The sequence below is a fragment of the Melanerpes formicivorus genome, unplaced genomic scaffold (genome assembly GCF_026170545.1).
Source record: "Melanerpes formicivorus ecotype bairdi unplaced genomic scaffold, bMelFor1.0.p_v2 SCAF_34, whole genome shotgun sequence".
NCBI classification, from domain to species: domain Eukaryota; kingdom Metazoa; phylum Chordata; class Aves; order Piciformes; family Picidae; genus Melanerpes; species Melanerpes formicivorus.
Genome location: NW_027142386.1, coordinates 5,799,842 through 5,918,565, shown reverse-complemented (window position 1 = coordinate 5,918,565; position 118,724 = coordinate 5,799,842). Strand labels below are relative to the sequence as shown.

At 66.5% G+C, this 118,724-nt stretch overlaps 7 protein-coding genes across 15 annotated transcripts in view; 4 read left to right on the top strand and 3 right to left on the bottom strand.

Moving 5' to 3' along the window:
* Window positions 1-12,168: 12,168 nt before the first annotated feature.
* On the top strand, window positions 12,169-47,247 carry NUDCD3 (NudC domain containing 3). Of its 2 annotated transcripts, XM_068156677.1 has the most exons (6): window positions 12,169-12,424; window positions 14,756-15,036; window positions 30,560-30,689; window positions 37,946-38,089; window positions 44,498-44,686; window positions 46,346-47,247. In XM_068156677.1, exons 1-6 carry the CDS (start codon window positions 12,227-12,229, stop codon window positions 46,454-46,456), a joined length of 1,053 nt encoding a protein of 350 aa, XP_068012778.1. In that variant the 5' UTR covers window positions 12,169-12,226; the 3' UTR covers window positions 46,457-47,247. The 2 variants fall into 2 exon arrangements, with proteins under 2 accessions (XP_068012778.1, XP_068012779.1); XM_068156678.1 differs by lacking the exon at window positions 37,946-38,089.
* Window positions 47,248-48,834: 1,587 nt separating this feature from the next.
* On the top strand, window positions 48,835-74,914 carry CAMK2B (calcium/calmodulin dependent protein kinase II beta). Of its 7 annotated transcripts, none has more exons than XM_068156669.1 (21): window positions 48,835-48,964; window positions 51,733-51,827; window positions 54,881-54,940; window positions 55,353-55,407; window positions 55,565-55,630; window positions 57,879-57,951; window positions 58,491-58,593; window positions 59,028-59,111; window positions 59,581-59,675; window positions 59,848-59,970; window positions 60,082-60,165; window positions 61,319-61,361; window positions 61,856-61,930; window positions 64,239-64,279; window positions 64,365-64,436; window positions 66,152-66,196; window positions 66,508-66,556; window positions 70,404-70,479; window positions 70,575-70,669; window positions 71,520-71,754; window positions 73,221-74,914. In XM_068156669.1, the coding sequence occupies exons 1-20, from the start codon at window positions 48,900-48,902 to the stop codon at window positions 71,750-71,752; spliced, it is 1,632 nt and encodes a 543-aa protein (XP_068012770.1). In that variant the 5' UTR covers window positions 48,835-48,899; the 3' UTR covers window positions 71,753-71,754; window positions 73,221-74,914. The 7 variants fall into 7 exon arrangements, with proteins under 7 accessions (XP_068012770.1, XP_068012775.1, XP_068012772.1 ...); XM_068156670.1 differs by having other exon boundaries at window positions 48,836-48,964; window positions 64,242-64,279; XM_068156674.1 differs by lacking the exon at window positions 61,856-61,930.
* A 982-nt stretch (window positions 74,915-75,896) lies between these two features.
* Window positions 75,897-84,027, bottom strand: YKT6 (YKT6 v-SNARE homolog). Its single transcript, XM_068156668.1, has 8 exons — window positions 83,952-84,027; window positions 82,768-82,885; window positions 80,615-80,697; window positions 79,120-79,220; window positions 77,796-77,900; window positions 77,645-77,710; window positions 77,333-77,434; window positions 75,897-76,861 (listed from the first exon to the last, which is right to left on the bottom strand). The coding sequence occupies exons 2-8, from the start codon at window positions 82,869-82,871 to the stop codon at window positions 76,826-76,828; spliced, it is 597 nt and encodes a 198-aa protein (XP_068012769.1). The 5' UTR covers window positions 82,872-82,885; window positions 83,952-84,027; the 3' UTR covers window positions 75,897-76,825.
* A 1,740-nt stretch (window positions 84,028-85,767) lies between these two features.
* Window positions 85,768-95,940, top strand: GCK (glucokinase). The gene is made up of 10 exons (XM_068156667.1): window positions 85,768-85,849; window positions 88,656-88,818; window positions 88,979-89,133; window positions 89,334-89,453; window positions 89,541-89,636; window positions 89,815-89,914; window positions 90,670-90,853; window positions 91,120-91,275; window positions 92,035-92,268; window positions 93,157-95,940. The coding sequence occupies exons 1-10, from the start codon at window positions 85,805-85,807 to the stop codon at window positions 93,290-93,292; spliced, it is 1,389 nt and encodes a 462-aa protein (XP_068012768.1). The 5' UTR covers window positions 85,768-85,804; the 3' UTR covers window positions 93,293-95,940.
* A 1,833-nt stretch (window positions 95,941-97,773) lies between these two features.
* LOC137450301 (antimicrobial peptide NK-lysin-like) lies at window positions 97,774-101,861 on the bottom strand. Of its 2 annotated transcripts, XM_068156666.1 has the most exons (5): window positions 101,527-101,861; window positions 100,636-100,685; window positions 99,892-100,016; window positions 99,599-99,799; window positions 97,774-99,515 (listed from the first exon to the last, which is right to left on the bottom strand). In XM_068156666.1, the coding sequence occupies exons 2-5, from the start codon at window positions 100,673-100,675 to the stop codon at window positions 99,348-99,350; spliced, it is 534 nt and encodes a 177-aa protein (XP_068012767.1). In that variant the 5' UTR covers window positions 100,676-100,685; window positions 101,527-101,861; the 3' UTR covers window positions 97,774-99,347. The 2 variants fall into 2 exon arrangements, with proteins under 2 accessions (XP_068012767.1, XP_068012766.1); XM_068156665.1 differs by lacking the exon at window positions 101,527-101,861 and having other exon boundaries at window positions 100,636-100,831.
* A 247-nt stretch (window positions 101,862-102,108) lies between these two features.
* POLD2 (DNA polymerase delta 2, accessory subunit) lies at window positions 102,109-112,109 on the top strand. Its single transcript, XM_068156664.1, is given in 12 exon segments — window positions 102,109-102,263; window positions 103,618-103,704; window positions 103,706-103,885; window positions 107,712-107,831; window positions 108,470-108,593; window positions 108,665-108,779; window positions 109,623-109,821; window positions 110,241-110,321; window positions 110,663-110,820; window positions 111,414-111,541; window positions 111,640-111,741; window positions 111,822-112,109. Coding segments are annotated over 11 exon segments (1,407 nt in total). The 5' UTR covers window positions 102,109-102,263; window positions 103,618-103,662; the 3' UTR covers window positions 111,980-112,109.
* AEBP1 (AE binding protein 1) overlaps window positions 112,078-118,724 on the bottom strand; it is an 8,643-nt gene continuing 1,996 nt past the window's right edge. Inside the window, exons 6-21 of the mRNA XM_068156662.1 lie at window positions 118,140-118,244; window positions 117,870-117,959; window positions 117,370-117,444; window positions 117,194-117,265; window positions 116,991-117,100; window positions 116,739-116,881; window positions 116,566-116,650; window positions 116,341-116,485; window positions 116,162-116,250; window positions 115,914-116,037; window positions 115,638-115,834; window positions 114,904-115,083; window positions 114,495-114,825; window positions 114,270-114,409; window positions 114,088-114,187; window positions 112,078-112,954 (exon numbers count right to left, since the gene is read on the bottom strand). Coding sequence (XP_068012763.1) covers window positions 112,458-112,954; window positions 114,088-114,187; window positions 114,270-114,409; window positions 114,495-114,825; window positions 114,904-115,083; window positions 115,638-115,834; window positions 115,914-116,037; window positions 116,162-116,250; window positions 116,341-116,485; window positions 116,566-116,650; window positions 116,739-116,881; window positions 116,991-117,100; window positions 117,194-117,265; window positions 117,370-117,444; window positions 117,870-117,959; window positions 118,140-118,244 — 2,483 coding nt within the window. The 3' untranslated portion in view covers window positions 112,078-112,457. The remainder of the gene's footprint in view (window positions 112,955-114,087; window positions 114,188-114,269; window positions 114,410-114,494; window positions 114,826-114,903; window positions 115,084-115,637; window positions 115,835-115,913; window positions 116,038-116,161; window positions 116,251-116,340; window positions 116,486-116,565; window positions 116,651-116,738; window positions 116,882-116,990; window positions 117,101-117,193; window positions 117,266-117,369; window positions 117,445-117,869; window positions 117,960-118,139; window positions 118,245-118,724) is intronic.

Below are 118,724 nucleotides of genomic sequence, written 5' to 3'. Positions count from 1 at the left end.
CCTCGGCTCGGTTCTGCTGCGCTCGCCTCGGCTCGGCCCGCCTCGGCTCGGCTCGGCCCTGCCCTGCCCGGCCCGGCCCGCCTCGGCGCGGCCTGTCCTGTTTCAGCTCAGCTTAGCCCAAGGCGAGTGTGGGCTCAGGCTTTGGCTCAGCCCGGCGCGGCGATGAACGCGGCAGGGCCAGGCGTGACCTGATGCATTGGTGCTGCATCAGCTGCAGCGCAGCCGGCACGGGTGTGGCCTGGCACGGCCCGGCACGAGTGGGCTCAGCTCTGACTGCGTGGCACAGTGTAGTGTGGGTGCGTGCTCAGCTGTGGCATGGCCTGGCATGGGTGTGTGCTCAGCTCGGTTCCAGCAAGGTCTGCTCCAGGTTCCTGTGGGCCTGGCACATGACTGGCATGGTCCGGCACAGTTCGGCTCAGTCCCAGCACAGCTCTGGGCCAGCTCGCACCAGTGACAGCAGTGGTACCGCAGCAAGAACCGGGGCACCGAGCTGCAGACCACCAGCCTGGCATCGCAACAAGACTGAGGGCTGCTCTAGGCTCTGAACTGGCATCACACAGGCTTGTGCTGGCACCATCTGCAGCCAACACCCTACTGCAGCACCGCCCTGGGGGACGCCCACCTTGCCCTGGCAAAGGACTGAAACGAGCTCCCACCAGGACTCACCATGGCGCCAGCACCCGTGGCCTGGGGGTCTTGTGGGGTTCTGGGCAGTTTGTGGGGCCCCAAACCCCTCCAGCCTGGCGTCACAGCCGGGGTCACCCCACGCATGAGGGGGCACACGTGCCCAAGGGTCAGGTGCTGGTGCCTGTCCCGCCTCTGGTGGGTGCCCGTTGCCCAGCAGGAAGCATGGCTCAGTGGGCACAGCCACGGCATCCTGGCTGTGGAGCAGCAGGTCAGCCCTGCCCAGGCAGCTTCAACATCCGGCCAGGGCTGTGTCCTTGCACAGGGCAGCAGCTCAGCGCCGGCTGGCACTGGTCTGTCACAGGCCAGTGCACTGTGGGGCCACTGGTGACATGGGCCTGGGGGTGGCACCTAGCAGGGGGGCAGGCCCCGACCCTGCTGACCCCACATCACCAGGCCAGAGTCCATACTGTGATCCCATGGACTCTGTGGCCCCAGCCACGTGTGGCCCTGGGTGTGCGGAGCTGGGGCATGGGCCTGGGAGGCAAGGGATGCATGAGCCGGAAGCCTGGGGTACCCTCACCCCCCAGCATCCTGAGGATGGCCCTGGGTCCTGGCCCCTAGCATCCCAAAAGCTGGGAAGGGACCCCAGGTGCAGCCTGCAGTGCTGTGGGGCAGAGGCACCTTGGGGTGCAGCACTGGGCACTGTGGGTGCTGCACTGGGCACTGTGGGTGCAGCTCTGGGCACTGTGGGTGCTGCACTGGGCACTGTGGGTGCAGCACTGGAGCTGTGGGTGCAGCACTGGGCACTGTGGGTGCAGCACTGAGCACTGTGGGTGCAGCTCTGGGCACTGTGGGTGCAGCACTGGGCAGTGTGGGTGCAGCTCTGGGCACTGTGGGTGCAGCACTGAGCACTGTGGGTGCAGCACTGGGCAGTGTGGGTGCAGCTCTGGGCACTGTGGGTGCTGCACTGGAGCTGTGGGTGCTGCACTGGGCACTGTGGGTGCTGCACTGGGCACTGTGGGTGCAGCTCTGGGCACTGTGGGTGCTGCACTGGGCACTGTGGGTGCAGCACTGGGCAGTGTGGGTGCAGCACTGGGCACTGTGGGTGCAGCTCTGGGCACTGTGGGTGCAGCACTGGGCACTGTGGGTGCAGCTCTGGGCACTGTGGGTGCTGCACTGGGCAGTGTGGGTGCAGCTCTGGGCACTGTGGGTGCTGCACTGGGCACTGAGGCTGCAGCACTGGGCACTGTGGGTGCAGCTCTGGGCACTGTGGGTGCAGCACTGGGCACTGAGGCTGCAGCACTGGGCACTGTGGGTGCAGCTCTGGGCACTGTGGGTGCAGCACTGGGCACTGAGGCTGCAGCACTGGGCACTGTGGGTGCAGCACTGGGCAGCGTGGGTGCAGCACTGGGCACTGTGGGTGCAGCTATGGGCACTGTGGGTGCTGCACTGGGCACTGTGGGTGCAGCACTGGAGCTGTGGGTGCTGCACTGGAGCTGTGGGTGCTGCACTGGGCAGTGTGGGTGCTGCACTGGGCAGTGTGGGTGCAGCACTGGAGCTGTGGGTGCTGCACTGGGCAGTGTGGGTGCTGCACTGGGCACTGTGGGTGCAGCTCTGGGCAGTGTGGGTGCAGCACTGGGCAGTGTGGGTGCAGCACTGGGCAGTGTGGGTGCTGCACTGGGCACTGTGGGTGCAGCTCTGGGCACTGTGGGTGCTGCACTGGAGCTGTGGGTGCTGCACTGGGCACTGTGGGTGCTGCACTGGGCACTGTGGGTGCAGCTCTGGGCACTGTGGGTGCTGCACTGGGCACTGTGGGTGCAGCACTGGGCAGTGTGGGTGCAGCACTGGGCACTGTGGGTGCAGCTCTGGGCACTGTGGGTGCAGCACTGGGCACTGTGGGTGCAGCTCTGGGCACTGTGGGTGCTGCACTGGGCACTGTGGGTGCAGCACTGGGCAGTGTGGGTGCAGCACTGGGCACTGTGGGTGCAGCTCTGGGCACTGTGGGTGCAGCTCTGGGCACTGTGGGTGCTGCACTGGGCACTGTGGGTGCAGCACTGGGCAGTGTGGGTGCAGCACTGGGCACTGTGGGTGCAGCTCTGGGCACTGTGGGTGCAGCACTGGGCACTGTGGGTGCAGCTCTGGGCACTGTGGGTGCTGCACTGGGCAGTGTGGGTGCAGCTCTGGGCACTGTGGGTGCTGCACTGGGCACTGAGGCTGCAGCACTGGGCACTGTGGGTGCAGCTCTGGGCACTGTGGGTGCAGCACTGGGCACTGAGGCTGCAGCACTGGGCACTGTGGGTGCAGCTCTGGGCACTGTGGGTGCAGCACTGGGCACTGAGGCTGCAGCACTGGGCACTGTGGGTGCAGCACTGGGCAGCGTGGGTGCAGCACTGGGCACTGTGGGTGCAGCTATGGGCACTGTGGGTGCTGCACTGGGCACTGTGGGTGCAGCACTGGAGCTGTGGGTGCTGCACTGGAGCTGTGGGTGCTGCACTGGGCAGTGTGGGTGCTGCACTGGGCAGTGTGGGTGCAGCACTGGAGCTGTGGGTGCTGCACTGGGCAGTGTGGGTGCTGCACTGGGCACTGTGGGTGCAGCTCTGGGCAGTGTGGGTGCAGCACTGGGCAGTGTGGGTGCAGCACTGGGCAGTGTGGGTGCTGCACTGGGCACTGTGGGTGCAGCTCTGGGCACTGTGGGTGCTGCACTGGAGCTGTGGGTGCTGCACTGGGCACTGTGGGTGCTGCACTGGGCACTGTGGGTGCAGCTCTGGGCACTGTGGGTGCTGCACTGGGCACTGTGGGTGCAGCACTGGGCAGTGTGGGTGCAGCACTGGGCACTGTGGGTGCAGCTCTGGGCACTGTGGGTGCAGCACTGGGCACTGTGGGTGCAGCTCTGGGCACTGTGGGTGCTGCACTGGGCAGTGTGGGTGCAGCTCTGGGCACTGTGGGTGCTGCACTGGGCACTGAGGCTGCAGCACTGGGCACTGTGGGTGCAGCTCTGGGCACTGTGGGTGCAGCACTGGGCACTGAGGCTGCAGCACTGGGCACTGTGGGTGCAGCTCTGGGCACTGTGGGTGCAGCACTGGGCACTGAGGCTGCAGCACTGGGCACTGTGGGTGCAGCACTGGGCAGCGTGGGTGCAGCACTGGGCACTGTGGGTGCAGCTATGGGCACTGTGGGTGCTGCACTGGGCACTGTGGGTGCAGCACTGGAGCTGTGGGTGCTGCACTGGAGCTGTGGGTGCTGCACTGGGCAGTGTGGGTGCTGCACTGGGCAGTGTGGGTGCAGCACTGGAGCTGTGGGTGCTGCACTGGGCAGTGTGGGTGCTGCACTGGGCACTGTGGGTGCAGCTCTGGGCAGTGTGGGTGCAGCACTGGGCAGTGTGGGTGCAGCACTGGGCAGTGTGGGTGCTGCACTGGGCACTGTGGGTGCAGCTCTGGGCACTGTGGGTGCAGCACTGGGCACTGTGGGTGCAGCTATGGGCACTGAGGGTGCAGCTCTGGGCACTGTGGGTGCAGCACTGGGCAGTGTGGGTGCAGCACTGTGCAGTGTGGGTGCAGCACTGGGCAGTGTGGGTGCTGCACTGGGCACTGTGGGTGCAGCACTGGGCACTGTGGGTGCAGCTCTGGGCAGTGTGGGTGCAGCACTGGGCACTGTGGGTGCAGCTCTGGGCAGTGTGGGTGCAGCACTGGGCACTGTGGGTGCTGCACTGGGCAGTGTGGGTGCAGCACCGGAGCTGTGGGTGCTGCACTGGGCACTGTGGGTGCAGCTCTGGGCAGTGTGGGTGCAGCACTGAGCACTGTGGGTGCTGCACTGGGCAGTGTGGGTGCAGCACTGGGCACTGTGGGTGCTGCACTGGGCAGTGTGGGTGCAGCACTGAGCACTGTGGGTGCAGCTCTGGGCACTGTGGGTGCAGCACTGGGCAGTGTGGGTGCTGCACTGGAGCTGTGGGTGCTGCACTGGGCAGTGTGGGTGCAGCACTGAGCACTGTGGGTGCAGCTCTGGGCACTGTGGGTGCAGCACTGGGCAGTGTGGGTGCTGCACTGGAGCTGTGGGTGCTGCACTGGGCAGTGTGGGTGCTGCACTGGGCACTGTGGGTGCAGCTCTGGGCACTGTGGGTGCAGCTCTGGGCACTGTGGGTGCTGCACTGGGCACTGTGGGTGCTGCACTGGAGCTGTGGGTGCTGCACTGGGCACTGTGGGTGCAGCACTGAGCACTGTGGGTGCAGCTCTGGGCACTGTGGGTGCAGCACTGGGCAGTGTGGGTGCAGCACTGAGCACTGTGGGTGCTGCACTGGGCACTGTGGGTGCAGCACTGGGCACTGTGGGTGCAGCTCTGGGCACTGTGGGTGCAGCTCTGGGCAGTGTGGGTGCAGCACTGGGCAGTGTGGGTGCAGCACTGGGCACTGTGGGTGCAGCACTGGGCAGTGTGGGTGCAGCTCTGGGCAGTGTGGGTGCAGCACTGGGCACACAGTGGGCACTGCCAGGGATGTGCAGTGGAAGGAGGCAGTGCCAGGGCTTTCCTGAGGCAGCTGCAGGTGCATGTCGGTGCCCAGCAGGGGCAGTGGGGAGCGCTGGGCAGCAGGGGAGCTGTGTGTGGGTGTGCCAGGAACGCTCAGGCTACAGGGCCTGGCATCAGAAGAGGGCAGAGCCCTGGGCACCATGGCCAAGCTGCAGAGCAGTTGGCAGCGATGGCCAAAGGGCAAATCCTTCCTTGTCAGCCTGCTGGCATTCTCCAGGCTGCTGACTCTTGGTGGGCAGCAGTGGGTGGGCAGTGGGTGCTGTGTGGGTGGGCAGTGGGCAGCAGTGGGTGGGCAGCAGTGGGTGCTGTGTGGGTGGGCAGCAGTGGGTGGGCAGTGGGCAGCAGTGGGTGCTGTGTGGGTGGGCAGTGGGCAGCAGTGGTTGGGCTGCAGTGGGCAGCAGTGGGTGGGCAGCAGTGGGTGCTGTGTGGGTGGGCAGTGGGTGGGCAGTGGGCAGCAGTGGGTGGGCAGCAGTGGGCAGCAGTAGGTGGGCAGCAGTGGGTGCTGTGTGGGTGGGCAGCAGTGGGTGGGCAGCAGTGGGTGCTGTGTGGGTGGGCAGCAGTGGGTGGGCAGCAGTGGGTGCTGTGTGGGTGGGCAGCAGTGGGTGGGCAGCAGTGGGTGGGCAGCAGTGGGTGCTGTGTGGGTGGGCAGCAGTGGGTGCTCTCTAGCAGCACTCTGCACCCTGGCAGCCCCCAGGCCATCGTGCCCCGGCTGCAGCAGCACGCCTGGGGCAGTGGGGCAGTGGGGCAGTCCGGAGGGTTGCTGCCATCCAGCTGGGCTGGGAGGGATCCTGTGATGTCTTGCAGAGCTCTGCCAGCATTTGGTGGGAGGGAAAGAAGAAGAGGGAGACAGACCCTGCTTGGCTCCTCCCAGAAGTGGCCCAGGGGGCAGCAGGCACCGCTTCAAACCCCGGGAGATTCCACCTGGACGGCAGGAAATATCCTTCCAGGTGGGCAAGCAGCAGCAGCTGCCCAGAGGTGCTGTGGAGCCTCCATCCATGCAGACCTTGCCCACTGCTCCTTGGCTCCTCAGCAGGCTGCGGTCCCTCAGCAGCATCCCTGCTCCAGCACGGGGCCCCTCCAGCATGGGCTGCCTTCCAGCTCTCCTACAGCTCTCACCTGCTTGCTCCTCTCTCCTGCCCTTGCAGACCTCCTTCTTTTTGTGTCTCCTGTCTCCTGCTCAGCACCTCCTGCCTCCAGCCCTGGCTGCTCCTCCAGCAGGCTGCAGCTGTGGTGCCTCCATCACACCCTTGTGGCTGTCCTCAGAGGAGAAGCTCACCCCTGATGGTAGCAGCCCGCCCCTGATGGTAGCAGCCCACCCCTGATGGTAGCAGCCCTGCCTCCAACTCTGCAGCCTCCCACCACACCGGGAGAGCACAGCTGGAGGGGCAGGGTCTGGGAGCTGGGAAAGGAGCTCCCAGGCTACCTGTGGAGTTACCTGAGTGCTGGGTTGGGCTTAGGGGCAGGGCAGAGCATGGAGTCCTGGAGTCATGGATTGGTTTGGGTGGGAAGGGACCTTCCAAGCTCATCCAGCCCAACCCAGCAGGGACATCCCCAGGCAGAGCAGGCTGCTCACAGCCCCAAACAACCTGCCCTGGGATGGTGCCAGCCTTGGGGCAGCTCCCAGCTCTCTGGGCAGCCTGGGCCAGGCTCTGCCCACCCTCAGTGCCAAACATTTCTCCCTCTCTCAAGGTGCTGCTCTCTCAGGGGAAACCAGGGTTCCATTCATCCATCCACCCCAGCCCAGGTGCACACAGAGCTGGATCTTGGCCACCTGGGCACTCCCTGCCTCATCTTCAGCTGCTGCCAACAGCACCCCCAGGGCCCTCTCTGCTCAGCAGCTTTCCTGTCACACTGCATCCTGCAGAGCAGCACCGTGCCAGGCCCTGCCCCCAGGGGCTTTGTTTGGCGTTTGGGTGGGGACTGAGGGCAGCAAGAGCAGGAGCCCCTGCACCAGCACTGCCCAGGGAGCGCCCGGGGGGGCAAGGAGGGCAGCAGCAGCCTGGCCTGGAGCAGCAGTGGGGTGGGCAGCAGGAGCAGGGCAGGGAGTGTGCCCCTGGGCTGGGCACTGGGGAGGCCACAGCTGGAAGCCTGGGGTCAGGGTTGGGCTCTGACTGCCAGAAGGACTTTGAGGGCTGGAGCAGGGCCAGAGAAGGGCAACAGAGCTGGGGAAGGGTCTGGAGAGCAGGGCTGGGGAGGAGCAGCTGAGGGAGCTGCTAGAGGGGTCAGGACCTGACTCTTCTCTCAGCCAGCAAGGGACAGGAAGAGAGGAAATGGCCTGAGATTGCCCCAGGGGAGGTTCAGGATGGCCATGAGGAACAATTCCTTCACCCAGAGGGTCACTGGGCACTGGCCCAGGCTGTGCAGGGAGGTGCTGGAGTCGTCATCCCTGGAGGTGTTGGATGAGGAGCTCAGGGCCATGCTCCCAGAGCTGTGCATGGTTCTGGGTGGGCTCCACCACCTCAAGGCTTTTCCCACCAGGTGATTCTCTGCTCCCTGCTGGCTTTCCTGGTCTCAGCCTTTCAAGAGCTTCTCCTGCTCGTGGGGAAAGATGCTACAATGGCTGAGACCCAGCCCCAGCAGCAGCTCAGGGCAACCCTGCTGCCCAGGGGCTGGCCAAAGGTGTTCCAACGGGCAAGATGGGAGTGGGGGAAGAGCCAGGAGAGTCCAGACCTGTGAGGCCAACCTCAGGGCCTGGAGGAAGGAGGGAGGTCAGGCTGGGTGCTGTGGCAGGCATGCAGCTGACAGGGTGGTCACCAGGGGCTCCCCAAGGGAAGGTCCTGCTCAGCTACGTGGAGAACAGCACCGTAGCAGTGGTGCTGCTGCTGCCAGGGGCACCTCAGAGCTTCAGGGTGTCAGGGGAAGGGCAGTGCCTGTGACAAGTGGTCAGTGAGGACCCCCAACCTTGAGGGGTGTCCCTGGGAGGTGGTGGGCAGGACCTTGCTGTGACTGTGTGACCCCAAGAGGACTGGGAATGGCCTGCAGGACAGGACTCCATCCACACCCCAGGGAGCTCAGGGCTCGTGGTCACAGATGGTGACCACCAGCAAGGTCTCCAGAGCGAGGTGCCCCATGGGCTGGAGGTCTGTCAGGGAGGAACAGCATGGCTCAGGCTGGGAGGGACCCCAGAGCTCATCTCTAACCCACTGCCATGGGCAGGGACACCTCCCAGCCAGACGTGGCTGCCCTCATCCAGCCGAGCCTTGAGCACCTCCAGGGAGGGGGCAGGGAGGGGGCTCCTGTCCCTCAGCTCCCCAGAAGGCTCCAGTGCTGCTGTCTGGGGGGACACCTGCCCCACTGCCCCTCACTGCATCCTTCTGGAGCAGCCCCTCAAGCCCTGGCACTGGGGGTGCCCCAGGGGGGTCCTGACTGCACAGCTGCAGCCAGGCTGCTTCCCGAAGGATCCAGGACCTGCCTCAGCCCCAGGCTGTGGAGCTGTGCTGGGACTTGGCCAGAGAGAGCTGAGCTGTAGGCAGCTGCTGGCTGCTGATCTGCTTCTGTTCTCACTGCCACCCTCACCCCCCACTGCTGCTCTTGCCCTGCCCAAGGTGCAGCCAGAGGGAGGGTCCCTGCCTGCAGCTCCCTCCCTGTCCATCACCAGCTGGATCTGGGCCTTTGTGGCTGTGGCAGGGAGGCAAAGCTGGCTGCAGAGCTGAGCGTGGCAGGGCCTGGGCAGGGCTCTGCAGCCAGCCCTGGCCCTGCTGGAGGGGACACCAGGAGTGTCCAGCACCACAGCCTTGCAGACCTTGTTGTGGGGGTATGTGCCCCCCCAGCCGTGTCTGTGTCCCAGGGGCTCTGCTGCTGCTCTGCCTGTGGGGCTGTGTCCATGAGTCCTGCAGGGCTCTGTCTGTCCTGGCTGCCAAGGGGCTGCTTCCCCTGGGGAAGGGGACAGGGGAGGGGGAGGGGGAGGCCTGCCCTAAAGGCTGGCAGTGACTCGGCCCTGGGGGGTTTGGGCTGCTGAAGGTGCCAGAGCCACAGGGCTGCCACAACTGCTGGGGGGTCCTGGGGTGCCTCCCTCCCGCCAGGAGTGCCCAGGCTGTGGGCAAGGGCTGCTCCAGCAGCGGGCACAGGGTGGCTGCACCTGGAAGAGAGACAGGAGCCAGGGCAGGGGGTCACCTCTGCTCCTCCCCCAGAGGGTCCCCAGGCTGCAGGGTCAGCCCCTGCCCAGGGGGCAGGTTTGGGCAGTACAAGAGGCTGCAGGGGCTCGGGGGGGGCCTCGGGGCTGTGTGGGAGCAGCTGCCATGGTGGCAGTGCCAGGATGTGCCCTGGCTGTTGCCTGCTAAGGACTCGCTGGGGGCTCCCAGGAGGGGATGTGGGGGCTCCACCTGTTCCCTTCAGTTCAGCCTCCCAGCTTCTCCTGGGGAGGGAAAGGGTTAAGGGGGGCTGGGAGCTTCCCAGCTCTTTCACTCTGTCAGGGCCTTTGCTCTGCTCCCAAAGTTGGGCTATCTCTGGCATCAGTGGCACTCTGCACAGAGTCCCAGGCTGCAGCAGTGGGGGCAGGCTGCTCACAGGAGGGGGAGCTGGCCCACTGGATGCAGGGGGAAGGTCCATGGTGCAGCTCTGCCAGCGAGAATGTGGCTGAGAACCCCTGGCAGTGGATCCCAGGGGCCCCCAGCCCGGATGCCAGCACTGAGGAGTTGCTCTCTCGGCAGTTAGGAATCTCTGGACCTGTAGAATCTCCTCCTGGAGGAGTCCAACTTTGCAGAGAGCAGATGCCAGCAGAGCGCTCCCACGAGCAGCTCAGGGACAGCCATGACCTGCGAGCATCCCAAAGCCTGCAGCATCCCAAAGCCCATCCCAAAGCCTGCAGCATCCCAAAGCCTGCAGCATCCCAAAGCCAGCAGCATCCCAAAGCCCATCCCAAAGCCTGCAGCATCCCAAAGCCTGCAGCATCCCAAAGCCTGCAGCATCCCAAAGCCTGCAGCATCCCAAAGCCTGCAGCATCCCAAAGCCCATCCCAAAGCCTGGAGCATCCCAAAGCCCTGAGCATCCCAAAGCCCATCCCAAAGCCTGGAGCATCCCAAAGCCCTGAGCATCCCAAAGCCCATCCCAAAGCCTGCAGCATCCCAAAGCCTGGCGCATCCCAAAGCCTGGAGCATCCCAAAGCCTGCAGCATCCCAAAGCCCATCCCATCCCAAAGCCTGGCCCATCCCAAAGCCCCAGGCCTCGCTGCGGCCCTGCAGCCGGCGTGACCAGGACCCCCCTGGCCTGGCCTCTGCATCAGCCCCAAGGCCTCGGCACGGCAGCGAGGCCTGGCACCCCCAGCCTGGCACCCCCGCCCTGGCACCCCCAGCCTGGCACCCCCCGCCCCGGCACCCCCAGCCCGGCACCCCCAGCCTGGCACCCCCACCCCGGCACCCCCAGCCTGGCACCCCCGCCCTGGCACCCCCAGCCTGGCACCCCCGCCCCGGCACCCCCAGCCCGGCACCCCCGTCCCGGCACCGACACCGACACCGGGCAGCACTGCGGTGTGCGGGGCGGGCAGGGAGCGCAGACAGCGTTAAGAGCCGGCAGAGGCTGCTGCCGGCAGACAGAGAAGCCCCAGCCTGGGGCAGCTGCGGCCAGGTCTGCGCTGCCCAGCCCGGCGCTGCCCAGGTCTGTGCTGCCCAGGTCTGTGCTGCCCAGCCCGGCGCTGCCCCGCGGGAGGCCCTGCCTCGCCGCTGTGGCCTTCAGGCCCTGCCTCGCCGCTGTGGCCTGCGCGCGGCAGCAGAGGCCCAGCGCCGGCAGGAGCCCTGCGGCGCCTCAGCCCTAGGCGCGGAGCTGCCCCGGGGCTGCCTCCCCCCCCGCGCCGGGCCCGGCCGCCATGCGCCCTCGTGCGCCACTTCCCCTTCCGCCCCGCCAGGGCTCCTGCTCTGCTGGGGCCATGGCGCCCCCTGGCGGCTCGCAGCAGCCACCGCCGCCCGCGCTCTGCCCCCGAGCAAACGGCACCCAACCAAGGGACACCGGCACCGGGGGCTCTAGCGTGGGGCCGGGAAGCCATCGCCGTTCCTGGCGTGGGGAATGCTGGCGGTGGTTGGGGCAGGACCCAGCGGGAGGGCGGCCATGGGGACGGACCCCCCCCGAGCACTGTCCCAAAGCTTCCCCACCCTGACCCACCGCCGTGGCAGGGACAACTCCTTATGCTTCTGCCCGCCCGGTAACCCCCAACTGCCTGCCGGGCACAGAATCACGGAGTCCCAGCATGGAGGGGTTGGAAGTGACCTGCAGAGCTCACCCAGCCCAGGCCCTGCTCCAGCAGGGCACCCACAACAGCTTGCCCAGGGGCACAGTGCCCAGGGGGGGTTGGAAGCTCTCCAGAGCAGACTCCACAACCTCTCTGGGCAGCCTGCTCCAGGCCTCCAGCACCCTCACACCAAACTACTTTCTCCTCCTCTCCAGCTGGCATCTCCTGGCTGCCACTTTCTGCCCCTTGCCCTGGCCCTGGGCACCACTCAGCAGAGCCTGGCCCCAGCCTCTTGCCCCCCCCAGCTCCTTCAGCTCTTGCTGAGCATTGCTCAGCTGCCCTCTGGGGCTGCTCTTCTGCAGGCTCTCAGCCCCAGGGCTCTCAGCCTTTGCTGCTGCCAGAGCTGCTCCAGGCCCCTCAGCAGCTTCCCAGCCTGCCCTGGACTCTCCCCAGCCCTTCCCAGGCTCTGCAAGTGGGGAGCCCAGAGCTGGAGCCAGGAGTGCAGCTGTGGCCTCCCCAGGGCAGGGCAGAGGGGCAGGAGAGCCTCCCTTGCCCTGCTGCCCACACTCCCCCTCGGGAGATCATTATCCTCTCTCTGGGGGAGCAGTGTCCCCGGGGTGCTGAGCGGAGCAGGGCTCCCATGGGCGCCGCTGTGGGCGCTGGGCTGCTCGGGGGGGGGGGGCGCAGAGGGAGGAGCAGGAGGGAGCGCTGCGGGGTGCGGGGGGGGGTTGGGCGCTCCGGTGCCGGCCTCGGGGCCGGGGGCGCCGCGGAACCTCTGTTCGTGGGGCGGGTTGCGGGCGGGCCGGCGCGCGGGGCGCGGGGCAGGGCGCGGGGCGGAAGCGGAGGCGGAAGGGGCCGGCGCGAGCGCACCGGAAGCGGGCCCGGGGGCCGTCGCCGTGACAGCCGGGGCCGGGAGCCGCCATGGAGCCCGCGGCCACGCTCACCGACATGTACGACCAGGCGCTGCTGGGCATCCTGCAGCACGTCGGCAACGTGGAGGAGTTCCTGCGCGTCCTCTTCGGCTTCCTCTACCGCAAGACCGACTTCTACCGGCTGCTGCTGCGGCCCGGAGACCGCCTGGGCTTCCCGCCCGGCGCGGCACAGGCCATGACCCTGCAGGTACCTGCTGCTCCCGCGCGGGGCTGCCGAGCCTTGGCGAGCGGTGGCGGTGGCGGGGCCCGGCCGCGCCGGCTGCCGGTGGGAGGCGGAGGTCCCGGCGGCCGCTGCCTTCCCCGGGCTGCCGCTGCCGTCCCCGGGCTGCCGCTGCCGTCCCCGGGCTGCCGCTGCCGTCCCCGGGCTGCCGCTGCCGTCCCCGGGCTGCCGCTGCCGTCCCCGGGCTGCCGCTGCCGTCCCCGGGCTGCCGCTGCCGTCCCCGGGCTGCCGCTGCCGTCCCCGGGCTGCCGCTGCCGTCCCCGGGCTGCCGCTGCCGTCCCCGGGCTGCCGCTGCCGTCCCCGGGCTGCCGCTGCCGTCCCCGGGCGGCCGCTGCCGTCCCCGGGCGGCCGCTGCCGTCCCCGGGCGGCCGCTGCCGTCCCCGGGCGGCCGCTGCCGTCCCCGGGCGGCCGCTGCCGTCCCCGGGCGGCCGCTGCCGTCCCCGGGCGGCCGCTGCCGTCCCCGGGCGGCCGCTGCCGTCCCCGGGCGGCCGCTGCCTTCCCCGGGCGGCCGCTGCCTTCCCCGGGCGGCCGCTGCCTTCCCCGGGCGGCCGCTGCCTTCCCCGGGCGGCCGCTGCCTTCCCCGGGCGGCCGCTGCCTTCCCCGGGCGGCCGCTGCCGTGCCCGGGCCGCACCAGCCGTGTTTGCCTCCGCCGAGCCGTGACCCCGCGGCCGGGCGCAGCTCGCCAGGCTCTGCTCTGGGACGGCTGCGGTAGAGATGCGGGAGGGGGAGAACGGGAGCGGGGCCCGGGCAGCATCGCAGCCCCCCGGTACCGGCCTCGCCCGCAGCGGGGGCGGAGGAGGCGTCCCGGCAGGTCGGCTGGGAAGGGTCGCCCCTGGAGGGTGAGGAGCCCTGGGGGCAGGTAGGGACTGCCGGAGTCCCACGGCGAGAGCCGGAGCGCCCCGGCTGGTGAGGGCAGCCGGCGGCACGGGGCCGGGGCAGGACCCTGGGGAGCTGCTGCCTTGAGCTGGGAGCGCAGGGAGCGCAGGGAGCCCTGTGCGGGGCGGCCAGGGGCAGGCAGGGAGCGCAGGGAGCCCTGTGCGGGGCGGCCAGGGGCAGGCAGGGAGCCCTGTGCGGGGCGGCCAGGGGCAGGCAGGGAGTGCAGGGAGCGCTGTGCGGGGCGGCCAGAGGCAGGCAGGGCCCCGGGAGCCCTGCGGGTAGCTGCTCCGGGCTTTGCTCCGGGGCTGGGGCTGGAGCTGGGGCTGGGGCTGCCGCTGGCCCTCCCTGACCCAGGGCTGCTCTGCTCTGTCATTATTAGCAGGGAGCAATCAAGCTCCTAAAGCCAGGGGTGAGGCTGTGCTCAGCCCTCTGCTCAGGCTGGTGGCAGCTCCCTGCCCTCCCCCTTGCAGTGGCTGATGGCATGAGAAAGTCCTGGGGCAGCCCTCACTGTGGGGTGAGTGGGGGACCCAGAGGGGTCTCGGGCTGCAGAGGGCAGTGATGGTGGAAGACCTTCCTCGTGTCCTCCTGGAGACTGTTTTGAGGGCCGAGGCTTCAGCCACAAGGAGCTGTGTCTGAGGGGTGGTTTGGGAGGGCCTGGCTTGGTTGCAACCCAGTTTGAAGGCTCTGCATGGGGCTGGCCTGAGCTTGGCCTTTGGCTGGGGCTGGCCTGAGCTTGGCCTTTGGCTGGGGAGAAGGAGCTGGGAGCTGGCTGCTGCCTGCTGGGGGCTGGCTGCTGGGGGCTGGGTGGTGAGTAGAAGTAACTGCAAAGGAGGCAGCAAACAGAGTGGGTTGGCTGGAAGGAACCTGCAGGCCTGGCTGGCCCTGGCTGCTGGAGGCCTGGGCAGTGACCTGGTTGCCTGCCACACCTCTGGCTGTTCTCTGCACCAGTGCATGGCTGTGGCCTGAATCAGGCAGCTCTGAGGTGACTCTGCTTGCTCTGCTCAGCTGAGTGAGCTCCCAGGCTGTCTGAGCTCAGCCAGCACCAGGCAAGCTGTCCCACAGCTTCCCCTGCTGCAGCTCATCCTGCTGGGGCCCTGGAGGTTTGGTCTGAGCTGTGGGCTTGCAGGGGAGCCTGGGATGCTGGCAAGGGGAGGCTGGGGGGGGGGGATGGCTCCCCTGGAGTCCTCTCCCTGCCAGGAGCAGGAGCTCAGTGCTGTCCTGTCCCTGGGGCAGCCCTTCCTGGGCTGATGTGAGCTCAGCTGCCAGGGCCTGACCCGAGGCTGGTTTCAGAACAGCTGCCAGGGGCTCAGGCTCTGGGGTGCTGAGCATGGCTGTGGCACTTCTGGCTGCTTTGGTTGCAGAGTGAGGGGGGCAGGGCCTGGGGGCACATCGCTGACCTCTCCTTTGCCGCTTCCCCTTCAGGCCTTCAGAGCCTTCGACCGCATGGCCAGGCAGGACGACGAGAGGAGGCGCCAGGAGCTGGAGGCCAAGCTCAGGAAGAAGGAGGAGGAAGAGGAGGCTGCTGCAGATGCTGAGAGGGTGAAGCTGTCCCCAGCAGCCCAGGAGATCGAGGTGGAGACGACAGTGGAGCCCAGCGCGGCGCCGGCCGGGGCTGGGGACGCCCCGGAGCTGGCTGCGGGCCCGGAGCCCCTGGGGGCTGCTGCCCAGCCCCAGCCCCAGCCCCAGCCCCCACAGCTGCCCACGTAAGGCTCTTGCTTTCCCTTGGCCAAGCCCTGCAGGGGGGTCTCTGTCTTGGCTTCTCAGGGGGTTGTCCTCCTCTGGGGGCACTCTGGGCAGGGGTCTGGGTGAGCCCCAGGGGAGGGCAGGGTCTGGTGCCCCGGGGGGGCTTTGGTGGTTCCCTGCTGGCACATCCCTGGGGCAGTCCTTGCAGAGCTGGTCTGGTCTGTGTGGCTCCTCCTGGTGTCCCTGCTGTGGTGCAGCTGGGCTGATGTCACAGCTCTGTCTGCTGGTCCTGTCTGGCACTGCCCTGGGGGGTGGCACCATCCTGTGAGCCTTTTGTGGCAGACAGGCAGGGCCAGCAGCCAGCCTGCAGCTCCCACAGCACCTGCCTGGGGGTGCAGCCAGGCCTGGCTGTGTGGCAGCAGACACAGGCAGCACAAACTGGGTCCAGAGACCTGCAGAGGCCTCTGGGCCAGCTCAGAGCAGGGCTGGCTTTGGAGCTCAGTCGAGGGCTGTAGAGTTTCCCCTTCTGCTGTGCTCCTTCAGCAGCCTCCCCAGCTGCAAGCAGGGCTGGGCAGCCTTGGTTTGCACAAAGCTCTTCTTGTTCAAAGCCCTTTGAGGGTGTCTGGGACTGACCCAGTTCATCCCTGAGCAGCTGGCAGTGAGCCCCAGAGGGTGCCACAGCCTCTGAGTCCTTTCCCTGGGGTCCTCTGCAGGCTTTGGTTGTCCTTCCTGGGCCACCTTGGCTGTGGCACATCCCTGTCTCCTCCTGGCTTTCTTGGTGTCTCTCTTGGCCAGAGCCCCACACTGTGGCCAAGCCACCCCCAGTGCTCACAGCTGGGGCTGTGCTGTGCTCTCTCCCTGCTGGCCTGGGCTGCCCACTCCTGTCCTCTGGGCTGCTTTTACTCCAGTGGTGACAATAAGCTGCTGGGAGGCCTGGCCTGGCCCTGAGGGGTGGAGAGGATGTGCAGCTAAGACCTGAATGGTTGGCAGCCCTTGGTGTGGGGCAGGGGTGGTCTGGGGGCCAGGGTGTGCAGTGGGATGCTGGATGGCAGCAGTGGGGCACTCAGAGCCTGCAGCTTGAGCACAGAGGAGGAGCTGAGCCATGGGGTGAAAGGGGAAGGGTTCTGCCCAGCCAAGGCCCCTGCTGAGTACCTGAGGAGGGGAGGAGGAGCAGGGCTGGTGCTTAGCTCAACCCATCTGAGGCACATCCTGCAGGAGGAAAATGAGCCAGAAGCCAAAAATGAGATCACCTGAAGCAGCCACATCCTGCTGCCTGTGCTGGAGCTGTGACAGGAGGCTTGTCCCCAGGGCTGTCACTCTGACCCCTCTGCCAGCACAGAACCAGCAGCCAGCCAAAGCCCTGGCAGGGCAGGCAGGGCTGCTCCCTGTGTTTCCAGGCCAGCTTTAGCCCCCAGAGGGAGGAGGAGGAGAGGCTCAGGGCCCCCACAGAGATGTTGAAGAGTTGGGGCTGTCCAGTCTGAAGGAGAGAAGGCTCCAGGGAGACCTCAGAGCAGCCTCCCAGTGCCTGAAGGGCTCTAGGAGAGCTGGGGAGGGACTCTGCACAAGGGCTGGGAGTGCCAGGCCCAGGGACAGTGGTGTGAAACTGGAGCAGGGCAGAGTTAGGTTGGGCAGCAGGAGGAGTTCTGCACCATGAGGGTGGTGAGACCCTGGAACAGGCTGCCCAGGGCTGTGCTGGAGGCCCCATCCCTGCAGCCACTCAGGATCAGGCTCAAGGTGGCCCTGGGCAGCCTGATCCAGGGGCAGGGGAGGTGAACAAGATGACCTTGGAAGGTCTCTTTCAGCCCAGTGCCAGCTGTGGAGCTGGGAGCTGAGGCTGCCCTGGACTTGTGCCCCTGCAGTCCTTGCTTGCTGTGCTCTTGCCTCATACCTTTTGGCTGTGTGGAGCTCTGGCAGGCTGCAGGCTCCTGGGTGCTGTTCTGCAGCCTGCAGAAGTGACACTGAATGCAGAACACATCTGTGCTGCTCTGTGACAAGGAGCAGAACCTCACCCCAGGAAGGCTCCAGGCTGGGGGCAGAGCTGCTGCAAAGTGCCCAGCAGGAAAGGCCCTGGGGGTGCTGGGTGCCAGCAGCAGGAGAGCAGCCAGGGAGTGCCCAGGGGGGCAAGGAGGGCAGCAGCAGCCTGGCCTGGAGCAGCAGTGGGGTGGGCAGCAGGAGCAGGGCAGGGAGTGTGCCCCTGGGCTGGGCACTGGGGAGGCCACAGCTGGAAGCCTGGGGTCAGGGTTGGGCTCTGACTGCCAGAAGGACTTTGAGGGCTGGAGCAGGGCCAGAGAAGGGCAAGAGAGCTGGGGAAGGGTCTGGAGAGCAGGGCTGGGGAGGAGCAGCTGAGGCAGCTGGGGGGGTTGAGGCTGGGGCAGAGGAGGCTGAGGGAGAGCTCATTGCTCTCTGCAGCTCCTGAGAGGAGGCTGGAGCCAGGTGGGGGCTGGGCTCTGCTCCCTAGGAACAAGTGATGGGAGGAGAGGAAATGGCCTCAGGGTGCCCCAGGGGAGGCTCAGGTTGGCCATGAGGAACAATTTCCTCCTGGGAAGGTTTGTCCAGGCCTGTCCCAGGCTGCCCAGGGCAGTGGTGCAGCCCCCAGCCCTGGAGGGGTTCCAGAGCCCTGGAGCTGTGGTGCTGAGGGCCATGGGGGGGTGGTGCTGAGGGCCATGGGGGGGTGGTGCTGGGGCAGTGCAGGGCTCAGGGCTGGCCTCAATGATCTCAAGGCAAGGAAGCCACTTCAGCAGAGCCCAGCTGCCTACCTCCCACTGTTCCTTCTCCTCCTCTGCTGCTCCCTGCTGCCCCAGGCGCTGCGGTGGGACAGGATCCTCCCCCCCGGCAGCGCTGTGTGGGGAAGGGGCTGGCTGCAGAGCCCCCCCGGCAGGGCTGTGAGGGGAAGGGGCTGGCTGCAGAGCCCCCCCGGCAGGGCTGTGAGGGGAAGGGGCTGGCTGCAGAGCCCCCCCCGGCAGGGCTGTGTGGGGAAGGGGCTGGCTGCAGAGCCCCCCCGGCAGGGCTGTGAGGGGAAGGGGCTGGCTGCAGAGCCCCCCCCGGCAGGGCTGTGTGGGGAAGGGGCTGGCTGCAGAGCCCCCCCGGCAGGGCTGTGTGGGGAAGGGGCTGGCTGCAGAGCCCCCCCGGCAGGGCTGTGGGGAAGGGGCTGGCTGCAGAGCCCCCCCGGCAGGGCTGTGAGGGGAAGGGGCTGGCTGCAGAGCCCCCCCCGGCAGGGCTGTGTGGGGAAGGGGCTGGCTGCAGAGCCCCCCCGGCAGCGCTGCTGGCTCGAAGTAGGACAAAGGCAAAGGGCTTCAGTTGCCTTCCGCACCCCTAGGGGGCACTGCAGCCCCCCGAAAGCAGCGGGGAGCAGGAGGAGGCAGCCCCAGCCCCTGACCCCCTTGCCCTGGCTGCTTCCTGCTGCACAGTCCCAGCCCAGCTCCCCCCCCCCAGGGGCTCCAGCCCAGCTCCCCCCCCAGGGGCTCCAGCCCTGCTTCCCCACCCCCCCAGGGGCTCCAGCCCTGCTTCCCCACCCCCCCAGGGGCTCCAGCCCTGCTTCCCCACCCCCCCAGGGGCTCCAGCCCTGCTTCCCCACCCCCCCAGGGGCTCCAGCCCTGCTTCCCCACCCCCCCAGGGGCTCCAGCCCTGCTTCCCCACCCCCCCAGGGGCTCCAGCCCTGCTTCCCCACTCCCCCAGGGGCTCCAGCCCTGCTCCCCCAGGGGCTCCCCCGCCAGGGGCTGAGCTCTGGCAGCAGGGCTGCAAGGAGGGAGCTGGGGAGGGAAAGGCTTTTCCAGCTCCTTCCTTTCCCCCACCCCCAGGCAGGAAGCAAGGCCTTTGCCAGCAGCATCTCCATCAAGGCTGCCTCATTCTGCCACCCTGCCTGCTCCTGGAATGTAGGGCAGGGAGCAGCCCAGAGCAGCTCCCAGCTCAGCCTTCGCTGGGGGCACTGTGGGGCACAGCCAGGCCTGGCTGCTGCCTTGGGGCTTCCTCTGGGGGGGCACAGCTGAAGCAGGGCAGCTCTGTGGGTGCTGAGGGGCCAGGCAGGGTGGCAGTGCTGGCTCTCCAGGCCCCTGCCTGCAGGTGGGGAAGCTCCTGTGTGTCTGTGGGTGGTGAGCAGGGCTGAGGTCTGGGGGGGGAAGGGGTCTGGCAGCAGTGGCATCTCTGGAGGCCTGTTGCTCAGGGGGGCATGGATGCCCCCTCCCTGGAGATGCCAAAGGCCAGGCTGGCTGAGCTCTGGGGGGAGGTGGCCCTGCCCATGACCTGGCTGATCTTTGAGGCTCCTTCCCATCCATCCATGCCACAGCCCTGGCCCTGGGAGGCTTTGTGGAGGCCCAGCCTGAGAGCCATCACCCCAAGCATTCCCTGTTGCAGCCTGTCCCAGGACAGGCAGGGGAAGGGAGGGAGCCTGTGCATGCTCCTGGGCTGCCCTGCTTGGCAGCACCCAGCCAAGAATGGGTTGGGTTGGAAGGGAGCTCAGAGGCCACCCAGCTCCAGCCTGCAGGAGCACTCCCCCCTGGCCCAGGCTGCTGCAGGCCTCCTCCAGCCTGGCCCCCAAGTGGTTGATGTCCCTGTGGGTTTTCCTGCTGAGCTCACTGCAGAGGCTCTGCTGCTCCTCCAGCCTGCCCCAGAAAGGTCCTGATCCATAGCTGGAGGGATCCTGTCCTGGTTCTGCTCCCTGCTGCCAGCTGCTCAGAGGAATATCCCCAGTGTGCCTGGGGCCTGGCACCAGCAGGGGCCTGGCACCAGCAGGAGCCTGGCACCAGCAGGAGCTCCAAGAACGGCCTGACCTGGTCCAGCCCAGCTCCATCTGGCCTCAGATCCTGTCTGCATCCATGGCAGATGCTTGAGGAAGAGGAGAACAGAACAAGTGTGTGGGGATGCTTCCTCCAGGGCTGCTTCCTCCATGTCCTCGTGGCCTTGAGCCAGAGGGAGCCCCTGGTGTCCTGTGCCTCTGGCTGCCTGAGGAGCTCCTGGCTGAGGAGAGAGCTCCTTTCCCACCTGAGGTCTCCACAGCAGGTCCTGCAGCACCATCAGCTGTGGCTTTGTGTTCCTCTGCAGCTGGAGAGTGAGTGAGTGAGTGAGGGCTTCCCCCTGGCCCAGCAGGAGCAGGGCAGGGAGTGTGCCCCTGGGCTGGGCACTGGGGAGGCCACAGCTGGAAGCCTGGGCTCAGGGTTGGGCTCTGACTGCCAGAAGGACTTTGAGGGCTGGAGCAGGGCCAGAGAAGGGCAAGAGAGCTGGGGAAGGGTCTGGAGAGCAGGGCTGGGGAGGAGCAGCTGAGGGAGCTGGGGGGGTTGAGGCTGGAGCAGAGGAGGCTGAGGGAGAGCTCATTGCTCTCTGCAGCTCCTGAGAGGAGGCTGGAGCCAGGTGGGGGTTGGGCTCTGCTCCCTAGGAACAAGTGATGGGAGGAGAGGAAATGGCCTCAGGTTGCCCCAGGGGAGGCTCAGGTTGGCCATGAGGAACAATTTCCTCCTGGGAAGGTTTGTCCAGGCCTGGCCCAGGCTGCCCAGGGCAGTGGTGCAGTCCCCAGCCCTGGAGGGGTTCCAGAGCCCTGGAGCTGTGGTGCTGAGGGCCATGGGGGGTGGTGCTGAGGGCCATGGGGGGGTGGTGCTGGGGCAGTGCAGGGCTCAGGGTTGGACTCTGTGTCTCTTCCTTCTGGTCCTGCACCATCTTGCCTTGCTCCCTGCTGGTGCCAGGGTGATGAGGACCATCCCTGTGCCCTGTGAGCGTGAAGCCAGCAAAGGTCTCCCCTTCCTGCCCTGTTGCTTTGCCCCTGGGCTGTCCCTGGGCTCTCCATGCTCCCTTCCAGCTTTCCAGGTGGCAGCAGGAGGCTTCTCCCCAGCCTTGCCTCTGGAGGGCCCATGCTGGGCAGAGCCAAGGGGGCAGCCTTGTCCTGTCCTCTGCTGGATCCCTCTGCAGAGCTGCAGCCTTGGCCCTGTCCTGGAGGGCTGTGCCCAGGCTCTGGGAAGCCTCTCTTGATGTCCTCCTTGCCAGATGGAGTCAGAGCCTGATGGAATGGGTTGGCTTGGAAGGGACTTCAGAGCTCATCCACTCCAGCCCCCTGCATGGGCAGGGACACCTCCCACCTGCCCAGGCTGCTCAAGGCCTCATCCAGCCTGGCCTGCAGCACCTCCAGGGAGGGGTAGAGGAATGTTCTCACCATGGAGCAAGGCTGTGGCTTCCCCTAGGTCCAACTCCCTTCTTCCAGAGCTCATTGGGCTGGGGCTCTGGAGCTGGGGCTGAGGTCCTGGCAGCTGCTGAGGAATCAGCCAGGGCCCAGCTGCCAGTCCTGCCCCAGGCTCCTGCCAGGTCAGTGCTGAGATCAGCACAGCAGTGCCAGCTCCCCTGGCACGCTCACAGAGTCTCTGAGGGCCTTGCTTTGTCCTACCAAGGTAACTCAGCTCCCAAATTAGGTCCTGGCACCAAAAATAACTAAATTGAAACCCAGAATTTTTTGTCTCTTGCTGAGCAGCAGCAGCCAGGGCTGGGGCCTGGGGACAGCTTGTGCCTGATTGTGCTCCAGCCAGGCAGGGGCTGTGTGCCTGGGGCAGGAGCAGCTCCCCCAGTGCTGTGCTGCCATGGCCCTGGGGTGCTCTCATCTGGTGGGAGAGGTCATGGAGGGGCAAGAGGCCTCCTTGCCTTGTGCTCCTCAGCTCAGCCCTGGGGTGTTTGTGGCCCTAGCCCCCCTTTGCCAGGGGCTGTGGTTGGAGCCAGCCCAGGGGCTGTGGGTCCATCAGGGGAGACCTCCCAGAGCCTGTGCAGATCCCACAGGACCTTCCCAGCATGTCCTCTGCTCCTTGACCTAATGCCAGTGGCAGTTGTGAAGCCCAGCCCTGTGCTGCTACCCCAGAGCTGTCCTGTCTGGCTTTCCCCTGCACCTGGAACCAAAAGGGGAAGCTAAGAGCTTCCTGAGGAGCCTGGGCTGGGGCAGGGCAGAGCTCTGGGCTGGGGCTGGGGCAGAGCAGAGCTCTGGGCTGGGGCTGGGGCAGGGCAGAGCTCTGGGCTGGGGCTGGGGCAGGGCTGAGCTCTGGGCAGGGGCTGGGGCAGGGCAGAGCTCTGGGCAGGGGCTGGGGCAGAGCAGAGCTCTGGGCTGGGGCTGGGGCAGGGCAGAGCTCTGGGCTGGGGCTGGGGCAGGGCAGAGCTCTGGGCAGGGGCTGGGGCAGGGCAGAGCTCTGGGCTGGCAGGGGCTGGGGCAGAGCAGAGCTCTGGGCTGGCAGGGGCTGGGGCAGAGCAGAGCTCTGGGCTGGCAGGGGCTGGGGCAGAGCAGAGCTCTGGGCTGGCAGGGGCTGGGGCAGAGCAGAGCTCTGGGCTGGCAGGGGCTGGGGCAGGGCAGAGCTCTGGGCTGGGGCAGGGCAGAGCTCTGGGCTGGGGCAGGGCAGAGCTCTGGGCTGGGGCTGGGGCAGGGCAGAGCTCTGGGCTGGGGCAGGGCAGAGCTCTGGGCTGGCAGGGGCTGGGGCAGGGCAGAGTCTGGGCTGGGGCTGGGGCAGAGCAGAGCTCTGGGCAGGGGCTGGGGCAGGGCAGAGCTCTGGGCAGGGGCTGGGGCAGGGCAGAGCTCTGGGCAGGGGCTGGGGCAGGGCAGAGCTCTGGGCTGGGGCTGGGGCAGGGCAGAGCTCTGGGCTGGGGCTGGGGCAGGGCAGAGCTCTGGGCTGGCAGGGGCTGAGGCAGGGCAGAGCTCTGGGCTGGCAGGGGCTGGGGCAGGGCAGAGCTCTGGGCTGGCAGGGGCTGGGGGCACTCCAGCTGCTGGGGTTAGGTGCTTTGGTTGGGCATGGAGGCCCTTCCCCAGAGCCCTTCCCCAGAGCCCTTCCCCAGAGCCCTTCCCCAGAGCCCTTCCCCAGCCCTGGGTGCTGCTGCCCTGGCAGGGGGCTGGGGATGATCTCAGGGGTCCCTTCCAAGCCCTGCAGTCTGATTCCCAGAGAGCTGATGTGGGGCACTGAGGGCTGCAGCCCAGGCTGCCTGGGCCTTGGGTTCTGGGGGTGAGGGCAGGGCTGTGGCTTCTATTCCAGCCTTGGAGGTGCCTGCTTGGGAGCCCAAGGCCATGAGCAACCACTGCTGAACCTCTGTCTGCTTCAGGGGGCAAGGAGACCTTCCCCCTGGGCTGGAAGAAACCCTGAGGGTCAGGAGGGCCTTGAGATCCTCCCCAGGGCCCCCACTGCACTTGGAGCTGGAGCCTGCTGCCAGCCAGAGGGTTCTGGGGTGGCTGAGGGCAGGTGGGGGGGGGACCCTGCTGCTGGAGCTCCATGAGGGAAGGCTTTGGTGTTCTGCTGCCTTCCCCTTTGCCCAAGACTCCTGAGCTGGAGTGCTCCCTGCAGAGGGACCTCTGGCAAGCCCTGGGCTGCTGTGCCCCTCAGGGGTGGGCACTGGCACCAGAGGCACCCTGAGCACATCTGAGATGGCACCAAGCTGTGTGGGCACCCCTGGAGGGGAGAGATCCATCCAGAGGGACCTGGGCAGGCTGCAGAGCTGGGCCCAAGGCAACCTCAGGAAGCTCAACAGTGCAGCTGGGGCAGGGCACAGACCCAGCCTGGGGCAGGAGTGGCTGAGAGCAGCCTGCAGGAGAAGGCCTTGGGGGGGTCAGGTGCTGACAAACTGCCCAGGAGCCAGCACTGGGCCCTGGCAGCCCAGAGCCAGCTGAGTGCTGAGCTGCAGCCAGAGCAGGGAGAGCAGCAGCACAGGGAGGGGATTCTGCCCCTCTGCTCTGCTCTGCCCCCACCTGCAGCACTGCCTCCAGCTCTGGGCCCCAGCACAGGAAGGACCTGGAGCTGCTGGAGAGGCTCCAGAGGAGGCCACCAAGGTGATCAGAGGCTGCAGAAGCTCCCCCGTGGGCCCTGCAGGGGTGGGGGGTGGGGGCACATGTGCAGCAGGCAGGGCTCAGCTTCCACAGGGCCATGGCCCTGCCAGCCCTGCACCTCAGAGCTGGCTCAGGGAAACCAAGCCCAGGGCAGGGCTGTTAGGGGATCATGGAGGGGTTGAGGTTGGATGAGAGCTTAAAGCTCTTTGAGTGCAAAGCAGCACTGCCAGGGCACCCCCAGGGCACCACCTGTGGTCCTCAGCACCACAGCTCCAGGGCTCTGGAACCCTCCAGGGCTGGGGACTGCACCACTGCCCTGGGCAGCCTGGGCCAGGCCTGGACAAACCTTCCCAGGAGGAAATTGTTCCTCATGGCCAACCTGAGCCTCCCCTGGGGCACCCTGAGGCCATTTCCTCTCCTGCCATCACTTGTTCCTAGGGAGCAGAGCCCAACCCCCTCCTGGCTCCAGCCTCCTCTCAGGAGCTGCAGAGAGCAATGAGCTCTCCCTCAGCCTCCTCTGCCCCAGCCTCAACCCCCCCAGCTGCCTCAGCTGCTCCTCCCCAGCCCTGCTCTCCAGACCCTTCCCCAGCTCTCTTGCCCTTCTCTGGCCCTGCTCCAGCCCTCAAAGTCCTTCTGGCAGTCAGAGCCCAACCCTGAGCCCAGGCTTCCAGCTGTGGCCTCCCCAGTGCCCAGCCCAGGGGCACACTCCCTGCCCTGCTCCTGCTGCCCACCCCACTGCTGCTCCAGGCCAGGCTGCTGCTGCCCTCCTTGCCCCCCTGGGCACTCCCTGGCTCCTCTCCAGCTGCTGGCACCCAGCACCCCCAGGGCCCTTCCTGCTGGGCACTTTGCAGCCACTCTGCCCCCAGCCTGGAGCCTTCCTGGGGTGGTTGTGACCCAAGGTCAGGACCCAGCCCTTGGCCTTGTTGAGCCTCATCCCATTGGCCTCACCATGGCTCCAGCCTGGCCAGGACCCTCTGCAGAGCCTCCCAGGCTGCAGCAGATCAGTTCTCACCCAGCCTGATGCCATCTGCAGACTCCCTGAGGTGCCCCAGCCACGTCTGAGAGCCTCCTTTGGGTGAGGCAGGGGACTCCTGCCTGGCTTTCCCTGCTGCTTGCTCAGATCTTCAGCATCACTTCATGAGATCTTTCCCCTCTGGGCAGCCTCTGGAGCTTGAGGAAGGCTCCCTGCAGCTCCTGGGGCCTCTGGCAGTGGTGACAATGCAGAGCTGGGGGCTGCTGTGCTGCCTGCTGGCTCCAGGCCACCCCAGTGCTCTCTGCACTTCCCAGTGTGAGTGGTGGGAGGTCCCCTGGTGGGCTCAGGCTCTCTCCCGTGCCTGGGATGCATTGTGGCCCCCCCTCAATTCCATGCTTGTGCAGGCTGCTGAGCAGGATGCCCTGTGGACAGTTTCAGACCCTTGCCACAAGCCCAGGGGGATGTCTCCACTTGCTCTTCCCTCAGGCACTCCCATCCCTGCCTCCTGCTGGGGCTTGGATGCATCCCTGGGGAGCTGAGTCCCTCCAGGCTGGGAGCTGAGTCCCTCCAGGCTGGGAGGGTTTTGCTGCCTTGAGGAGGGGTGGAAATCCAGGGGGTTCCTCCTTGGGATGGAGGAATCAGAAGGTCCTTTGGGGTGAGGTGGGATGAGGCCCTTCCCACCTCTGCCCCAGCTTTGGTGTTCTTGCACCAAACCCCTCAGTGAGGAGGCTCTCCCAGGCTGTCCTGCTGCTCCTTGGCCCAGACATGGAGCCAGATCCCTCAGGTTCTGCTTCCTGCTCCTGCTCTCTGTGCCAGCTGCTGCTGGGGGGGACAGAAAGGTCTTCAGCTTGAGCTGCTTGTGCACACTGTGCCTTGTGGAGCTGCAGAAGTGCCCAGAAACCTGGGGGGCTGTGGGGCCAGCACAGGGCCTGCCCCCTGCCTGCATGCCAGGGCCAGCTCTGCCTCCTGGAGCCCTCCCTGCAGTTCCTGCTGCCTGCCTGCTGCACTGACCCCAGGCCAGGTGCCCAGCTCTGGGGTGGTGCCAGCACAGCCACGAAGGGGGCAGCCCAGGGCCTGCTAGCCCTTGCTGGGGCATGGCTCAAGGTCCCAACCCCCCCAGAGTGCCACATTTGGAGCAGAAGTAGCCTGAGACAAGACACAGCCCCAGCAGCCCAGGGCAGGCTGTGCCAACCCCCTGCTGAATGCTCTGCCCCCTCCTGCCACCACCTTGCCCAGCTCCAGCAGGCAGCCTGGCATCCAGCAAGGGCAGCAGCACAGGAGCCAGCCTGCACCCTGCTCTGCCTCCAGCTCCTCCTGCTGCTGGGCTCAGGGCTGTCTCCTGCCATGCAGGAGGAGAGCTCAGCTGCTGCATGGTGCTGCTGGCAGGGCAGCAGGAGGGCCAGCTCTGGCCTGGGTGGCCACCTCCAGCGTGGCAGCAGGGCCTGGCCCAGCTGGCTGTGGCCATCTCCAGCCTGCTGTGGTCACCTTCTGCAGGCAGGCACCGAGGAGGTGGTGGGGCAGGAGAGGACGAGGCTGGAGGAGCCCCAGGAGAGGAAGGGCTGCTCCAGGAGGGGCTGGAGCCACTTGTCAGAGGTCCCTGAGGAGGCTGAGGCAGCCCAAGGCCTCAGGAGCAGTCAGGTGGATTTAGCTGCTGTGGGGACCTCCCCTGGGGCACAGCCACCCCCCTGCTGTCACCTGGGAGCAGCTGGGGTGTGGGGAGCTGGGGCTGGTGGCTGTGGGGAGGGCTGGAAGTGCTCAGGAGGCAGCTGTGGAGGAGAGGAGCAGAGAAGTGATGGAGCCAGAGCCCCTGTCCCCCCTGCCCCTGTCCCCCCTGGCCCTGCCCCTGTCCTCCCTGCCCCTGCCCCCCCTGCCCCTGTCCCCCCTGCCCCTGTCCCCCTGCTCCTGCCCCCCCTGCTCCTGTCCCCAGTTCTCCTGTCCCCAGTTCTCCTGCCCCCAGTGCTCATCCCCAGGCTCCCTGTGGCAGTGCTGGTGCTGCAGTGCCTGTGTCAGGCTGGGCAGCCCCAGCTGCAGAGGCCTTGGGGCTGGCAGCAGGGCTCGGCTGTGCTGTGGGGGCAGGCCCCAGGGACAGCCTGATCCCAGCTCCTGGGAGGAGAGGCTGTGAGCTGGCAGGAGGAGCTTTGGCTGGGTGAGAGCAGTGCAGCAGAGCAGTGCAGAGCCAGCCCTGCCTCAGTTTCCCTGTGGAGGTACCCAGCCAGCACTGCTGTGTGCTGGAGCTGTGTGAAGCTGCTGTGCAGCTCTGGCAGGATGGAATCCAAGCTCAGGCTGAGAGCTGAAAACTCAGCCTGGGACTGGCTGGGGTCTGGGCAGCCCCAGCACAGCCTCTGCCTCCTCTCTGCCTTTGGGCTGCTCCCCAAGGGAGGCTGAGAGGGAAATGGCCTGGAAGGAAATGGAATCATGGGATGGGTTGGGTTGGGTTGGATTGGGTTGGATTGGATTGGGTTGGATTGGGTTGGGTTGGAAGGCAGCTTCCAAGGTCCTCCAGACCAGGGCCATCCCCAGGCAGAGCAGGCTGCTCACAGCCCCAGCCAGCCTGACCTGCACTGCTGCCAGCCTTGGGGCAGCTCCCAGCTCTCTGGGCAGCCTGGGCCAAGCTCTCCCCACCCTCAGTGCCAAACATTTCTCCTTCTCTCCACTCTCAATCTGCCTCTTGGAGCCCAAACCATCCCCCCTTGGCCTGTCCCAACAGGCCCTGCTCTAAACTCTGTCCCCAGCTCCTGCTCAGCCCTTGAAGCACTGCAAGGCCATCAGGAGGTCTCCTGGAGCCTTCTCTTCCCCAGGCTGCACAACCCCAACCCTCCCAGCCTGGCCTCATGGCAGAGGGCCTCCAGCCCAGCAGGTCCCTGGCTGTGCTGAGGACCCTGATGGTGTTTGCTGCTGGGGAGGGTGAGGAGGGACTGGGACAGGTTGGCAGGCAGGCTGTGCATCCCTGGAGGTGTTCAAGGCCAGGCTGGGTGAGCCCTGAGCAGCCTGGGCTGGTTGGACCATGGCAGGGGGCTGGGACTGGATGATCTTGAAGGTCCCTTCCAACCCAACCCCTGGTGAGCTCTGCCTTGGGCAGGCTGGGCCCTGGGCCTGGGAGAGTGCAGCCAGGCTGCAGGGGGCTGCAGGCAGGGGGTGGGGAGCTGCAGGGAGCTGCAGGCAGGCCATGGGGAGCTGCAGGCAGGCCATGGGGAGCTGCAGGGTGCTGCAGGCAGGCCATGGGGAGCTGCAGGGAGGGCTGGGGGAGCTGCAGGGAGCGGCAGGCAGGCCATGGGGAGCTGCAAGCAGGCCATGGGGAGCTGCAGGGAGCTGCAGGCAGGCCATGGGGAGCTGCAGGGAGGGCTGGGGGAGCTGCAGGCAGGCCATGGGGAGCTGCAGGGAGCTGCAGGCAGGCCATGGGGAGCTGCAGGGAGCTGCAGGCAGGGCTGTGGGGAGCTGCAGGCAGGCCATGGGGAGCTGCAGGGAGCTGCAGGCAGGCCATGGGGAGCTGCAGGGAGCTGCAGGCAGGGCTGTGGGGAGCTGCAGGCAGGCCATGGGGAGCTGCAGGGAGCTGCAGGCAGGCCATGGGGAGCTGCAGGGAGCTGCAGGCAGGCCATGGGGAGCTGCAGGCAGGCCATGGGGAGCTGCAGGGAGCTGCAGGCAGGCCATGGGGAGCTGCAGGCAGGCCATGGGGAGCTGCAGAGGTGTGGGGAGCTGCAGGGAGCTGCAGGCAGGCCATGGGGAGCTGCAGGGAGCTGCAGGCAGGCCATGGGGAGCTGCAGGGAGCTGCAGGCAGGCCATGGGGAGCTGCAGGCCTGTGGGGAGCTGCAGGGAGCTGCAGGCAGGCCATGGGGAGCTGCAGCCCCTCTGTCAGCTGCCCCTGCATGCCCTGCAGCCACAGGCCGGTGGCCACCCAGCTGAGCTGAGCTTTGTGCTTCAGCTCCCTGCATGGCCACAGCCAGGCCTGCTGCAGCCCAGGGCACAGGGGCAGAGGGCACAGGGGCAGAGGGCAGCAGCCCTGTGGAGCTGCCCCATGCCCACACACAGCCCCTGGCATCACATCCCCTGGGAGCAGCCAGGCTGGGCTGGGCACAGAGCCTCCCCCTGCTGTGCCAGCAGGCTGGTGCCAGGGCAGGGGGGCTGGGTGGCACTGCTGAGGGCTGGGGGTGAGGAGCTGGGCCCACAGCAGGGGCTGGGCAGGGCTGTGCCAGCCTGGCTCAGTGCCTCCTGCCCTGCTGCTCTGCCTGGCTCGGGGGCGGCTGGCAGCGCTGCTATGCCAACCCTGTTGCCATGGCTACAGGCACCCAATGGGCAGCAGCCAAGGTGCCAGCAGCCCAACAGGATTGCTGGGGGGCCCCCAGAATTGCCTGGGGAACCCCACCAGAGCCCTCCCCTCGGTGTGAGAGCTGGGGACACCCTGGGCACCCAGCCAGGGGCGCTGGGTGGGGGTGGGGAGGGGCTGCAGCCCCTGCAGCAGCCTTGGGGCACTGAGGGGCTGCAGGGTGCCCAGCACTGGGCCCTTGGGCAGTGCTGCCCCTTCATCAGCAAGCCCTGGGGCCTGGCTGTCCCCAGGTGCCCTGCAGTGCCCCTGCCAGCAGCTGTCTGTGGCAGAGGGCCCTTGGTGAGCCCTCCCCAGGAGGCTTCAGAGCAGTGGATGCTGCTGGCTGGGGGGGGTCTCCTCTCCTGGGGCAGAGTGGTGATTGCCTGGGGAGCTGAGGGACCCCAGCTGCCCCCACAGCTGCCTCCTCATCCTCCTCCTGAGCCATCCCTCTGGCTGCCCCCTCCCAGCCCCATGCTGAGCTGTCCTGCAGAGCTGCATCACCTCTGGCAGCTGCTGGTGACCTGCTCTGGCTGCAGAGAGGGCAACAGAGCTCAGAGCAGGAGCAGGGCAGGGACTGGGCACTGGGCTGGGCACTGGGGAGGCCACAGCTGGAAGCCTGGGGTCAGGGTTGGGCTCTGACTGCCAGAAGGACTTTGAGGGCTGGAGCAGGGCCAGAGAAGGGCAAGAGAGCTGGGGAAGGGTCTGGAGAGCAGGGCTGGGGAGGAGCAGCTGAGGGAGCTGGGGGGGTTGAGGCTGGAGCAGAGGAGGCTGAGGGAGAGCTCATTGCTCTCTGCAGCTCCTGAGAGGAGGCTGGAGCCAGGTGGGGGTTGGGCTCTGCTCCCTAGGAACAAGTGATGGGAGGAGAGGAAATCGTCTCAAGGTGCCCCAGGGGAGGCTCAGGTTGGCCATGAGGAACAATTTCCTCCTGGGAAGGTTTGTCCAGGCCTGTCCCAGGCTGCCCAGGGCAGTGGTGCAGTCCCCAGCCCTGGAGGGGTTCCAGAGCCCTGGAGCTGTGGTTCTGAGGCCATGGGGTTGGGGGTGGGCAAGGTGAGTGTGGCAGTGACTGTCCCAGGGTGGTGGTGGCAGGGTGGCTGTGTGCCCTCTCTGTCCCCCCTGTGTCCCCTCTCTGACCCCACTGTGTCCCCCCTGTTCCCCCCTCTGTGTCCCCCCTGTGTCCCCCCTGTGTCCCCCCTGTGTCCCCTCTCTCTCCCCTCTCTGTCCCCTCTCTGTCCCCCCTGTGTCCCCTCTCTGACCCCACTGTGTCCCCCCTGTTCCCCCCTCTCTGTCCCCTCTCTGTCCCCTCTCTGTCCCCCCTGTGTCCCCTCTGTCCTGGGCTCCTGCTCTGACCCTTCCTGCCCTGGGCTGGCAGCCAGGGGCCGAAGCCTGGGGGCTGCCTGCAGAAGGCTGAACTGAGGCTCCATGCCCCCTGCCCCCTGATCTGAGCCCCCTGCCCTCCCCAGGCTCTGCCCCCTGCCCCTCAGCCTGTGCCCTCTCTGTGCCCCTCAGGCAGGAGCAGTTCCAGACCAACCCTGACAGCTACAACGGAGCTGTGCGCGAGAACTACTCCTGGGCTCAGGACTACAGCGACCTGGAGATCAAAGTGCCTGTGCCCAGCCACGTCCTCAAGGGCAAGCAGGTAAAGTGCTGTGAGCCTGGGGCCCTGCCCCTGCCCCCAGGGGGCTCTGCCCCTGCCCCCAGGGGGCCCAGCTGTGTGTGGAGTGGGAGCTCTGCCCGGGGCAGGAGGTGGCACCGCCTCTGCCTGCAGCGCTGGGCACAGCCTGGCCCCAGCCCTGCTGCAGCCACAGTGCCCAGAGCCTCCCTGCCCCACCTGGAACCTCTGCTGCCTTCTGCCCCTCTGCCCTGCCTGCAGGCTCTGAGCATGGCTGGGCATGGACACTGCTTCCCTTGGGCTTAGAGAGGCTCCTGCCTGGAGCTCCTCTGGCACTCAGGACTGCAGCAGGCACAGCCTGGCTGAGGTGTGGACCCCTCTGAGGCAGGGGCTGAGCCCCCAGACAGCTCAGGCAGGGCAGGTGCAGGGTCCTGTACCTGGGGAGCAACAGCCTCCTGCAGTATGACAGGTGAGAGGCTGAGCTGCTAGGGAGCAGCTCCAGGAGAAGGAGCTGGGAGGGCTGGGGGACAAGAAGGTGCCCAGGAGCCAGCAGTGTGCCCTGGGGGGCAGGGAGGAGAGTGTGGGCAGCAGGGCAAGGGAGGCTCTCCTGCCCCTCTGCCCTGCCCTGGGGAGGCCACAGCTGCACTCCTGGCTCCAGCTCTGGGCTCCCCACTTGCAGAGCCTGGGAAGGGCTGGGGGGAGTCCAGGGCAGGCTGGGAAGCTGCTGAGGGGCCTGGAGCAGCTCTGGCAGCAGCCAAGGCTGAGAGCCCTGGGGCTGAGAGCCTGCAGAAGAGCAGCCCCAGAGGGCAGCTGAGCAATGCTCAGCAAGAGCTGAAGGAGCTGGGGGGGGCAAGAGGCTGGGGCCAGGCTCTGCTGAGTGGTGCCCAGGGCCAGGCCAAGGGGCAAGGGGCAGAAAGTGGCAGCCAGGAGATGCCAGCTGGAGAGGAGAAGAAAGTAGTTTGGTGTGAGGGTGCTGGAGGCCTGGAGCAGGCTGCCCAGAGAGGTTGTGGAGTCTGCTCTGGAGAGCTTCCAAACCCCCTGGGCACTGTGCCCCTGGGCAAGCTGCTGTGGGAGCCCTGCTGGGGCAGGACCTGGGCTGGGTGAGCTCCAGAGCTGCCTCCCTGGGCTCCTCTCCCTCCCCACAGCTGATGCAGTGTTTTTCCATTAGGGAAGTCCATGCTCCCCCTCCCTGCTCCTCTCCTGCAGGGTGCCTGAGCTGAGCACGTTGGGGCTGGTTCAGCTCTCATCCTACACAGCTCTGAGCCTGCCAAAGAGCTCCTTAGCAGCACAGCCCAGGCCTGAGGGGTGAGGGAGCTGCCATGGGCATAGCAGGGGACCAGGAGATGCAGCTCTCCCAGTGGGCATCTCAAAACAAACCCAGGCTGCTCCTTGGAAGGGTTGAGGGGCAGCCAGATGGCTGTGCCAGGCCTTGGCACTGCTCTGCCATCCTGGGGCCTCTCCCTGCCCAGGGAGGAGCCCTCTGTGCCAGCCAACCTGTGCCCTTGCCAGAGTGAAACCTTGGCCCCCAGAGCCACAGGGGCTTGGGGGAGCTGGGATGGGAGCTGGGATGGAGCTGAGCCTGTGCCAGCCCTGGGCACAATCCCTGCCCCAGTCCCTGCCTGCAGCTCCTGCCTGCAGCTCCTGCCTGCAGCCCCTGCCCCAGCTCCTGCCCCAGCTCCTGCCCCAGCTCCTGCCTGCAGCTCCTGCCTGCAGCTCCTGCCCCAGCTCCTGCCTGCAGCTCCTGCCCCAGCTCCTGCCCCAGCTCCTGCCTGCAGCTCCTGCCCCAGCTCCTGCCTGCAGCTCCTGCCCCAGCTCCTGCCCCAGCTCCTGCCTGCAGCTCCTGCCCCAGCTCCTGCCCCAGCTCCTGCCCCAGCTCCTGCCTGCAGCTCCTGCCCCAGCTCCTGCCCCAGCTCCTGCCCCAGCTCCTGCCTGCAGCTCCTGCCCCAGCTCCTGCCCCAGCTCCTGCCTGCAGCTCCTGCCTGCAGCTCCTGCCCCAGCTCCTGCCCCAGCTCCTGCCCCAGCTCCTCCCTGCAGCTCCTGCCTGCAGCTCCTGCCCCAGCTCCTGCCCCAGCTCCTGCCTGCAGCTCCTGCCTGCAGCTCCTGCCCCAGCTCCTGCCCCAGCTCCTGCCCCAGCTCCTGCCTGCAGCTCCTGCCCCAGCTCCTGCCTGCAGCTCCTGCCCCAGCTCCTGCCCCAGCTCCTCCCTGCAGCTCCTGCCTGCAGCTCCTGCCCCAGCTCCTGCCCCAGCTCCTGCCTGCAGCTCCTGCCTGCAGCTCCTGCCCCAGCTCCTGCCCCAGCTCCTGCCCCAGCTCCTGCCTGCAGCTCCTGCCCCAGCTCCTGCCTGCAGCTCCTGCCCCAGCTCCTACCTGCAGCTCCTGCCTGCAGCTCCTGCCCCAGCTCCTCCCTGCAGCTCCTGCCTGCAGCTCCTGCCCCAGCTCCTGCCCCAGCTCCTGCCCCAGCTCCTCCCTGCAGCTCCTGCCCCAGCTCCTGCCTGCAGCCCCTGCCCCAGCTCCTGCCCCAGCTCCTACCTGCAGCTCCTGCCCCAGCTCCTACCTGCAGCTCCTGCCCCAGCTCCTGCCCCAGCTCCTCCCTGCAGCTCCTGCCCCAGCTCCTGCCCCAGCTCCTGCCCCAGCTCCTACCTGCAGCTCCTGCCCCAGCTCCTCCCTGCAGCTCCTGCCCCAGCTCCTGCCCCAGCTCCTGCCCCAGCTCCTACCTGCAGCTCCTGCCCCAGCTCCTGCCTGCAGCCCCTGCCCCAGCTCCTGCCCCAGCTCCTACCTGCAGCTCCTGCCCCAGCTCCTACCTGCAGCTCCTGCCCCAGCTCCTGCCCCAGCTCCTCCCTGCAGCTCCTGCCCCAGCTCCTGCCCCAGCTCCTGCCCCAGCTCCTGCCTGCAGCTCCTGCCTGCAGCTCCTGCCCCAGCTCCTGCCTGCAGCTCCTGCCTGCAGCTCCTGCCCCAGCTCCTACCCTGTCCCTGCCCCAGCTCCTGCCCTATGTTGCCCTCTGTGCCAATCCATTGCTCAGGCTTGGGCCTTCCCTTATCCTTCTGTCTGGTTTGGGCTCCCTCTTGGCAGCAGCTTTTCACTGGGTGGTTCCTTAACCCTCTCCTGGCCCTGAGGCTCTGGCAGTAGGCAGGCTGTGCTGCCAGGGGCTGGGGCTGCCAGGGGCTGGGGCTGCCAGGGGCTGAGGCTGCCAGGGGCTGGGGCTGCCAGGGGCTGGGGCTGCCAGGGGCTGGGGCTGCAGAGCTACCTGCAGGGCCTCTGGAGCCACTGCTGAGGGCTTCCTGCAGGCTGCTCCACTTGGCACTCACCACCCAGCTCAGAGGGATCAGGGCTTGGGCTCCCTCCTGCCAAGGGGAGAGTCACAACCCCCTGTGTGTGGTCCCTGGGAGGTTTGGTGCTGCTCAGAGTCCTCCTGGTGCCCCTTCCCACAGCCAGGCTGCTGCCATGGCACCTCTGTGCTTGGCTGAGCTTGAGGCTTCCCTCTCTGCAGCTCCAGAGCTGTGCCCCTGGCCCAGGAATGGGCAGCAGGGCAGAGAGGGAGCTTCTGCCTTGCCTATGGGCCCCACAGGAGCCTGTGGAGCTGAGCACTTCTGGGCTCTGGGCCAGAGCTGCTGCCCCCAGCCCCTGGCAGTGCCACGCTGCAGCCCCTCTGGGTTTGTGCTGCTCTGGGTGGCTCAGGGGGCACCAGAGTGGCTCTGCTGCAGCAGCTGTGGCACTCAACTGAGGTTTGGCTTCTCTCAGCAGCCCCAGGAGGGCAGAGGGGCCTGAGGGGACCCCGGGGGGGGACAGCAGCCTCGGGGCCCCGGGGTGCTCCTGGCGGCGCTGCCAGGGCAGTGAGACACCCGGGGGCTCTGCGGCCTCCTGCCCAGCTCTGGCTGGCTGTGGGGGGCAGGGGAGGGAAGGGCAGCCCCTGGCAGAGCCTGCCCACTCCCCTGCTGAGTGGAGATGCCAGGCAGAGGTGGCACCTGGGCAGGAGCACTGCCCACACCTGGCCAGCCCTGCCGCGGGCACCTCCCGGGCACCGCCTGCTGCCCCTGGGGGCCTGGGCAGGGCCCTCTCTGCCTGCTGCTGTGCCAGGGGAGGCCAGCCTGCTGCCAGCAGGCACCAGTGGGCACTGCCCAGCCGGGATCCCTTCCCCCACTGGGCTTTCTCCACCCCCTCTCCAGTGCCCTGCTGCTCCCAGAGCCGCCTGGGTGACGTCCCCCAGCGCCCAGCAGCTCTCCCCTGCGGCCACCTTGGCACCAGCTCCCTCTGGCTGCTGCCCCTGGGGGGCACACACCCCTCTGCCTCCCTGGCCCCCACCCCAGAAGGTGCCTTGGGGGTCACTGGGCTTCTTCCCTGTGGCCCTTTGTGGGCAGCCCCTGTGCTGGGGGCCTGGCAGCAGCAGCAGAGCCCTGTGCCCTGTGCCCAGTGGTGGTGGCAGCAGAGCCCCAGCCCTGTGCCCTGTGCCCAGTGGTGGTGGCGGCAGAGCCCCAGCCCTGTGCCCTGTGCCCAGTGGTGGTGGGGGCAGAGCCCCAGCCCTGTGCCCAGGGCAGGCAGTGGTGGTGGGGGCAGAGCCCCAGCCCTGTGGCAGAGCCTGGCAGCAGCAGCCCAGCCCTGTGCCCTGTGCCCAGGGCAGGCAGTGGTGGTGGAGGCAGAGCCCCAGCCCTGTGGCAGAGCCTGGCAGCAGCAGCCCAGCCCTGTGCCCTGTGCCCTGTGCCCAGTGGTGGTGGCAGCAGAGCCCCAGCCCTGTGGCAGAGCCTGGCAGCAGCAGCCCAGCCCTGTGCCCTGTGCCCAGGGCAGGCAGTGGTGGTGGCAGCAGAGCCCCAGCCCTGTGGCAGAGCCTGGCAGCAGCAGCCCAGCCCTGTGCCCTGTGCCCAGGGCAGGCAGTGGTGGTGGCAGCAGAGCCTCAGCCCTGTGGCAGAGCCTGGCAGCAGCAGCAGAGCCCTGTGCCCTGTGCCCAGTGGTGGTGGGGGCAGAGCCCCAGCCCTGTGGCAGAGCCTGGCAGCAGCAGCCCAGCCCTGTGCCCTGTGCCCAGTGGTGGTGGGGGCAGAGCCCCAGCCCTGTGGCAGAGCCTGGCAGCAGCAGCCCAGCCCTGTGCCCTGTGCCCAGGGCAGGCAGTGGTGGTGGCAGCAGAGCCCCAGCCCTGTGGCAGAGCCTGGCAGCAGCAGCCCAGCCCTGTGCCCTGTGCCCAGGGCAGGCAGTGGTGGTGGAGGCAGAGCCCCAGCCCTGTGGCAGAGCCTGGCAGCAGCAGCCCAGCCCTGTGCCCTGTGCCCAGGGCAGGCAGTGGTGGTGGCAGCAGAGCCCCAGCCCTGTGGCAGAGCCTGGCAGCAGCAGCCCAGCCCAGCAGCAGCTGCTGTGCCTCTCCCAGCTGTTTGCCATGCAGGAGGAGCTGCTCCTGCAGGAGCTGGCCACAGGCAGCTGCCTGCTGCTGGCTGCCAGGGTGTCCCTCTCCCAAGGCCTTGCCCCCCTGCTCCTGCTGCCAGCCCCTGGCACCATGCCCAGCCCTGCTGTGCCCACAGCTCCCTGGCCTGCAGGGTTTGTTCCTCCCTGGAGGTGTTCAGGGCCAGCTCAGCTGAGGCCCTCAGCAGCCTGCCCCAGTGGGAGGTGGCAGGGGGTGGGAGCTGGGTGATCCCTGTGTGAGTGGCACCCCTGAGCTGCAGGCCTGCTGCCCTGCCTGGCAGAGGCAGCTCTGCCCACCTCCTGCCTGCGTGGAGCTAGAGAGCTGCTGGCAGGCTCCTGGGGACTGGCTGATGGAACAACATTCCAAATGAGCTCTGCAGAGCAGAGGGAGAGCTGGGGGAACTCTGGGAGAGAATGCAGGCAAAAACCTCACTGCAGTCTCCTCCTCTTGGGGCAGAGACAGGGCAGTGCCAGGGGGGTGCAGCCCTGCCCCCTGCCCAGCCAGGCCCTCCCCTGGTGCCCACAGCCTGCCTGGGGCTCTGCTGGCAGCAGCTGGGGGCAGGCAGGGGGGGAGGCAGCATCTGCTCCCCCCAGAGAGCCATGCTGCCTCCCCAGGGCACAGCAGTGCCAGCTCCACAGCAGGTGCCAGCAGGGCTGCCCATATGGCTGGGCAGGGCTGGGCATGCTCCTGGGCAGCAGCTGCCCTGGGGGGGCAGCAGGGGAGCCCTGCTGCAGCCTCCCCTCCTCCTGCAGGCCCAGGCCAGGCCTGCCAGCAGGGCACTGGTGGGGGGGTGCAGCAGGGAGGAGGAGCTGCTGCAGCCCCCTGCCCTCCCCCACAGCCCCTTAGCTCCCAGGAGAGACACTGATGCCCAGCCCAGCATGGGCACAGCTGGCACCCAGCCCCACTGTGGGCACCTGGGGGGAAGAGCTGTGGTGCTCTGGGTGTGCTGGGGGGGCACTGAGGCAGAGGCAGCCCCAGGCCTGCCCCTGCAGTTTGCCCTTCCCCCTTGGGCTCTGGCTGCTGGCTGGGAGGTGGCAGCAGGGTCCCTACCATGAGCCCCCTCAGGAGCAAAGCCTCCTGAGCCAGCAGGGCCAGCAGGTACCTCAGGAGGGCCAGCAGGGCCAGCAGGCAGCTCAGCAAGGCCAGCAGGCAGCACACAGGGCCAGCAGGCAGCTCAGCAAGGCCAGCAGGCAGCACACAGGGCCAGCAGGCAGCTCAGCAGGGCCAGCAGGCAGCACACAGGGCCAGCAGGCAGCTCAGCAGGGCCAGCAGGCAGCACACAGGGCCAGCAGGCAGCACACAGGGCCAGCAGGCAGCTCAGCAGGGCCAGCAGGGCCAGCAGGCAGCACAGCAGGGCCAGCAGGCAGCACACAGGGCCAGCAGGCAGCTCAGGAGGGCCAGCAGGCAGCACACAGGGCCAGCAGGCAGCACACAGGGCCAGCAGGCAGCACACAGGGCCAGCAGGCAGCTCAGCAGGGCCAGCAGGCAGCACACAGGGCCAGCAGGCAGCTCAGCAGGGCCAGCAGGCAGCACAGCAGGGCCAGCAGGCAGCACACAGGGCCAGCAGGCAGCACAGCAGGGCCAGCAGGCAGCACACAGGGCCAGCAGGCAGCTCAGCAGGGCCAGCAGGCAGCTCAGCAGGGCCAGCAGGCAGCACAGCAGGGCCAGCAGGCAGCACACAGGGCCAGCAGGCAGCCCAGCAGGGCTCAGCAGGGCCAGCAGGGCTCAGCAGGGCCAGCAGGCAGCCCAGCAGGGCTCAGCAGGGCCAGCAGGCAGCCCAGCAGGGCTCAGCAGGGCCATGTGGCAGCTCAGCAGGACCATGTGGCAGCTCAGGAGGGCCAGCAGCACCCTCTGGCAGCTCACAGGACCATGTGGCAGCTCCCTGAGGCCTCTCTCTGTCCCCAGGTGGCTGTGGACATCAGCAGTGACTCGCTCCGGGTGGCAGTGCTGGAGGGCAGCAGCCAGCAGGTCCTGGTGCAGGGGAAGCTGACCCACAGGATCAACACTGAGAGTTCCCTCTGGAGCCTGGAGCCTGGGAAGTGTGTGCTGGTAAGGGCAGCTGGGGCCCTGCCCAGGCCTGGCCTGGCCAAGTGGAGCAGCTGGGAGGCTGAGCTGGGCCTGGCTGTGGCTGGCACTCCCCAGCCAGCCCCCAGCCTGCTGTGCCCTGCTCTGCTGTGGGGCAGGCAGGGAAGGTCCCCAGGCTGCAGGCTGTGGCAGTGGGAGCACTGCTGGAGGTGGGCTCTGTCTCCTGGGACTGGCATGGAGGTTCTGCCAGCAGAGAGAGGCTGTGGGGCTGCCCTCTGGCACCAGTGCTGTGCCCCAGCCCTGCTGCCTGTGCCCTCTGACTCTCCTGCCCTGCTCCTGCCCCTGGCAGATGCCAGTCCCCTGCCCTTAGCCCAGGCCCCAGGCCTGGTGCTTGCCCTGTCTGCAGCAGCCCTGTGGCCTGCCCAGCCCCACAGCTCCAGCCTGCTGAGGCCTTCAGGGAGTGCTGCTGGTGGCTTCCCAGCTTCAGGCCTCTGCTCTGGTCTGCTCCAGGTGTCTGAGCCCTGGCCTGGGGCTGTGGCCACAGCTGGAGCTGCCCTGGGGGCTGTGCAGCCTGGGGGCTCAGCTTTCAGACTGCAGGAGCTCATTCTGCTCTCCACAGCCCCTGAGGGGAGGCTGGGGCCAGGGGGGGCTGAGGTCTGCTCCCCAGTCCCAGGTGATAGGAGAGGAGGTGGCCTGGGACTGTGCCAGGGGAGGGACAGGTTGGAGATGGGGAAAAGGTTCTCTGCTGCCAGGGTGGTCAGGGCCTGGCCCAGGCTGCCCAGGGGGTGGTGGAGTCCCCATGGCTGGAGGGGTTCCTGCAAGCTGTGCCCATGGCAGCTGGGGGCAGGGTTTGGTGCCCATGGTGGTGCTGGGCTGGTGCTGGGCTGCATCTCAGAGGCTGTTCCAGCCCAAACCTTGCCAGGGAGGCTGTCAGGAGCCCCAGCAGGGGTTGGGTGCCAGCCTGGGCTGGTTCCTCACCCTTCTGCAGGGCTTCAAACCTTCTGCCCTGTGTCCTGGGGAGCTGGGCAGCCCCAGCTGGGCATGCAGGCAGTGTGCTGCCAGGGGCTGGGGAGGCTGCATGAGCACTGCAGATCCTCATGGAGGGACCCTGGGGGGCAGGCTGGGACCCAGCAGGCAAGGTCCCTGTAGGGGGGAGAAGCTTCTGGGCCTCCAGGGCTGTGGAGCAGGGGGCAGTGGCCTCCAGCCTCCTGCAGTGCCTTGGAAGTTGGCTGCTGTGGGAAGGCAAAGCAGGCCTGGGCTGGCAGAGGAGGTGGCTGCCCTGTGGCTGGCTGGGAGTGCTGGCTGGGTGTCCCCAGGAGCACCCTGAGAGGCACTGGGGACCTTCTGCAGCAGGAGTGGGCAGCATGGGGAGTGGTCCCTGGCCTCCAGCCCCAGGGCTGGGTCTGGCCTGCAGCTGGCTGCCAGCAGCTGGCTGGGGCTGAGCTCTCCCTTGAAGGGAGCTGCAGCAGGGGCAGCTGCAGCAGGGGAGCGATTCCCACCCCAGAGCAGCTCCTGCTCTCTACCCAGGGCAGGCAGAAGGCTTTGGCAGCTCCTCCTGCTCCATTCCTCAGGCCACCCATTGGTGTTCAGTGCCAGGAGGGGACTGAGCCTGGCAGGAGGAGGGCAGGAGCCACCCCAGCCTGTGCCTGCACAGCTCTGGCTCCCCTCTGGGCATGGCTGGGAGGGTTTCACCCTGCCACCAGCTGCCACCTGGCCTCCCTTGCCAGGGCACAGGGAGCAGTGTTCCCTGGCACAGTAGGGACACAACTGTGCCAGAGCTGGAGCCCTCTGAGGAGGCCCTGGCCCTGTTGGGGCACCTCAGCAGCTGTGGCCAGAGAAGAGCCTGGGGGTGCTGCTGGGGGTGCAGCTGGCACGGGGCAGCCCCTGCAGGCACAGCTTAGGGCCTGTGCCAAAGAGGTGAAATCCCTCCTGCTTCAGCTGTGCTGAGGGCCACAGAGCCTCTGCTCCTGCAGGACACCTCCAGGGCAGGGGCAGCAGCAGCTCTCCAAGGTGCTCTGGAGCTGCTGTTGGCTTCCCCCGGCCCTGCTCCGCTCCCTGCTGGGGCAGCTCCTCCCAGGCTCCCCAGCTCCCGTCCTAATGAGGTCAGTTTGCCTTCTAACCCCTCCTGGCTCTGCCTTCCCACCCTGCCTGCTGTTCCTGGCAGCTCATTGCCCTCCCCAGCCCCTGCCCAGTGCCCAGAGCCTGCTCTGCCCTCCCTCTGCAGCTGCAGGGGCTGCTTCCTGCAGAGCCTGTGCTGAGCCTCAGCAGCCTCCCCCTGCCCCGGGCAGGGTTTCCTGGCAGCAGCAATGCCCAGGATGTGTTTTGGGAGTCCCACTCACACCTCCTCCTGCTCAGGATAGTGTCCCAGGTTGGTGCCCTTGCCCAGGGTGCTGTGCCAAGCCCCTGGTCCCAGGCACCATCCTGTGCTCTCCCTTCTGTGTCGCAGCCTCTCGCCTGTCAAAAGGGAGATTAAAATAACTCTGCAGGAGCTGTTTTTAGAGCTCTCTGCTGGGTGTTGTGCACAACACACTGGGATTATTTTCATTGTGGAGGATCTTTTTCCCCCTCTCTTGCCTCCTTTCCTCCTCATCTCCACCATTTGGGCTTTGTCTCCAGGCCCTGCCTCGAGCGGCTCTTGCGCCAGGCCGAGCTGCCACCGAGCTGTGCTGCTGCTGGGAGCAGCTGCAGCCTCCTCCCGCTGCCTGACCAGCTCCCACTGCCTTTTGGGGTGACATCTGCTGCTCCCCCTGGACAGCAGGTCCCTTGGTGGCGTCTCCCCAGTCCTGCCCCAGCAGCTGGGGCTGGGGAAGGGTCCTGGTGTCATGAGAGAGCCCAGCCCCAGCCCTGAAGGCCATGGGGATGTGATGTGCCCCCGTGTCCCTGCCAGCACCACCTCTGCTGCTGGGGGCTGCCTCCTGGCCACACAGCTGCCCTGCATGTATCCCACCCCTGCTGTGTGCCCAGCCCTGCCTGCAGCCACCCTCCCTGGGGCCCATCCTCAGCTGGCCCCTCTGCTTTGCCCAGTGCCAAGCCCAGCAGCCTGGGGGAGCCATGGCCAGCAGCCCTTGTGGCTTTGGGCACTGCCAGCTGCTGCTGCTCCCCCTGCCAGCCCTGCTCTCCTCAGGCTGGCCTTGCAGAGGCTCTTCCTGTTCTTCCTGGGCTCCCAAAGCCCAGGAGGCCCTTCAGGACCCACCAGCCTCAAAAGCAGACCCAAGAGCTGACCAAGAGGCACAGAGATGTGATCCTTCCTCTGGCAAAGGGCCACCAGCCCTTGCAGGACCCTCGGGGCTGAGGCTGAGCTGGCAGCTGGGGAGCCTGAAGTGACAGCTTGGAGCAGAGGCGAAGCTCTCGCCTTGTCTTGAAGGCAGGAACTAAATCAGGTCAGGATTTGTCCTTGTTGAAGCTCCCTGCTCCCTCCTGGAGCTCCCCAGGGGAGCCTGCAGCCTCCTTTGCTGCTGTGGGCTGAGTGCTGGAGCGCTGGGGTGGGTGAGGGCTGGCACCACCCTGCCTGTGCTGGGCACACAAACCTGCCAGGCTGCCTTGGCTCTCCTGACCTTCTGCTCCCAAGCTCTTGGGCAGGCTCCTGCCTTTGTCTCTATCCCCACAAGCTCTTGTAGTGCTCGTGGGGCTGCCCCAACAGGGAGGGACGTGGCCAGGAGGTGCCCCTGAGCCTCTGCTCCCTGTGCTGGAGAGCAGACCTGGCCCCAGCAGGGCCCCAGCACCTCTGAAGTGGCAGAGCTGTGCCCTGCTGAGGTTCCCCCCTCAGGCCAGGTCCCACTCCTGTGCCCCAGACCAAGGGCTGGGCTGCAGGCAGGCTGCAGAGCTGCAGAGGTTAATGACTGATTGTGAGGCAGCTGGAGAGGAGGGGAAGGGCTCTGGGCTGGCACCAGGGCTGGGCTGCAGGTGAGGTGTACTCTGTGGCTGTTGTCCATGGCTGGGCTCTGCTGCTCAGAGGAGGATGCTGTGGGGGTGCTGGGGAGGAAGGGGATTTGGTAGAGGAGGGCAGAGGGCTGCAGTTTGCTTCCCCTGCTGCTGGGGGGTGATGCCTGCCAAGGCCTTAAGGCCTCCAGTGTTTGTCCTGCTGCTGCCAGCAGGGCTCTGGTGGGCATGCCCCCACCAGGGAAGCTCAGCCCCTCACTGCTGGCACCATGGGGACATTCCTCTTGTTTCCAAGCCAGGGCCTGGAGGAGGCTGCTCCTGCCACAGGCTTTACACAGGAGAAAGCAGAGCTGTCAGTGGCAGCCCCTTGGGAGCCCAGGGCTGGGTTGGGCTTGGGTTGGGGTTTTGTGGGCTGGAAGGGACCTGGAGGATCATCCAATGCCAGCCCCCTGCCATGGGCAGGGCCACCTCACACCACAGCAGGCTGCTCACAGCCACCTCCAGCCTGGCTGCAAACACCTCCAGGCAGGAGGCTTCCACCACCTCCCTGGGCAACCTGTGCCAGGCTCTCACCACCCTCCTGGGCAACAACTTCTTCCTCACAGCCAATCTCAATCTCCCCACTTCTAGTTTTGCTCCATCCCCCCCACTCCTATCCCTCCCTGACACCCTCAAAAGTCCCTCCCCAGCTTCCTTGGAGCCCCCTGCAGACACTGGAAGGCCACAATGAGGTCTCCTGGGAGCCTTCTCCTCTCCAGCCTGCACAACCCCAACTCCCTCAGGCTGTCCTCACAGCAGAGCAGCTCCAGCCCTCTGCTCCTCCTCCTGGCCCTGCTCTGGACACCTTCCTGCCCCTCCAGATCCTTCCTGGCACAGAGGCTCCAGAACTGGCCCCAGAGCTCCAGCTGTGGTCTCAGCAGAGTGGAGCAGAGGGGCAGAATCCCCTCCCTGCAGCCCAGGCTCTGCTTGGCTCTCTGGGCTGCAAGTGCTCCCTGCTGGCTCCTGTTGAGCTTCTCCTCCCCCAGCACCCCCAAGGCCTTTTCTCCAGGGCTGCTCTCAAGGCAGTCCCTGCCCAGCCTGGATCAGTGCCTGGGATTGCCCTGCCCCAGCTGCAGGACCTTGCCCTTGGCCTTGGTGAGCTTCAAGAGGTTGACTTGGGCCCAGCTCTGCAGCCTGTCCAGGCTTGGGCTGCCTGAGCCTGCTGCCCCACGGCTGGGCACAGCATTGCCTGCAGGGCTGGCCCTGGGGCAGCTGGGCCTGGCCCTGCTCCCCCAGCCAGCCTGGGGAGCCCAGCAGCAAATGCTCAGCAGGTTGTGCTGCCCTGCAGAGCGGAGCTGTGAGTGCAGAGCAGCAGCAGCACTCCTGCCTAGCTGCAAACCCCAGCTGCAGTGTTTTCCCCATCCTGCTCTCCCCAAAGGCTCCAGCCCCAGCCACCCCCAGCCCCAGCCACCCCCTCCCAGCTTAATTGCTTCCTTTTCTTGGCACCACGGAAGAGCCTCTGGAGCTCCAGAGCTCCGCTGCCTGCCCCTGGTTTCCCCCTCCAGAGCTGCAGAGCTCCAGGGAGGTTTGAGCCAATTGTGTTGTCTGCCTTTATTGATGAGTTTGCAGAGAGGCTGATCAGCACCATCAATCCTCCCCTGCTGCTGCCATCACTGCCCACACCAGGCAGCACACAGCAGCCCACCCCCCCTGCCACAGCCCTGGGGATGCCCCAAGCTGGCACCCCCTGGCACTGCCCCTCCCTCTGCCTCCTCCCTCTGCCTCCTGCCTGCTACTCCCAGGGCCCTGGCTGCAGCTGGTGGCTTTGCCAGGGAGGGGAGGGCACAGGGGATGCCCTCCTTGGCTGAGCAGCCAGCAGGGTGGCATGGAGCAGCAGGTGGCATTTTGGCCTCCTTTGCTGCCCACATTGCTGTGTGCCTGAGGCAAGGGCTCCTTCGGGGCTGCTGGGAGGAGGAGTGGCAGAGCTGCCATGCTGGGAGCCTGGAGGCTTTGCCCACAGCCCCTGGTGTCCTGGGTGGGTGCTGGGCAGGGAGGCTTTGCCCACAGCCCCTGGTGTCCTGGGTGGGTGCTGGGCAGGGAGGCCTTGCCCACAGCCCCTGGTGTCCTGGGTGGCTGCTGGGCAGGGAGGCCTTGCCCACAGCCCCTGGTGTCCTGGGTGGCTGCTGGGCAGGGAGGCTTTGCCCACAGCCCCTGGTGTCCTGGGTGGCTGCTGGGCAGGGAGGCTTTGCCCACAGCCCCTGGTGTCCTGGGTGGGTGCAGCTGAGCTGGCACAGCTCCTCGGGCCCCATACCCGCTGGCTTCTGCCCCCCTGGCCGGGTTGGCATCACCTGTCCTGGCCCCAAGCTGGGCTGCCAAGGGGCTGCCACAGAGCTGTGCAAAGGGCCCTGGAGCACCAGGGGAGGGGGATCAAGTGGCTGTCCCTACTGCCAGCCACGGGGGGAAGCACTGCAACCAGTCAGCACCCCCCTGGCGCAGAGCAGCGCAGGGGCAGCCCTGCCGGGGGTGGAGGCTCTCCTGCCCCTCTCCTCTTGACCCCACGCCCCCTGTGCCCAGATCAACCTGAACAAGAGGGAGGAGTACTGGTGGAATGCCATCCTGGAGGGCGAGGAGCAGATCGACATCGACAAGATCAACAAGGAGCGCTCCATGGCCACGGTGGACGAGGAGGAGCACGCCGTGCTGGACCGCCTCACCTTCGACTACCACCAGAAGCTGCAGGGCAAGCCCCAGAGCCACGAGCTGGTAGGTGCCAGCCCTGCCCTGCCCTATGCAGCCCTGCCCTGTGCAGCCCTGCCCTGCCCTGCCCTGCCCTGCCCAGCCCTGCCCTGCCCTGTGCAGCCCTGCCCTGCCCTGTGCAGCCCTGCCCTGCCCTGCCCAGCCCTGCCCTGTGCAGCCCTGCCCTGCCCTGTGCAGCCCTGCCCTGCCCTGTGCAGCCCTGCCCTGTGCAGCCCTGCCCTGCCCTGTGCAGCCCTGCCCTGCCCTGTGCAGCCCTGCCCTGCCCTGCCCAGCCCTGCCCTGTGCAGCCCTGCCCTGTGCAGCCCTGCCCTGCCCTGTGCAGCCCTGCCCTGCCCTGTGCAGCCCTGCCCAGCCCTGCCCTGTGCAGCCCTGCCCTGTGCAGCCCTGCCCTGCCCTGTGCAGCCCTGCCCTGCCCTGTGCAGCCCTGCCCTGCCCTGCCCTGTGCAGCCCTGCCCTGCCCTGCCCTGCCCTGTGCAGCCCTGCCCTGCCCTGTGCAGCCCTGCCCTGCCCTGCCCTGCCCTGTGCAGCCCTGCCCTGTGCAGCCCTGCCCTGCCCTGCCCTGCCCTGCCCTCAGCTCCCCTCCCATGCCCAGTGCCTGGATGTGGCACGCAGTGGTTCCTGGCTCTGCTCTGTCCCGGAGCCTCTCCCCATGCCGTGTTCCCCTCCCCCCACCTCCCTGCCAGGCCTCTGCTGCCCACACTCTCCCAGCTTCCCCTTCCTGCCACCTTGGCAGAGGCCTGCGAGCCCAGGAAGGGCTCCTGCAGGCCACAGAGGAGCCTCCCACCCCTGCCCTGGCCCTGGCGGGCGGCAGGCGGGATGGAGCCGTGCCCTGGGCAGGGCGCTGGGCGCTGGGCGCTGGGTGCTGAGTGCTGGGTGCTGGGCGCTGGCTGCTGGCTGCTGGGCGCTGGGTGCTGGGCACTGGGTGCTGGGCACTGGGCACTGGGCGCTGGGCACTGGGTGCTGGGCACTGGGCGCTGGCCACTGGGTGCTGGCCGCTGGGTGCTGGGCACTGGGTGCTGGGCACTGGGCACTGGGTGCTGGGCACTGGGTGCTGGGCACTGGCCGCTGGGCGCTGGGTACTGGGCACTGGGCGCTGGGCACTGGACGCTGGGCGCTGGGCGCTGGGCACTGGGCGCTGAGCACTGGATGCTGGGCACTGGGCGCTGGCTGCTGGGTGCTGGCTGCTGCGCTGGCCGCTGGGCACTGGGCGCTGGGCACTGGGCGCTGGGCTCTGGCTGCTGGGCACTGGGCGCTGGGCACTGGGCTCTGGCTGCTGGGCACTGGGCACTGGGCACTGGCTGCTGGGCACTGGGCACTGGGCGCTGGGCTCTGGCTGCTGGGCACTGGGCACTGGGCACTGGCCGCTGGGCGCTGGGCACTGGCCGCTGGGCACTGTGTGCTGGGCTCTGGCTGCTGGGCACTGGGTGCTGGGCACTGGGCGCTGGGTGCTGGGCGCTGGCTGCTGGGCACGGGGCACTGGGCACTGGGCACTGTGTGCTGGGCTCTGGCTGCTGGGCACTGGGTGCTGGGCACTGGGCACTGTGTGCTGGGCTCTGGCTGCTGGGCACTGGGCACTGGGCACTGGGCACTGGGCACTGGGCGCTGGGCACGGGGCCCGGGCTGTGTCTGGGCCCGGTCTGACGCAGCTGCGTCTCCTCCCGGCAGAAGGTGCACGAGATGCTGCGCAAGGGCTGGGACACCGAGGGCTCTCCGTTCCGCGGCCAGAAGTTCGACCCCTCCATGTTCAGCATCTCCCCCGGCGCGGTGCAGTTCTGACCGCGGGCAGAGGCGGCCGGCAGGGCCACCAGGGAAGAGGAGAAGCTCCCCCGGTGCCCCCCCCGCAGCTGGCACCCCGCCCCTGGGCACCGGGCAGGCCGGGCCCCCGCGCCGCGCCGGCAGCCGGCAGCCTTCTCCTCTCTCCGGCGCCTCTCCGGAGCAGCCTGGGTGGCAGCAGCAGCCTTGCTGGCGCTGAGAGGGCTTCTGGGGCCTGTTCAGAGGTGCCAAGGCCTCCCCCCCGGCATGGGGCAGCAGAGCCCTGGGGGTGCTGGGGGCCACAGCGTGGCACTGCCCATGCTTTGCCTGCCTGCGTTCCCCACCTCATGCTCTGGGGTCTCCTGTGCCACATCCAGTGCCAGGGAGGCTCTCCTGGGCTCTCCCCACCTCAGCCATGCCTGGAGGGGGTCCAGGGTGGGCACACCCCCTTGGCACGGGCAGAGGCACCCAGGGCTTGCTGCTCTCTTCCCTGGGGGTTGGCGGAGAGCGGGGGGGGGCTGCTGCCCACACCACCACGGGGGGGGGCCTGGTAGGGGGCTACAGACCCCTGTGGCTACCAGCCCCCCCCCCCATACTGGTGGGCAGCAGCTGGGCTTCCCTGGCACAGCACTTTGGGGTCTGGGAGTGGGGTCATGGGCGCCCTGCCCCACCCAGGCCCAACCTGGCCCTTGCAGCTTCTCCCCTGGCCGCCCACCCTGGGGTGCTGGGCTGGAAGGGGCTCTTCAGCCATCCCTTGCTCCCCCCCCCACCCCCCCAGCCCTTTCCCCTTGGTTTGCAATAAACAACTCTATGGAGCTCAGGGCCTGCAGGTGCCTCAGTGCCACCAGCCGGGGGGGCACTCCTGCCCGGACCCCCAGCACTAGCTCAGGGATGAGAACACCCCGGGGGGACACCTGAGTGCCCCCTCACACCCCCGGGGCGGGGTCCCAGCCTCATGGGGAGGGCTGGATTTGAGAGGGGGAGGGTATGGAGTCCCCCGGGGGGGTGGATTTTGGGTGCCCTCTCTGGGGTGGATGTGGGGTCCCTGGTGGGGGGGGAGCTGGAGCTGGGGGATTCATGAGGGGTGGGGGTGGGACCCTGGAGGGGCAGCTGGGTTCAGGGCTCCTGTGCTGGAGGGGGGAGCCTCGGGGGGAGAGGGGGAGGCTGGATTTAGGGGTCCTTTGAGGGCGGGGGTGGGGTCCCCCGGAGGGGCTGGTTGGGGGGAGTGGGCGCCGGGTGCCTGGCAGCTCCGGGGGTGCCAACCCCGGGGGTCTGGCCGTGCCGCTCCCCACCCGCCCGTCCCCCCCTCCCCCCCGCGCCAGGCGATGCACAAATAGAACAGGGCTCGGCGCAGCCCCCCCCCGCCACCGGCCGCCCACGGTCCCCATGGCAACGGCAGCGCCAGCCGCCAGCCGCCCACCCGCGCTCGCCCCGCGCCCCCCCGGCCCCACGGGTGACGAGTGCGTGGGGTGGTGGAAGAGGGTGGCAAAGACTCCCCCGTGACCGGCACCCCGGCCGGGGCCTGGCGCCGCCGCACCGTGTAAAACACAACGACCCCTCCCCAGCGAGCCTCCGGCACTGGGGGGCTTCAGTGTGTCCGCAGGGGAGGGGGCAGACCTGTGCCGCCCCCCAGGACCCCTCCCGGGTGTTTCGCTTGGGGGGGTTGGAGCCTGGAGGGGTTCTTTGGGTGACATTGGTGCGGGGAGGGGAGGACATCGGTACCGGAGTGGGTGCGTGGGGAGGTGTCCGCGGGGAGGTGGGATTCCAGGGAGTGATGGAGGAGGGGTGAAGGCCTTGGGGGGGGGAGCTGGATATCGGGGGTCCCTGAATAGGATGGAGTCCCGGGGGGGTGCATCTGAGGTCCTTTGTCGAGGGGTGGAAATGAGATCCCCAGGAGGGGGGGGAGGGGGTCTGGATACAGGGATATGGGAGTGGAGGGGACCCGGGAGGGGGTCTGGATGTGGGGGGCCTTTGGGAGGGGGGTGGATGTAGGTCCTCAGGGCGGGAGGGGGTCTGGGTCCTGCAGAAGGGGAGGGAGTGGATATGAGGCCTCTTGGTCCCCCCACCGAGGGGGGAATTTGGGATAAAGGGGTCCTGGGGGGCGGGGAGGAGCAATTTGTGTGGTTATTGCCCCGCTGGCGAGACAGCGGCGGGGGAGCCCCGCAGGGTCCCGAGGGTCGCGGGAGAGGGATGCGGATGGGCTTCGGCGTGCGGGGGCGACAGGGGAGGTGGTCCCAGCGCGGGGGCCGGTTCGAGGCGGGAGGTGCCCCGGGGGTGGGGGGGATCCCAGTCGCGGCAGGGGTGGGGGGCGGCGGAGGCTGTCCCGGGCTGGTGCCTCCCCCGGCCGGTGCCTCCCCCGGCCCCCGGCGGCGCCTCCTCCCGCCCCCCCGCGCCAGGCGGAGCCGGAGCCGGAGCGGAGCCGGTGCCGGTGCCGGGGCGGTTCATTGCGGCGCGGCGCGGCGGCAGCATGGCCACCACCGTGCCCTGCACCCGCTTCACCGACGAGTACCAGCTCTACGAGGAGATCGGCAAGTAAGAGCCGCCGGCACCGGCGCGGGCACTGGCACGGGCACCGGCACCGGCACGGCCCGGGGCGGCAGCGGGGGTGGCGGGGGCGGGGGGCGCTGCCCGGGGCTCCGGCCGCCGCTCGGTGCAGACGTGACGCATCCCCTCCCCTCCTCCCCCCCCTCGGGAAGGGACACCCGGGACCGAACCCCCCAGCACCCCCCCGCGGGCCTCCCCCCAACCGGGACCGGCCCTGCCCAGCCTCCCCCCACCCCCCCCCCATACTGCCCTCCCCCCGGTACTGGCCCTGCCTCCCCTCCCCCTTATACCGGCCCCCCTACCTCGTTCGGGTACCTGACCCCCCCCGGGACCTTACAGCGCCCCCACAGCAGCTCGGACAGCCCTCCCCCACCACCACCTTCCTCCGGGCCCCTCCCGTCTCCACAGCCCCCCTCTAGTCCCTGCACCCCCTTGTTCCCAAGCCCCCTTCCCATCCTTATCCTCATGGATACCCATCCCTGCAGACCCCCTCGATCTTTTCTGGCCTTCCCTCTCCACCCCCCCTCCCCCCGCCAGTCCTTATCTATGCCCAGGTCACCCCAGACCCCCCTGGTCCCCACTTACCCATCCCCACAGACACTCCCCCCCCCTCCCGGCTATAACCACCCAGGACCCTATGGACCCTTCATCCCCCACCTCTCCTGACCCCCCCATCCCTCCCCACCTCTCCCCTGGTTCTTACAGCCCATCCCCCATCCTTAGAGCCCCTCTTGCTCCTACAGCCCCCACCTTCACAGCCTCCCCCACCCCCTCCAGATTGCTTGGTCCTTATAGCCTCAATCCCTCCAGACCCCCTCTAGATTTCACCAGCGCCCCCCCCCCCCCCACGGTCCATATAGAACCCCCCCAAGCCCCTCAGTCACGATAGCCCACCCCCCATCCCCCCCGAGTCCTTATAGCCCCCCAGGTCCCTACAGACATTGCTCATCCTCATGATCGTCCTTGAGCCCTCACAGGCACCTGCTCATTTCAGCGCCCCCCCATATTCAGGGCGCCCCTGAACCCCCACCCTTGTAGATCCCCCAGTTTCTCCAGCTCCACCTGATACCTCTGTAGCGCCCCCCCCAGCCCTGGTCCTTGCAGACCCTCCTCATCCTCCAGCCGCCTCCCTCCCCAGCCCCCATTAGACCTTCTTGGGCCTTACATAACTCCCCAAATCCACTCTCCCCCCCGCCAGCCTTCTGTAACCCCCCCAGTTCTAGACCCCAGGTCCCTTTTGCCCCCCCGAGAGAGCCATCCACCTTCCCACTCCCCCCCACCCCCGTGTCTGTGACCCTCCCCGGGGTGAGTGTTGATGGGGGCTGAGGAGGAGCTTTTGGGGGGGGCTCATTTGCCCCCCAGGCCGTGGTAGAGGGGGGAGATGCACCATGCCCGACACGCGTGCAGGGCTGAGGGGGTAAAACTGGGGGGCGGGAGGGGCAGATGGGGACAGACCTCGTCGTGGGGGGGACACCCCCATAGCAGGGGGGTGTTTTGCAAGGAGAGCCGTGGCCCTTTGGTGGGTACCGCGGGGGGCAGCCGCGGTGCCATCCGGGGCGATTCCTCCTCTCCCCCCAATGCAGCCCGTCCTGGTTGCCATGGCAACATGGCTTCTCTCCCCCCCCCCCCCCGCCATCCCTCCGTGTCACCTGCCAGCCACCCCGCCCGGCCCCCGCCCCTCTCGGGGCTTTCGGGGACATCTGCCCCCGGGGGGGAAACTGAGGCACAGCTTGCGGGGAGGGGAAGTGAGGGTCACCTCCTCCCACCGGAGCTGGCATCCCCCCGGTGTGCTCTGTCCCTGCGGCCGCCTGGGCAAGGGTCGGGAGATCCGGGGGGTGCCAGGCCCCTCGGGAGTTGCCCCTCGTTCCCTAGCGGTGGCATGGTGCCCCCGCCCGGCCGGCAAGGACCCTCCGCGTCCAGGGATGTAGGGACCACGGCGCGGTAGCGCGGCTCGGCCGGTGCCCCCCACAACGGGATCATCATCTCTGATGTATCCTCAGCCGACTCGGGGACTGTGCCCCGTGAGGGTCCCCTCTCTGCCCACCCCGACGCTGCCCGGACCCCCCGCAAGGCATGGGTGCCGCTGAGCTGGGACACAGCTGTCCCTGCGGACCCCGGCGGGCAGGGGACAGGCAGGGACTGCGGCCCGGGACTTCGGCCCTGTGCAGGGACAGGTGGTGGTGGCACTCGGAGGGGCTGCGGTGAGCAGGTGGCACTGCCCGCTGCTAACAAAGCCACCCTGTGCCCTCCCCGTCCCTGTCCCCGTCCCCATTCCGGGGGCTGCCGCTGGCAGCTGGCTCCCTGTCGCCCACCGAGCCCTGGGCCCGCTGCCATCGCCACCAATAACGACACTGCCACCACGATCGCCATCGCCACCACCTGCGCCGCCACCATGGCCACCGCCGCCATCCGGGCCACCGCCGTCCCCATGGCAACGGCTGCCGGGGCCGGATCCAGCCGCCGACCCCCTGCGCGATGCAGCCCCCGCTCCCCTCCGGGCGCTCACCCCACCGCCCCCCTCCCCCCCCCATCCCCTGCACCTCCCCCGCCCCCCATCTGCACCCCGGACGTGCCCAGGGCCGCGCAGCCTCGGGGGCTCCTCCACCCCCCGTGCCAGGGTTCACCCCCCGGGTGCTGAGTCACGGCCAGCACAGCCCGCGGGCGCAGGGTGCTGAGTCACGGGTGGGAGCCCACCCTTGAGCGGTTCGGGGCGGGGGGGAGACAGGCGGGGGTCGCTGAGCCTGGCTCCCCCCCAGGGGGGCTTTCTCGGTGGTCCGGCGCTGCGTCAAGCTCTGCACCGGCCATGAGTACGCCGCCAAGATCATCAACACCAAAAAGCTCTCGGCCAGAGGTAGGACCCCCGGGGCCACCCCCAGCCCGGCCACCCCCAGCACGGCCACCCCAGTGCCTTGGCGATGCCTGTGGGGATGCTCATGTCGTCCATAACACCTGTGGTGCCGTGGTGCCTGTGACACCCATGGTGCCCCTGGCACCCACGGCATCTGTGACACCCCTGACACCTGTGGTGCCAGTGACACTCATGGCACCTGCGACTCCCAGACACCCGTGGTGCCCATGATGCCCATGGTATCTGTGGCACCCCTGACACCTGCAGTGCTTGTGGCAGGGGCTGCCAGCCGGGGGTGGGGGCCGAATCCTGCCTTTCCCATACCCACTCCTGTGCCCCAGGTTCTTGTGTGCCCCTTCCCCACCCCAGGCGTTGCTCAGTGTCCCATGCAGGGAGCCCAGGGTGGGGCACAGGACCGCGAGTGGGCAGGGGTCACACGGGGGAGCCAGAGCCGGCTGCTCATGGGGGGGCATGGCCCAGGGTGGGTGGGGGACACTTGGACGTGAGCAGTGTGCAGATGTGTGCAGATGTGTGTGTGCAGGTGGGTGTGTGCAGGTGTGTGTGTGTGCAGATGTGTGTGTGCAGGTGTGTGTGTGTGCAGGGATGTGTGTGTGCGCAGATGTGTGTGTGCAGGTGTGTGTGTGCGGGGGGTGTGTGTGTGCAATGTGGAGAGGTGTGTATGTGCATGTGTGTGTGCAGGTATGTATGTGTGTGCAGGGATGTGTGTGTGCAGGTGTGTGTGCAAGTGTGTGTGTGCAGATGTGTGTGCAGATGTGTGTGCAATGTGTGTGCAAGTGTGTATGTGCAGGTGTGTGTGCAGGTGTGTGTGCAGATGTGTGTGTGCAGGGGGGGGGGTGTGCAGATGTGTGTGTGTGCAAATGAGTGTGCAGAGGTATGTGTGTGCCAGGTATACACAGACATTAGCACACAGGGACACACACATCTGCACGCACACACATGGACACACGTGCACAGACGAGTGCGCACACACATGTGCACACGCATGGATACACATGGACACTCACATCTGCACACACACACACGTGGACACACACATAAGGGTACTCACACACATGGACACATACACATGTGCGCACACACATGGAAACACACATGGACACATGCATGGATACTCACACACATGCACACACACTCACACACATGCACACACATATATGAACACACATATGAACACACACATGAACACACACATATGAACGCACACATGAATGCACACACATGAACACACATGAGCGCACACTAACACACATGACCACAAAACACATATGAACACACATGACGCACATGACACACATATGAACATACAGATGAACACATATGCTCACACACATGAACACACATATGAACACACGTGAACACATGCATATGAACACACATGAACACGCATGAACACGTGCATATGAACACATATATGACACACACATGAACACACGCATATAAACACACATGAACACACATATGACACACACATGAACACACACACACACACTCACGCACCCATGTAGAATAGAATCAAATAGAATTAATCAGGTTGGAAAAGACCTTTGAGGTCATCGAGTCCGACCTACACCAAACACCATCTGACACACACACACATGCGCACACACACATGGTCACACACACACATGGACACACACACACGGACACACACAGGGACACATATTCACACACATGCACACACATTCACACACACACATGCACACACACACATGGACACACACACGGACACACACAGGGACACATATTCACACACATGCACACACATTCACACACACACATGCACACACATTCACACACACACATGCACACACACACACATACTCTCACACGCATGGACACACCTACATACACACATGGACACACACGTGGACACACACAGGGACACATTCACACACACACACATGCACACACACACGCACATACTCTCACACGCATGGACACACACACACGGACACACACACACACATGGTGACACACACACAGGGACACACACACCCCCATGGACACACATGGACACAAACTCACACATACAGACACGGACACACACACTCACCCCCCCATGTACACTCAGGCACATGGACACACACACACAGAATCACCAAGGTTGGAAGGGACCTAAGGTCATCAAGTCCAGCCTGTCACCACAGACCCCATGGCTAAACCATGGGCACACACTCACACAGCCATGGACACTCACACACATGGACACACACATACACACGGACACAAACACACATGGACACACACATGAACACAAACACACATGGACACACACTACACACACTCACACACATGGACACACACATGGACACACTCACATACACATGGACACACACATGAACACAAACACACATGGACAAACACTACACACACACATGGACAAACACTACACACACACATGGACACACACATGGACACAAACACACATGGACACACACTACACACACTCACACATGGACACACATGGACACACACTACACACACATGAACACACACATGGACACACACACACTACACATATATGGACACACACATGGCCACACACACACTACACACATATGGACACACACATGGACACACACTCACATGGACACAGACACACACACACACATGGACACACATGTGGACAGACACACATGGACAGACACACATGGATACACACACACATGGACACACACTCACACACGGACACAGACACACACACACACACGCACATGGACACACACACACAGACACACACTCACACATACATGGACACACACACACGGATACACCCAGAGACACACACACACACGTGCTGTCACACACACGATCGTTCCCACACGTGTGTGTCCCCTGTTCACACCTCCCCTCCTCTGCTCCCACCCTGCTCTCGCTGTGCCTCCTGCGCCTTCCCGGCGCTGCCCGTCGCAGGCACGGCGCTCACCGCTGGGGGGCAGCCGTGGGCCCCTCGGCAGGGGCAGTGACCCCCTCGGGGGTGTCCCCGGGTGTGGGGGGCTGGGCCGGGTGCCCCTCCTGACGCCTGTCCCCCCCAGACCACCAGAAACTGGAGCGGGAGGCGCGGATCTGCCGGCTGCTGAAGCACTCCAACATCGGTGAGTGGCACCGCGGGCGCGCCGGGAGCGTGGGCTGGGCAGGGCTCACCCTGAGGCACTGCTGGGTGCCACTCCAGACACGTCCTGGATGCCACGTCTGTGGCTGGGTGCCCCTCTGGGCCCATATGAGGTGCCACCCTCATGGGTTCTGTAGGGTGTCAGCACTGGGAGGTATTAAGTGCCCCGGGCACATCCTGGGCACCCCTCCTGGTGACACATGATTGATGTGCTGGGTGCCCCCCCCGGGCACACACTAAGCACCCCCTGGTGATGTGGGGTTGCAGGCAGGGGGTCCTGCCGGGTGCCCTCCCTGGGGACTCAGGGGATGCGGGCATGAGGCTGCGTGTGGCAGGCTCAGGTGTGCCAGGTGTGCCTGCCTGTGCCGTGCCCCACTCCATGCCTGTCCCCTCAGTGCGGCTCCACGACAGCATCTCGGAGGAAGGCTTCCACTACCTCGTCTTTGACCTGTGAGTGAGGCCCCGAGGGACGCGGGGGGCCCGGGGCGGTATTGGGGGTGGGGGCTCAAGGTGGTGCCATGGGTGCCCGGGGCGGTACTGGGGGTGGGGGTTCAAGGTGGTGCCGTGGGTGCCCGGGGGTTGACACGGTGCCCTGGCTGCCTTGCAGGGTGACCGGTGGAGAGCTCTTCGAGGACATCGTGGCACGGGAGTACTACAGCGAGGCCGATGCCAGGTGAGCCCCTGTGCCCGCCCAGACCCTCCCCACAGCCCCCTCTGGACAGCCCCCGAGCCCCCCAGTGCCCCCCACCAGGGGGGCTGCAGGGATGGGGCAGCTGCAGCCAGGCAGGCAGGGGGGGCGCCCAGTGGGTGCGGGGTTGCCCGAGGTGCCCCTCACACGCCCATGACCCCAACCCCCTGCCCCCGGCTCCGCCCTGCTGCCAGGCGCTCAGTGGGCACCCCCGTGCCTCATGCTGCCCCCTCCCCGCCGAGGCCTGGCGCTGTCGCGACTGTGCGCGGGGGAGCTGGCGGTGGGCGGGGCGGGGGGGCCCTCCCGGCCCCCCCCACCCCCCTCCAGCGCCGGTGCCACCCCCAGGCCCTGTGTGCCCGCCGTGTGCCCGTCCCCGTGGTCTCTGGGCTTTCACAACATTGTTTCTCCCCCTCTCTCGTTCCCCCCATCTCCGTCCCCCGGTCCCTGTCCCCCCCCCATGCTCCCCACCCCCCGCCTCCGTCCGTCCCCCCCCCGCCCCACATCCCCGCCTGTCTCCCATCACGCGTGGCTCGGGCTCTGTGTGTCCGTGTGTCTGTCCATCTGTCCGGCCGTCCCACTGCTGCCTGTCCGCTCGCTGCCACCCCGGCACGCCCCCCTCCCCGTGTTTTGTCTCCCACCCCCCCCCCTGCCCTTCTGCCCCCCCCTGCCCCTGTCCCCCCTCCTGCTCCCTCACCCCTTTATTCCCATCCCGGTTCCTCCCTCATCTCCTCCACCCCCCTCCCCCAAATTCCTGCCCCCCTCTGCTATCCTCTGCCCCTCCATCCTGCCCCCCCCCCTTATCCCTATCCTCTGCCCTCTCCCACATCCTGTCCCCCCCCTTCACCTGCACCCTGTCCCCCTTTCCTACCCCCCCATCCCACGCCTCTCCATCCCACCCCTCATCCTGACCCCTTCCCACCCCTTGCTCCCCCTCTGCCCCCCTACTCCTTTTTCCCACCCCATCCCCTTCTCCCACCTCCCCACCTCCATCCTGCCCCACTCAACTCCTCCCCTTTCCCCATACCTGTTCTTCACCCTGCCCCCCTTTATCCCCATCCTTCCCCCCTCCTGCTCCCCTCCTACCCCCTACTCCCCACGCCTCCCCTCTCCCCTCCCGTGCCCCCCGCCCCCCGCCCCCCGTTTTGTTTTGCAGTCACTGTGTCCATGAGCTATTTGCCCGCGTTTCTCCCACCCATCACTTTGCCCCCGTGCAGAGGGAGCCGCAGGTCAGTATACCCCGGGGGGGGGCCGGGAGGGGCCGTGCCCCCCGCCCGCAGGAGCATCGTCGCTGCCCGGGCCCACGCTCCCCGCACCGACCCCGCTTTGGGGCTCTCTCCTCCTCCTCCTTTTTCTTGCCCACCCTCCCTTCCCCTTTTTTTGCCCCTCGTCCTTGAAGGGAGGTTGCCCCCTCCCCACCACCCCCAGCCGGGGGCTCTCCCATCACCCCCATCTCAGCCTCTCATCCCCCCTGCTCCTTCCCTCTTTCTTTCTTGTCTCGTCTCCATTCGCCCCTCCCGCCCGCCGGCCCCTCTGTCCCCTCCCCCCACATCAGTCCTGTCTGGGGGACCCCGGCGCCGGGCAGCAGCAGGGCTGGGAAGGTCCCCGGGTGGGGGGCACGGCAGCACCGTTAGGGTGAACCCTTGTGGCTCCATGCCAAGAGGGGAGCCCCCCAGCAGTGCCCCCTGGGACAGTGACCCTCCCATGGATTAGCCCTAGGGGTGACATCCCCGGACAGTGACCCCCGCAGGCAGCGACCCCTCACTTCAGGGTGACTCCCCCCGACCAGGGGTGACCCTCAGACAGTGAACTCCCCTTAGGGGCGAGACCCCTGGGGGTCATTGATCCCCCCACGGGTTACCCCCAGACAGGGCTGACTCCCTCAGACCCCCAAGACTTTGACACTCCCAGGGATGTCCTCCCAGGTGCGACCCAGGCAGTGACTCCTCCGTGGTGACCCCTCCAGGGGTGGTCCCCCAGGAGTGTGCCCTCCCCCTGAGGCAGTGACCCCCCCAGACAGTGACCCCTCAGAGGTGACCTTCAGGAAGTGACACCCCTCTGCCCCAGGGGAAGGGGGGTGCCAGTGTCAGCACCCCAAGGTCACTGTGTGGTTCTGTAGGGCCCCCCCAGAGTGCAGCAGGTGGAGAGGTTGGTTTAGGGGTCCCAGGGGGTACGGGAGGTGGTGGGAGGTGGGGGTGCAGCATGTCCCTGACCACTCCTCCCCCTTTGCACGCAGCCACTGCATCCAGCAGATCCTGGAGGCTGTGCTCCACTGTCACCAGATGGGGGTGGTCCACAGGGACCTCAAGGTGAGTGTCCCCTCCCTGCCCCTCTGCCCCTCAGGCCTGGGGTCATCAGAGTTGGGGTGGAGTGGGGTTGGGGGGGTGCAGGGTGGGTCCCCACGCCCCCGGGCCCTTGGAGTGTGGGGGTGTCACTGAGCTCTGCTCTGGATGCCCCCAGCTGCCATCTCCCCTTTCTGGGGGTGCAGGTGACCCTCTCCTGAGCTGAGCTGGGGGGCAGTGCCAGTCCCCCTGCCCACGGCTTGCCCTCACCTTCCTCTGTTGTGAGCAGCAGCTGGGTGGGATTTGGGGGCTGGGGGCTGGGCTGTGGGGCTGGGATTGGGCAGGACACAGGGATGAGGCTGGGTGGTACTGGGCTGGGGCCGGATGTGGCATCTGTGCCACCTGGCTCCCCCTGGGCATTGGATGGGGGCACTGTCTGCAGCCCTGCTAGCACAGGGGTGGCAGCCAGGTAGGACCCATGTGATGGCTCCTCTGCCTCCCTCCACTGCCCCCCTGCCCTGTGCCCACCACTGCCTGGGCCTGGCACTGCCCTGGCACTGCCACAGCCAGAGAACCTGCTCCTGGCCAGCAAGTGCAAAGGGGCAGCAGTGAAGCTGGCAGACTTCGGCCTTGCCATCGAGGTGCAGGGGGATCAGCAGGCCTGGTTCGGTGAGTGCCAGCCTGGCTCCTGCCCACCGCCTCCCTGCCCCATGCCCACCGCGGCCCTTCTGCATGCCCACTGCATCCCGCCTGTACCCACCACATCCCTGCCCCATGCCCACTGCATCCCACCTGTACCCACCACATCCCTGCCCCGTGCCCACTGCATCCTGCTCACCAAGTCCCAGCCCTGTGCCTGCCACATCCCTGCTCTTTGCCTGCCGAGTGCCTGTCCCATGCCAACCGCATCCTGCCCCATGCTCACCACAACCCTGCCCCATGCCCACGGCATCCTGCTCACCACCTCCCAGTCCTGTGCCCAGTGCATCCCCGCCCCACGCCTGTGCCCCAGCCCCATGCCCACCACGTGCCCCCACTGCCAACCCTGTCCCTGCCCCCTGCCTGCCCCAGCTGGGCTCAGCCTCTGCCCCTCTCTGTGCCAGGCTTTGCGGGCACGCCTGGCTACCTCTCCCCTGAAGTCCTGCGCAAAGAGGCCTATGGCAAACCCGTGGACATCTGGGCATGTGGTAAGAGCCTGACCTGCTGCCACCCTGGGCCCCTGCCCCCTCTGTGCCCTTCCCAACTCCATCCTTGCCCATTCCCATCCCAGCCTCACCTTGCTCCCCTCCCCACTCCCACACTTGTCCCACCCAGCACCCATCCTGTCCCCATCCTGTCCCCCTTCCCTTCATCCCATCCCCAGTCCTGACCACGCCCATCCTGTCCCTTTTATCTTGTCCCCACCCTGTCCCCACTCCCATCCCCTTCCCCATCTTGGTCCTGCCTCCTTTGTCTCTGTCTCATCCTGGTCCCTGTGCCAGTCCCCATCTTGAGCTGTGTGCCAGGGCTGTTCCACTCTCTCCCAGGTGGCTGCTGCCACAGGGCACAGTGCCATCCTGGGGACACTGTTGCCCCTGGGGCAGGGCCCGGTGGAGAGCCACAAGGTGGCAGAGGGTTGTGTGTGCCCTCAACCCTTCCCCTGCTGCCCCTCTCCAGGTGTCATCCTCTACATCCTGCTGGTGGGGTACCCCCCGTTCTGGGACGAGGACCAGCACAAACTCTACCAACAGATCAAGGCCGGTGCCTATGACGTAAGTGCCCGGTGCCGGCCCGGCGGCTGCGCGCTCTGCAGCCCTCCGAGGGACTGATCCCTGCCCGAGGGCCGCTTTGGGTGGCCGCCTGGGGACACCTGGGAAGTGCTGCAGGGCTGCCCCTGCCCCGGCCCTCACCCCTGCCACCTCCCTGCCCCCGTGCCCCGCGCAGTTTCCCTCTCCCGAGTGGGACACGGTGACCCCCGAAGCCAAGAACCTCATCAACCAGATGCTGACCATCAACCCTGCCAAGCGCATCACAGCCCACGAAGCCCTCAAGCACCCCTGGGTCTGCGTAAGTGCCGCGGCCCTGCCGCCAGGGGGCGTCCCTGCCCCGCCCCTGCCCCTGCCCCTGCCCCTGCCCCTGCCCCTGCCCAGCCTGGCACTGACGCTGCTGTCCCCACAGCAACGCTCCACCGTGGCCTCCATGATGCACAGGCAGGAGACCGTCGAGTGTCTGAAAAAGTTCAATGCCAGGAGGAAGCTCAAGGTGAGAGAGGCTGAACGTGGCCCTGGTCCTGCCCACTGGCACCGCCCTGCCATCCCCACCCTGCCCATCCCCACGGGGCACAGCACTGCCCTGCCCATCCTCATGGGGCACAGCACCGCCCTGCCCATCCCCACCCTGCCCATCCCCACGGGGCACAGCACCGCCCTGCCCATCCCCACCCTGCCCATCCCCATGGGGCACAGCACCGCCCTGCCCATCCCCACCCTGCCCATCCCCACGGGGCATAGCACTGCCCTGCCCATCCCCATGGGGCACAGCACCGCCCTGCCCATCCCCACAGGGCACAGCACTGCCCTGCCCATCCCCATGGGGTACAGCACCGCCCTGCCCGTCCCCACAGGGCACAGCACCACCCTGCCCAGCCCCATAGGGAACAGCACCACCCTGCCCATCCCCACAGGGCACAGCACTGCCCTGCCCATCCCCGCGGGGCACAGCACCGCCCTGCCCATCCCCACAGGGCACAGCACCACCCTGCCCATCCCCACCCTGCCCATCCCCATGGGGCACAGCACTGCCCTGCCCATCCCCGCGGGGCACAGCACCGCCCTGCCCATCCCCACAGCTCCCCCCGGGGGCACAGCCCCATTGCAGCGGTGCCATGGTCCCGTCCCGGCCATGCCCAGTGCAGCACAGTCACACCTTGGCAGTGCCTGCTGCAGCATGGTCTTGTCCCTGCCACCCCACAGTCCTGCCCTGCTGTGATGGGTGCCCAGTGCTTCTGTGCCCAATGCCACCCAACCCTGGCAGCACGCTGGTGCCTCCCTGCAGGGCACAGTCCCTTTGAGGTGGTGCCATGGTCCCGTCCTGGCCATGCCTGCTGCGTCACAGTGCCATTCTGGCCACTTGGTGCTGTGCCATGGGCCACAGACCCATCCAGTGCTACTCAGTACGGCACAGTGCCCTCCTGCCCCTGCCCAGGATGTCTCACTGTGTGACAATGTCCTCCTGCCCAGGGTAGCACACTGTGCCATGGTGCCCTCCTGGCCATGTGCAATGTGTTGCCCAGTGTGCCCTTGCCTCTGCCCAGCAGGTCATGCTGTGCCCCATTTGTGCCCCTGCCACCCCACCACTCCCTCCCATCCTGCACCCCTGGTGCCACCCCCAGCCTGACCCTGTGCCCCTCTTGCAGGGAGCCATCCTCACCACCATGCTGGCCACCAGGAACTTCTCAGGTAAGGGGGGGCTCCAACTGGCTGGGGGGGGGCCGGGGGCCGCAGCCCCCTCCCCGCAGCCCCCTCCGAGGCCGGTGCCCCCTTCTCTCTGTCGCTGTCTTTCTCTCTTTCTCCCCTTCCCCCCCCCAAGCACCTCCCACCCCCATTTTTTCCCCCGTCGCCGAGGCATAACCCGGGGGGGGGTCCAGGACACGCCCCCCCCCCCTCCCCAGGCACCCAGCAGCAGGTAGTGCCCGGTCCCGGCGTGTCCCCCCCGACCCACCACGGGGGGGAACACGGCGCGGGGCCGGGGGTGACACCGCAGCATCACCAGCCCCCCGCAGCCCCGCGGCGAGGGCGGGGGCCAGGGGCACCCCGGCAGCTGGTGGGGGGGGGTGGCGGGGGGGGGGGGAGAGGAGGCGGTGGTGTGTGGGGGGGTGTCCCGGCTGCCCCCCCGCCCCGGTGCCCCCCTAACGGAGCTCCGCTCCCTCTCTCTCTCTCTCTCCTGCCCGCAGTGGGCAGACAGACCACAGCTCCTCCGACCATGTCGGCGGCCGCCGCCGGGGCCCCCCTGGGGCTGGTGGAACAAGGTAGACGTGTCCGCACAGGGCCCCCCCGGCCCCCACCCCGGCCCCCGACCCCCGGCCCCCGCTTGATCTCTCTCTGTGTGTCCCCCACCCACCCTGGATCCTTTGTCCCTATGTCCCCTTCCAACCATCCTCTTCTCGCCCCCAGGAAGGTTTCGGGTACCCTCCTCGAAAATGGGAGCGCTGGCATGGCCCCCCCCGCATGCCCCCCCCGCATTACCTCCCCCTCCCCAGCCTCTCCCCCTCCCCACGGGGACTGAGAGATGCCACTCTCCTTTCCCCCTCTCAGGTGGCTGTTGTCACTCTCACTGCCACCCACCCTGGCAGTGTCTCCTGCCCACCCCCCCCACTGTCACCTACGCCTGTGGGGGTCTCTGTGCCCCCCTCCCCCACAATATCTGCCCCTCCCCCCATCCTGGGGATACTGCTTGGGTGCTTGTGCCCTGCCCCAGGCCAGTAGTCCCCGGCATGGGGGACACAGTGTGGTGACAGCCCCCCAGAGGCCCCCCCCCGGGGCAGCAATGCGGCTCTCGGGGGGGTGAAATAAAACAAAGATCAATTTAGCCCCCCCCGCCCCCATTGCTCCCTGCCAAGCACCCAGCGGGGGGCACAGCCCTGCATGGAGGGGGACGACCCAGCCGCATGCACCACGTCCCCGCCGTGTCCCCCGCTCTGTGTGTGCCCCCCGCACGGCCCCCAGCCCCGCACGGCCCCGCACGCCCCCCCCCCCCCCCCGCATGTGCCCCCCCGCACGGCTTCCCGAGGGCTGCAGCCGGTGTTCGTGGCGCCGCGGAACACTCGGCGGGGTCTTAAACCGTTGCCCCCTGCCCCCACATAAGGGCTACCGCTGCCCCCCCGCGCCCCCTTCCGTCTGCCCCCCTCCCCCTCTCCCCCCCGCCCAGTTCGGCTCTGGTCTAAACTCACCTCTCAGCGCCTGCTTTCAGAGGAGGGACCACGACCCTTGGGGACCGCCCCCACCAGGGACCCCCGGGAGAAACATGGCTCCGTCAGGGGTGGGGGGGCAGGGGTGTCCCCTCCCCCCCCCCCCTTCATCTGCCCTACCCTCCGCAGTGGGTGCTGCTCGGTGCCACCCGGCTGCCACCCACCTTGGCAAGGCACGCCCCCACCCTGCCCGTGATGCCAGGGCCGGGAGGGGGAGGACGGGGGGGCGAGGGTGGAGTTGGTGTGTCCCCGAGCTCGGAGGTGACACCCCCACCCCACCCCCGGCCTCTCGTGCCCCCCCCCTCTCATGTCCCCCCCACGGCCAGAGGTCCCAATAGCTGTGTCAGTGAGAGATGCTCTTCCCCACGCTCTCCCTCCTCGTCCCCCTCCAGGGTGACACTGAGGGGGGGCACAGGGGGCCGCCCCCCCCCGGCTCAACTCATCTTTTTTATGTTGGTTTTTTATGTTTTTCCTTTTCCTCCTCTCCCTCCATTTCTCTCTTGCCCCTCCCCCTCTCTCGCTTTCCTCTCTGCATTTCTCCAAGGTAAGCCAGCTCTGCCCCACCCTCTGGGGGCCACCAGGCTGGGGGACCCCCCCCTCAGTTTGGGGACTCCCCCACCCCCAGGATGAGCACAGTTCCCCCAGGATGGGGACAGTTCCCAAGCCTGGGGACACTGCTTCAGGTTGGGTGTCTGTCCCCCGGGCCCAGGATAAGGACACTCCCCAGGCTGGGGACTCCCCCTCCAGCTCACGTTTGTGTCCCCAGGGTGGGACACTGCCCCACTACTGGAGATGTTCCCCAACATGGGGACACTGCTGCCAGTTTGGGACACCCCCCCAGAATGGAGAACGTGCCCCCAAGAGGGGGACATCTCCCCTAGGATGGGGACACCCCCTAGGATGGGGACATCTGCCTCAGCACGGGGACCCTCTCCCATATAGGGTCACCTCCCAGTTTGAGGACCCCCCCCAGGCTGTGGGCACCCCCAGGTTGAGGAAACCCTCAGTTTGAAGCAGGCTGGGAAGACCCCCAAGTTGGGGACACCCCACTTGGAGGACATCCCCATGCTGGGGACACCCTCAGGTTGAGGACACCCCCAGGTTAGGGACACCCCAGGTTAGGGACACCCTAGGTTAGGGACACCCCAGGTTAGGGACGCCCCCAGGTTGAGGACGCCCCCAAGTTGAGGTCACCCCCTTGCCAGTGTCGCCCCCTCCAACTCTGGGGGGGGCTGGGTGCTGCCAGCTCCCGATGGTGCAGCAGGGTGGGAGGTGGGGAAGGGCTGTCAGGGTGAGGGGACACGCAGCGTCCTTGTCCCCAGGGAGGGGCAGCCGCTGACGCTCTGCCCCTCTCGCCCCCGCCCCGCAGCAGCTAAGAGCTTACTGAACAAGAAGGCTGACGGCGTGAAGGTGAGGGGCCGCGGGGGGGGCACGGGGGGAGCCAACCCCAACCCGCCCCAGGTCGCTGAGCCCCCTCCTCTGTCCCCCTCCCCAGCCCCAGACCAACAGCACCAAAGGCAGCGCCGGCGTCACCAGCCCCAAGGGGACCCTCCCACCCGCCGCCCTGGTAGGTGCCCCCCCCTGCCCCCGCCGCCACCACCCCCAGTGCTCCCCCCCGCCGGATCCATCCCCCCGCCCATCCCATCCCATCCATCGCCATGCCCCACCTCCTCGCGGCTGGCCGTCCGTCCGTCCGTCCGTCCCGGGGCTTGGGTGGGGGCAGTGAGGACAGGGCAGCAGAGTGGGGGCAGGATATGGGCACGGGGGTGCCCCCCACCAGGGACAAGGTGGGTGCAGGGAACAGGCAGAGAGAAGTCCCTGCCGTGGGGACATGAGGTGGGTGCAGGGCACGGGCGTGGGGATGCCCCGTGACTGGGGGTGGCGAGGTGGGTGCAGGATATGGGCACAAGGATGCTGCTCCAGACAGACAGGATGCGTACAGATGTGGGCACAGGAGGTACCCGATGGGACTGGCAAGGTAGGTGCAGGAGCAGGACACAGGAGTGCCCCTGCCGTGGCAGCAACAAGATGGGTGCAGGACGTGGGCACGAGGGTGCCTGCAATGCAGACAGCAAGGTGGGTACAGAGGTGCCTGTCATGCAGAAAAGCTGGGTGCAGGGTACCCCCAGCAGGACCCCAGTGGCATGGACAGCAGGTGGGCACAGTGAGGTGGGTGCAGCATTCAGCTATGGGGATGCCCCCCCACGTGGATGGCAAGGTGGGTGCAGGCCGTGGGCACAGGGGTACCACACCACACAGATAAGGTTGGTGCAGGACATGGGCACAGGCTTTGTCCCCACCACACCCACGGTGAGGCAGGTGCAGGACATGGGCACGGCCCTGGGGATGCCAACCATGACCCCAGCAGCAAGGTAAGTGCAGGATATGGGCACAGGGCCACTCGGCTGGCACAGTGGGTGCAGGATATGGGCATGGGGGTGTCTGGGCAGCACGGCAAGTGCAGGACGTGGCATGAACATGAGCAGCTGGTACCATGAGGGCATGACACGGGTAAAGTGATGCCCAGCTCACACGGTGAGTGCAGGATGCGGGCAGAGGGATGCTCGGCTGGCACAGGGAGTGAGGGATATGGGCACAGGGGTACCTGTGTGGTACAGTAAATGCGGGCATGGGAGTGCCCAGCAGCGCAGGGAGTGTGGTACACAGGCATGAGGATGTCTGCTCGGTGTAGTACGTGCAGCCTATGGCCGTGAGGATGCCCAGCTGGCACGGCGTGTGCAGGATGCAGGCACGGGGCTCCTCAGCTGGCACAGTGAGTGTGGGATACGGGCGTGTGCAGGTCCGGCTGGTGCCGTGGGCACGGGACACAGGCAAAGGGATGCCCGGGCAGCGCAGCGAGTGCGGGGTACCGGTAGGAGGATGCCCGGTTGGCACAAGCGTGTGGAGTTCAGGGGCACAGGGATGCCCGGCTGGTGCAGCGAGTGTGGGATACGGGCACGGGGCTGCCCTCCAGGAGCGGGGCGGCTCCTCCGCGGCCGCCCGCGGGGTCCCGCCGCGCCTGTCCCCCGCCTGCGCCCTGCCTCCGTCTCTCTGTGAATTAAACCATTTGGCTGCCGCTGGACTAATGACTCTCTGCTTCTCTTCCCCCCCCTGCTCCTCCCCACACCCGGTCTGGGTCTCTCTTCGTCCCCGTCCGCGTGCTGCTCGCTCCGTCGTCGTCCGTCCCCGACCCCCCCACCCCTCCGTTGTCCCCTCCCGGGCTCTCGCTTCCTCCTCCTCCCTCCCTCTCCCCCGCCTCTGTCTCTCTCCCTTCTCCCGTAGGAGCCTCAAACTACAGTAATTCATAACCCCGCGGACGGCGTCAAGGTATTGCTGCCTCTCTTCCCTTCTCGCTGACCCCGGGACCCCCCCGTGGGGGTCAGCAGGGACCCCGCTTCCACCTCCATCTTCCCCCCCCAGCATCACCCACGGCGCGGGTGGGCAGAGGGGGCCGTGGCGCTGGCGCAGACGAGGAGCGCGCGTGGGGCGTGGTGACGGCGGAGAGGGCCCCGGAGCCCCGCCCGCGGCCGTGCCGCAGAGCCCCGGCCGGGCTCATCGCCCCCAGCCCCAGCCGGGCCGGCCTCTGACTCTCTCTCTTTGTGTCTCTCCCTCCCACACCGCTGCCGTCCCGCGGGCAGGAGTCGTCCGACAGCACCAACACCACCATCGAGGACGAGGACACCAAAGGTGACACAGGGCAAGGCAGGGCTGGGGGGCACTGGGCTCCTGCTGGAATGCACTGGGATGGCACTGAGATATGCTGGGATGGTGCTGGAATGCACTGGGAGAGTGCTGGAATGCACTGGGATGGCACTGAGATATGCTGGGATGGTGCTGGAATGCACTGGGATGGAGCAGGAATGCACTGGGAGAGTGTTGGAATGCACTGGGATGGAGCAGGAATGCACTGGGAGAGTGTTGGAATGCACTGGGATGGAGCTGGGTTGCAGTGGGGTGGTGCTGGAATGCCCTGGGATGGAGCAGGAATGCACTGGGAGAGTGCTGGAATGCACTGGGATGGAGCAGGAATGCACTGGGATGGAGCTGGGTTGCAGTGGGGTGGTGCTGGAATGCACTGGGATGGCACTGAGATATGCTGGGATGGTGCTGGAATGCACTGGGATGGAGCAGGAATGCACTGGGAGAGTGCTGGAATGCACTGGGATGGAGCTGGGTTGCACTGGGAGGAAGCTGGGTTGCAGTGGGGTGGATCTGGAATGTGTTAGGATGGAGCAGGAATGCACTGGGATGGAGCTGGGTTGCACTGGGAGGAAGCTGGAATGCTGTAGGATGGAGCTGGAATACACTGGGGTGGTGCTGGTTTGCACTGGGATGCTGCTGGAATGCGCTGGAATGGCACCAGGATCCATTGGGGTGTGCCGGGATGTCACTAGGATGCACTGGAAGGGTGCTGGAACGAGCTGGGATAGCACTGGAATGGCACCAGGGCGCACTGGGGTGCACTGGGATATACTAAGATGTGCTGGGAAGGTGCTGGAATGCACTGGGATGGACTGGGATGGCAGTGGGATGCACTGGAGTGATGCTGGCATACAGTGGGATGGTGCTGAGATGAACTGGACAGAACTGGGATGGACTGGGGTAGCACTGGGATGTAGCCCTGAGCTGCAGTGGGATGTCACTGGGCAAACTGGAGTGCAAGGATGTGCTGCAGAGCAGCACTGGGACACACTGGGATGGAACTGGGTTGTATTGGAATGCACCAGAACGGAGCTGAGATGTACCAGGGTGCAACAGGACGGCGCTGGGATATACTGGGATGGAACTGGGCAGTGCTAAGTATGCACCAGAACGGCAGTGGGATGTACTGGGAAACACTGGGATGCACTAGGAAGGCACTGGGATGCACTGGGATGGTGCTGCAGTGCACTGGGACACGGTGGAGAGAAGCTGAGATGCACTGGGACAGCACTGGGATGGCACTGGGATGCTCCCTGGTGGCTCTGGGATGCTCCTGGGTGGCACTGGGATGCTCCTGGGTGGCTCTGGGATGGCACTGGGATGCTCCTGGGTGACACTGGGATGCTCCTGGGTGGCTCTGGGATGGCACTGGGATGCTCCTGGGTGACACTGGGATGGCACTGGGACGCTCCTAGGTGTCTCTGGGATGGCTCTGGGATGCTCCTGGGTGGCACTGGGATGCTCTTGGATGACACTGGGATGCTCCTGGGTGGCTCTGGGATGCTCCTGGGTGACACTGGGATGGCACTGGGATGTTCCTGGGTGACACTGGGATGGCTCTGGGATGCTCCTAGGTGGCACTGGGATGCTCCTGGGTGACACTGGGATGCTCCTAGGTGGCTCTGGGATGCTCCTAGGTGGCGCTGGGATGTTCCTGGGTGACACTGGGATGGCTCTGGGATGCTCCTAGGTGGCACTGGGATGCTCCTGGGTGACACTGGGATGCTCCTAGGTGGCTCTGGGATGCTCCTAGGTGGCGCTGGGATGTTCCTGGGTGACACTGGGATGGCTCTGGGATGCTCCTAGGTGGCACTGGGATGCTCCTGGGTGGCACTGGGATGCTTCTGGGTGGCTCTGGGATGCTCCTAGGTGGCACTGGGATGCTCCTGGGTGATACTGGGATGGCACTGGGATGCTCCTGGGTGGCACTGGGATGGCACTGGGATGCTCCTAGGTGGCACTGGGATGCTCCTGGGTGATACTGGGATGGCTCTGGGATGCTCCTGGGTGGCACTGGGATGCTCCTGGGTGGCACTGGGATGGTCCTGGAACAGCACTGGGATGCTCCTGGGTGACACTGGGATGCTCCTGAGTGACACTGGGATGGCACTGGGATGCTCCTAGGTGGCACTGGGATGGCACTGGGATGCTCCTAGGTGGCACTGGGATGCTCCTGGGTGACACTGGAATGGTCCTAGGTGGCTCTGGGATGGCACTGGGATGCTCCTAAGTGACACTGGGATGCAGTGGGTGGAGCTGGGATGTAACTGAAGTGGTACTGGGAAGCAATAGCATGGCACTGCAATTCACTGGAGTGGAACTGGGACGTACTGGGATGCACTGGAATAGCACTGGGACACGGTAGATTTGCATTGGGCTGCAGCAGGATGGCCCTGGGGTGCACTGGGACACACTGGTGTGATGATATGCCATGGGCACCCTGGGGCATGCTGGGATGAGGTGCACTGGGGGGCCCTGGGAGGTGCTGGTGTGAGCTGGGGATGCATCCAGGGGGCCTGGAATGGCTCTGGAACACTCCACCATGTAACTGAGATGCAGTGGAGTGCGCTGGGGTGTTGCTGGGATGCAGCAGGATTGCACTGGGATGGAACTGGAGCGTGTTGGAATGCACTGGAATGACACTGGGGTGCACTGGGAGGCATCAGAGTGCACTGGGAGGAGATAGGATCAGGCTGGAAGGTGTTGTGGTGCACTTGGATGGACCTGGAATCCATTGTAATGCACTGGGGTGGTACTGGGATGGCACTGAGCCACAGTGGGATGGCACTGGGATGGCACTGGGAGACAGTGGTGTGGAACTGGATGCATTGGGCTGCACTGGGGTATACTGGGATGTACTGGGGTAACGTGTGAGATGCACTGGGAAGCATTGAGACATGCTGAGCCGGCACTGCAGGGGCACTGCAATGCCTGAGCATACTGGGAGGGCACTGGGCAGCACTGGGATGTGCTGGGAGGGCACTGAGATGGCACTGGGCAGCACTGGGATGTGCTGGGTGGGCACTGAGATGGCACTGGGCAGCACTGGGATGTGCTGGGAGGGCACTGAGATGGCACTGGGCAGCACTGGGCTGTGCTGGGTGGGCACTGAGATGGCACTGGGCAGCACTGGGATGTGCTGGGAGGGCACTGAGATGTCACTGGGCAGCACTGGGATGTGCTGGGTGGGCACCAAGATGGCACTGGGCAGCACTGGGCAGCGCTGGGATGTGCTGGGTGGGCACTGAGATGGCACTGGGCAGCACTGGGATGTGCTGGGTGGGCACCAAGATGGCACTGGGCAGCACTGGGCAGCGCTGGGATGTGCTGGGTGGGCACTGAGATGGCACTGGGCAGCACTGGGATGTGCTGGGTGGGCACTGAGATGGCACTGGGCAGCACTGGGCTGTGCTGGGAGGATGCTGGACCCCTGGGCCTTGGGATGCTGGTGCTGGTGTGGCAGAGCTGGGGGTCCTGGGCATGCAGAGGTCCCTGGGTTGGTACCCAACACCCCCCTGTCCCCAAGGTGTGTCTGTCCCCATGGTCTGTCTCTCTGTCCCCAGGGTGTGTCCCCATGGTCTGTCTGTCCCAAGGTCCATCTGTCCCCATGGTCGGTCTGTCTGTCCCCAAGCCTTCCTCCCCAGCTCCCTTCTCCACCTCCCCTCCCCATGCATGTGTGTCCCTCCCTCCCTCCCCCCCGGCCCTGTCCTTCCCACCCCTCCCCTGCCTCCGGGGCCCCTGGTGCAGGGCGGGGCCCGGCCGGGGCCGGGCAGTGACAGTGTCTGTGTGCCCCCCGCGCCCCTGTGCCCCCCGCGCCCCTGTGCCCCCGCAGCCCGCAAGCAGGAGATCATCAAAATCACAGAGCAGCTGATCGAGGCTGTCAACAACGGCGACTTCGAGGCCTATGCGTGAGTGCACCTGGGGTGGGGCCCGGGGGAGGGGCCTGGGGTGGGGCCGGGCGAGGTGGGCTGGGGCCGTGCGCAGCTCACCCCCTGCCTTGCAGGAAGATCTGCGACCCAGGGCTCACCTCCTTCGAGCCCGAGGCGCTGGGCAACCTGGTGGAGGGAATGGACTTCCACCGCTTCTACTTCGAGAACTGTGAGTGACTGCCCTGCTCCCCCTGCCTGCACCCTGCCCCCTGCCCGTCCCCTGCTCCCCCTGCCTGCACCCTGCCCCCTGCCCGTCCCCTGCTCCCCCTGCCTGCACCCTGCCCCCTGCCCGTCCCCTGCTCCCCCTGCCTGCCCCCTGCACCCTGCCTGCACCCTGCCTGCCCCCTGCCCCCTGCCTGCACCCTGACCCCTGCCCCCCCTGCCCGTACCCTGCTCCCCCTGCCTGCACCCTGACCCCTGCCTGCACCCTGCCCCCTGCCCCCCTGCCTGCACCCTGCACCCCTGCCTGCACCCTGCCCCTTGCCTGCCCCCTGCTCCCCCTGCCTGCACCCTGCCCCCTGCTCCCCCTGCCTGCCCCCTGCCCCCCGCCTGCACCCTGCCCCCCCGCCTGCACCCTGCACCCTGCCTGCACCCTGCCCCCCTGCCTGCACCCTGCACCCTGCCCCCCTGCCTGCACCCTGCCCCCTGCCTGCCCCCTGCCCCCCGCCTGCACCCTGACCCCCCGCCTGCCCTGCCTCCCCTGCCTGCACCCTACCCCCTGCACCCTTCCTGCCCTGCCTGCACCCTGTCCCCCCCGTCTGCACCCTGCCCACCCCCTGCCTGCCCCCTGCCCGCCCCCTGCCCATCCTGCCTGCCCCCTGCCTGCCCTGTCTGCCCCCTGCCTGCCCTACCTGCACCTTGCCTGCCCTGCCCACACCCTGTCTACCCTGCCTGTCGTCTGCTGATTCCCCTGCCTGGTGCCCTGCCTGGTCCCAGCCCATTCCCCTGCCCATTCCCCTGCCCACTCCCTGCCCGTTCCGAGCCGAGCCGAGCCAAGCCGTGCCGTGCCGTGCCCGCAGTGCTGTCCAAGAACAATAAGCCGATCCACACCACCATTCTCAACCCCCACGTGCACGTCATCGGGGAGGACGCAGCCTGCATCGCCTACATCCGCCTGACACAGTACATCGACGCCCAGGGCCGGCCCCGCACCAGCCAGTCCGAGGAGACTCGCGTCTGGCACCGCCGCGACGGCAAGTGGCAGAACGTCCACTTCCACGGCTCGGGGGCCCCGGTCGCCCCCCTCCAGTGAAGGTGAGCAGGGGCTCGGGGGGTGCCAAGGTGACCTGGTTTGGGTGGGCCCCCAGCCCTGGCTTGGGGCCCCTGGTTCAGGCCCCTATCCCCTCAGAGCTCCCAGGGTTGGGGTTTGTGGTGCCAAGGTGTCCTGGTCCAGCTTAACCCCACCACTGGCCTGGGGTTTGGGGGCCCTGGTTCAGGCTCACCCCCATCCCCTCAGAGCTCTTGGGGTCAGGGTTTGTGGTGCCAAGGTGTCCTGGTCCAGCTTAACCCCATCACTGGGCTGGGGTTTGGGGGCCCTGGTTCAGGCTTGCCCCCACTCCTGCAGAGCTGTTGGAGTCAGGGTTTGGGGTGCCAAGGTGTCCTGGTCCAGCTTAACCCCATCACTGGGCTGAGGTTTGGGGGCCCTGGTTCAGCCTCACCCCCATCCCTGCAGAGCTCTCAGGGTTGGGGGTCAGGGTGCCCTGGTTCAGCCTCACCCCCATCCCGGCAGAGCTCTTGGGGTCAAGGTGCCAAAGTGTCTGGACTTGGGCTTGCACCTGTTCATGCAGAGCTATGGGGGTTGGGGTCTCAAGGTGTCCTGGTCCAGGATCACCCCATCCCTGCAGAGCTTTTGGGGTTGGGCTTCGGGGTGCCAGGGTGTCCTGGTTCAGGTTAACTCATCGCTGGATTGAAGCCTAGGGGCTTCCCCCATCCCTGCAGAGCTCACAGGGTCAGAGTTCAGGGTGCCCTGGTTCAGCCTCACCCCCATCCCTGCAGAGCTCTTGGGGTTGGGGGGCAGGGTGCCAAGGTGTCCTAGTTCAGCTCACCCTCATCCCTGGGGATCTGAGGGTCCTGGTTCAGGTTCAGCCCTATCTAGGAGACCACATGGGGTCAGGAGTGTGGGTGCCCCAGTTTGGGCTCACCCTTATCCCACAGAGTGTGCAGGATCTGAGTTTGGGGTTCAGGGCCGCCAGGGTGCCCCAGTTTTGTTTCATCCTGTCCCCACAGAGCTCATGGGGTTGAGGATTGGGTGCCTCAGCTCAGGCTCACCCCTGTCCTGCAGAGCTCTCAGAGCTGGGGCTCAGAGTTTGGGCACTTTGGTTCCTGCAGAGCTCATGGGGTTGGGGCTCAAGATTTGAGTGCCTTGGCTGACCCCTGTCCCACAGGGCTCATGGGGTTGGGGTTCAGGGTGCCCTGCTCCTGGCTGACCCCTGTCCCGGAGAGCTCTCAGGGTTGGGGTTCAGGGTGCCCTGCTCCTGGCTGACCCCTGTCCCGCAGAGCTCTCAGGGTTGGGGTTCAGGGTGCCCTGCTCCTGGCTGACCCCTGTCCCGCAGAGCTCTCAGGGTTGGGGTTCAGGGTGCTCTGCTCCTGGCTGACCCCTGTCCTGCAGAGCTCTCGGGGTTGGGGTTCAGGGTGCCCTGCTCCTGGCTGACCCCTGTCCTGCAGAGCTCTCGGGGTTGGGGTTCAGGGTGCCCTGCTCCTGGCTGACCCCTGTCCCGCAGAGCCTGGCGGTTGCTGTCCTGGTTCCAGCCCGACGGAGACGGCGATGGGAGCCGAGCCGGCAGCCGGAGCTGCGGCCCCTCAGCACGCGTCCGCATGCCTGTCCCCCCCCTCCGCCCCGGCCCCTCTCCTCCCCCTTCCAGTGCCTGTGTTTGCAGAAAACAAAAAGACAAAAAAAAAAAGAGCAAAAAACAAAAAGCCAAACCGACGAGAAGAACACCGAGAAGAACACCACCGAGAAGAACACCTCCGAGAAGAACACCACCGCCACCAGGGAAACAAGGGAAAAGCAACAAAAGCGAACCAACCACACAAAAAAAGGCAAAACCCCGCAGCGCCCACCTCCACCCAGAGCCCCCCCAGACCCCAGCGCAGCCGCTCGGCCACAGGTGGGGGGGAGCCGGGGCCCCTCCCCTCTCTCCCTCCTCTCTGCTCGTCTCTGCCTTGGGGGTGTCTCCCGGCTGGCGGGGGTCCCGGGGCGTCGCCCCCTCGCTGGCTGTGTTCGTGGCGTGTCGCTGTCGCTGGTGGTCGTTCTGTGGGCTCCGCTTTCGCTCCCCCCCGCCCGGGCCCCTGTACATAGAGAGCTCTTTATTTTTGAAGTCCCGGGGGGGCCTCGGCCACGGGGGGCTGGGGGGAGCTGCCGGGTGGTAAATGAGATGGGAGGGCAAGGATGGACGGACCCCCACTCCCCTCCCCAGAGGGCGGCGCTGCCCCCGGGAGCGTTGCCGCGCAGGGGGTCCGTGCCGTCCCCGGGGCGCTGCCGGCGCAGGGGGAGCCTTGGGAGGGTCCGCCGGTGAGCGCCGGTCCCCACCTCGGTGACAAAGCCTAGCACCCCGTTTTCCCCCCCTCCCCGGCAGGCGGGCGGCTGGGCGGCAGCTCTAGGTGCTGGCAGGTTTGGGGCGAGGGGGGTGCGGGTGGCGCGCACCGGGGGCTGCGGAGCAGAGGGGAGCGGCGCGATCCAGCCAGCAGCGCCGCAGCATCGAAAGCACTTTAGACTAAGAGAAGGGTCTCTTAGGGGGCACGGGCTGCTCCGCGGGGTGCCAGGGGGGCCCCGCCGCCCCCCCCCTCCCAAAGGCACAGCGGTGCTGGGCAGTGCCCCCCAGCCCCGGCCCAAAGCGGCTGCTCCTACCCCCCTACACCTCTTCCCCGAGAGGCATGACCACCGATTCCAGGCACCCTCCAGGCTTGGCCACGGTTCTCTCTCCTTCCTCTCTCGCCGTGTGTTGCTGGGGGCTGGTTTTTGGCTGGGGGGGAGGGGGGTGGGCCGGGGAATCTCTTCTGGTTTTCTTTTTGGTTCGTTTTTCCTAATTCTGATGGGTTTTTTTCTGCATGCCCTTTGCGCGGGAGCAACCCTCGGGCGCTAAACGCTGTTATGTCGAGGAGCTGAGCTGAGCTGTTACTGTCCCATGAATGCTGGTAGATCGTTGCCAAATTTTTTCTCTTCTCCTCCTCCTCCTCCTCCCCTTTTTCTCATTCTTTTTCCACACCTCTCCCTACCCTCCCCGCCCCCCCTCCTCCCCCCCGCCCCGGCATACCCCACCCCCCACCCCCCGAACCGTCCCTCCTCCCCCTTCCAAACACCCTGAGCCTTTCGTCTTTTCTTTCTGAGCCTTGTTAAGTGTAAATGATGACTCTGATTTCGTTTTTGTCTCGGGAAAACTGCAAATAAATTATGAGGAAAAAGAAGTGACCGGGGGGAAAAAAAAAAACCAAACCCAAAGCCCCAGACCAGGGGGAGGGAGAAAGCTGTGGCAGTGCCGGCGCCCTGCGGCTGTGCCCACTGCCCCGCGGCTCTGCCCCTGCCCCGAGGCTCTGCCCCTTGCCCCGCGGCTCTAACCCCTGCCCCGCGGCTGTGCCCACTGCCCCGCGGCTGTGACCCTGCCCCGCGGCTCTAACCCTTGCCCCGAGGCTCTGCCCCCTGCCCCGCGGCTCTAACCCCTGCCCCGCGGCTGTGACCCTGCCCCGCGGCTCTAACCCCTGCCCCGCGTCCATGCCCCCTGCCCCGCGGCTCTGCCCCAGCCCCGCGGCTGTGCCCCCTGCCCCGCGGCTGTGCCCCTGCCCCAAGGCCGTGCCCCCTGCCCCGCGGCTCTGCCCCTGCCCCAAGGCCGTGCCCCCTGCCCCGCGGCTCTGCCCTCTGCCCCGCGGCTCTGCCCCTGCCCCGCGGCTCTGCCCGCTGCCCCGCGGCTCTAACCCCTGCCCCGCGGCTCTGCCCCTGCCCCGCGGCTCTGCCCCCTGCCCCGCGGCTCTGCCCCCGCCCCGCGGCTGTGCCCCCTTGCCCCGCGGCTCTGCCCCTGCCCCGCGGCTGTGACCCTGCCCCGCGGCTCTGCCCCTGCCCCGCGGCTCTGCCCCCGCCCCGCGGCTCTGCCCCCTTGCCCCGCGGCTGTGCCCCTGCCCCGCGGCTGTGACCCTGCCCCGCGGCTCTAACCCCTGCCCCGCGGCTCTGCCCCTGCCCCGCGGCTGTGACCCTGCCCCGCGGCTCTGCCCCTGCCCCGCGGCTCTGCCCCCGCCCCGCGGCTGTGCCCCCTTGCCCCGCGGCTGTGCCCCTGCCCCGCGGCTGTGACCCTGCCCCGCGGCTCTAACCCCTGCCCCGCGGCTCTGCCCCCTGCCCCGCGGCTCTGCCCCCTGCCCCGCGGCTCGAATCCCACCCTGAGGAGCCACAAAGAGAGGCAGAGCCAAGCAACCGCCAAAGACAAATTTTATCCCTCCCGGCCCGGGAACGACAGCGACACCGCTCATGATAAAGCCTCAAGCCGAAGGAGGGAGGGGAGGAAGGAAGGGCTGTGAGTGGTCCCCAGATGCCGCTGCGCTCAGCCAGCTTGATGGGAGCAGGGAAGGGACAGCTCCGAGCGTGGGGAAGCCACCAAGTGGCTGCTGGCACAGGGACCCCAGCACCGGGGCTGGTTTCCAGCCTGGACCCCTGCTTGGCCCTGCTCCCCCTTCCCCAGCTGAGAAACAGAGGGCTGAGAAGTGTGCCCAGGCAGCACTGTGGGGGACAGAGCCTCCCTCCAGAGCCAGCTGCAGGCACAGGGGGGCCCAGGGGCTTCTCATTCCCTCCCAGCTCAGCCCTCTCCCCCATCCCAACACTGCACAAGGGCCCAGAGCTGACCCCCTTCCCATCCCCCAGCTGCCCCCTTCCCCAGCCCCAGGCACGAGGGGCAGCAGTGGGAAGAGCTGCCCAGGCAGGCAGGCAGCCAGCAGTGAGTGGCCCCCAGCTGAAGGCAGTGCCCTCTGCCTCCCTTCCCACCCCTCTCCCCCACCCCAGCATCAGTCTCCCCCCCGAGCTCCTCTCCCCACCCCTGGCACTGCCAGGCACGAGGCACTGCCTGTAGTGTTGTCAAGGCAGGGTGGGCACACTCCTGGGCACCCCAGGGGCTGAACCACCCTCAGAAAAGGGAGGAGGGGTCTCTGGTGCCGCCCCCACCCATGGGAGCCAGCCCCAGGCCTCGGCAAACCGTGGAGAGGAGAAAGTCATCCCCCAAGGCCTTGGCACTGAGCAAGCCCAGGCCTGGTGACCCCCCCTGGGCTTCCAGGTCCTGTCCTGGGGGAGGGCTGAAGGGAGGAGGCCTGGGGGAGGTGCAGAGGTGGTGTGGAGCTGCAGAGGCTCCTGTCACATGATGGCACAGCAGGAGTTCTGCTTGCGAGCCTGCAGGGAGGAGAGTGTGGGCAGCAGGGCAAGGGAGGCTCTGCCCCTCTGCCCTGCCCTGGGGAGGCCACAGCTGCACTCCTGGCTCCAGCTCTGGGCTCCCCACTTGCAGAGCCTGGGAAGGGCTGGGGAGAGTCCAGGGCAGGCTGGGAAGCTGCTGAGGGGCCTGGAGCAGCTCTGGCAGCAGCAAAGGCTGAGAGCCCTGGGGCTGAGAGCCTGCTGCTGGAGCAGGGCCTGGGCTGGGTGAGCTCCAGAGCTCCCTTCCCACCCACCCAAACCCTTCTATGACTCTAATCCAGCACAGTGCCAGCTCTGTGGTCAGGGTCTGGGCAACCAAGCTCCCTTGAGGCCCAGAGGTGCTGCACACTGGCACCTTGCTCCACAGCCTCTGCCCAGGCTTTACCCCAGCCCCAGCCCAGCCCCACCTCCTCAGGCTGTGGTGACCCCCCAGGGGTGAAGAGCTCCACTCACAGTTTTGTAGAAGGCTTTGGACTGTGCCCCCAGCACCTCTGATTTGGACACCAGGTCATCCAGCTTCTCCCCTCGCTCCAGCAGTGACTCCATCGTGTTGTGCTGCCAAGAGCAGCCAGCTCTGAGCCTGGCACCCTCACCAGCCCTCAGGTACCACCCAGGGGGAGGTGCCAGCACACATGGGCAGGGGAGGGGCAAGGCAGGGGAGGGGCAGTTCCCACAGCTGCCAGGAATGTCTCCAGGGATGGAGAAGGCCTCACCTGCAGGCCCCCTGCACCCCAGAAGTGTTCCCACAGCCTCTGGTGCCCTTACCAGGATGATTTTGGTCTCATCCAGCTCTGCCTGCACTTTGGTCATGGGGTCAGCCTCTCGAGGGTTCTTGGAGAGAAAGAGCCTGGCATGGGCACTGCTGCCACAGGCCAGGGGGCCAGCTGTGCCCCCAGCCCCGGGCACTTGCCCCCACCTGGTACTTGCTGAGGTAGCCATCCAGTGCCTCATAGCTGATGGTGCCAGGGGACCCCGAGGGCCACTCGCTCCTGGGGACCTGCCGGGAGAAGTCCTCCAGCACCTGCAGCACAGGGAGGAGTTAGAGCCCCAGGGGCACTCCAGGAGGAGCTTCCTCCTCCTGCTCCTTCCCTCTTCTACCTGCTGAGGGAGGAGACAGAGCCAAACTTCCTTGGTGAGCACCCAGCCCAGCGGTGGCTGCCCCTGCCTGACCTCAGAGCCCTGCACCCTGCAGGGGGCAGATGTCACCAACAGCTTCAGCTGTGCCAGGAGCGTGGCTGCACCCAGCTGTGCCACCCAAAGGAGGCTGGGAAGATATGGCAGCTGGGCACAACTCCCAGCAGGCCAAGCTGGCACAAGGTCCTGCTCAGCTCTGCTCTGCTCCACATGGGCAAGGCCTCCCCCAGACCAGGCTGCTCAAGGCCTTGACCACCCCCAGGCAGGGCACAGCCACAGCCTCCCCCAGCATCCCTGGGCTGATGTCCCCAGCTTTGGAGCAGGAGGGTCACAGCCTGCCCATGGCACGAGGAGAGCTGGAAGGGACTCTGCAGAGCAGCCCCAGAGTGGCTCCAGCTGCTGCTGCCCAGCCCCTGCCCAGCCCCTGCCCAGCTCCAGCTGCTGCTGCCAGCCCCTGCCCAGCCCCTGCCCAGCTCCAGCTGCTGCTGCCAGCCCCTGCCCAGCTCCAGCTGCTGCTGCCAGCCCCTGCCCAGCCCCTGCCCAGCTCCAGCTGCTGCTGCCAGCCCCTGCCCAGCCCCTGCCCAGCTCCAGCTGCTGCTGCCCAGCCCCTGCCCAGCCCCTGCCCAGCTCCAGCTGCTGCTGCCAGCCCCTGCCCAGCTCCAGCTGCTGCTGCCAGCCCCTGCCCGGCCCCTGCCCAGGCCCTGCCCCTGCCCGGCTCCTGCTTCTGCCCAGCCCCTGCCCAGCCCCAGCTCCTGCCCAGCTCCCCTGCCCAGCCCCTGCCCAGCCCCAGTCCCTGCCCAGCTCCAGCTGCTGCTGCCAGCCCCTGCCCAGCTCCAGCTGCTGCTGCCAGCCCCTGCCCAGCCCCTGCCCGGCTCCAGCTGCTGCTGCCAGCCCCTGCCCAGCCCCTGCCCAGCCCCTGCCCAGCTCCAGCTGCTGCTGCCAGCCCCTGCCCAGCCCCTGCCCAGCTCCAGCTGCTGCTGCCAGCCCCTGCCCAGCCCCTGCCCAGCTCCAGCCCCTGCCCAGCCCCTGCCTGGCTCCAGCCCCTGCCCGGCTCCAGCCCCTGCCCGGCTCCTGCCCAGCCCCAGCCCCTGCCAGCCCCTGCTGACCTTGTCCAGCAAGGTGAAGCAGACTCTCTGGGGGTACTCGGTGTCGGCCACCAGCACGCCGGCCAGCCCGTCGCCGCGCAGGCACACGTGGCACAGGTACTCTGGGCAGAGAGCTTCTCTCACTGCAGGGCCCCAGCCGCCCCCCACCCGGCCCCTGCAGCCCCTCCCAGCACCCTCCAACCCCCTTCTGCAGCCCCCAGCACAGGAGGGACCTGGAGCTGCTGGAGAGGCTCCAGAGGAGGCCACCAAGGTGATCAGAGGCTGCAGAACCTCCCCTGTGGGGACAGCCTGGGGGGGTTGGGGCTGTTCAGGCTGGAGAGGAGAAGGCTCCAGGGAGAGCTCAGAGCAGCCTTGAAGCACCTGCAGGGGCTCCAGGGGAGCTGGGGAGGGACTTTGGACAAGGGCTGGGAGTGCCAGGCTGAGGGAGCTGGGAGAGGGGAGAGTGAGACTGGAAAGGAAGAAGTTGTTGAGAGTGAGGCTGGGGAGAGCCTGGCACAGGCTGCCCAGGGAGGCTGTGGCTGCCTCCTGCCTGGAGGTGTTCAGGGCCAGGCTGGCTGAGGCCTTGTCCCTGCCCATGGCAGGGGGTTGGCACTGGATGAGCTTTGAGGTCCTTTCTGTGATTATGAGTGGGGAAGGCTCAAGGGAAGGTCACAGTCAGCCCCACCAAGAGCTCCAGCAGACAGCAGCCACCTCCAGGCCACACTCTGCATGTCTGAGAGCTCTGGAAGCTGGCAGTGAGGAGCCCAGGGCAGAGAGCCTGGACTGGCATGGCAGGGCTCAGGGCAAGGCACAGCCACACCTCTGGGGACTGCAGCTGGGACAAAGTGGCACAGCTGAGGCACACAGAGCCTGGCAGCTCAGGGGGCAGGCAGGGCCCTGCTCCTCCTGTGACCTCCTGCAGGGCAGGTTGGGCTCTGCCACCTCACACCTTTGGAACCCCAGACTGGTTTGGGTGGGAAGGAACCTCCCAAGCTCATCCAGCCCAACCCAGCAGGGACATCCCCAGCCAGAGCAGGCTGCTCACAGCCCCAACCAGCCTGACCTGGGATGGTGCCAGCCTTGGGGCAGCCTGGGCCAGGCCAGGCTCTGCCCACCCTCAGTGCCAAACATTTCTCCTTCTCTCCACTCTCAATCTGCCTCTTGGAGCCCAAACCATCCCCCCTTGGCCTGTCCCCACAGGCCCTGCTCTAAACTCTGTCCCCAGCTTCCTGCTCAGCCCTTGAAGCACTGCAAGGCCACCAGAAGGTCTCCCTGGAGCCTTCCCTTCCCCAGGCTGCACAACCCCAGCTCTCTCAGCCTGGCCTCCCAGCAGAGCCCTTCCAGCCCTGCCAGCATTGCTGTGGCCTCCTCTGGCTCTGCTCCAACAGGTCCCTGTCTGTGCTGAGGCCTCCAGAGCTGCCCCAGCCCTGCAGGATTGAGGCCTCCCAGCTCAGCTGGCCACAAACAGAGGAGGATGGAGCAGGTGTGGCCAGCCCTGGGCACAGTCTGCTCTTACCTTGCTCCTTGACTGAGGCTCTGCTGCCCAGCTGTGAGCGCTCCACGATCAGCTGGCTGGTGAAGGTCATGAACTCCTGCACACTGCAGACACAAAGGGGTGGGCTGGGAGGGACCTGCCAAGGCCACCAACCCCTCTGCAGCCAGCAGGGACAGCCTCCCCTGCAGCAGGCTGCTCCACTATGCAGTGACCAATGAGGGGACTTCATCTGCCCACAGCCCCTGGCCCTTGGATGGACTCAACCCCTTCCCCCTGGCCCCTTGGATGGACTCAACCCCTTCCCCCCAACCCCTGGCCCTTGGATGGACTCAACCCCTTCCCCCTGGCCCCTTGGATGGACTCAACCCCTTCCCCCCAGCCCCTGGCCCCTTGGATGGACTCAACCCCTTCCCCCTGACCCCTTGGATGGACTCAACCCCTTCCCCCTGGCCCCTTGGATGGACTCAACCCCTTCCCCCCAGCCCCAGCAGCACCTCTGGGGAGCAGAGAGGTGGCTGAGCAATGACCAAGCCACTGCCCAACACCTCCAGCCTCAGCTGGAGCCTCCAGCTGCAGCAAAGAGCTCATGTCCAGGGCTGAGCTTGGCTTCTGAGTGGCTCAGCAGCAAGCAAAGCACTGCTGAGGAAACCCTTACTGCTGCACAGGGACCCCCCAGGGACCCTGACTGACACCAGCATGCCATGGACCAGCTCCCTCCCTGCTGCACCCCACTGGGAGCAGCTCCAGCCTCAGTCCCCACATTCCTCAGGGCTTTCTCCCAGCCCAGCCCCTGTGGCTGGGTGGTGACTCTGCTGTCACCCTGACCCAGTTGGCTTTCTGGGGCCTGCAGAACCAAACCAGCCCCAGGGCCTCTCCACACTGCACTGCAGCAGGGGATGGAGCTGGGTCTCGCTCTGGGGAGCTGCCCACAGCTGGCACAGAGCCAGAGGAGGATCCCAGGGGAAGCAGCCACAGAGCTTCCTCCCTCCCCTCACTGCATTCCTGACCCTTGGCAGAGTCTGGGGGGAGCTGGGGCTGTGCAGCCCGGAGAGGAGAAGGCTCCAGGGGGACTCAGAGCAGCCTGCCAGCAGCTGAAGGGATCCTGCAGGAAGGCTGCAGAGGAACTTTTCCTGAGGGACAGGACAAAGGGAAATGGTTTGAAGCTGAGGCAGAGCAGGGTTGGAGTGGAGCTGAGGAAGAAGTTCTACACTACAAGGGTGGGGAGAGCCTGGCACAGGCTGCCCAGGGAGGCTGTGGCTGCCTCCTGCCTGGAGGTGTTCAAGGCCAGGCTGGATGAGGCCTTGAGCAACCTGGGCTGGTGGGAGGTGAAGCTGGATGAGCTTTGAGGTCCCTCCCAACCCAACCCAACCCATTCTGTCAGCCTACAAACACCAAGAGCTGGGGGGGTAAGAGGTGACTCTTTGGAACCCTTTTGGGAGTTCCCCTCCAGCCTGGGCAGCTGTGGACAGCTCCTGTGCCCCACAGCCCAGATGGTTGTCCAGGGCCCACCTGCCACTGAAGAACCCAAGCAGAGGTCTGAGGGCTGGGAGAGGTTTCAGGTTAGACCAAAGCCCTAATTACAAGGAGAGGTGGAGATGCTGGACCAGCCCTGCCCAGCTGGCACCCAGAGGAGCCTCCTCCCATGGCCCAGGAGCTGCTGTGACTCCCAGGTTCAGGCAGGAGCTGGAGAGAGAGAAGCCAGCCCCAGGGGGTTCCCTGCACCCAGCTTTTGTCACCTGCCTCATGTCAGGTGGTTCCTGAGCCAGAGCCAGACCCTGCACTGGGCCTGGGCTGTCTGGAGGGCAAAGAAGGCTTCCTCCTGCTCCCCACTCCAAAAAACCACTGCAGGAGGTTCTGTGGCCCTCAGAGGGAGCATCCTGGGGGAGTTCATCCCTCAGGAGCAAACTGTCACCACTGCCACCACCTCCCCTGTGCCAGAGCAGCAGGGTATGGGCAGAACCCCCTCCAAAAGCTGCTTCTTGCCTCTCCCCAGGAGTCTGACCTGAGCCAGGGGAGATCCTCCAGATCCAGCCCAGGGGCATCTCACACAGCCCTCCCCACCCCATCCCACATCTCCCTCAGGGACCCTGGCCCAGCCCTGCAGCACACAGGGCAGTTCCTCCCCTACCCTCAATCTGCCTGGGGAGGTTCTGCCCTCTCCCCCCAGCACCCACCTGGACCTCTGGAAGAAGTTGAAGGTGGACACATCATAGGCAGCTTTCAGTAAATGCACTTTGGGGTCACCTTTGTAAAGGACACTTAGGCTGTAGAGCCTCATGGTGGTGGCTCCCACTGTCCAGGGCAGGGGAAGGAGGCACAGAGGAGAGGGGGTTAGACAGGGGCCAGGCACCTGGTGGGACCCTCCTGGGCAGCAGGGCCTCACTCAGACCCCCCTTCCCCACCCCAACTCAACCCCTTCCTCCAACCCCAACTGCCTGCCCCAGGCAGCCTGCACTCGCCCAACGCCTCCAGAAGCCCCTGGACCTCTGGCCTCCCCCAGCCCCCCCAGCCAGGACAGCCCAGCCCAGCCAGTGAGGCCCCCAGTATAACCCAGCCCCCAGCCCAGCCAGTGAAGCCCCCAGTATAACCCAGCCCCCAGCCCAGCAGAGCAAACCCTAACTCTGACAGGACCCAGCCCCCTGCCCAGCCCTGCCCAGCCCCCTGCCCAGCCCTGCCCAGCCCCCAGCCCAGCCCCCTGCCCAGCCATGCCCAGCCCCCTGCCCAGCCCTGCCCAGCCCTGCCCAGCCCCCTGCCCAGCCCTGCCCAGCCCCCTGCCCAGCCCTGCCCAGCCCTGCCCAGCCCCCTGCCCAGCCCCCAGAATAACCCAGCCCAGCCCCCAGCCCGGCAGAGCTAACCCTAACTCTGACAGGACCCAGCCCCCTGCCCAGCCCTGCCCAGCCCCCAGCCCAGCCCTGCCCAGCCCCCAGCCCAGCCCTGCCCAGCCCCCAGCCCCAGCCCCCAGCCCAGCCCTGCCCAGCCCTGCCCAGCCCCCAGCCCCAGCCCCCAGCCCAGCCCTGCCCAGCCCTGCCCAGCCCCCAGCCCCAGCCCCCAGCCCCAAGCCCCAGCCCCAGCCCCAGCCCCAGCCCCAGCCCCCAGCAGAGCCCTGCCCAGCCCCCAGCACAGCCCTGCACAGCCCCCAGCCCCCAGCCCCAGCCCCCAGCCCAGCCCTGCCCAGCCCCAGCCCCCAGCCCCAGCCCCCCCCGGCCTGCCGCCGCCGCGCCCCCAGCAGGCTCAGCCCAGACGGCCCTGGAGCAGCGCAGTCCCCACCCGGTGCGGCCCAGCTCAACACCGCCGCCTCCGCCCCGCCTCGTGGCTGAGCCGCGCCCCCTCGGGTCCCCCCCTGCCCTCCCCGCCGTACCGGCGGCTCCGGGACGGGCTGCAGCCGACGAGAGACGGAGCGGCGCAACCCGGAAGCAGACCTGCAGCCGCCGGAAGTGACGCGAGGGGAGGGCAACTGCCACGAGCCTGGCCCGCTCCACGCACGCGCCGGCCCCGCTCGCCCCCTCAGCCTCTTGACCAATGAGCGCCCGACTCTCGCGCTCCCCGCCCGCCCTCGAGCTGGGCAACCAGTCAGCATCGCCCTAGTGTCATGGGGCGGGGCTTCCTCCACAGCGCCTCCAGCAGAGGGCGCGCTAGCCCCTTCCCCCGTGCTCTGGAGGGCGGCGGCGCCCTCTGTTGCGGGGGGAGGACTCCGTGGGCTCGCTCCATGGGGCGGGTCCCACCTGTGGGGGGCGGCTCCTACCTGTGGAGGGCGGGTCCCACGTGGGGGGCGGGTCCCTCTATGGGGCTGGCCTCCCCCCATGGCATGGGACCCACCTGCAGAGTGAGGACCCCTCGCGGGGGCTGTTCTGCCCATGGATGGGACCCCTCTGTAGGTTGGGGACCCCGCTGTGTGTTGGGGACCCCTCTGTGTGGCTGTGCTGTCCACCACAGCGCGGCAGCACATTGACAAGGTGCCCCCCAAGAGTTTCTGCCCCCCAAGAGTTTCTGGCCCCCGAGAGTCTCATGGCTAAGACAGGGCTGCCCCAGCCCTCCCCTGCCCTCTGGGTGGGCACAGGGTCATGAGCCAGGTGGGGATGAGGCGCTGTGGGCTGACCCCGAGCCCTCCTAGGCCCTGCCATGACAAACCCTATGCCCTCCCCAGAGCTCCCCCATGGGGCTGCCAGCCCCCTCAATGCCCAGCCTGGCTTCCCAGGGACCCTTCCTTCTCCCTCCCCAGGTCTCTGGCTGAGGAGATGCTACCAGGGACCAGCACTGGGAGCTTTTGTGGTCCACCCGTGGCTGGGAGCATCCCACTGGGACTCCCCTGAGTCGCCGTTTCCCTCAACGCTCGTCTGACAGCACCGACGGGGGGGGCATGAGGCTACTTCTACATCCCTGCGCCCCTAAAAGCGGAGTCCGTGCACCACGACACCTGGCACTGGTGCCGGGGCATCGCTGGGTGCATTTCCCATCCTGGGGGACACGGAACACTTCCCTGTCAGCCTCAGCCCTCGCCGGGCCGCCGTAACCTTTGTCATGGAGCCGCCGGCTCCTCCTGCTCTGGCGCGGTCTCCATGGGAGCCTGCCGGGTTGCTAAGCCGTCCGGTGGAGTGCTTGCCACAGCCGCCACTACCTCAAGCCGTTGGTATGACAACTGCGGCGGGGGGACACGGCCGGCCCGGGGCGTGGTGCTTCGCATGACGGGGCCAGCGGCCCCCGACGGGGAGGGGTCCCGGCCGAGCCTCGCCGCTGCACCAGGACTTCCCCACTGGCTGTAGGAACCCACCAGGGTGGGCTCTCCACCCCTCACCGCGAAAAAACCCGCCCTGTGTGCCCGGAGAAAGCTTTCCCAGGGAAAGGAAGCGAGGGGGAAGATCGCGATCCACATCGCTCCGCCGTGCAGAGATGTGGGGTGAAAGCGCTGAGCCCCCCAGGGCACCGGGCCCCTCTCCCTGCCCCTGCGCTTGAGGGGTCAGGGGGGACATCAGGACCCCCCTACTCAGCAGGTGCTGGAGAAGGGGCGGGCGCCGGCGCCGTCGGATGAGATAAAGCGGCGAAAGTGGAGCAGCCGCCGGCGGAGCGAGGGACGGAGCAGCCCAGCGCCGGCCGCACGCCAGCCGGGACGGGGAGGGGGGCTCGCTCCCCACGCCAGGCACCGCCGCAGGGTGCCCGGGGGGTTGAGGGGGGACAGTTCGGCCCGCAGCCCACCCTGCCTCGACAGCTGCCCCCATGCTGGATCACCGAGCCAGGATGGAGAGCGGCAGGAAGGAGAAGGTGAGGTCGCCGATGGGGCCGCAAGGAAGAGGGGTGGGAGGCACGGGTGGGTGGCACAGGTCCTCGCTGGGCTGCCAGCCGCCCCTGCCGTCTGTGGCTGGGCTCTGCGAGTGTGCACCGAGCAAGGTCCCCGCTGTGGACACAGGTGGCCGGGAGGGGAGGTCACTGGTGAGGAGGACACAGGCTCTGCTGTGGGTTAGCCACAGCACACCCAGGGGGTGCCCAGCCCAAAGGTCACCCCCAGCATGCTCCAGGGAGGGCACTCAGCCCCATAAGCTGTGGCTCTGCATTTTGGTGCGTGGGTCTCGGGCTGGGCCCTGCCCTCATAACACCGAGGACTGGAGACAGAGACACGAGTGTCTGTGGGGCTGCTGCAGGGTGCCCCCACCAGATGGGCATCACCCTTGGCATCTTTGATGCCAGCCCAGCGGCTGCTGGCCCTGGGCTAAGGTGGGCCCGACCCCTTCAGCGAGTCGGCACTGCTCTCACAGCGGCACCCAGGGAGAAGGCTGTGGACTGGCACGTCCGGGGGACACTGAGAGGGCATGGCACGTGCCAGGGGCAGGAGCGTGTGGATGGCACCACCACCTATGGCCGTGCAGCTTCCAGCTGTGCCACGTCTGTAGGATCCCTCAAAGTGCTCCTTGGGAAGCCAGGAGCCCTTTCTAGTGGTGTGAGAGGAGCCAGAGCCAGCAAGGCAGATCCCAGCTCATTGCTTCAGAAGCAAGAGAAGGGATGAGGCAAGGCTCTGCTGCCACCCTCCAGGTGCCAGCCACAAAGATGGGCTCCCTGTGGGCATGGTAAACTTGGACTGCAGTGCCAAATGGTGCTGCAGGGCAGCTTCTGCAGCATGGACACCAAGAGCCCTCAGCTGCCCACTCCAGCAAGGTCAGCAAATCCAGCCCCACGCTTCTCCTGGCAGGGCTTTTCTGGCCAGCCTGTGATGAAGACCCCCAGAGCCATGGCAACCTCACCATGGTGCTGCCGTGGGCTGCTCCAGTCCCTTTCTGGGGTGACCAGAGGGGTCCCCTGGCCACAGCACCGCTCCCTGTGCTGCAGCTGTGCGCCTCAGGGGGTCGGTGCTGATGAACCCCTGGGATCTGGTGGCAGCACAGGCCAGGGAGGATGGCTGGAGAGGTTCCAGGGTGCCAGGATCCTCCCCAGCTGTGGGTGGTGGATGAGGTCTCCCAGGCTCAACGTCTCTGTGGGACAGGAGCTTTGGGGTGAGGAGATACCTGGGGTGGCATCCTGCTTGGGATGGGAGCTGAGGGGCAGCTTTTGGGGCTCAGTAATGATCAGGAGGCACAGAGGGGGTTTGGCTGAGCCAAGGCAGTGGCTGCTGTCCCACTGCCAGGATGCTCCAAATCACATCCCAGTGCCAGGATGCTCCAAACTAATCCCAGTGCCAGGCTGTTTGAAACTAATCCCAGAGCCCGGATGTTCCAAACCATATCCCAGTGCCAGGATGATCCAAACCACCTCCCAGTGCCAGGATGATCAAAACCACATCCCAGTGCCAGGATGTTCCAAACCATATCCCATTGCCAGGATGCTCCAAATCACATCCCAGTGCCAGGATGTTCCAAACCATATCCCAGTGCCAGGATGATCCAAACCACATCCCAGTGCCAGTATGCTCCAAATCACATCCCAGTGCCAGGCTGTTTGAAACTAATCCCAGTGCCAGGATGTTCCAACTAATCCCAGAGCCAGGATGCTCCAAATCACATCCCAGTCCCAGGATGTTCCAAACCACATCCCTGTCCCAGGATGTTCCAGACTAATCCCCGTGCCAGGATATTCCAGACTAATCCCGAAGCCTTTTACGCCCTGGAACCAATCGGGACGAGCCGCAGGCTGCAGGAAAACATTCATCTGGCAAAGTGCAAGCAGCAGCGCTTGAAGCTTGCCCACGTCCCGGTGACAAATGAGCCCTCTAATGCCACCGGCTGCATCTGGCCGAGCCCCGAGCGGCCGAGGCCGCTCCTCCCCCAGCTCCATGCGGCGGCCGGGGGCTGCCTGCCCCAGATTTACCCTGCTGCCCTGGTTAAAGGAGGCTGTGCCGGCGCCGCAGCCGGGGCTCGCTGCGTTAGAGGGTAAACAGCTGTCAGGCACTGCCCTGCCGTGGGCCCTGCTCCTCTCCCGGGCAGCGAGGAGAGGGAGCCCTGCCCGGCAAGGCTTCAGCCTGCCCTCAGCCTCTCTTCATGCCAGGTGGGAGGGGTAGAAAATGGTACCTGGGATTCCCAGCAGGATACAGGGACAGGGATGCTCCCGGGAGGATACAGGGATTGGGATGCTCCTGGCTCCCAGGGGACTGAGGATGCTGGTACTCTTGTCACATGGACACAGAGGGGTCCTTGGTGGGAAGCACTCAGCTCCTAAATGATACTGCTGGAAGTGCTTCCTGCTGGGAAAGACTCTGGGATTCAGCAGGTGGGATATCCCAGGACACTGGTCCAAGTCCTACTGGAATGGCACCAGTCCACAATACAACCAGCCCCTGCTTGCTGCAGGGGGGTTGAGCCCAGATGACCTTTGGAGGTCCTTTCCAACCCCAACCACTCTATGGTGATGGCACAGGGATGGCTGTGCCAGCTATGGGCACCTCACAGGGAGTGCCAGCAGAGGACTTGTCCTGTGTGGTTTCATGCCAGTCCTGTGAAGCTGGAGGGAGAAGAGTGGGGAGCTGGGATGAGGTGTTTAGAGGGGGACAAAGCAGGACCAAGGGAAGGAAACTCTGGTTGTGGTTGAGGCTCCCTGTGCCCCACAGCCCTGTGCCCAGCTGATGCCATCCCTCCTGCCGCAGGTGGAGCGGATCCTGTCAGAGTTCCGGCTGAAGGAGGAGGACCTGAAGAAGGTGATGTACAGGATGCAGAAGGAGATGGACCGAGGGCTCAAGCTAGAGACACACGAGGAAGCCTCTGTCAAAATGCTGCCCACCTATGTCCGCTCCACACCCGAGGGCTCAGGTAGGGAGCTGCTGGGCTAGGGTCACTCCTGCTCCTTTGCCATGTCACCTCTTCCCTGCCCCTTGCCAAGCAGGGGCCCAAGACCCCCCCCTGAGCCATTCACTTTGTGCCCCACCCTGAGCCGCTCACTCTGTGTGTCTCCCACCACACGGCTTTGCAGAGGTTGGAGATTTCCTGTCGCTGGACCTGGGTGGCACCAACTTCCGTGTGATGCTGGTGAAAGTGGGAGAGGGGGAGGAGGGGCAGTGGAAGGTGAAGACGAAGCACCAGATGTACTCCATCCCAGAGGATGCCATGACAGGGACAGCCGAGATGGTGAGCTGGGCACACAGGGCATCCTGCCCCCTCCTGCACAGGGCACACCATGCCGCCTTTGGGTGGGTACAGCTGGCAGAAGCTGATGGGTGGCAGGGAGATGACCTTGCTCAGGGGACTTGTGGTGGGGACAGTGGCCAGCCATGGGTAGTGAGAGGATGTGGCCAGCCTGGCAAAGCCTCTGTCCTCCTCTCCTCCAGCTCTTTGACTACATCTCCGAGTGCATCTCTGACTTCCTGGACAAGCATCAGATGAAGCACAAAAAGCTGCCCCTGGGCTTCACCTTCTCCTTCCCCGTGCGGCATGAGGACATCGACAAGGTGATCAGGGTGGCCAGGCAGCAGGAGGGCTGGGGGGGCGCTCCTTGTGCCTCACAGCTACACCCACAGCCTTCTTTTGGCCTCCAGGGCATCCTCCTGAACTGGACCAAGGGCTTCAAGGCTTCCGGGGCGGAAGGGAACAACGTGGTGGGGCTGCTGCGAGACGCCATCAAACGGCGAGGGGTGAGGGTCCCCTAGCCCTAGTGCCAGCGCTGCGGCGGGGGGGACATCCCTGGCACCCCCAGCCTGGCCCCACGGTGGGGCTGCTGGAGCCAGGCGTGTCCCGGGGAAGGGCCGAGGCACCCTCGGGGACAGCCCAGCCCCCAGGGCAAGGCCCCAGCTGTGCCTGGTGTCTGCCCAGGACTTCGAGATGGACGTGGTGGCGATGGTGAACGACACGGTGGCCACGATGATCTCCTGCTACTATGAAGATCACCGGTGCGAGGTTGGGATGATTGTGGGTAAGATGGCTACAGGCGAGGGGGGGAGTGTTCCCGTGGCCCCAGGGGCTTGTCTTGTCAGGGGACACACACCCAGGACAGGACAAGTGGCAGCAGCACCCTACCGAGCACTCCTGAGGCTGGGATGCCAGCTAGGGTCACCTGGCCCCGGCATGGTGCTGGGGGCACCTTTGGGGTGGTCACTGCACTGGGTCTGGTGACCCACAGCGTGGGTCTGTCCCCAAGGGATGGCCTCTCCCCAGGCTGCCAGCAGCTCCAGCATCTCACTGTAACTGGTGGGGACTCTCTGGAGGTGCTGCTCCCGCAGAGCTGGGGGGGGTGGGGATGGCTTTGAACCCTGCAGACTCTTCTGCCCCTCTGCAGCTCCCAGCGGCCCACCAGCCCCCCACGGTCTTTAGTGCCGTCAAGCATGTGGCCATATGGGCTCTCCACCGTGCCTCGGCCTGGGTAAACACCGTGTCACCACGTCACCATGTCACCCTGCCCGGCTGTTTATCAGCTCCTGCGGGGCCAGGCTGCCCTCGCCAGCAGCATGCAGAGCCCCCGCACCCTGCAGGGGGTGTCCCCAGCCCCCACCAGGGCTGCCGGGCAGGACCAGGGCTGCCAGGAAGGACCAGGGCTGAGCTCCCCTTGTCCACATTGGGGTGGGGACAGGCAGCTCTGGGCACAGCCCCCACATTGGGGTGGGTGCTGGGGAGTCGGCATGGTACCCCCCAGTGCCACCACACGATGCCAGCAGCGGTATCTGCTGGCAGGGACGGGCTGCAACGCCTGCTACATGGAGGAGATGCAGAACGTGGAGCTGGTGGAGGGGGACGAGGGCAGGATGTGTGTCAACACCGAGTGGGGAGCCTTTGGCGCCTCGGGGGAGCTGGACGAGTTCCTGCTGGAGTACGACCGCGTGGTGGACGAGACCTCACTTAACCCCGGTCAGCAACTGTAAGGAGTAGGACGGAGCCAGTTCCTCTGGTCGTGTCCCCCCCAGCCCCAGCCACATCCTCCCTGCCCACCTTTCTCCTTCCCACCTGCGCCGCGCTGGGCTCGGCCCCGGCTGCAGGACCCATCGCAGGGCCCCCCGAGGCTGGGGGGCTCCTCTGCCTCCCACAGCGGGCAAGGCCAGGAAGGAATGAAGTGGGACAGTGGGAATGGGCTTCCCACACACGGTGCTGGCCCTGATGGCTGCCCCTTGGCCTGTGTGTCCCCAGCTACGAGAAGATCATTGGGGGGAAGTACATGGGGGAGATCGTGCGGCTGGTGCTGCTGAAGCTGGTGGATGAGAACCTGCTCTTCAACGGGGAGGCCTCCGAGAAGCTCAAGACCCGTGGGACCTTCGAGACTCGCTTCGTGTCCCAGATTGAGAGGTAATGAATGGGGCAGGGCTGGGCAGGGCTGGGCAGGGGGCAGCACCCCTACACCATCTCTTACCCTGCCCCACACCCAAGTGTCCATCCTGGCACCCCACAGCACTCCAGGAGCACTGTGGTGTCTGTCCTGTCCCCCCACCCCAAGATCCCTGTATCACATCACCACACTCTGCTTCCTCCCTTATTGATGTCCCCATTTCCTACTGCCTCACAGCAGTTCAGTTCTGCCCCCCACACTGCCCCATGCTGTGGTCCCCCATCTCATCACCTCAAACCAGCCCCCTATAGCTGCCTGACAGTGAGGTTCTGCACCTAATGTGCTCCTCCCTCCACGTCCCTCTCTCCATGCTCCTCTCTCCATGCTCCCCTCTCCATTCCCCTTTCCATGCTCTCCTCGCCATGCCCCCCTCTCCACACTCCTCTCTCCATGCTCTCCTTTCCATGTTCCTCACTCCATGCTCCTCTCTCTGTTCCGCTCTCCATGCTCTCCATGCTCCTCTCTCCATGCTCCCATCTCTATGCCTCTCTTTCCATGCCCCCCTCTCCACACTCCTCTCTCCATGCTCTCCTTTCCATGTTCTTCACTCCATGCTCCTCTCTCTGCTCCGCTCTCCATGCTCTCCATCCTCCTCTCTCTCTGCTCCTCTCTCCATGCTCCCATCTCTAATGCCTCTCTTTCCATGCTCTCCTCTCCGCGCTCCTCTCTCCCCACGCTCTTCATGCCCCTCCCGCCGTGCTCCTCTCTCCGCCTCCCAGCGACTCGGATGACCGCAAGCAGATCTACAACATCCTGACGGCGTTCGAGCTGCTGCCGTCGGGCACCGACTGCGACATCGTGCGCATGGTCTGCGAGAGCGTCTCCACCCGCGCCGCGCAGATGTGCTCGGCCGGCCTGGCAGGGGTCATCAATCGCATGCGGGAGAGCCGCAGCCAGGAGACCCTCAAAATCACCGTGGGAGTCGATGGCTCTGTCTACAAGCTCCATCCCAGGTGAGGATCCCCAAGAGCCTCCCTCACAGGAGTTGTTTTGGTTGGAGGAAGTCTTTAGGATCACCCGCCACCCCCAGGACACCACCACCCCATGGCCCCCAGCACCACATCTCCACAGCTCTGGAACCCCTCCAGGGCTGGGGACTGCACCACTGCCCTGGGCAGCCTGGGCCAGGCCTGGACAAACCTTTCCAGGAAGAAATTGTTCTCCATGTCCAACCTAAACCTCCCCTGACACAGCCTGAGGCCATTGCCTCTCCTCCTCCTCTCCCATCACTTGTTCCTAGGGAGCAGAGCCCAACCCCCACCTGGCTCCAGCCTCCTCTCAGGAGCTGCAGAGAGCAATGAGCTCTCCCTCAGCCTCCTCTGCTCCAGCCTCAACCTCCCCAGCTGCCTCAGCTGCTCCTCCCCAGCCCTGCTCTCCAGACCCTTCCCCAGCTCTCTTGCCCTTCCCTGGCCCTGCTCCAGCCCTCAAAGTCCTTCTGGAACTGAGGGGCACAAATCTGACCCCAGGCTTCCAGCTATGGCCTCCCCAGTGCCCAGCCCAGGGGCACACTCCCTGCCCTGCTCCTGCTGCCCACACCACTGCTGCTCCAGGCCAGGCTGCTGCTGCCCTCCTTGCCCACCTGGGCACTCCCTGGCTGCTCTCCTGCTGCTGGCACCCAGCACCCCAAGGGCCTTTCCTGCTGGGCACTTTGCAGCCACTCTGCCCCCAGCCTGGAGCCTCCTTGGTGTCCTTGGTCCCTTCCCTGGACCCGCTCCAGCCCCTCCGTGCTGGGGTTCGGAGCCCAAATCTTTGTAGCCCTTCTCTGGCCACGCTCCCCCCGCTGCCCCTATGCTCCCCATGTGCCGCAGCGCTGACGCCGCCCGTCCCGTCCCGTCCCGCAGCTTCAAGGATCGGTTCCACGCCACGGTGCGGCAGCTGACGCCCGGCTGCGACATCACCTTCATCCAGTCGGAGGAGGGCAGCGGGCGCGGTGCGGCGCTCATCTCGGCCGTGGCCTGCAAGATGGCCTGCATGTGAGGAAGGCCGAGAGCAAGGACTCGGGGGAGGAGGAGGATGGCTGCGGGGGTGGGAGCAAGGTGACCACCGCCCCTCGCCCCTTCGCGGCTCCGCACGGACGCGGGCGGCGGTTTGGCACCGGCCGAGGCGGCTCCGGGCTCCGCAATAAACGGCGTCGGTGCGGACGGCTTCCGGGGGCCGCTTGAGACACAGCTCCCTCCTCTTCCTCACCGTGAACCCTGCCAGGGGCTGCCTGATGAAGGTCCCAGCTCCCTCCTCTTCCTCACCGTGAACCCTGCCAGGGGCTGCCTGATGAAGGTCCCAGCTCCCTCCTCTTCCTCACCGTGAACCCTGCCAGGGGCTGCCTGATGAAGGTCCCAGCTCCCTCCTCTTCCTCACCGTGAACCCTGCCAGGGGCTGCCTGATGAAGGTCCCAGCTCCCTCCTCTTCCTCACCGTGAACCCTGCCAGGGGCTGCCTGATGAAGGTCCCAGCTCCCTCCTCTTCCTCACTGCAAACCCTGCTGGGAGCTGCCTGATGAAGGTCCCAGCTCCCTCCTCTTCCTCACCACACACCCTGCCGGGGGCTGCCTGATGAAGGTCCCAGCTCCCTCCTCTTCCTCACTGAAAACCCTGCTGGGGGCTGCCTGCCAAGGGACTTCCTGTGCCCGACACAACCTCATGGGTGGGGGCTCTTGTGTGCACCCCCAGCCCCTTGGCTGAGGATGAGATCCCCATCAGGGGCTCAGGGGCTGGTTGGGGTTACCTGGGTCAGGGGATCTCAGATGCTGAGCTCCAGGGGGCACAAGAGCTGTGCCAGCTGCCTGGGGCAACTGTTCTGGGGGAATCTCCAGCCTTGTCCCTGCCACAGGGACAAGGATAGAGGACAAAGCTCAGGGACACCTTGGCCTTCCCCTCACAGTGTTGGTCACCAAAAAAGGGGGGCACAGACCCCCACCAAGGGCTACATCCTGCTCCTGCCAGCAGCGTGGGCCCTCGGTCCAGTGGGTCCCAGCCCATGCCAGAGAGGGGGGCACACCAGTCAGCCCCTCAGCTCCATTTCCAAGCAGCTGAAAATGCTCTGTCCCTGCCTGGTGCCAGCACTGCATGGCAGTGCCAGTTTGGTTTGGCAACCTGCCCATGTCTGCCACCCACAATAACTTGGGGCAATAACTTCTGGGGCCACGCAGGGACCCCCGGAGGGAGGTGAGTGGCCAGGGAACCCCCCAGGAGCCAGGCGTGGGGCACCCCCAGGGTGGGGATGCTGCAGGGGGCACAAGGATACCCAGGTCTGGGTGAGGGATTTAGGTCCCCTCAAAAGTTTTGGGCATCCCAAGGTGTTTGCCCTCTGGGCACCCTGGAGTGTTTGGTCCCCCTAGGGGATCCAGGGCAGGGCTTTGGTGTCCCTCTGGGTCACCCCAGGGCGTTGAGGGTCTTCTGGGAGTCTAGGGGCACCCCAGGGGTTTGGGTCCCCCTGAAGGTTTTGGAGCACCCCAGGGGGTCAGGCTCCCTCTAGCTGTCTGTGGTTCCCTGCAGGGTCAGGGGTCACCCCAGGGTGTGGAGGCCCCCTTTGGGGTTGGAGAGTTGTGGTCCTCTGGTGGTCTGGGGCACCCTGGGGTGTTGGGGTCCCTCTGGGGATCTGGAGCACCCCAGGGTGTTGGGGTTCCTCAAAGGGTTTGGGGCACTCAGGGATGGGAGGTGGCATCTAGGACAGGGTGTTGGAATCCCTCTGGGGCACCCCAGGATGTTGAAGGTCTCCTTGGGAGTCTGGGGGCACCCCATGGCTGTCCTGGGGGTCTGGGGACACTCTTGGACATCTGGGATCACTATGGGGGTCTGGGCCACCCTTGGAGACACCCCAAAATCTGGGGACACTTCAGGGTGTTGGGGACACAGCAGTGTCCTGGAGCCAGCCTGGGGGCTGGGGCCATTGCCAGCTGTGGGGTTACACAGGCCCAGGGCTCACCCTGGGGGCTGGGGCTCCCAGGGGGCAACCCAAAGTGCAGGGAGACCCCAGAGCTGGGGACACTGCAGGGGGCTGGGCTCCCCAGGGGTTGGTTGAGGCAGCCCCAGGATCCCCTCAGCTCATTGGAGGAGGGGGAGTGGATCCCTTCAGCTCTGATTGGCTGCAGCCCTCAGTTGCAGTTGGCCAGGACCAGACTAAGGAGATTCCCTGTGCTCTGATTGGCCAGGGCCAATCCAAAGGGATTTTCTGCAATCCAATTGGCTGGGACAAAGAAAAAATCACCGAATCAATAAGGCTGGGAAAGGCGTCCTGAAACCTAAGCCATGGCTCCAAGTGCCACATCCAGTCCCCTCTTGAACACCTCCAGGGATGGGGACTCCACCACCTCCCTGGGCAGCACATCCCAATGGCCAACAACTCTCTCACTGAAGAACTTTCTCCTCACCTCCAGCCTAAACCCCCCTGGCACAGCTTGAGACTGTGTCCTCTTGTTCTGGTGCTGGGTGCCTGGGAGAAGAGACCAACCTCTGCCTGTCTACAACCTCCCTTAAGGTAGTTGTAGAGAGCAATGAGGTCTCCCCTGAGCCTCCTCTTCTCCAGGCTAAGCAACCCCAGCTCCCTCAGCCTCTCCTCACAGGGCTGTGCCCCAGACCCCTCCCCAGCCTCGCTGCCCTTCCCTGGACGCCTTCCAGTGTCTCAATAAAACAAAGAACCCAGGGGGGAGGGCTTGCTGCACTCTGATTGGCTGGGGCCACACAGGGGAGGGCTTGCTGCACTCTGATTGGCTGGGGCCACACAGGGGGAGGGCTTGCTGCACTCTGATTGGCTGGGGCCACACAGGGGAGAGCCCCTGCACTCTGATTGGCTGAGTCAAGGCATCCCCCAGCCCCTGATTTGCTTCCACACCTCATGGTGGGGCCGGGGGGGGCAGCGCAGCGCCTCCAAGCCCTGCCCGTGGTGGGGCTGCTGCAGGGCCTGGAGCTGCAGGAGCTGAGGGCAGGGGGAGGCTCAGGGTGGGGATCCTGGGGCGAACCCCCAGCTCCAGCTGCCCTCCACAGCTTCAGCTGCACCCAGAGCAGGGTTGGGGCAGCTCCAGGGGCACCGGAGGGAGACCTCACAGCTGGGAATGGCACCAAGTGGGAGTGGGGCTGGTGCCAGCTAGAGGGGCCAGGGACGGTGCCAGGTGTGGGGCAGGGACGGTGGGGAGGCAACAGTGATGGCAAATGGGGGCTGGTGACGGTGCCAAGGGCAGGATAGTCCTGGTGCCAGGACAGGAGTGATGCCACGCTGGGCACAGTGAGAGCTCCAAGTGTGGGGACAGCAGTGATGCCATTGGGAGGATAGTGAGGACATCAAGTGTGGGGATGGTGGCAGTGCCAAGCTTGGGACAGCGATGCCTGGAACGGGCAGTGCCAAGGAACAAGGCAGTGGCAGTGCCAAGCGTGGGGAAAGCGATGCCTGGAATGGGCAGTGCCAAGGAACAAGACAGTGGCAGTGCCAAGCGTGGGGAAAGCAATGGCCAGGGCTGCCTGGGTGAGCAGAGTGCACCTCTTACCCTGCCTGCCAAAGGACACGTCCCAGTGCTCCAGCTGACATCTCCAGTGGCACCTCTGCCCCTCTGGGGCCAGGCTGTCCCCTGTGCCCACTGCCACGTGGCCTGGTCACCAAGTGCCCCCCGGGCATACAAAGGGGAGTGACCAGAGGAGCTGCTCAGGAGGGGAAGTGGCCCAGCAACTCTGCCAACTTCCTGATGGCCTTCAGGGAGGACCTGAACAGGGAGTGGCCCCAGAAGGTCTCTGCCAACCCTTGGCACCCCCAGGTGCCCCAAGGATGGCCTCAGACACCCCCAACCCTGCCCCTGGCACCCACTCGAAGGAGTCCCAAACACCCTAAAGCTTTTTGGTCCTGCTGGCGCTGGCACTGCAGAGGGATGAGTGAGTGGAGCATGCCAAGGACCCCCGAGGTGCCAGGCTGGGTCCTCCACCCCCCAGGAAGGGCACAGGAGCAGGCCCCCAGCACAGCCAGACCCTCTACCCGCAGGGTCAGGCAACTTCTGCCCCAGGTGGAGTTCCCCCTGCAGAGGTGGGGCAGGTGCTGTGCCCTGTGCTGCACCCTGCCCACCCTGTACTGGGCACAGACCCCCCCATCCCCCCCCAGACCCTGTCCCCACAGCCCCCCTGCTGGGCCCCACCTTGATCCCAGCCCCCTCCTGAGCCCCCCCCCCAGGCCTTGTTCTCAAGGTCCCCTTGTGCCCCACAGGGACCCTGTCCCCAAGGCTCCTGGGGTCAGCCCTGCACTGGCCCCTGTGCCCAAGGTCCCCATCCCCCCAGACAGGGCATCTCCTCCTTCCAGCAGCGCCCCCAGGGAGGGAGGTGGCTCCGTTCAGCCTGGGCTTTGCCCCCCCCCCCAGCACCCAGGGTCTCCATGGGGCTGGCACGTCCCCAGCACAGAGGACCCCCCCCCCAGCCTAAGGGACCAGCTCCTCGCACAGCCCAGCACAGGGGGTGTCAGTGCCACTGTTCCCAGCAGAGGCAGTGGCTCAGGACCAGATGCTTTATTGTGGGGAGTGGGACACAGGGCCTGGGGTGGCTGGGAAGGGTTGGGGCACTGGGAGCTGGCTGCAGAGACAACAAGGGGGGAGCAGTGAGCTGGGGCCCACTGTCACCCCCTGACCCCAGCCCAGGTGCCAGCCAAAGTGGCTCCTCCAGCATTTCCCCCCTCCAGGATGTGTTTTGGGGTTCCCTGTGTCACCCCCACCCTGGAAAGGTGCAGGTCCTGCAGGCACAGGACCCCCAAGAGCCCTCCCAGCCCCGGGTGGGTGCAGGGTACAGGGAATAGGAGGTGTGGAAATGTGGGATGCAGGTTGTGGGATCAGGATGCATCCTGGGTTGGGGTGCAGGATGTGGGAGGTAGGATTGGGATGTGAGACTGGATGCAGGGTGTGGGGTGCAGTCCACAGGGTGTGGGATTTCAGGTGCAGGATGTGGGGTGCAGCACTGGGATGCAGGGTCTAGGATGTGTGGTGCAGGGTGAGGGGTGCAGGGTGTGGGATATGGCATATGGGGCTCCAGATGAGGGGTGCAGGACATGGGATGTGGGGTGCAGCATCAGGGTGCAGGATGCAGGGTCGGGGTGCAGGATGTGGGGTGCAGGGTCAGGGTGCAGGATGCAGGGTCGGGGTGCAGGATGCGGGGTCAGAGTGTGGGATGCAGGATATGGGGTGCAGGGTGCAGGATGCGGGGTGCAGGATGCGGGGTGCAGGATGCGGGGTGCAGGATGTGGAGTGCAGGGTCAGGGTGCAGGATGTGGGATGCAGGGTCAGGGTGCAGGATGCAGGGTCAGGGTGCAGGATGTGGGATGCAGGGTCAGGGTGCAGGATGTGGGGTGCAGGGTCAGGGTGCAGGATGCAGGGTCAGGGTGCAGGATGTGGGATGCAGGGTCAGGGTGCAGGATGTGGAGTGCAGGGTCAGGGTGCAGGATGCAGGGTCAGGGTGCAGGATGTGGAGTGCAGGGTCAGGGTGCAGGATGCAGGGTCAGGGTGCAGGATGTGGGATGCAGGGTCAGGGTGCAGGATGTGGAGTGCAAGGTCAGGGTGCAGGGTCAGGGTGCAGGATGTGGGATGCAGGGTCAGGGTGCAGGATGCAGGGTCAGGGTGCAGGGTCAGGGTGCAGGGTCAGGGTGCAGGATGTGGGATGCAGGGTCAGGGTGCAGGGTCAGGGTGCAGGATGTGGGATGCAGGGTCAGGGTGCAGGATGTGGGATGCAGGGTCAGGGTGCAGGATGTGGAGTGCAGGGTCAGGGTGCAGGGTCAGAGTGAGGGATGCAGGGTGCAGGATGTATGATGCAGGGTCAGGGTGCAGGGTCAGGGTGCAGGGTCAAGGTGCAAGGTCAGGGTGCAGGGTTAGGATGCAGGGTCAGGATGCAGGACGCAGGGTCAGAGTGTGGGATGAAGGGTGCACGATTCAGGGTCAGGGTGCAGGATGCGGGGTGCAGGATGCACGATTCAGGGTCAGGGTGCAGGATGCGGGGTGCAGGATGCACGATTCAGGGTCAGGGTGCAGGATGCGGGGTGCAGGATGCGGGGTGCCACTGCAGGGCCGGTGCTGGCCGCGCTCAGGCCGGGCAGAAACCGATGGCAGCGCAGGCGGCGCGGGGTTGCTCCGCGCCCAGCAGCGCCTCCGTGAGCTCCTCCCGGTGCTTCCTCACCAGCCGCTTGCAGACGCGGCCCAGGCGCTTGCCCAGCCCCCGGCAGACCTTGGTCAGGGCCGCCTCCACCGCCGCCTGCCGGGACGGACAGCTCCGATGGCATCGGGGCTGTGGGTGGGACCCGTGCCCCCACACCCTGTACCCCGCGTAGCCCTCACCTCATCGGGGTCCTTCCCTGCCATGGCCTTCAATTGCTGCAGGATTTTGGTGCACAGGATGCACTTCTTGCTCTTGCCTGCTGCCACCACGTCCCCATCAGCCACGTCCCCATCAGCCACGTCCTCATCAGCCACGTCCTCATCAGCCACGTCCTCATCAGCCGTGTCCCCATCAGCCGTGTCCCCTTTGGCCAGGTCTTGCTGCAGGGACGCAAGGCAGACCCTCAGAGCTGTGCCAGGGCCCTGGCACGGCCCCAACAGCAGCAGGAGGCTGCCCCATGGCTGCTGCTCACCTTGGCCAGGCTGTCCCAGAGCTCATGGCACTCCTGCTCCCTGTGACACCTCCTGGCCAGGGCCATGTCCTGGCACCACGTTGCAAGGTCACCCTGGCAGGGCTTGGGGTCCACAGCCTGCACCACTGAGTGGGGACAGGGACAGCAAACACAGCCTGGCACTGAGCTCCCTGTGTGCCCCAGAGGTGCCCAGACTGTCCCCACACACATCCTGTCCCTGCCAGCCCTGGGTGCTCAACCCTTCACAGCCCCATCCCTGCTGCCCTGACACCCCCCCTGCCTGGCCCCATGTCCTCCTGTCCCCACCAGCCCCAGGACCCCACACAGACCTTGTCCCTGCCACCCCTCCTGCCTGGCCCCCATCCCTGGGTGCCTGTGCCCAGGAAGACCTCAACTATTTTAAGGTCCCCACATGGACCCTGTCCCTGCCAGCCCTATGTGCCTGTCCCCACACCAACCCTGTCCCCATCATCCCCAAGTCCACACACACCCCCCCTGCCCCCCCCCCATGCCCCCTGCCCCACGGTGCCCATCCCCACGCAGACTCCTGCCCTGCCATCCCCAGGTCCCCACACAGGCCCTGTGCTCCCATCCACAAACACCTTGCCCCTCAGGCTGCCATCCTCCCTGTCCCCATGCCATCCCCATGCCACTCCCATGTGTCCCCTTCAACCCTGGGCTGCCTGTCCTGATGATACCCCCTCCCAGCTCCCCCAGACACGGGGCAGGAAGGATCCCCATTACCTCCCACTGCCAACAGCACCAAGAGGAAGGCAGCAGCCATGACCAGCCCCCTGCAAAGGGTGACAGCAGAAGGTGACAGCAGCGGGTGGCAGGCAGCACATCCCACCCTGCTGGCTTTTATAGCCTGGGGAGCAGGCTGTGGGGAAAGCTGCACCACTCAGAGCCACAGAAACCCAAAAACCCTTAAAATGGAGAGAGAGCTGCTGGCCAAACCCCTTCCTCCCTCACACCTCCGCCCCGTGGCAGTGGGGGCCCCTGCCTAAGCCCCCCCCAGAACTACCCTGAGCCCCTGCAAGTCCCAGGCCACAGGAGCTGGGTGCTGCTGATGGCACAAAGCCCTCAGCCTGTTTGGAGCTGTGTGTGGGTACCCCACGAGGGACAGCCACAAGACCCCGAGGCGTGGGGTGGGAGGTGGGAGTGGGACTGGCTCCTCATGGGCTCCAGGGGTCAGTCCCGATGTCCCTTGCCCTTCCCAGGCTCCATGGGTCCTAGGGGGTCAGTGCCATGCTGAAGGTCAGCTGGGAGACAGGGCACAGCTGGGGTCAGGGTGAAGCAGGAGGGGGGCAGCAGGGGTAGGGGCAAGGATTGGGGGTTCAGGAGACACAAGGACACCAGGGGTAGGGGAGAAGCTGGACAGGAGCCAGCAATAGGCTTTGTGGGCTGCCAGTGCCCATTGCCAGAGATGGAGAGAGGGGATCCTACTCCTCACTTGCAGGGCTGTGTTCAGATATGGGACCCCAGCACAAGAGAGACCTGGACCTGCTGTCCAGAGGTGGCCACCAAGATGTTCAGAGGGCTGGAGAATCTCACTCTGTGGGGACAGGCTGGGAGAGTTGGGGCTGTTCAGCCTGGAGAAAGCTCCAGGGAGACCTCAGAGCAGCCTTCCAGTACCTGAAGGGTTCCAGGAGAGCTGGGGAGGGACTCTGGACAAGGGCTGGGAGTGCCAGGCTGAGGGATAATGGCTTTGAGCTGGGAGAGGGGAGACTGAGAATGGAGATGAGGAAGAAATTGTTGAGAGTGAGGGTGGGGAGAGCCTGGCACAGGCTGCCCAGGGCGGCTGTGGTTGAGGTCCCATCCCTGCAGGCACTCCGAGATCAGCCTTGCTGCGGCCCTGGGCAGCCTGATCCGGCTGGAGGGGACAGGTCCAGCTCTTGCCCCGGGGTGACGCTGGCCCCGTGTGGGCTCTGCGGCGCCTCGGAGGATCCTGGTCCCGCTGCGCTCCCGGGGCTCGGTCCCGCTGCGCTCCCGGGGCTCGCTCCCGGGGCTCGGTCCCGCTGCGCTCCCGGGGCTCGCTCCCCGGGCTCGGTCCCGCTGCGCTCCCGGGGCTCGCTCCCCAGGCTCGGTCCCGCTGCGCTCCCCGGGCTCGGTCCCGGCGCCACGGTCACGCCCTCGCCTCGCCCCGCCCCTCCCGCGGTGGCGGCCGCGCGCCCCGCCCCTGTCGTCACTTCCGGCGGGCGCCGCTGCGGCTTTCGCGCCCTTTCCTCTCCCCTTCCCCCAGCCCCTCCGCGCTGCCGCCGCTCCCTTCCCCCCGCCCAGCCTTGTCCCCGTCCGTGACCTGCCGCCGGGGGGGCTCTGAGGGACTGAGGGCCAGGAGCCGTGGGGGCTCCCGGGGGTCTGTGGCCTCCTCGGTGGGTCCGAAGGGAGCCCTGGGTCGGGGGTAGGGGCTGGGAAGGGTTGAGGGGTCCCGAAAGGGTCCTGCTGCCGGCGGGGGTCTTGGCCCAGGGTGTTTTGGGGTGGTCCTGCCGCCCTGAGCGGGTGTCTGTGCGCGGGGCTCTACCAGGGGTGGCCTGGGGAGGGCTCTTGCTCGGGAGTTGCTCCTGGGGGGGTGGGTGCTGGGGGGGGGTCGCTGCTGAGTCCTGCTCTTTGGGGGGGGGTCTCGGGGTGCCCCGGGCCGTGGTGTGCAGGGGCGGTGATGTCCTTGGGGGTCCCTGGTGCCAGGAGGTGCTTTGGGGAGGTCCTGCTAGCCCGAGGTGGGGTCTCTGTGCCAGGGGGTGCCCCGAGGGAGCCTGGTTTGGGGCAGGGGTGGGAAGGAGCTGTGGGGTCCCTATAGGAGCCTGCTGCTGTGAGGGGTCCTGGTGCTAGGAGCTGGTTGGGGGGGGGGGGGGGAGGGGATCCCCTGGGGCTGGGGGGGATCCCTGTGCTAGGGATGGTGTTCAGAGTCTGGGGGTGGTCTTGGGTCAGAGCATTTTGTAAGCTTAGCCTTGGGGGGGGGATTTGGTGCCAGGGGGAGCAGGGTTCTTAGTGCCTGGGGGGTCCTGGTGCCAGGGTGCTGTGCAGGGTGCATTTGGAGGGCGGGGGGGGGGTGGTCCCAGAGCAGTCCTGTGGCCAGGCTGTATCTGGGGGGGAGCTGCTGCTGGGCTGTGGCTTTGGGGAAGGGTGGCTAGGGGATCTTCCTGGCAGCTTGAGGGCTGGAGAGGAGGGAAACAAGGTGGGAGGTGAGGTGGTTGGGGGTGGGAGGTTAGACCTGGAGCTGGTTTGCAGTTGGGGGGGGTCAGTTTGGGTGTGGGGGCTGCTTCTGGGGAGCCATTCACAGGGTCTGGGGGGGGGCTTCCTGGCAGCTGGAGAGTGGCCTGGGGCTGGAAAGGAGGGAAACGAGGTGGGGAGGTGAGGTGGTTGGGGGAGGTGAGGTGGTTGGGGGAGGTGAGGTGGTTGGGAGGTTAGACCTGGAGCTGGTTTGCATTTGGGGGGGGTGTGAGGGGTCAGTGGGGGGGGGGGGGCTGCTTTTGGGGAGCCATTCACAGGGTCTGGGGGGGTTTCCTGGCAGCTGGAGAGTGGCCTGGGGTTGGAAAGGAGGGAAACGAGATGGGGAGGTGTGGGTGGGGATAGACCTGGAGCTGGTTTGCATTTGGGGGGGGGGAAGAGGGGGTCATTTTGGGGGGGGTGTCTGACTCTAAGGAGGGGTTCGGAGCGGGGGTGCTGAGCGTGAGTGCCTAACCAGGCAGCATCCTTCCTTTGCCTGTCTCTTGTCCTCTTCTTTTCCAGCCCCCCCCGGCGCCCAGCCCCGCGTCTCCCGGCCCGGCGTTCGCCATGTTCTCGGCAGAGGCTCCCCCCACGGCCCGGGGCCTGCTGGGCCCCCCCCTCCAGCCAGGCCTGCACCTTCAGCAGGGTGCCGGTGTCGGCCTACGCCGACTGCTCGCAGCCCTTCCGGCTGGGCCAGCGCAGCTTCGGCCGGCAGTACGCCCACGTCTACGCCGCGCGCCTGGCGCAGATGCGGCCGCTGCTGCAGCGCCGGGCGCGCCGCCAGTGGGGGTGAGCGGGGGCCCCGGCCCAGGGCGGGAGGGCACGGCTGGGCACGCGGCCCTGGGGTCCCTCGGGGGTCAGCTGCCCTCCTGCCTGAGCCGGGTGAGGGCGCGGAGGGCGCTGCCGCCCAGGCCGGTGGTGGCGCTGAGCTGGCAGGAGTGGTGACGCCACCTCCGGCTGTGCCACGCCGCGATGTGGTGCAGAGCTGGGCATGAAAGCCAGCAAGGACAAGGGTAGAGTCCTGCACCTGGGGAATAATGACCCCAGGGACCAGTAGAGGTTGTGGACTGAGCTGGTGCAGAGCAGAGAAGAGAGGGACCTGGGGTCCTGGTGGGGCAACGGGATGGGGTTCAAGGGCTGGATCCTGACCTTGGGTCACAACCACCCCAGGAAGGCTCCAGGCTGGGGGCAGAGTGGCTGCAAAGTGCCCAGCAGGAAAGGCCCTGGGGGTGCTGGGTGCCAGCAGCTGGAGAAGAGCCAGGGAGTGCCCAGTGGGCCAAGGAGGGCAGCAGCAGCCTGGCCTGGAGCAGCAGTGGGGTGGGCAGCAGGAGCAGGGCAGGGAGTGTGCCCCTGGGCTGGGCACTGGGGAGGCCACAGCTGGAAGCCTGGGGTCAGGGTTGGGCTCTGCCTGCCAGAAGGACTTTGAGGGCTGGAGCAGGGCCAGAGAAGGGCAAGAGAGCTGGGGAAGGGTCTGGAGAGCAGGGCTGGGGAGGAGCAGCTGAGGCAGCTGGGGGGGTTGAGGCTGGAGCAGAGGAGGCTGAGGGAGAGCTCGTTGCTCTCTGCAGCTCCTGAGAGGAGGCTGGAGCCAGGTGGGGGTTGGGCTCTGCTCCCTAGGAACAAGTGATGGGAGGAGAGGAAATGGCCTCAGGCTGTGTCAGGGGAGGCTCAGGTTGGGCATTGGAAGAAACTACTGGAAGGGTTCTCAGCACTGTCCCAGGCTGCCCAGGGCAGTGGTGGAGCTCCCATCCCTGGAGGGGTTCCAGAGCTGCCCAGATGTGGTGCTGAGGGCCATGGGGCAGCCCTAGCCTTGGCAGAGTTCGGTCATGGTTGGACTGGATGCTCTCAGAGTGACTCAGTGATTCCACGAGGGGCTCACACTGCCCACGGCTGGGTTTGGGGGGACAGTTTCTGCCCCTGATGTTGCCCCAGCGTTTCTCACCCCGGGCAGGGAGGAGTGGGGGTGGCATTTGTGCTCCCCAGGCCCCATCAGAGTTTCCATCTGTGGTCAGGAGTTTACCACCGGTTTTGTCGAGGGAGCCTTGGCCAGGAAGTGAGGTGCTGGGGGGGCACTTCCTGGCCCAGCCCGGGGCGGTCTGGGGATGGGGTCCCTGCGCTGCTGCTCCCACCCACAGGGGCCCCGGGAGTGGCCCCCAGCCGGTGCTCCCAGCCCGGGGAAGCCTCTGCTCCGACGCCCCCCGTCCCTGGCCGGCCAGGCTTTCGGCTTTGCCCTTCTTGGGAAGCCTCGGGGCCCGCCGGCTGTTTTTCTTCCCCTCCCCGGCGCCGCGGAGCCCAGGGCGGAGCTCGGCCAGGGCCCGGGGCTGTGCCGCACCGCTGCCGGCCCTTGTCCTGCTGCCCTCGGGTTTGTACAGCTCCACCACTCAGCCTCCTGCCGTGGGATGAGTTTTTGGGGGGTTGCCTGGCGCAGGGGGGAAGAGCTTGCAGGCAACATCTGCAAAGCACAACCCCCCCCAGACTCGGCCCTTCAGGGTTAGGGCCAAGAATGAGAGGCTGAAGCTGGGCTGGAGCCTCCTCCTGGAGCTTGTTTTCATTCCTGGAGCTGATAAACTCTGTTCTGGCCCTGCTGAGCCTGTGGTGGCTGTGTCCCACCGCAAAGGGTCACATTCAGCAGCCACGGGACAGTGTGCAGGGGGGTGGGAATGGCAGCCCACTGCCCACCCCACAGCTGGGTGGTGGCTGTGGCAGGGCTGCTCTGGAAGAGGAGCCCAGCAGCACTCACTGTGCCAGCCCAGCCCCCTGCCCAGACCTCGGGGCTCGGGGTGGGGGGGAGGGTTTCAGTGGCTGTGTTCAGCCAGGAAGGGAAAGTCCTGCAGCACGTACAGGGAGGACTTAAGTGTCTCTGGGTCCTTCATGGTGAGAAGTTTGGGGCTCAGCTTGTGGGGAAGAAGCTGCACCTTTTGCTGGCTGTGAGTGCAGTGCTGGGCTAGGACTGCACCTCCTGGGGCATGGGTAGGACTCACCTCAACTGTAGGTCTGTAAGGAGCAGCTGAGGGAGCTGGGGGTGTTCAGCCTGGAGAAGAGGAGGCTGAGGGGAGACCTTACTGCTCTCTACAGCTCCTGAGGGGAGGATGCAGTGAGGTGAGCACAAACAACAGGACCAGAGGGAAAGGCCTGAAATTGCTGCACAGGAGGTTTAGCTTGGCCATGAGGAGCAATTTCTTCCTGGAAAGGGTTGTCTAGGTCTGGCTCAGGCTGCCCAGGACAGTGGTGCAGTCCCCAGCCCTGGAGGGGTTCCAGAGCCCTGGAGCTGTGGTGCTGAGGGCCATGGGGGGGTGGTGCCCTGGCAGTGCAGGGCTCAGGGCTGGACTCAGCGAGCTTTAAGATCTCTTCCAGCCAACCCCCCCTGTAGATCCCTGGCTGAAGCCAAAGGATCTCTTTGTGCCACTCCCCAACAGCTGTCAGCGTCCCCAGACCTTCCCAAATGCCCAGCTTCCATCAGGGATCCCAGGCAGGGGCTGCACAAGGTGGAGGTGAGCAGTATGCTTTGCCTGCCAGATCCAAGTGGGATGTTTGTGTTGCCTCCTGGATGGGAAGCAGGGACAGCCCCTTGGACCCAGCAGGACACTCCAGCACCTGTGCACCCTCCCTTCCTGGGCAGACCTGGCCCTGTGTGCCCAGTGGGAGCTCAGGACCCTGTGCTGGGTGGTGAGTGGGTGCTGTGGGTCCCCCAGCCCCTGCTGTGACCCAGCTGCTCCCCCCACACGCAGAGGAAATGCCTGCAGGCAGGGCTGGCTCTGAGCTGCTCCACTGGCCCCATCTGGCCTGCACATGTAGATTCCTGCTGCAGCCCAGTGCCTGTGCAGGAGCCAGGCTGGGTAGGAACTGATCTGCTGCAGCCTGGGAGGCTCTGCAGAGGGTCCTGGCCAGGCTGGAGCCATGGCTGAGGCCAATGGGATGAGGCTCAACAAGGTCAAAGGCTGGGTCCTGGTTTGGGTCACAACCACCCCAGGAAGGCTCCAGGCTGGGGGCAGAGTGGCTGCAAAGTGCCCAGCAGGAAAGGCCCTGGGGGTGCTGGGTGCCAGCAGCTGGAGAGCAGCCAGGGAGTGCCCAGGGGGGCAAGGAGGGCAGCAGCAGCCTGGCCTGGAGCAGCAGTGGGGTGGGCAGCAGGAGCAGGGCAGGGATTGTGCCCCTGGGCTGGGCACTGGGGAGGCCACAGCTGGAAGCCTGGGGTCAGGGTTGGGCTCTGACTGCCAGAAGGACTTTGAGGGCTAGAGCAGGGCCAGAGAAGGGCAAGAGAGCTGGGGAAGGGTCTGGAGAGCAGGGCTGGGGAGGAGCAGCTGAGGCAGCTGGAGAAGAGGAGGACATGAGGAACAATTTCCTCCTGGAAAGGTTTGTCCAGGCCTGGCCCAGGCTGCCCAGGGCAGTGGTGCAGTCCCCAGCCCTGGGGGGGTTCCAGAGCTGTGGTGCTGAGGGCCAGGGGTTGGCAGTGCCAGGTTCAGGGTTGGAGTGGATGAGCTGAAAGGTCTCTTCCAACCAAAAAGCTTCCTTCATGCCATCACTCACTTTGGCCAGGGGCAGTGAGAGGGCTCAGTGTGTTCCCCACCCCCTCCCCCATATCCGACCTCCAGGCCTGGCAGCCCTCCTGTGTCTCCGCAGGGCCCGAGGTGGCCATCAGGAAGCTCTGTGAGCTGCGTGCTGGGGAGAAGTGCTGTGTGGTGGGGACCCTCTTCAAGGCCATGCAGCTGCAGCCCTCCATCCTGCAGGAGATCAGTGAGGAGGTAAGGCTGGGGACAGTCCCCCCTGGGGGCACCTTCCCAGCACAGCTCTGGAGGCTCTGTGCCAGCTGGCGTCGGGACCTCGACTGCCTTCCCACTGCTTCCCGCCTGAGCCAGTGGGAGCTGTGCCAGGGCTCTGACTCTTTATTGTCTCCTCTGTGCCTTCTCCCTAAATGCCACCACTCTCAGTGCCATCCCACAGCTGGGGCTGCTTTTCTTGCCCTGAGAGGGCTTAGTGCCAGTGGGGTTGCCAGAGTGAACCTCCCCTGCTGCGGGAGAGGAGGCTGAGGGAGGCCTTCAGGGAAGCTTCACCACCCCTGTGTGGTGCCCAGTGCCAGCTGGCCTGGGGGGGCACATTGGGAAGTTTAGAGCCTGGAGCCTACTCCTCACCCAGCTGGCAGGAGCAGGGTGGGCACTGCAGAGCAGAGCTTGGCCAGGGAGCCACAGGCTCAAGGGTTCAGTGGAATCAGCCTGGTGACAGCTCCAAGAGCCACCCCTGGCTTGGGCTGCTGGGGCCTGTGCCAGTGGCTTTGGTGAGTCACAGCCAGGCTCTTGTTTGTGTGAGCAGGGTTTGTCTGGAGGGGGGGAAGGGCCCATGGCTACATTTGTCACAGCCTGCTCTGTCCTGTGCCCCCCCCCAGCACAACCTGGTGCCTCAGCCACCCCTGCCCAAGTACATCCACCCCTCTGATGAGCTGATCCTGGAGGATGAACTGCAGAGGACCAAGCTGGAAGGAACTGTGGAGGTGCAGAGGCTGGTGACAGGTAGGGAAGGATGGTGGCAGCCACCAGTTGGCAGTGCCAGCTGGGGGCTGACTGCCCACTCTGTGCCCTAGGGACCATCTGTGCTGTGTACGGCTCGGAGCAGGACAACGGCAAGTTCCTGGTGGAGGATCACTGCTTTGCTGACCTGCCCCAGCAGCCACCTTGGGAAGGGCCCAGCTCAGACCAGTGAGTCCCAGTGGGGCTGCCAGCCTGTGCCCTGCCACACCCCTCAGCCCTGGGGGCCTTGTGCCAACAGAGTGATGGTGGGCAGGGCTTTGTGCCCCTCGCTCCTGGCTCACTTAAGCTCCTCGCTGTTAGCATCGTGGTGAGGGCAGGCATTAGAGAAACATGGAATGGTTTAGGTTGGGAAAGGTCTTTAGGCTCAGCCAGTCCAGCCCTGAACCCAGCACTGTCAGGGCACCACCAACCCAGGGCCTGCAGCACCACAACTGGGCAGCTCTGAAACCCCTCCAGGGCTGGGGACTGCACCACTGCCCTGGGCAGCCTGGGCCAGGCCTGGACAAACCTTTCCAGGAAGAAATTGTTCTCCATGTCCAACCTGAACCTCCCCTGTCACAGCCTGAGGCCATTTCCTCTCCTCCCATCACTTGTTCCTAGGGAGCAGAGCCTAACCCCCACTTGGCTCCAGCCTCCTCTCAGGAGCTGCAGAGAGCAATGAGCTCTCCCTCAGCCTCCTCTGCCCCAGCCTCAACCCCTCCAGCTGCTCCTCCCCAGCCCTGTTCTCCAGACCCTTCCCCATCTCTCTTGCCCCAGCTTCTGCTGCCTGCCCCACTGCTGCTCCAGGCCAGGCTGCTGCTGCCCTCCTTGCCCCCCTGGGCACTCCCTGGCTCCTCCCCAGCTGCTGGCACCCAGCACCCCCAGGGCCTTTCCTGCTGGGCACTTTGCAGCCACTCTGCCCCCAGCCTGGAGCCTTCCTGGGGTGGTTGTGACCCAAGGGCAGGACCCAGCCCTTGAACCCCATCCTGTTGCCCTTGGTGATGCCAGTGCTGCCCCAACCTCTTCCCCCAGGTTTGTGCTGCTGGTGTCAGGACTGGGGCTGGGCAGTGGGAGTGGGGAGTCCCTGCTGGGCACCCAGCTGCTGGTGGATGTGGTCACAGGGCAGCTGGGTGCCGAGGGCCAGCAGAGCTGCGCTGCTCGCATCTCCCGCGTCATCCTGGCAGGGAACCTGCTGAGCCAAAACACCCAGAGCAGGGACACCCTCAACAAGGTAGGGGGCAGGGGGCTGCAGCCCCAGCCTGCCACGGGGAGTCCTGGGGGGCCGCGGCGGGCCTGGAGGGGCCGGGGTGGGCGTGGAGAGGCTGGGGCTGGGGCGGGGCTGGAGGGGCTGGGGCCAGGGAGGGGTTGGGGCTGGGGCGGGGCTGGGGCGGGTGTGGAGGGGCTGGGGTGGGGCTGGAGGGGCTGGGGCCAGGGAGGGGTTGGGGCCGGGCTGGGGCTGGGGCGGGGCTGGAGGGGCTGGGGCTAGGGAGGGGTTGGGGCCAGGGCGGGGCTGGGGCTGGGGCGGGGCTGGAGGGGCCGGGGCTGGGGTGGGCATGGAGGGGCCAGGGCTGGTGTGGAGGGGCTGGGGTGGGCATGGAGGGGCTGGAGCTGGCATAGAGTCCTCCTTTCACCATCTCTTCACTGGCTCAGGCCAAGTACCTGACCAAGAAGACGCAGGCAGCGAGCGTGGAGGCTGTGAAGATGCTGGATGAGATCCTGCTGCAGCTTTGTGTGAGTGTTTGGAGCAGGATGGAGTTGGCCAGAGCTTTGGGTAGTACCTGCTGGGGGAGGTGCCCGCAGCTGGGGCATCTGGGGTGGCAAAGTGCTCTAGGCCAGCCCCAGCCTCCCTCTGAGCGCTGCAACCGGTGCCAGGCAGGAGTGCAGGGAGAAGGGGAGGTGGTGCAGTGCCCACTTCAGAGCCCTGTTCTGGCATCTGTGGTGAAGCCACCAGGGGGTTCCTGCAGAGGAGTGGTGGGAGCTAGCCTGGGGAAGCAGGCAGAGCCTGCGGGGGCTTTGCCCTGAGCCCCCCTGGCAGTGGTTTGGCCGCCCGGTAAGCCCCGCTGTGCCCGCAGAGCTCGGTGCCCGTGGACGTGATGCCCGGAGAATTTGACCCCACCAACTACACCCTGCCCCAGCAGCCCCTGCACCACTGCATGCTGCCCCTCTCCCGCACCTACTCGACGCTGCAGCTGGTCACCAACCCCTACCAGGCCACCGTGGAGGGGGTCAGGTGAGAGAGGGGCTGAGGAGAAACCTGGGGACAGACTGCAGAGCTGGAGAGCTGCAGGGTGTGTGCCCAGCTGGAGGGGACAGGAAGAGCTGAGCCTGGCCATGGGCCACAGACATCATCCAAGGGCTGGAAGCCCTCTGCTGAGGTCAGACTGAGAGGGTTGGGGTTGGAGAAGGCTCCAGGAGACCTTCTGGTGGCCTTGCAGTGCTTTGAGGACTGAATGGAAAGCTGGGGGCAGAGTTCACAGCAGGGCCTGTTGGGACAGGCCAAGGGGGGATGGTTTGGCCTCAGTAAGAGAGACTGAGACTGGAGAGAAGGGAGAGGGTGGTGACACTGAGGGTGGTGAGAGCCTGGCCCAGAGTGCCCAGAGAGGTGGCAGCTGCCCCATGGCTGCTACCATCCCAGGTCAGGTTGTTAGGGGCTCTGAGCAGCCTGCTCTGGTTGCTGGCTGCAGGGATGACCTTGGAAGGTCTCTTCCAACCTAAAGCATTGGATGGCAGCCTGCTGTGGCACCAGCTCTTTGCCATCTGCTGCTGGCATGGGAGCATGGGGCAGGGCACAGCAGGTAAAGCCTCCACCCCTCTCCTGCCTAGGTTTCTGGGGACCTCAGGCCAGAACATCAGCGACATCTTCAAGTACAGCAGCATGGAGGACTACCTGGAGATCCTGGAGTGGACACTGCTGGCAGGACACATCTGCCCCACAGCCCCAGATACCCTGGGTAGGGTGAGGGCTGGGGGGCTGCCGAGGCTGGGGGGTGTTGGACCCCCCCCAGGGGGGCTGGGTGCAGTTCCTCTGCTCATTTCCATGTCCCCCCAGGCTGCTACCCCTTCTACCAGTCCGACCCCTTCATCCTCACCCACTGCCCCCACGTCTACTTCTGCGGCAACGCTCCCAGCTTCCAGTCCAAGCTGCTGGAAGGTGAGACACACAGCCCCCCACCCGGGCCCAGGGCTGCCCCTTGGGCTCTTCTGTGCCTGATGCCCACCTTGTCGTTGCAGGGGAGGACGGGCAGAGGGTGCTGCTGGTGACAGTGCCAGCCTTCAGTGCCACGCAGACTGCCTGCCTCATCAACCTGCGTGACCTCAGCTGCCAGCCCATCAGCTTCTCTGGCTTCGGGGCCGAGGAGGACACCGGGGACATGGAGCTTGGGCACTGACTGAGCGGGCAGGGCACGGACCTGACAACGCCCTGGCACCTCAGGGGGTGCCCCCACTGCCTGTTTACCCCCCAGGAGGGCTGGCATGGAGCTGCTGATACCAATATAACAATTTATTTGTGTAACAAAATCCTGTGTGGAGGGCACGGAGGGATCATGCCAGCCTCCGCCTGGGGCCTGCCCTGGAGAGTGGCACCACCCCTGCTGCTCCTTGCCTGTGGGTTGAGGGCTGGGTCCTGCTTTGCCCCCCTCCATGTCCAGGGCAAGGGGCAGGGCAGTGTGTCCTTTCCTGCCCTGGAAGGGTGACACTCTGCAGCCAGCCAGCCCTCGGGGCCAGCACTGGCAGGGCACGGCTGGGAGGGGCTGAAGCCCACCCAGAGCCCACCCAGGGCCGGGTGCTCCAGGAGGTGTGCCAGGGCCTGTTGGCAGGTGAGACCAAAGGGGCTGTGCCCACCCAGCTGGTGGTGCTGAGCACATCCTAGTCCCCAAAGTTGACTGTGTAGCTCTCCGCCGTGGTGAGAGGCTGCGCTGGCGCCGTGCCCGCTTCCCAGGCCTCCGTCTCTGTCACCAGCTCCGTCACCACCTCCGTCTCCACCTCCATCTCCCAGGTGCCAGCCGTGGGTGGCTCCTGGCTCCAGGGCACGTAGGCAGTGGTGCTGCTGAAGGGCAGAGCGGTAGAGGGCGCGGGGGCGGCGGTGGTGGGCGCGGGGGTGGTGGTGAGGCGCTGCAGGCGCTGCAGCCGCAGGCGCTGGCGCTGGCGCAGGCGCTGCCGGGCGCCCAGGGGCCGCTGCTGGTTGAGGGCCATGATCTCCAGGATGCGCTTCCAGTTGGAGCGGGCCAGGACGAAGTTGCACTGCGTGGCTCCGATGTCGTAGAGCACGGTGCAGGTCTTGACGCTGGGGTTGAAGCCCTCGGCCCGCGCCCACACGCGGTACTCGCCCGGGTTCAGGATGCGCCAGTAGTCCCCGGCGCTGCCTGAGGGGGGCAGGATGTGAGGAGGAGGTGGTGCTGTGCCCCCCGGCGCTGTGCCCCCCGGCACACACAGTATCACACAGTACACAGTGTAACTAAGGTTGGAAAGGACCTCGAGGATCATCGAGTCCAACCTGTCACCACAGACCTCATGACTAGACCATGGCACCAAGTGCCACGTCCAATCCCCACTTGAATGCCTCCAGGGACAGTGACTCCACCACCTCCCTGGGCAGCACATCCCAATGGGCAATCACTCTCTGTATAGAACTTCTTCCTAACATCCAGCCTAAGCCTCCCCTGGTGCAGTCTGAGACTGTGTCCTCTTGTTCTGGTGCTGGCTGCCTGGGAGAAGAGACCAACCCCTTCCTGGCTACAACCTCCCTTCAGGTAGTTGTAGAGAGCAATGAGGTCTCCCCTGAGCCTCCTCTTTTCCAGGCGAAACAACCCCAGCTCCCTCAGCCTCTCCTCACAGGGCTGTGCTCAAGGCCTCTCCCCAGCCTTGTTGCCCTTCTCTGGACACCTTCAAGTCTCTCAATGTCCTTAAACTGAGGGGCCCAGAACTGGACACAGGACTCAAGGTGTGGCCTAACCAATGCAGAGCACAGGGCACAATGACCTCCCTGCTCCTGCTGGCCATACTGTTGCTAATGCAGGCCAGGAGGTCATTGGCCTTCTTGGCCACCTGGGCACACTGCTGGCTCATGTTCAGGCAGCTGTCAATCAGCACCCCCAGGTCCCTGTCTTTTTGGCAGCTCTCAGCCACTCTGACCCCAGCCTGTAGCTCTGCCTGGGGTTGTTGTGGCCAAAGTGCAGCACCTGGCACTTGGACTTGTTGAATGCCATCCTGTTGGCCTCTGCCCATCTGTCCAGCCGGTCGAGGTCCCCCTGCAGAGCCTTTCCACCCTCTAACTGACCAACATCTGCTTCTAACTTGGTGTCATCTGCAAACTTGCTGATGACTGACTCCATCCCCTCATCCAGATCATCAATGAAGATGTTAAAGAGGACAGGGCCCAGCACTGATCCCTGGGGGATGCCACTGGTGACTGGCTGCCAGCTGGCTGTGGCACTGTTCACCCGGCCACCCAGCACTGTGCCACCCAGGGCTGTGCCTGTGACCTGCACCCTCCTACCTGTCAGGACGTGGTGGTTGATGCCCCCCACCACGATGGTGGCATTGGCAATGGGCTCTCCCTGCTGGTCTGTAACCAGGCCCTTGATGCCCCGATGAACCTGGGTATGGGACAAGGGTGCGAGGATTAGCATGGGGCAGAGTGGGCACTGGTGCCCATGCCCAGCGTGGCCCGGCACCGACCTGCTCCATGAAGGTGAGCAGAGACTCCTTGTTGTTCTCCCACTCCTGCTGCAGCTCACTCTCGTGGGGGAACTTGTCACAGCCCAGGTAGATGGAGAGCTCCAGGCAGTTGGTGTGCAGGTAGCTGAAGTCGTTCATGCCTGGAAACAAAAGCACCCAGCACCCACCCTGGCACCTTCACCTGTGGCAGCAAGGGGTGGGCAGCCCCCAGCCCACACGACTTACTGCCAGCCCGGGGGTGCCACTTGGCTCCCTGCACGATGCCCATGCCGTTGGTCATGTCCTGTGTGTGGCAGCCGCCGCGGAAGGTCTCGGTCATGGTGAGGTGGGCAGAGGCATAGGAGATGGCAAGCCAGCGGAAGATGGCATGGTCAGGGGTCTCCTGCAGCTCGGGGCTGTCCTCGTAGTCATCCGGGGTGCCTGCTGGCACCTCCTTGATGGGGTGGGCAGTGTCAAAGGGGTAGGACACCAACTTCTCCCCGCCCTGCAGGTTGGCTCCCAGCACGAAGGGATTCTTGTCCATCCATGCCATGATGGCTCGGGTCTCCACTGCCACCTGCAAGGGGGACACGGTGCCATGAGCCACCCCCTCCCTGGCACCCCCCTGCTGCCATGCCCCAGGGCTGTGGCTCACTGTGGCATCCTCCGCCAGGTAGTGCTCCGGGATGGGGATGTGGTGGTTGGGGAACTTGTGTGGCACCAGCTTCCGCTCCTCCGCTGCCCACAGCGCTGAGGCCAGGTCGGGGAAGTTCTCAAACAGGTCGTAGCCCTCCTCGGTCCAGTGGCCCAGTGCCCAGTTGCCCAGCTCGGAGCCCTGTGGGCAGCCCAGGGCAGCAGTGAGCCTGAGGGAAGCATCTTGGTGTCCTGCGTCTCATCCCTTCCACCACCCCTGCTCTGTCCTGCCCCATCCACCTCCTTGCTGTCTCATCCCCCTGCTCTGCTGTCCCAGTGCCCTGCTTCCCTGTCCCAGCACCCTGCCATAGGGTCCTAGAATGGTTTGAGGTAGAAGTGACCTTAAAGCTCATCCAGTTCCAGTCCCCTGCCATGGGCAGGGACTCCTCCCACATCCCAGCTGGGCCAGGGGGAGATTGGACGCTCTCCACCCAAGGAGACTCCACAACCTCTCTGGGCAGCCTGCTCCAGGCCTCCAGCAGCCTCACACCAAGAAGTTTCTCCTCCTGCTTTCCATAACACAAGGACGTTTCACTACCCACCAAGCCCTGCTGGGCACAAGCCAGCTGTAGCTGCCCCATGGTCCCCTCCTGCTCCACCACCCTGTCCCACTCCTCCTGCCCTCTCTCACCACCCACTCACCCCCTGCCATGCCTGCCTGGCTCTGCCATGCCTGCCTGGTTCTGCCATGCTCACCGCCTCTCGTGCCAGCTCGTAGCCGTCGGGGTTGAGGGCTGGCACCAGGTGGATTCGGGTCTCCGCCACCAGGCTCCTGACGCGGGGGTTGCCATCCTTGTACTCCTTGCACAGGAACTGCATCAGCAGCAGCAGCAGCTCCCTGCCCAGCGCCTCGTTGCCGTGCAGCCCTGCCGTGTACCGGAACTCCGGCTCCCCTGGGGGGGTGGGCAGCGGTCACCCTGCTGCCCAGAGCGCTGCCTGCAGCGGGGTCCTGGTCACCTGCCCCCCCCTCACCTGGCTCATGCTCGCCAGGGTTGTCAGAGATCTCCATGGCGTAGATCTTCAGCCCCCGGGAGCTCTTGCCCAGGCTGTAGATGCGGCTGATGCTGGGGCACTCCTCGTTCACCACCTTCATCAGCTGAGGGAGGCAGCGCTTGGGGGCCTGAGCCACCCCCACCGGGATGCTCCCCCCCGTGGGAGTGCCCCCTCCGCGTGGCAGTGCCCCCTCAGCACAGAGGGCCCCGTCCCGGGGAGCCGCTCACCTGCCTCATGTCCTTGTAGCTGTGGTGGCGGAAGTCCAGGTTGTCACTGGAGGTGACTTCGTTCTGCTGGGTGTAGTAGCTGCTGACGGCTGCAGAGGGCACAGGGAGTGGGGGCTGGGGAGGTGCCACCCCCCCAACACCCCCAGCCCGCTTCGGGCGCTGTCCCGGGGTGCCCTTACCGGAGAGGGGGCAGCCCAGCACCTCCAGGCGCATGCAGAGGCTGCCGTTCCAGGTCAGCGGGTAGATGCGGATGTACCGAGCCACCACCGGCTCGGGGAACTCGGTCAGCACCGGCGTGTCCTTGTCCACGTTGCCGTAGAACTTCTGCCGAGGGCGGGGGGGAGAGGTCACCGGGGCCTGGGCGTCCTGACTGCCCCCCCAGCAGCCGCCCGCGGCTCCCCTACCATCTCCTCGTAGCCGTTGCTGTACATCACCCAGTTCTGGCTGTCGTTGCTGAAGCCGACGTAGAAGCTGGTGACGAAGTCCTCACTGCGGGAGCGAAGGGGACAGGTTGGGGCGGGGCGACCCCCGAACTTCTCCCCGCGTCTGTCCCCTCCCGGCCGCCCCCGGCCGTTACTGGATCTGGGAGTCGCGGCCCTGGGTGACGACGCCGCTGAACTTGGTGCTGCGCCTGCTGTCCACCTCCAGCCACTGCGCTCGGCTGCTGTCGTCCTCGGCGCACCACGCCCCGTCGAAGAAGTCCTCCTCGTTGGTGCCAGCCTGCGGCGGGGACAGCAGGGGGAGGGACGTGGGCTGGGGCTGGAGGGGCGTCCTCCGGCACGGGTGGTGGGCACGGGTGGTGGGCACGGGGGGCGCGGATGAGCCTCACCTGCATGTTGAGGCGGCCGCGCTGGGCGCCCAGCCCGTGGCGCAGCATGGAGGAGGCCAGCAGCTGGTCGTCCTCGACACGGTGCGACTCCAGGCCGAGGGGGGGACAGCCTGGGGACGGGGGGGGAGAGGGGGCGCAGGTGGTGGGCATACCCCCAGACTGCAGCGGGGTGCCCACTGCCACCCTGGAATGGGGGCACTCACTTATCTTCTCCGGGGGGGTCCATTCGTCTTCATCCGTCCCTGGCTTCTTCCCCCCTGGTTTTTTGTGTTTTCCTGGGAAAGGGACACGGGGGGGGTGGGGTTGGCGGGGTGCTGAGGACAGGACTGAGGGGTCAGGGACAGGGCTGAGGGGACCGGGACCGAGAGCTGGCACTCACTTTTGTGGTCCTGGCCCTTCTCTTCCCAGGGGTCTTCCTCCTCCTCCTTGCTGCTGCCATCTTTCTTGGGCTTCCCTGGAGAGGAGAGAGGCTGTTGGGGTCATGCCACCCACCCCAGAGACATGCCACCTGCCCCCTATGGATGTGCCACCCACCCCAGGGACGTGCCACCTGCCCTATGGATGTGCCACCCACCCCAGGGACCTGCTGCCCACCACAGGGATGTGCCACTCAGCCCTTGGGGTGTGCTACCCACCCCGGAGGACATCCCACCCACCACATGGCTGTGCCACCTGCCCAGAGATGTGCTACCTGGGGACATGCCATGCATCCCATGGATGTGCCACCCATGCTGAGGATGTGCCACCAACCAACCCCTGGGATGTGCCACCCACCTTGGGGACATACTGCCCACTATGTGGCTGTGCCACTCAGCCTGAGGGTGTGCCAGCCCCCAGGGATGTGCCATCCCCCCCAGGGATGTGCCACCCCCCTCTCACCAGGTTTCAGTTTCTCCTCGTCTGTCTCCATCTCCTCTCCTTTGTCTGGGTGTTTCCTGGCCTTTGGGGGTGGGGGCAGGGGGTACCCCACTGTGGGGGGCAAAAGGAGAGCCTGGGCCACCCCTTCAGGCAGTGGGGGACAGAGGGCAAAGAGGGGGTGCAGGGGTGCAGGCCACTGGCAGAGCCTAGCAGAGGGAATCTCTGACTGTGGGGCCAGGCAGAGCCCCCCAGGGGTGGGGGTCCCGGGGTGCCCCCTGGTTTGTCACTCACAGTCGTCGTAGTCAGGCAGCTCGAAGCCCTCCTCGTAGTCCCCTTCAGTCACAGGGAAGGGCAGGGAGGGTGGCTGGGGTGGGGCTGGGGGCTCCTCCCGCTTCGCTGGGGAGCATGAAAGAGGCCATGGTGGGGATGAGGGGGTCCTTGTGTCCCTGTGGGGTCCCCCTGTGTCCCCCCAGAGTCAGCTTGCCCTTAATGGGATCCCCATGTCCCTATGGGGATCCCCACACTTCTACTGAGTCCCTATGGGGTGCCCATGTCCCCTAAGTCCCTGTGGGGTCCCCTGTACCCCTACAGGATCCCCATGACCCTGCAGGGTCCCCTACATCCCTGTGGGGTCCCCTGCACCCCTGTACGATCCTCCTGTCCTGGCGGGGTCCCCTGTGCCCCTGTGGGGTCCCCATACAGGACCCTTCTGTACCTCCAGGGATCCCCAAGACCCTGTAGGGTGCCCAAGCCCCCTGGGGTCCCCACCCCCCATGCCTCTTTGCAGTCCCCCTGAGCACCCAGGATCTGGGCAGCCCCCAGATGCTGCTCCCCTTGGTTCCCAAGGCTGGGGACTGCCCCTCCCCACCCCCGCGA

Coding starts and splice junctions, on each gene's coding strand:
- NUDCD3 (XM_068156677.1), top strand. CDS start 12,227: ATGGAGCCCGCGGCCACGCTCACCGACATGTACGACCAGGCGCTGCTG. Junction 12,425..14,755: donor CACAGGCCATGACCCTGCAG/GTACCTGCTGCT, acceptor CTTCCCCTTCAG/GCCTTCAGAGCCTTCGACCG. Junction 44,687..46,345: donor AGCCCCAGAGCCACGAGCTG/GTAGGTGCCAGC, acceptor TCCTCCCGGCAG/AAGGTGCACGAGATGCTGCG.
- GCK (XM_068156667.1), top strand. CDS start 85,805: ATGCTGGATCACCGAGCCAGGATGGAGAGCGGCAGGAAGGAGAAG. Junction 89,134..89,333: donor TGACAGGGACAGCCGAGATG/GTGAGCTGGGCA, acceptor CCTCTCCTCCAG/CTCTTTGACTACATCTCCGA. Junction 90,854..91,119: donor CTTAACCCCGGTCAGCAACT/GTAAGGAGTAGG, acceptor GTGTGTCCCCAG/CTACGAGAAGATCATTGGGG.
- CAMK2B (XM_068156669.1), top strand. CDS start 48,900: ATGGCCACCACCGTGCCCTGCACCCGCTTCACCGACGAGTACCAGCTC. Junction 61,362..61,855: donor GGCCACCAGGAACTTCTCAG/GTAAGGGGGGGC, acceptor TCCTGCCCGCAG/TGGGCAGACAGACCACAGCT. Junction 70,670..71,519: donor CCGCTTCTACTTCGAGAACT/GTGAGTGACTGC, acceptor CCGTGCCCGCAG/TGCTGTCCAAGAACAATAAG.
- YKT6 (XM_068156668.1), bottom strand. CDS start 82,871: ATGAGGCTCTACAGCCTAAGTGTCCTTTACAAAGGTGACCCCAAAGTG. Junction 79,221..80,614: donor AGCCTCAGTCAAGGAGCAAG/GTAAGAGCAGAC, acceptor CTCTCTGCCCAG/AGTACCTGTGCCACGTGTGC. Junction 77,711..77,795: donor GCTACCTCAGCAAGTACCAG/GTGGGGGCAAGT, acceptor TTTCTCTCCAAG/AACCCTCGAGAGGCTGACCC.
- LOC137450301 (XM_068156666.1), bottom strand. CDS start 100,675: ATGGCTGCTGCCTTCCTCTTGGTGCTGTTGGCAGTGGGAG. Junction 99,800..99,891: donor TCTGGGACAGCCTGGCCAAG/GTGAGCAGCAGC, acceptor GCGTCCCTGCAG/CAAGACCTGGCCAAAGGGGA. Junction 99,516..99,598: donor CAGGGAAGGACCCCGATGAG/GTGAGGGCTACG, acceptor CCGTCCCGGCAG/GCGGCGGTGGAGGCGGCCCT.